The 144,179-nt window shown below is 37.4% G+C and overlaps 1 protein-coding gene across 3 annotated transcripts; it reads left to right on the forward strand.

The window, feature by feature from the left end:
* The first annotated feature begins 14,677 nt into the window (after positions 1-14,677).
* Positions 14,678-103,769, forward strand: MDFIC (MyoD family inhibitor domain containing). 3 transcript variants are annotated; one of them, XM_023639549.2, is made up of 5 exons: positions 14,678-14,772; positions 15,807-15,993; positions 34,874-34,996; positions 68,205-68,480; positions 101,214-103,769. In XM_023639549.2, the coding sequence occupies exons 1-5, from the start codon at positions 14,695-14,697 to the stop codon at positions 101,459-101,461; spliced, it is 912 nt and encodes a 303-aa protein (XP_023495317.1). In that variant the 5' UTR covers positions 14,678-14,694; the 3' UTR covers positions 101,462-103,769. The 3 variants fall into 3 exon arrangements, with proteins under 3 accessions (XP_023495317.1, XP_023495318.1, XP_023495319.1); XM_023639550.2 differs by lacking the exon at positions 14,678-14,772 and adding an exon at positions 15,390-15,530; XM_023639551.2 differs by lacking the exon at positions 14,678-14,772 and adding an exon at positions 15,391-15,530 and having other exon boundaries at positions 15,810-15,993.
* Positions 103,770-144,179: the final 40,410 nt, after the last annotated feature.

Below are 144,179 nucleotides of genomic sequence, written 5' to 3' on the forward strand. Positions count from 1 at the left end.
AATGCCTTCAGTTCCATCCATGTTGTCACAAATGGCAGGGTTTCCTTCTTTCTCCTAGCTGAGTAATATTCTATTATGTATGTGTGCGTTTGGTGTATTATATCTTTTTTTATCCATTCATCTGTTCATGGACACTTGTGTTGTTTCCATATCTTGTTGTTGTGAGCAATGCTGCAAAGAACATGGGAGTGCAGATACCTTTTTGGTAACCTATCATTTCCTCTGGATATATACCCAGAAATGGGGTTGCTGGATCAGATGGTAGTTCTAGTCTTATAATTCTTTTAAATCTCCTCCACAGGTCTTTCTGGCTCCTTTCTAATTCGTTATCATATATATATATATTTCTGTTTCTATTTTATTCTTAATCAAGACCACATTGGACTTATTATTTTATAGATTCTTTCAACAGTCCATCATTGGATTTATTTATTATGTCCATCTTTTAAAAAATCAGTCCATTAATTCCAACTTTATTTCTTTAAGTCTATCTATCTGATAGTTTAAAATATCATTTGTTGTTTTTATAGTATCTTAAGATGAATACTTTTTTCTTAATTTTCATCTTTCTTCTAATTTTAATAATAAAGGCATTTAATGCTACACATTTCCCTGAGTCCAGCTTTTCCTGTCTTTTCTAGGTTTAGATATAAAATATTCTTTATTTCTTTGTATTCTAATGAGTTAATAATCTCACTTTTGATTTCCTCTTTTATCTAATGACTTTTCAGGAGTATGTTTCTTAATTTTAAGGTAGTTTGGATAATTTTGGTCCTTTTTATTTTATATGAGGAAGATTCACCCTGAGCCAACATCCATTGCCAATACTCCTCTTTTTTGCTTGAGGAAGATAAGCTCTGAGCCAACATCTGTGCCAATCCTCTTCTACCTTGCATGTGGGATGCCTCCACAGCATGACTGATGAGTGGAGTAGGTTTGTACCTGGGATCCGAACCCAGGAACCTTGGGCCACAGAAGCGGAGCACATGGAACTTTAACCACTCTGCCACCAGGCTAGCCCCCAAGGTAATTTTTTATTACTCTTTAAATAGACATAAATCAATTACATATCTATATACTAGCAATAAACAATGGGAAGTTGAAATTTTAAAATTCCATTTAAAATAGCATCAAAAGTTATAAGATTGTTTGAAGAAAATTCTGTATTCTTCTCTCTTATTTCTGCATTTCTTACCAATGCAGGCATTACTTGTCTTTGTTCTGAACCATCTTTTTAACAGTGCTTGTGTCGCAAAAACATTAGAAGACAGAGATAACGTCTTTTTTAGATACTTCCTTTGCACTACATTTGATAGAGCAAAAGGAATGTTTGCTTATTGCTCATTATAAAATGTTTAGGTCTCTAAGCTTGTGCAGTTATTGCATGACTGTTTTTTCATCATCCATGGGAATTGGGGTTTGGATAAGTGGTGTAAATGCTGATACTTTGGCTCATGCTATTGCTGGAAATAACAAACTATCTTTTGTCTCTAGCCCAAAAGTCTCCTGTCTTCTGCCAGCATCTATGCAACTGACAGGCTAAGTTGTTAGCGTGTAAGTAGGGTAAAATTTCAGAAACTTCATAGTTATTGAAGAAAATACTTAGGAATAAATCTAACAAAACATGTGCAAGACCTTTACATTTAAATTACAAACATCACTGATATTAAAGAAAACAACTAAATGAAGAGATATAACATTATTATTGATTGAGAAACTCAGTATTGTTACAATGTCCATTCTTTCTATATTAATATATAGATTAAATGCAATCCTTTATAAACTTCCAACAGACTATTTTGAAGAGAAAAAGATTATTCTAAAATTTATATGGAAAGTCAGAGGATTAAAAAGTCAAACTGATTTTTAAAAGGAACACTTTTGGAGAACTTATATCTTGTGATTTCTAGATATGATACACTATAGCTACAGTGTGGTATGCATGTAATGCTGGGAAAATGAATTGATGGAACAGAAATAGATCCTCAGATTTATGTTTGATTTTTGACAAAACTAGCAAATTAGTTGAATGTGGAAAGGAAAGTCTTTTCAACAAATTGTGCCAGAACAATTGGATATCCTTATGAAAAACTGTGAACAAAGATCCCTCTCTCACTCCATACACAGAACAATTTGAGATAAACCATAGTCTTAAATTTAAAAATTAGAACTTATAGGTTCTCAAAGAAAATATAGAAGACTATCTTTGTAACCACAAAGTAGGCAAAGCTTTCTTGGACAGGCCACAAAAAACACAAACCATAGCACTTAAAAAAATATATAAATTGCACATTTATATGTTCTGACATTATCAAAATTTAACATTTTGGCTCATCAAAAGACTCTATTAAGAATATGAATAGATAAGCCACTGTCTTAGAAAAAACATACACAGCACATATCTAATAAGGAACTTATATTGAATATACATATTATTTATGTGTATGTATATATACACATATATTATATATATTATATATACACACGCAAAATACAATAAAAATTCAAGAAACAATATAAAAATAGGCAAGCTGTATGAATGGTTAATAAATAAAAAAATGCACCACCTAATTAACTGTCAGAGAAATTCAAATTAATACCACAATGAGATATCACTTTTACCTACTATGATGGCTAAAATTAAAAAAAAAGTACTGAGGGGCTGGCCCAGTGGCTGACTAGTTAAAGTTCCACACACTCTGTTTCGGTGGCCTGGCTTCATGGGTTCATAACCCAGAGGCAATAGAATACACAGTGTTTAAATCCATTATTATGAAATTCAGATTAAGGCAAAACTAATCCATGTTGATAGAAATTAGTTGGTGGGGGAGGGCAATCAGTGAGGAGGAATACTCATAGAAAAACGGCAGGAAGAAAATTTCCAGGGTGATGGAAATAACTTATTTTGGGTGATGGTTATATAGATATATACAATTGTCAAAACTTAGCAAACTAAACATTTATAATCTGTGCATTTTATTACATATTAATCTTGTCTCAATTTTTAAAAATATCAGAGTGTCTGGTGGTTTAGGAAGACAGAGGAATTCGCTTATTTATCCGTGGTATGATGGAAAAAATTCAGACACTAACAGAGTAGGCACACATTTACCCTTTGGCTGAAGGACAACCCCTGTGTTTATCTTGGTTGAGAAGCAAAGGATCAATGATCCTCTGCTCCTGTAACATCAGCCTAAGTGCTGGGCACCAAAGTAGTTGCCAAGGCTTAAGATCTCTCTTTATTCTTCTGAATGGTGTTCTGTTGTACTCTGTGCATTTAGAAAGAAAAAAACTTGTTAAATGATTGTATTCGTTATCTATTGCTGCATTACAAATTACCCCAAAACTTGGTGGCTTAAAACAGAACCCATTTATTATCTCATGGTTTGTGTGGGTAATGAATCTAGGCAAGGCTTAGCTGTGTTCTCTGCTTCGGGGTCTCTCTCAGGCTGAAATTAAGGTGTCAGCTCAGGCTGTGTGGTCTCATCTAAAGGATCAAGTCGGGAAGGATCTGCTTCCAAGCTCACTCATGTGGTTTTGGGCAGGATTCAGTTCTTCAAGTGCTGTTGGCTGAAGGCCACCTTCAGTTACTTGTCATAAGGCAGAGAGAGAGGCAGAGTGCTGGCAAGATAGAATTTTCAGGCTTTTGTAACCTATGGAAGGTATGCACTATCACTTTTGCCTTATTCTGCTCATTGCAAACAAGGCACTAGGTCCAACCCACACTCAAGGAAAAAGACTTCACAGCAAGTGAGGATCATTGAAGGTTGTCTTAGAATGCTGCCTGCTAAGATACTTACCAGTGTGTCTAACATAGGAGATACTAAGTGTAAGGTACTGTTTTATAGAAAGTTACATTTTCTGACCTTCAGTGTGCATGAGTTATTTTATCTAATAATGAGAAATTTACATTATGCTAAAGAGAAAATATAACAATCTTTAAATATATCTTCATAGTATATACTTGTAGTGCATAATATAACCATTAATTGACAGGGGAACAAAGTAATCTTCCAAAGCTATAAATTATTAAATTTTAATTACAATTTGTAAAGTTAAGTACTAAAGGGGATATGGTTTAAATAATTGTTTTAATTCAGTTTTCTTAGTCAACTGGATCATTTTTGGAATATAAATTGGCACATGTTTATATTATAACAGTTTTGTAATATAGATATAACTTTGATTGTTTGAACACTTGATTACTTATTGGCTTGATATTTCAATGACAGAATTCATCCCAAACTACCGAAAATAATTATTTAACTTTAAAGTTGATTTTCTAAATTTTTTATTTTTAAAAACTTATTAAGTACACTACTGTTATTATGCACTTAATACAGCTAAGGAAACAAAATGGTTTGAAAATATTTCTAATAAGGAATAAACTATATCTTTCATTCAATATTTTGAATACCATTGGGTTTCTACTGAATACACTAAACTATATGCATATAGACAAGTAAACATTTTTATTGATATATTTATAAGCCAAGCTTCTGTATCAACCATAATCCTGGAAGCAAGATTTTTACAAGTTAAGGAGGAATTTTAACTAAAAGAAGGATGTTAAGCTCATCAGAGACCAAAAAAATGGATTTCTTTCATTTCATCTTGCTTAAAATCTGAATTTTTTAATGTTTCTGTTGCCCTGGGTCAAAGGCCACTAGGCACATGTTTCAAACTGCTGACTTTTACTACAGTTTTCATCTTTCTCTTGGATTAAAGTTTCAGATTCTATAATCAAGTCTTCTCTTTCCCCTTTCCCCTATTGTCTAGGGCAAGGGGCTGACTGGGGAAAGGGGCTGGGGACAGATGTGGCTCCTTGACTTAAGAACCATGGTGTCTTGAAAGCGTGACTTTAGAAGAGCTAAAAAAGGGGAATGACCTTCGTTCTGTATGCTAAACCAAACATCAGAATCATACTTCGAGTTATTTAAGAATCTTCCATAGCCTTGCTTTTAAAATAGTTATGCTTACTTTGGGAATTACACTCAATTTTTAAAATGGCTTTAAAACAAGTGATGCTAAGAAAATCCCACACCCTCTCCAAAGACTGATATATCAGGAAAAAAAATTTAGATGGTCCTAAGAAGTTGCTTCCTTCTGATTGTGAAGGTATTCACATCCTTGTATGAAGGAGGTTCAGTGTTTATAATGTTGAATGATCACAGACAATGTCCATCAGCTGGTATCTACGAAAAGCGCACCCTGGGTCTCAGTGCAGACCAAATGGATAGTCCAAAGTGATTCTAGCAATTTTGAATGTCAAGATTTCATTTTGTAATGGTTTGTTTTAGCCTTATCTTTCTTATCATCTTTGGCATTAATGATTATGTTTTATATGATTTAGAGATTTCCTTTTATTTTGAAATAATTTTATAATCATATCTTTATAAGCACTGTTCCCTCTCTTTTATTTAAAAAATTATCTTTGACTCATTAGTGAGCTTTCCAAATACCACCTTCTTGATTACAGCGAAAGCCAGGAGAGATTCTCTGCTCTGATGTTCTAAAAAGCAAAGACTATAGGATAAAAAGAGACAGATGACACCAAGGGATTCTAGTTAATGTTGTACCACAGCAAGACTATGGGACAACATTTTTCTACTATTGGTGGTATTGGTGGTGCAGTTTAGGGTGTAAATACAAGTAACCCTTCTAAGAATACTCTCCTTTTTTTGGCTGCTATCAGATGGATTTTTTCCAGCACCAGCTAGCCAATAGCATCTTGGGTATACTTCAAATGGGTTTTTGTCTGATCACCTGGAGGGAATTGAACGAACAGTGTCATAGTTAAAGAGTAAAAACCTCGTCTAGAAATCCCTCTGATAGAATTCTGAGATGAATTAAAAGCTTCTGGAAAGTATAAATGAGGTCCTATTTTGATATAGGCATACCTATCATAAGGAATCTAATAGAGCAGGTATAATTAGCTTTAGGGTTCTCTGAATGCCCACTTCTCCTTCTCCCATGTCTTTGCGCTTGCACTTCCCTTTCTCCTTCCGCTTCCTCTTCCTATTGTTAAGTCCTTCTCATCCAGGGTCTTCTCCAAACCCATTTCATTCTTCAAGTTCCTCCCTCTTCAGATTGAGTTTGGTGGCACCTCTTTTGTCCTGTCACAGGACACAATTCCTACTTCATAGTATGAATCACATTATATTTTAACCTTCGCTTACTTGATCCTTTCACCTATTCTACTGTCAAGTTCTTTCAGAGCAGAGACTTCATCTCTAATTCTCTGCCCCCCTCACATACTCTCCCAGCACTCCATCATTTTTCTCCACTAACTACTGTTTGTACTTACATATTTATATGTGTGATTATTTTATTAATGTCTAACTCTCAAATTTTATGAAGGCCAGGACACATCTGCTTGACTTTCCATTTTATTCCAGTGTTTAGTGTTCAGAGTACCTGACATCTTGTAATTGAACAAAAGAATTCTGTACTGCCAGGACCTAACTGGAGGCCTGGTGTAGAGTTAGTGCTCAGTAAATATCTGATGAATAATTAGATGTACATTTTAGTTAGAGCCTGAGCTTTTCAACTTACTACTTATATGTTCTTCATTTAACCTCTCTCAAACTTTATTTCCTTACTTATAGAGTGGGAATTATAATACATTTTGTACATCTAACACAGAGTTATCCCTAGGATAAAATTGAGGATGGATAGCAAAGAATGTGTAAATTCTAAAAGACTTTGCATATGATAGTTATTATAATTAGTGCTCAGAGATGGGCTATACCCGTGGAGGTATTAGGATGGACATATGTCACCCTGGAAAGGCTTTTGTTGAAAGGGTTGGGTCTCTTCAGGGATTCAGAGTAAACTGCTTTGCCCTTTGATAGTGACAGCATATCAAAAATCAAATAATTAACAGTAGCACACTGTGCCTAAATAGCTTCAATTTCACTTTTCCTAAAGACAGTTGTATTAGTTTCCTGTGGTTGCTGTAAAAAATTATCCCAAATTTGGTGGCTTAAACAACAAAAATTTATTCTCACAGCTTTAGAGGCCAGAAGTCCAAAATCAGGATGTTGACAGGGCTGCACTTCTTCTGGACGCTCCGGGAGAGAAGCTGTGCCATGCTTCTTTGGGTTGCTAATAATTGCCAGCTTCCTTGGCTTGTGGCCAGTAAACTCCCATCTCTGTGTGCATCCATCTTGACAGGGCCTTTTCCTCTATATCTGTCTTCTTTGTGTGTCTGTTATAAGGACACTTGTTGTATTAGTTAGGATTCTCCAGATAAACAGAACCAATAGGATATATATAAAGAGATTTATTATAAAGTATTGAATGGAGGTTGAGAATTCCCAGGATCTGCTATCTGCAAGCTGGAGGCCCAAGAAAGCCTGTGGTGTAGTTTGAAGGCCTAAGACCCAATGGCATAATTCCAGTTCTAATCTGAAAGCTTGAGAATCAGGAGTGCCAAACACAGAAGATCAATGTTCTGGTTCAAGCAACTAGGCAGAAAGCGAATTCAACCTTCCTCTGCCTTTTTGTTCTATTCAGGCCTTCAACAGATTGGATGATGCCCAGCCACACTGGGGAGGGTCATCTGCTTTACTCAGTCTTGCATTTCAAATGCTACTCTCTTCCAGAAACACCCTCACAGACACACCCAGAAATAATGTTTAACCAGCTATATGGGCATCCCATGGCCCAGTCACATTGACATATAAAATTAACCACTTCACTTGCTATTGAAATGAAGGCCTACCTGTATAATCCAGAATTATCTCTTCATTTCAAAATACTTAATTATGTCTACAAAGGCCCTTTAACTAAATAATGTAACATTCACAGGTCCTGGGGATTAGAATGGAAACATATCTTTTTAGGGGCCACCATTCAGCTGACTACAACAGTCTATGTAAGAGTGAGTAGAGAAAACATGCCTTCGTATAGACTGGCTGTATGGTGACTAAGGTGTTCTGGTGTTGCTGACCATTCACACAGATCAAGTAGGTAATCATTTCATCATTTCTGTAGTGATTTTAGGGATATCTGGACAGTAGCCCTCCCCCAATGTATATCGTACAACAACTTCATTTCTTCTGGTCTTTTTATTGCATTGCTTTATAATCTACCAAATACAAATTTAGGCAAGTCTTTTATTTTTATCGTTATTATTGTTATTATTGGCAGTAGTAGTTGTTATTGTTTTGGACCTCTAGAGCAAATAACTGAGTTAATCAGCGCCTTGGTACATGGCACATTATCATCACTGATCTGTGCGAGTCCCCTTTCTTGTACTTTTGCTTGTCTGCATATATTTATATGTTCTCTATGATTCCCATTCTCCACTTTCTTTTCCTTCCCCTCATAGATTACCCCATAAGATGTTTATGTAAGTCCTTTTGCTTGTATGTGTTCTCATAAACTGTGTTCTTTTATGTGCACATATTTTAAATTATTAATTGGTGCTGCATTAAAATTACATTCTACTTCTTACTCTTTTCACCAAATACAATGTTTTAAAGATCCACACTGTTGTCACCATGTATATATAATCTACTCCTTCTAATAGCTACACAACACGCCATACTCTGCATCCACCCCAATAACCTCCTGCTCTCCCAGGGATGGCTGCCCGGGATGACTCTGACTCCCTGCCACCAAAATAATGTGGCAATAAGTCATCTGTCTATGTCCAGTTATGGGTCTGGATACATTTTTTGGAGACTATGAACATAGAAACAGGATTGTTGTTGCTAGAGTTAGGAAGACTATGAGTTATTTATATCTTTGTGTTTAATATATTAAACCAAACTTGTTCCTAATAACTTGGGCACATATTTGCACAGAAGTCTAAGGTTGGGAAATTGGGGTAGCAAGAGAATAGTATAGGGCTCCAAGTGCCTCGGGGCCAGGGGCTGTGCCAAGTAGAGAGAGGAGCATAATGGGAGTGGGAGGATTTCAAAAAAGCTTTGCCTTTTTCCTAAAGTTGGTCTTGGGATTGAATGAACCATATAGTTTAGCTACAATCTGCATTTTTTATTTAGTGTCTATTTCTTAATAGAAAATTTGGAGAGTTTTAGGCATTGGTTTAAATGTCAGAGTTGAAAGTTACCCTCTTTACCTAAGAATTTAAATGAGTTTAGGGGCCACAGTGACAAAAGAGTCCTCATCTTCTACACTATTCTAAATGTTTTTGTCATGATGGGCATGCTAAGATTGTTTCCAACTGCAGTTTCAGCAGATCAGTCATCATTCTCAGGAGCCTCTTATGTTTATCACTTTTCCACAATTCTTATTCTCCTGATGTATCTAGGTTCACTTTCGATGTACCAGGAGAAAGTCTGCTTATTGTCTACTGCGTGTGATATGCCCGTTTTCATTTTGTCTTCCCTGCTGTTGTGCATATCCGACACGTGCCACTGCATGCCTTCACATCGCCCCCCTTCCCTTCAAAACGCAAGCAGGAAAGTACAGTGACAGCAAGGAAATACCCTGAAGGCCAGTGCCCCAGGTCACAGGAGGCAGCCAACAGAAAGGGACACTAACTGAGAGCTTGGAGGGCAAGGACAAGTCAAGCTAATTCAGTAACAGGAGATTTTGTGCCCAGTTCTTTGGTGGACATATTTACACAGAAAATCTTTGGAACTCCTAAATATCAGATCAGGTACGCCCTTGCTTTCCATCAGTTAGAAATGATGGATTCATTTCCATGACTTATCCAGATAACTGGAGCAAGAAGCCTGGATGTCAAGAAACTTAGGCTCTTAGTACCAGCTCTGTAATGAACCCAGTGAACAACGTTTGCCAAGTCATTTAACTTCTCCTGGGCTTTCTCACTTCTGTGCCTTCGCAGGCGTTACATCTTCTATCTGGAATTCCCTAACTCAGTGACAGGCAAACTTTTACTCATCAGCAATACTTAGCTTGGTATCATCCTTTTTTGGAAACATCCCCTGACTCTCCCCACCTACACCCGACTTGAGCAGTTAGGTGCTGCTTCCTTTGTGCTCCTGTAGTACAGTTATTATTTACGTGAATGTCCCTCTCTCACTCTGCCCCCTTCCCCTACCCCAAGCCTTACACACTATGAGCTCCCAATATTTCTTCTATTTTTAAAATCCTAGTGCCCAGCGTATGGTTTGACATCTATTAAATACTCAGTGTATGTTTGTTGAATCTAACGAATGAACTTTACGTCTTTATATTTCTTTGTATGTGAAATGAAGAAGTTGAGCAAGATTGGAGGTTTACAAATGTTTAAATGTGGAAGAGCCAGTTTTCTCAGTTAAAAATTTAAGGGAAGGACCAATACATTATGGAGAAAAAGAAGAAAGTGCTCTATTTGAAGTCAGAATGGGATTCTAGAAACCTGTCCACTTGACCTCTCCTCTTGGAACAGAACACTAGGAGGTGGTGAAATACAGTTAAAACAAATTGGCCTAGAATCACGATTGCTCACTTTCCTTGCAGCTATAAAAATGTAATTCTGAGAAAGTTATTTTTTCAAGTAGCAACATTTTTTTTTATGTGAACGTTTTTTGGTAGAATTTTTCCTATCATGTAAAAATACTGACCTGCCTCCCTAAAAACCAGAATGCAGCACTAATGCAACTGAACCTTTCCTTAATGACTCAGGCCCTCATTAGGAACGTTCACTGTTTCACTGAGCTGAATTCACAGAGGTGTTGTTATGACGTGTTTATTTCCCTGTATCTCCCCTGTCTGTCAGCTGCCATTTCTTTTGCTGTCATTTTTTCTGACCTAATAGCTCCCTGAGCTAATCTCTTTTGCTCAAAGCCCCTGTGCCCTAAATTTTCTGTGAGCTAAAACAATAAAAAATAAAGTTTGTTTAGAAGTATATGTTCACACACACACAAAAATGAGTAGGATTTGAGAAAGTTGATGGCCATTGTGTTGGCACTATGTGAAGGTCATGAAGGTTATTTTAGGTATTTAAATGTTTAGGGTTATTTTCTAGTTTCTGTGTCCTTTGCTTTGGGCTTGCTAAAGTCAGGCTTCTCCGTAAATATGTTTTCCAGAAAAACTAACCTTGGTACAATCTGGGAATGAATGAATGAATATACCTTAAATCATTTAAAGCATTTAAATTCTTTTTTATACAAAGGAAACAATAAAATATTTTTGAGCATGAACCCTTAATGTATGTTTACTTATAAATTATATACATGTACTTTTGTATTAATATGTTATATATGTTAAAAATACTCAAATAGAAATTATAAACAACATAAAAACAAATATCAATGCTCATTCTAATATTTTCTTCCCACATTCCAGAGAATTGTCTTGTGCACTCCCTGGTATGCACGCACAATAACACACCCCACTTACACACCTCTGGTTTAGATACTATGTAAGAATATTGACTTTGACTTTAGCTAGGCAGATAAGCCTCTGTCCAAGTGAAAACTAATTTAGCTGCTTTTTAAGATATCAAATCAAATTTTTTTTTTTATCTCCAGAACCTAACATGTGGCCTAACATGTAGTTGGTGCACAATAAATGTTTGATGAATGTTAAATGAATGAATAATGGAGATTTAGTTCATAAGGATGCTTTATAAATTGTTTTAATGCGTTCATTTTATTTGCTTAGCTCATGTCAGACTTCTTCCACAATGTGTTCACACATTATTATATCACCATTAGTGCGTACATCACTAGGCAAGAATGGTTGTAACGCCCATTGGGATTTCAGTGGCAGAGGACTTTGAGCCAGGGCTAGGGCATTTAATTCCAATTGGAAGGCTGGTCCCCAGGGAAGGTTTCCACCCATCCAGATTACTGGAGTGTGAAACATGGCAAAATCTGGCCTAATAGACACCATAAGGTGATACCGAGGGGCATCTGGGATGGCAGAAGGGGCACCAGCAGTAGTAGTAACTAAATAATGGTAATTCTCAAAGACAGGCAGAAAACAGTATACGACATTGGGAAGGATGTGGAGAAAGGGAAAGGGGCCAGCAAAGACATGTTTGAATTGAATTTCAGGGCATAGCCACTTCTAGCGTTTCTGCTCTTACACTACACCCTCACCCTGGGCACTCATAACCTCCTGGCCAGTAAAGCACCACCCATGTGCTTGTATTCCAGACACCTATCCAGCAGCCTAGTGGATGGTTCCAATTAGCTGTCTCACAGGTCCCTCAGACACTACATCATCTAGGTGATTAACTCAGCAGCTTTCCCCACACCTGCTTCTCCTGAAGGTTTCCATCTCTGTAGGTGGTATTACCACCATCCACCTAGATGCAGAAACCTGGATGTCGCCCTTGATTCCTGTAGCTCCCTCATCCTTTACCTCTGTCTGCTTGGCTCCATTCCTGCATCCCTTACCTCCTAATTGGACCTCCTAGCTCCAGTCAGGGCCTCTAAATCATTTTACATGTTATACCAGAGTAGCTTTTATAAATAGAAATTTGGAAAATACATCCTCTTTGTTCAAAGTTGATAGGATCCCTGCTCTTCTCCAGCTTCATCTCTCATCACTCTCCCCTTACATTTGGTTGTCCTTGTATATTGAACTTCTTTCAGTTCTTCAAAGATGCTAGGCTGCCCTCAAACCTCTGGGCTTCCACCCACACTGCTACTTCTGGCTGGAGCAATTTTTTCTTCTCTTTTATTTTCTCCTTCTGGTCTCAGCAGAGACAACTTTTTCCAGAAACTTTTCCCTGATTCCTAGACCAGATTACATCTCCCTGCTAGGTAGTATCATAGCATTCCACAACTTCCCTTGCCATCCCACTCAGTGACTCTTGTAAGTAGTTGTATGTCCATATTTCCTTCTAGACTGTGAGCTCCATAAGGGCAATGGCCACATTTATCATCTTCACTAGTGCGTCCTCAGCACCCATGACAGTGTCCTCCACCTTCATACATATTTGTTGAAGAAAAGAATGAGAGGATGAGTGCACTGGAGTGCTCATCAGGAGCCAAGCCTAAGGGATTAGTTAGACAGACCGAACAAATACAGCAAGGCATGGGGTAAATGGGCAGCTTGTGGAACACTTAAGAGCCCATACTTTTTAAAATGGTGTATCTTATGCATTGGTGTCTTATGGGCTGGTATCCTTTGGACTTCTGGGTCCTCCCAGAGGGAAGACCTGAGTTTACTTACAGAAGCAGGATAGACTTGCAGTCAGACAGACCTGAGTTCTAAATCCAGAGGTATAATCCTCGCAAGTTACTGATAGGGCTGATGTAAGAATTGATTGAGATAATTTGTATAAAGTTCATGGCATAGTTTACATGGTGTTGTGACATGACCCTTGTGATACAGTCATTATGCCATGCTCAGCGTTACCCATCAAAATACTTCTGCTCTATAATAATAATAATAGTTAATATTTTTGAGCACCTTCCCTCATAGATGACATTCTACCAAATACTATAGAATTATCTTATTTAATCCTCATGAGACCCTATGAATAGTTTTTCTTATTCTCACTTTATGAGGCAACCGAGGCTCAGAGAGAGGTTGATGAACTTGCCCAAAGTCACACAGCTGAGCAAGATATAGCTTCTGAGCATCTCGATGATTCTACCACATAATCTTTCATTTGTTCCTAATATTTTTATTTCAACTTTATTTCTTCCCCATTAAAGAGTAAGATGTTTAAATTTAATTCAAGGAGTGTTTACTGAATCACCTCCCATGTGTGCAACATTAAGTACTGTGTGAAATTAAATTAACAGATATTTATCACCGACCGTAACTTTCTAGAAGAGTGTTGCAATTTCTTGATATTCATGGACTTTAACATCTCAGTGAGGGGATAAAAAAGGAAAAGTAAAACGAGGCAAGGAAACATATAAGAAAAAGATAAAACAGAATCTTCCAGAACAGCCACTTTCTATGCCACTCCTTTGCAGATTATGCTGTAGTAGACAGCAACGCTTCTTAACTGTTTATTCTCTAATAGTAATTCAGTTACCATCAGAATCAATCTGCTTCCATCAGGCAGATTCCAAATGGTCCAGGCCCATAGACAAGGTTTTAGGAGTTAAGGCACCTTCATACACACAATTTCTGAAATCTCTAAATTAAAAAAAAAAGCGTTTGTTAGTCATAGGTCACTGGGCAAAATGTCATTTGTCTTTTGGGGAGTATGGTCTGAATAACCGTCATCAGAAACTTCAAAGGCTGTGTTTTTCAGGTTTAACTGAAAGCAAGTTTCGTGGCACTGACTTATTAAAAGTAAGAAATGGATCTTCTCAGTCAATTGGAATCAATTCGAATCGGTTTTTGAAGAAATGAAATTCCTGGGATATTATCAATGATACACCCAGAAAGATGTATCCAGCGTACATTGTCTTCAATTTTTATAACATTGCTGTGATTCCTGTCTTGTCCTAAAGATTCAAAGAATGAGTTTGTTCTAGCTTTCTACAAAGGAATTCTGCGTTCCGCTCATGATGAAACAGAGAGCAAAAGTGATCCGAATGTATTACTAAAGTACTTTATATCTGCAAATTACCTTATACTTGTTATTCTTGGCTCATCAGATTAGGCTACCATCAGAATGTCTCCTTTATAAACGGAGAGGTGATCAGCTTTCTACTTCTGGCCACAAGTTCATCTCACCACAGAAGCCATAGTTCCAGGCATTCAGCCTGCCATAGGCTGGGCTAGGCGGGGCTTGGCGCCCTGGGCCAGGCAATCCTCAAGGGTGTCAGACTTGCCTGCCTGGATGCCTCTAGTGGTTTGATGCAACTGCAACTGGTTTTACCAGAACCAGGATCCTGTCTGACCAAAATAAACGAAGAACTGAAAAACAGAATAAAGGTAATTTTAATTTCAGAGATTAAACCCTCAGCTAGGGGTCAAGGTTTCAAAACCACCCATTCTCTATCCCACCAGGAAAGCTTGATATTTTTGTAATTTTTTCTTTTGCGTTGTCCACCCTAGAGGTTTCTACTTTTCTCTGGGCATTCCCAGAATTTCAGTTGGTCTGGGGCAGCACCGGGAAGAGGAGTTGGGAGAGGGGATGCAGTGACTCTCTGGTCGGGGGCACTGTCGGCCAGCCAAGGGCCAGCCACCTCTCTCCTCTGTGCCAGCCCCGGGAGGGCCCCCTCCGGCCTGCGCCAGCCCCGTCGGGCTTTGGCCTCCTGACCCAGACAGCTCGGGGCGTGAGGGAGCTCGCGGTGGAGCCGGGTCGCCGCCCCCAGCCTCGGGCCGCCCGCCAAGAGTTCGAGGCCTCCTGATCCGGATGTGATGAAAAGAAGCAACAGAGGGAGAAGTGTTTCAGGAGTGTAGGAGTGGCGGAGGGGGCAAGAGAGGCAGAGGAGGAAAAGTCCCCCTTGGAGGAGAGCTGGCCGGACTGAGCCGGCTGGAAAGAGGGGGCGGAGAGCGCGCAGCCGGCGGAGCGGCTGCCGCAATTGCGGCCACTGCGGTGTCGCCGAGGGAGGCGGGCAGGGACGCCCAGGGGCGGCCGCCGCCGTCAGGCCACCGGGGCGCGATCCGACTGCTGCCGGAGGCTCGCTAACTTTCCGGGGCGGAAGAGGAGGAGGAAGGGGCTTTGAGCGAGTTGGGGGGATGCCGAGGTAGGTGGTGGTCTCCCCGGCTGGGAAGAGGAGGGGTCTTATCCCCACCCCGAGCTTCTCCCAAATCCAATCTCCCTTTCCCGCCTCCTCCCTCTTCAGTGCCCCTCTCCGACCCCGGGACTGTGCTGCTGTCAACTTGCTGGGTAACAGATTTCCTCTCTGGTTTCAAATCAAAACTTCCCCGGGGTGGGGTTTGGGGGAGGGAAGCGGAGGGGGAGGGAATGTCCCGCAGGGGTGGTGTGCTCTTCTCTGAAAACACTTTTTTTTTTCCGCCAGAAGCAGTCAGTTCCCTGCACCCAACACCTCACAGCCCTTCCTGCGTCCGCCCCGCAGGGCGGCGAGCTAGGCGGCAGCGCGGTGGAGCGGCCCATGTCCGGCACCGGCGAAGCCCTGGCTCCCGGGCCCGCGGGGCCGCAGCGCGCGGCCGAGGCGGGCGGCGGCCGGCGGGGCAGCCCGGGCCAGGGTGAGTGCGTGCTTGCAAGTTGCAAGCTTCTTTGTCATTGTTGCATTGTAGAATTTGTTCACACATTTACTGATTGGGGTGGCGTTGGGGAATCTGGTGTCGTGAGAACAGATTCCTACCTTGTAGTAGTGAACTTCTGCATAGTTAGCTTTACTCGAGCAAGTTCTCCAGGATTCCTACCCTAGATCAACAACCGGATAAGAGGGCGGGATCCGCTGGTCCCTCCACTCCCCCTTCCTTTGGCTGCCGAGAAACAGGATGACAGGATTGCTTTTCTTAAGTCTGTGCATTTCGGGGCCTAAGACTCCAAGGTGCGGGATCTAAAGCCCTTGTCCCCGACGTCTCTTCAGTTCTTGTGTCTTCACCAGCTCCAGGACTGCCGCTGCTCTCTGAACAAGCGTGCGCTCTCGGTTCATCTTTCTGTTTGTCGTGGGCTACTCTGCAACTAACTTGGTTGATAATCCAGGTTTCTATGACCAGTTGCTTTGGAATGGCTGATTCATTCGTTTACAATAACTGTTTTGTTTTGAAATAAACATGCTTTAAAAGAAACACTTTCCAAGAATGAATTAGCTCCTTTGTATTCTTCCAAAGTGTAAACACATACAGCCTGTAAAGAAAATACTCTTGTTTCTGAGAAACTTCCATAACAGAACATAACAGAAGAAAGATCGTATCTTTCTTCTCTTGAAGGTCACCTACTTCAGGTTTTCACTGGTGACAGAGAGCAAGGGCCTTCCTCTTCTGATGCCTTTTCCTCTAGGGGCCATTCTGATTTAGAGTTCTCACATTGATATAAACGAAATAATTTTCCTGGGCTCAAAAACCTACTTTATACTCTTGATTTTAAGCATATCTGATAGCCTTTTTTCCCCTTTAACAATACTGTAGTGAGTATCTTGGGATTCTTTTTTTTTTTTAGGCAGCAGGAAGTGCAAAAGAAATAGTCAATGTTGAACCCACAATAGGTAAAAGCAGAAAACATCCATGGCTAAATTAAAATGTTCTGGCATTCAGGGCTGTTAAATTGAATTATGTTTATCGTTGTGTTTTGCTCCTAAACAGTGAGTCATTTTTTTCTAAACAGAGAAAATCAGAAAATCAGAGCTAGAATGTAAAACATATGTTTTCCCAGAAGCTGCCCCTGTTCTGCACACTGGATTGGCAACACAATCATTTTCCTGTAGTTAGGCCTGCCCTCAGTAATCATATCGCTCATCGATGGGCTCTTTATGTTCGCACTTGAGCTAATCACTATTGTTAAACAATGCTTATGTCAAAAATCAACATCAAACGCATTAGAAAAACGATTGATTTGGAAATAGTTGATGTCTACAATTTCCAACTTTAATAATATGCATTTTTAAAGTCAACTGGAAGAACTTACAGTGCTACTTAATGCACCTGTGCAGATGGGGTGCTGTAGGGTATCACATGATCTGACTTTAAGAAGCGGGCATCCAGAATGGTCTGAAGTGGAATGTTGACTGCATACAACACACCTGTTAATAGTGTGTAAACTCTTGGGTTCTGTTTTACCTGAAAATTGGCTTAGCCTTAGCAACATAGTTACATATTGCATTTTTATTAGTTTAACTTTGACTCACAACATCCTTTAAATAGGCATCAATTTAATTGTAAGTGTAATATAAAGTTGGTTTTTTAAAAAAGAAAATCCATTGAATCTTGTTAAAATACTATGTCTCAAACAGGCAGATTTCATAAGGTTTATTGAAAGAAAACAACTTTTGGAGTGAGTGGGTGGGGGAAAGGCTTCAAGAGGTAGCTGCTCATGGTTGGGTTGGTTTTCTTGGTAAAGACATTAGTGAAGAAGCTTTGCTTTACTCTTAAGCTTCTTCCTTGAGTTCTTTTATCCTTTTCCTTCTGTCCTTGGATTCTTTGTCATCTTTTCAGAATAGTTCTCTGGTAAGATGTGGCTGCCTAGTTAATTGAAACAATTTAAAAATTTTATATATTAAAATCAGTGAGAAAAATGGAATATTTTATGAAAGTTAACAGAAAATACCTTTTTATGAAGAGGAAGGAGAAGGTCAAGTCTTCCCCTGCAAACAAAGTTAAATATGTATGTGTGTGTGTATATATGCATGTCCATGAAGACGTATGATGTACCCTATGCATAGATTACTATGTTGTAATGAGCTATCTATACTGCTAACCAAAGGCATAGAACGTTCAAGTTGAAAGTCATTGTAGGGGGTCTCGAGTCTGAACTCCCCATCAACTCTAGAATTCCTTTCCACATTCTTTTAGGTGATTAGTTAGAAACCTCCAGTGTAGCGCATTCTGCTTATCAGCATTCAGTTACAAAGGTTTTCCTTATTGAGTGCATAGCTCTGTTTCTTTAAAACTTCTACCCTTTTGCTGTGATTCTGCCAGCAAAATTCTATTCCTTTAAAAGCATTAAAAATCTTCTCTATGTATTTTGAAAGTTGTTACAGAGCAAGGACATAAGTTCTTGTGCTCCAGGCTGTAAGAGGGAGCCAGGATGGGTATCAGAAGATGAAGAGCAGTGGGGGTGGTGGGCTGCTGGAAGCTCATGGGCCGGAAGGCAGGCCTGCTCAGTTCCAGCTCATTGTTGCCATTTGGGCTAATATCTTCCAGTATTTCAAGAGATACTGGAAATATGTATTTTTATGTATCATCTCTCCCCTTTTAAAAGTTGGCAACTAATTAAATATAATTCTTGTCCAGGCCAAACAAAACAACCACACCTGCAGGCTGGAAATGGCCTCTAAGCAGCTGATTTGTGATCTCTGTTATTGAAAATAGAAAGTAAACATGCAATTTAAAACAGTTCCCCGATTTATGACTAACTTCTGAAAGATTGATTTGATTTATCTTCTCATGCAAAGTACCTGTTTGTGTCTTAACAGGTGAAGGACAATTTGAGCCAAACTTAGTTTGCTTTTGAGAGAGAATGGTTGTATACATGGTTCATCTAATTGTCATTTTTCAGTTTTTTGGATTAAGCATCTTAAAATTCATTCTGTTGTCAACACTGCAAATGTAGGTATTCGCTTTTTTGTGCAGCAGTTACGAGAATCCATATAGTTGAAAGAGCCTTTTAGCTAAATGCTTCATTTATAAATTTGCAACTTGTAACTAAAAGGATCTTTAGAAAATTTAGTCCAACTGGCTTAGTTTTTAGAAAGGACATCCAAAGAATTTAAGTGACTTGCCCAAGGTCTCATACACAGTCAGGAGAAATCAGGGTGAAAGCACAAATTGTAAAATACATGTCATTGTGATAAATGTGATTGAAGCAGAGAATCAGTACAACTTTTTCCTACGGATGGATAATTGAAGATAATAGGCTTTGGATACTGTGAATCACTTGAGCCTGTGTCCCTGCCTCTCCTCCCCCCACCCCACCCCCAGCCGCCATTGTATTTGCCAAGACTTAGACTGTTGGACTGTTAAGTGCTAGAATATACTTTAATGTGATAATGTGTGATTTAATGCACTCTTCTCTCTGGGGAGAGTCCTCTGAGACTATTAGGCGGACTTTTCATAGCAGGATGCAAAATGCCAGTGAAGTTAATTAAAAATAATTTAAAATAGAAACGAGGGAGAAAATCTCCAAGTTGAAATTACATAAGAAGAGCTTTGACTTAGAAGCTTAGCTGAGTTGTCAGGAGTTTATAGTGACTAATCAGATTTCCTATATGGGAAGCCTGTTTATTTCAATTTCTATAATGTATGCTTGTAATATCCATGTTCTTTTACTTTTAGCATATTGTTTTATCCTTTTGATTAAGGATGCCATTTCTCAAAGTGTGTCATCTTTGGACGGCTGCTATCTCTGGTTCTCAATCGGGGATGATTGCGCCCTCCAGGAGACACTTGGCAACATGTGGAGACACGTTTGGTGGTCATAACAGGGAGTGGGCTGGGTGCTCCTGACGTCTAGTGGGTAGAGGCCAGCCACCAGGGTAATGCTAAACATCTTACAATGCCCAAGACAGGACAGCCCCTCACAACGAAGGATTCTCTGGCCCAGAATGTCAGTACTGTTGAGACCTCTCCTAATCTCTCCAGGCAACTGGCATTTTGGCTCCTCTCCAGACCGGAAGAATCAGAATCTCAGGGTATAAGACTCAAGAATCTGCATTTTTAACAAGCTCCAGGCGCTCTTTATCTCTAGTTGAGAATCATTGTTTTAGAGGCTTTTATCTGTAGAAAGACATGTTACATTGATAGATTTTTAAAAATGCTTTCTTTTGTTTTAGTAGGAAGCTTTAAAAAAGTCCCTTTTTCGAGTGCCAAACTTTAAATCATATCACTCCATGCATACTGTCTTAAAGGTGCTCTCCAAAATTTTTATCGTATACTTCATTTCATAAAAATAGACCTGAATATTCATTCTCAAAAAATTTCTTTTCAAAATTTTATGTACTGGAATACAAATACATTGTGAACCTTAGACAAGAAATATATAAATAAAAATTTCAAAGGATGAGATAAAAGTAACTTTCTTCCACCACCTCAGTGGATATTCTGGTCCTACTGCCCCACACTGTTCTTTGGAGATCCCAGCATTGTGGAATAATAAGGAAAAAAGCCCCAAATTTGCACATGAGTTTTGTTCATTTGTAAGTTGGGTTTTTGGAACTTGGATTATCCTTTCTCATAGGAACAGAGTGACAAATTATATTTAGTTCTATAATAAGTCTTAGAAAATTGTTGGAATTAAACTTTATTAAATTTCATATATTTACAAGGATAAATCATAGAGAACGTGCTATTATAATTCCGGCAGCCAAAAATAAATAACCAAGAACAAAATTAAGTTGAATCGAAACTGGTTTGAAACACTTTTGAATACAGGTGTTTGAGAAAGGACAGCCTTCATGAGGAAACTAGAAGGAGACTTGTCTAGCCTTGGAAGAGGATTTGGGGACATTGTCAAGCAACTTAGAACTTAGATTCTCAATTCTTCATTTTATAAGTTTAGCTATAGAAGTGCAGGGCTTATCAACTAGGCACATTCATTTCCTTTTGCTAAGAAAAAAAATCAAAGGAGTAAGAGAAGGATGTAACTGGGAAAAACTAAGAATGAGGGAGGAAGCAAGTGGTTAAAGATACGTCTATAAATTTAAGACAGCACTAGGAGAGGTTGAACTGTTTGAGCTGGGAACTGTGAAGACCTTCTAAGAGCTAGCGTGGTAGGAGCTGAGCTGGCGGTGGGCATGTTAAGGAAATAGATGATGGGACAAAATCTTGAGTTAGGCGGGCAGCACTGCCGACCTTGAAGTAGCCCTAATACATATTTGGAATAAGCAATTTGGTACATGAAGGGCTTGATTACTATCCAGAACAAGTGTGAGGGCAGCAAATGGTGATGAAAAGGAAGAGTTTCGGGGTCAGGATGGAGGATGGGAATAGGGAAAGCATTTATATGTCTGTGTTTGTAATTCAGGGCACTGGTATAGAGGTTTAATTTTATTGTTGATTTTCATCTCTGCTATAGCCTTTTTGTTTCTCTTCACATTGTTCCTCCCTTGCTTGGATGCTCTATAAATGTTCAATCCTGCATATATATATATATTGAGCCTTGTTATTTTACAAGTACAGAGAGAAGTAGACTGATGAATGAAATCTGGGGCTTGTAGGATGTTGGGGGAAACACATACATTTATACTTACCTATAATGCAAGGTAGGCTGACAGGTGCTATAATAGAGGCACAAAGAAAGTGTGATGGCAGAACATGGGAGAGAGAAAGCATCTCCAGCCGGGGCATTTGGGAAAACCTCAAGGAAAACTTTTGATTGGAGTTGGACCAAGAAGCATGGTGATAGAACTCATCTCAGTGGAGGAAAGCAAGGCTTGAAGAAGATTATTACAGAATGTTGAGTGCCTCACTAAGACGGTTGTATGGGCTGTATGAGGGAGCAGAGAAAGTTATTTTGAGGATGTCCCTGATTCTCCTGCTGAGGAGCTTGTATATCCTTTCTGTAGCCAGTGGTAAGCTATTGAAAGTTCTTGAGAAGAGGAAGAACAGGGCCAGATTGGCATTTTTAGGAAAATAAATCTGCTGGCAGTTCAAAGGATGATTTTGGAGGGAGGGGTAAGTGATTATCCAGGAGTCTATTACAATAGCCTGACTAAAGATTGGATAGCACTGGTGGGAGTAGAATTGAGAAAATAGATTTAAGAACAATAGTACAAGTCAGATAGAGCTTTGCCTAGCTGTAAGAGCCCATTGAAGGCATTGATTTTTACTTATTCATCTTTGAATCTCTTAAAACCAAGGACAGTGTCCAGATTTTGTTGAATTGAATTGATATGGTTGGGTAAAATATTTAATATGGGAGATGATGGAAAGGTAGAAATTTAAGGTCATCCATGAGTTTGCTTTTTAGCCTAAGTAGAAACACAGGAGGAGCTGTTGAGTCTTCTTTTGATCCTGCTGGTTCTGTGGAACTTATCTCCAGCCATGATAGCCAGTCGGCCACTGAAAAAGAGAATTTGTAACTAGGTCAGTGGTGAGAGTCAGGCTCACAGACTGAGGAAGATGATGGATGGGCATGAGAGAGAGAGAGAAGACTGAGGACCAGATTGGGGGAATGACCACACATTAGGGAGGAGAAGGAAAAGAATACAGAAAAAGAGTCCATAAGCATTGGTCACAGAAGTGTTAGATGTTTAGTGGTCATGGAAGATGAGAAGAGTCGTGGTTTGTTAAGGGAGAAACAAAACACGTAGAGAGCTTCTTTTTGATGGGTGGGTTTTGAGCATGCTCACCGCACACAATGAAAGAAAGCAGGAAGGGGGTAGAGAGAGATGGAAGATGAAAGGGCATTGGGTGGAGCAGTGGTACACTGGATGTTTGAAAGAGTGAAATTCTGGGAAGGAATGGGATGAAGAGACCAGTCTTAGGAAAGTTGGGAATGTTCCCCTTTGAGATGAGAATGAGAGAAAAGGATGAGTGATAATCTAGAGAAAATTTGATGTGAAAAAGAGATTATTGAAGGCCTAGATATTCTCAGCAAAGTAGATGGTAACATCTGCGGGGAGCAAGGCGGGTTAGAATGAGTCAAGAAATTTGAGAAGTGTGGAAAAGATTTGGAAGAATGAAGAATTCAAGAGGGAGTCAATCTGGGGCAAACAAAAGGGCTGCATGTAACACTGAGGGCTTAACAAAGAATGAATGGCATGAAGTTTTAGTGGACACGGTCAGCCTGGTTGATTGCCTTTCTCAGCAAGGAGCATATGGGAGCTTGGGAACAGAAGCAGATCGAATGGACTTTTGGAATTAGCATAGGGTTGGAGGTTGGCAGGGTGGAAGCAGTTGGGGGCATGAGGGAGGAGGATCACCCATGTGTGGGAAGATCTTGTGTTCCAGGCTGTGTGGGGAGCCAGAGAGACCAGAAGTGCAATTGGCAGGCTAAGATTTCTCGCCAGCAAGAATCATGCCTGTTGGCTTTGTTTGGTCAGTTCACATACAAGGATTTTTAATACAGTAGTGCATCACTTAATGATGGGGATGCGTTCTGAGAAATGCATCATTAGGCGATTCCATAATTGTGTGAATGTCTTAGAGTGTACTTACACCACCCTACATGGTGTAGCCCACCACACACCTGGGCTATATGGTGCTAACCTTATGGGACCACTGTCGTTGACTGAAACGTTATGTGGCACACAGCTGAATATATATTTGAGTGACCTTAACTGTGCTACTGGAGAAGCTGTGGAATTTTTGGGTGTGGAAGGGCCTTTCCTGTTTCTTTGAACTTTATTTCCTGGATCTTGTTGAGGTGACTTCATGGAAAGGTCTAATAACAGTGTGCAATTTATTTTACCAGCATTATATTTTTGTAATAAAAGATTTTAGGAAAATAAACATAAATTGACACAATCTGAAATTATTCCATTTGAAAATGGAAAATTAGTTAGAAGAACAACAACAAACAAAAGAGGGAAACAATCCAACCAAATTGTCTTTCCGAGATAATGTAATTATTCTCCTGTTAGAGGCAGGGGATGTGATTTTTATGTTTCTATTTCTAAAAGTCTTTGTTCAGTTTTTTTTTAAGGAAAGACTGATTCTGCACTGGCTAGATTCTGGATGTTTGGATAGTTTAACTTTGGTGGTTCATTGGAGCAGGTTGAAGATGCTGCAGCCTTCCTCTGTTAATCAGTCGTGTGTTTGTGCACCAGTATTTTGGATGCTTCCTTCTCTCTCTGTTTCCTTCTCTTTCTTTCCCTGTCTCTTTCTTCATCTCTCTCTTTCTTCCCCATCTTCCCCCTCTTGCCATTAACACTTTACTGAAGTTACTTAAACTTTTCATATCTTCTTTTTACATTACATATCCTGAAGGAGGTTTTTAACCATAAATTTTGAAATCGAGCTATATTTTATAGATTGTAATTCTAAGCATTTAGGGTTCACTAAGAAGGAACTATGAAAGGAGTTATTTTAACATTAATTTCGTTTGTGGTTTCTACTTGCAGTCTACTTCTGTTTTCAGATTCACACCCACATGATCTGAAGATGATTCATATACATGTGCTTTTATTCGTGATTTTTTTGTAGTTTCAGGAATAAAGTCTGAAATTAATTTTCATACTAGCACATATATTTTGTTATTGAGACATTGGAAGAGGAAACCTGCCAACAAATACTTGTTGTGTGCCTACTATGTACAAAGTCGTGTGAAGATTAAAAATGTATAATACGTAGTTTTGCCCACAAGGAATTTGTAAACTGAGTGAGAGAGAGGATGAGATATAAATGTGTGCCAAATTAAATTGTAATCCCTTGTTTAAATGTGAATTCAAGATTACAGCAAGAACCATGTGACAGATTAGTTCATGGCCCGTTGCCAGCTGAGTGGTAAGTTCTGGGGCATACAAATTTAGAGGTTGAGGGAGAATCTCAGGATGGCAAGAAGAAGTTGAGTTTGTCTGGATTCGGCTGCTAGTGACCCCAGCTGAAGAATCCACAGCTTGTAGATCTTTTTGGTTTGGATTATGCAGAGTTGAGCACTAAAAATAAGGCAACTTGTGGTTGAGCAGGTGACAGGCCCTCTGAAAGCAGGTGGCAGAGTACAAAGGAACCAGGTTCCTCTCCTCTCTTTTTCTACTCCAAAGTGTAGTCCTTCTACTATTTTTCATGGCACATCAGCCCTTGATCCTTTGGATCTCTATGAATGTAGACCTACTCTACTCTTATTTCTTCCATCACCCAAGAAACACACAGGATCTTTAGTAAGATTTTTCTGAGAGGTTTTACTCTTCATTTCTCACTGAGTTACGAGATGAACTTAGGGAGAGTGGGAAAGGTGTAGGAGTTTACAACATTAAAATAGGCACAATGTTAAAATAACTATATCCGTTTTTCATCAATATGCAAAGTGAATTTAATTCTTACTTGAGCTAAGGAGAAACTTAGACTTTGTGTTAGGAAAGTGTGTCTGGTTAGAGAAGAAAAAGATTGGAGGCACTGGTAGTGGGCGTGGAAAAGAAAATGTAGATTTGAGAGAAATTGGGAAGTTGTAACTAACAGTTTCTGGTAATTGATTATGTTCAAGCAGAGGAAATAACGGGAAAATAGAGAGTTGAAAAATGTTTCTGTAAGTACCATTCACCAAGATATGGACCACAGTTGAAAAACAGGTGGAGATAGATGCAAAATGGTGATGAATTTTAGGAAATGTTGAGTTTGAGTTGCTAAAGATCTATTTAGAGTTGAAACTTCAAATCTATAGGTCAGGACAGGGGTCAAAGGTAGGGTAATGGATTTACACATTATTCTCCGGGCGATGACTCAAACTGTGAAACTTAATGCGATTGCAACGATTGTAGAGCCAGAATGGTTTGATGGTCTTAAATGAGAATCCAAAGAAAGCAGTCTCCCAAAGAGATGGTCCAGAAGGCAAGAGGCTGGGTTAGTGAATTAGATGAGAGGCTCCTGGTTTTAGCCTTCAGGAGAATTATCAGAGAGGACACATCCCCTAACTTCTAATCATTCTGAAGTCCAAGAAATCAATTTCAATATACTTCTCATTCTCATATCACTATCTTATTTGTGGCCTCACTACTATTTGAAATGCTTTTCTCCATCCTCTCTCACTTATTTACTTCAAGATCAGACTCAAATCACAGCTTTGAAATGACTTTATAGGTTAAAGAATCCCCTTTGGTTCACTTTTCATTTCCATTGACCTGCATTCTTGTTATAGTGCCCAATATGGATTTATTCCTTAACCAGAGAGCTTGGGAAAGAGTGTTCTTAATGAAATCACTTGATATAACAGAGATAACAGGAAAGTTTTTAAAACTGTGGCACTTATAACAGTGATCATGCTAAAAGATTACAAATGGTGTATATTGCCATTTTAAAAGAGGAGAAGATGGTGGAGTCCTCAATTCCTTTTGTAATAGAGCTAATCAACTGCTAAGTAAGGGAACTGCTATAGATACGGCGTCTCTGGATTTCAGCAATCAGTCAGACAAGCTCTTTCATGATAGCTTTCTAGAGAAGAGCAAGAAGTCTCTTGTGCACTATGAGTGAATAGAATGTGAAGGCTCTGAAAAACCACTGAATGAAGTGAGGGCGTTAGCACAGAGATGATAAAGACAGAAGAACATGAGATATTTTCTAATACGAGACTGTCACACGGAGGGAAGATCAGACTTTGTTGATTGCAAAGAGCAAAATATGATGAATTAGTGAAAACTAAAGGGAAGTGGGTTTCAGACAGTTGTGATGGAAGTCTTTGAATAATTAAGCAGTCCCAAACTGGAGTAAACTGTCTTCTGAGGCTGTTTCCCTGTCCCTGAAGGTATTCATGCCTGCTCTTCTTGGCATATTCTTGAGATGTTGGGTGGTGAATGTTTTCATCTGAATTCATGTTATCAGGTTGGCCTAAGGGACCTCTATGAGCCAAGGAATGTTCGGCTTGTTGGTAGAAAGAATACAGTTGAACCTGTAGAATTTGAGGAGGCAGGAGTTTCCTATGTCTTAGGGTCAGTCATCCTGAAACTATATTTTTAGCATAAAGAACTTTAGATGGAAAAGTACAGGAGATTGAGATGACTGAGATAATGTGTTCTGATACCCATATCAGCTTGCTGTCATCTAATCTGCCTACTACATGTTTTGAAGTGAAGTGAAATGTGCCTAATTTCGACTTTCTCCTCACTTATTTAGAGCCCTGATTTGAGATATTATTTGAACTATTGCTGCATTTTGTACCTATTCATTTGCATATCCATATTCAATTGCATTTCAATTATTTTCCAAGTTGCTGTGTGTATAACTCACTCTTCTCTACTCACTCCCGACTTGTACACTAGTTGTCAGTCATTTTTTTTTTCATTCCTTTGAATCTAAACACACCATAAGCTTCTAAATACCCAAGAAGCCCTTTGAAGGAATGCATTTTAGATTTTGCTCAGAAGTCTTATTATTTTTCCAAATATTGGTAGTAACAATTGGTTGTTTAAATTGATTTAAGCATTTAATTTATTCAGCAAACATTTATAGTATATCTGTGATTATATAATAACTTTCTTGTATTTATAAAATTATGAAATTTTATGCATATGTTCATTCATCTGTTAAAAATGCTTTGATTATCTTAACATGCTTTTTTGAACAATGAGGTTTTAATCCGTTTTAGAATGTTAGGCAAGGCAGGTAAGTTTTGCAATGTTTCTTAAAGGTCATTAGGCTTGAGAAATTTTTTTTTTTGGATCAGTGAAGGAGTAAAATTCCAGAGCCTCCGGTCTTCCTGAAAGCTGCCTTATCTTTGGATTTTTAAAGGTTACATTTGGGAAGCATTTGTAGATTTCCACATTGTTCTGAGCCTCTGGGAAATACAGACCGAGAGTTTTTGCTTTTCCCGGAGATTTTAGTCTCAGATTACTTGAGATTTCATAAACCAGCATATACTTAGGTCATCTGAAATAATGCTGGTATTTAAAGTGGAAGAGTAAGAATGAAATTGCTTAAATCCGTTTTGTTTACAGATAAAGGAGGTATGAATATAGATTGCATAGTGGTAAGAATATACATACTATGTAGATTATAAATGATCTGCCAGAAAAACCATCATCAAATATTTAATTTAAGTAGGTGAGATCTAACAAGCAAAAGTCCCAAAACTGAGCACAAAGAAAGCTACTTATACTCCTTTCTATAAGAAATAGGTATATTTTACACTGATTAAGTTTTATGAGATTTTATAAGATAATCTGCTAAGTACCATTATTTATATTAGTCTTTCATGAAGTAAGCAAATAAAATATGGATGAGTAGAAAATGTATTTGGTGGTTAGTTTGGGCATTTACACATTCTTCTGCCTAGTGCAGCAGAATATTTGAGGTAGCTTATAAAAGTATATTTTTAAAAATGATTAAAACAGAATAATGGAAAATATAGGTAGTCTAGGAGTTCCAAACCTGGGGGGAAAATCAAAATGTACAGATAAAGACTGTAGGGTCAAATCCACTTATTCAGTTTTGTCTGTAAATTTGAGTCAAAAAGAAAACATTTTCTTTAATATGATTTTCATTGTCCATAAGAAAAAAATAACGTACATCTTCTCAGAAAAGCTTTCCTTATACTCAGTCTAGAAACAGCTTTCTTGCATGGTCTTTCACATAGGGATTATTGAATAGACACTGCCCTTAACAGCCTCCCTATGATAAGTTTATAGCAGGTTTTTAGGCACGGAACCTAGTTCTAGGCATGATTCCATTTATTTCCACATCTCCTTTATGAGGTAGGTACTGTTGCTATTCTCATTTTAAAGATGAAGAATCTGACAAAGATTAATTAACTTGCCCAGGATTCACATTTTTAGTGGACCCAGGCACTCTGATTTCAGATCCTGTTCTCTTAGTCATTTCTCTAGTGCAAAGCGCAATGTAGGAATAGTATTTCTGTCCCCGAGAACCTATTGAGAGTCTTTTTATTCATCAGGAAGGAGTCAGATATCTATACTTTTAGATGACAATATTGTCCCTATTTCTTGGAAAACAGTGGCATGTAGAGAACTTTATACGTTTAGAAGTTCATTGGTAACTTTGACAAACTCATTTCATCCTCATGCAACATCATTAGATTCTTCTGTTATTATTTGCTAAAGAATTTAGCGATTGAGAGAATATATTTGCTTGACTACAAATGATGGAAGGAATATCCTTTTTAATAGTTTGAACTCTTGTCTTATAGAAAAATTTAAGCTTACTATTTCTACCTACAATGGCAAGACCTAGGACTGGTTACAGATTACCTGACGGAAGATTTATGTTCAAAATAAAGAATAACTTACTAATGAATCAGACTGAATAACTTACTAATGAATCAAGCATAGAATTTCTTTATGAGATGTACCATTCCTTGGAATTTTGGGGAAGGTCTGAGTATTGCAGTGGGGTTTTCTACACAGGGTGGAATGTGAAATTAACTGAGCTGCAAGATCCTTTCCAACTTTGAATTTGAACATCCTACTTCCAACTGAATATCTGTGTCTCAGACTCACTCTGTATTCCCATCAGTAAAATTGAGCTAGCATTTTCTTCCTTACTAAATTGTTGATAGTTCTGAAGATGAAGTAAATATTATATATTGAAGTCCTTTGAAAATTGCTAATACTGTAATTTCAAAAATTCATTAATTATTTCAACAAAAAGGAAGTATTTAATTTTTTATTTTTACTTATTTAACAACCACATCCCAGCTGAGTGCTGTTAAATGGAATATATCATACTTTACATATATTATTACCCAATTTACTTGTTTTTAATACTCTTAGATTTTTCTCTTGTTGATCACCATTCAATTATTTTATTCCCCATCTCTCTGAAACAAGTAAAACTCTCAAAGGTTTAAATTTGGATAAAATTTTAAATTTTAAATTTGGACAACTAAGTAAAATATTATAGAATTTTAAATTAAGCGGAAATTCTGTTTACCTGAATCTTTCTCATTCTCCTTCAGCAGGAATAATTGAGATTGAGATTGGAGAGAATTTGCTTCTCACCGTTCATTCCCTTCTTTAGAAAAATAGAAAAATATTTGAAAAATTAAGAATATTGATCCTGTAAGGTAGATGGTCATTTCTGAAGAGAATATAATGTATTTAGATTGATCACTTAGAGCTCTTATATTTTCCCTTTGATTCTTTTGCTTAATTCATGCTCATCACTTTCTTTGAGAATGAACTCAAATCTGATGCCTTACAAAAGCTTTTCTATGATTTCCTCTACTCCACTCTAAACACCCCTCAGTGTGTGTATGAAGTTTGGCTTTATTGTTTAGCCCTTGTACAGAGTCAGACTTACAGAATTTTAGAGCCAGAAAAGTCTCTGCAACCATCCAGCTCAAGTCACACAGCTGGTCAGTCTTTGAGGCAGAATTATGACCCAGGGCAGTTGTCATTGCCTTCTGCTTTGTAGTTCATTGTTTCGTGTGTATGTTTGGTCTCTCCAGCTGGAGGACTTGTTGTCAGAGACTGAGCTTTTTTCTTACTCGTCCAAAGATTCTTCTGCACTTCTATGCTCCGGGTAGGCACACTGGAATACTTGGGAGCTAGCCTTTTGAAAGCAGATGCTAGTGGTATATGACTTTGGTCTCGTGCTATTTTTAAAGTGTCTTCAATTTTTATTTTAATCTCTAATATTTCTTATATATTATATATATATAGTAGAACCACTTAGTATTATATATAATTCAGGTTTTGTGTTCTCATAGTTGTTCTGACATGGAGACAGAACTAAATACCTCTATATTAATTAGCAGTTAGATAAAATTATATTTTCTGATTATTGGAATACTGGACAACGTGATGAGAAGCAAGGTCTGTATCTCAATATTTGATAGACTCTTCTAGGTTTTGTCTAAATTGTGTAGTACAGAAGAGCTTACTTAGAACACTGCCCCTCAAACCTAGCCGTATATGCTGATGACAAATACCGTCCCACACACACCACCTGAATTGAGCCCTCTAAGGTTGGGACTGGTGCATCTTTACATTTAAAGAGCTCTGCAGTAGAGAACCATTGGCTTAGAAGAACAGCATCATTGAGATGATGAAGGGCCCCTTTTAAGAGAAAATGCTAAGTTGGGGAGGAGTGCTTGTTGGATGTACATATGGAAATCTTGGAGAAATGTATATAAACTGATTTTATACATCATTGAAATTTACTTGATTGTGTATAGGATATGTCTTTCGGGCCCACATAATAGTTGAATTGCAACTGCAAACCTTCATAAACCTAGAAAGGAAGTGATTAAACCAGGACTGTGGTCTCTGCTTCTGTAATTCAGAAGTGACACAGCAAACCTACATTGATAACAGAAATCTGCTATTTTGTCATTTTAATGAGTAGTGGCTGACCCCATCTATTGAAAGTTGTAGTGAGGTTGGTTCTGTGGCTGGACATTATGGTGCCCATCTTACAATTGTCTATTGATTAAATCTTACACACTCTCAGTGCCCTTCTTCAATGTTAGATGTAACTGGGCACCATTTATGAGGCTGCCATTTAGGTATTCCCTTAAATATTAAAGAGATGTTAATAAAATAATGTACATGCATTAGAAAGTCATAGAACAGTCAAGTGGTCACAGAAGTTTTGTTTTTAGAAGTGGAGAATTGGCAAAAGTCGATTTAACTTTTATACTTGGAACCTTTTCTGAGCCTCACTTTGGGCTGGGTGCTATGTATCATAGCAAAAGCCAGAGACTAGCTTGTGAGCCAAGACATTTAGTTTTCAAAAGAGGCAAATTTGGCTAGTCTGATGATTGTGGCTTAATAGTAATTACATAGTATTTATTATTTCTTGAATATATTTAGACAGAGAATGATGTTTTTCTATTCTTCTTTAACTTCAGAAGGACGCTGGGGAATCATCTAATTCTAGAATTCCATAGATAAGGAAACTTAAAGAAAAAAAATAATAAACTGTCCCTTAATAAATATTTAGAGCAGAAAGAACTTTATTTTCCTCTTACTAGTGGGTCACTTCTAAATCCGTGTGCGTATGGACCACGTGACATTTTCATTTATTCAATGGAGAGTTGAGAGGGTCTGTGTTTAGCACTCAAATATTGGACATGATTCAAATGTGAGTCAAGTGTGTCTAGAGGCTTTATTCATACCTATTTTCTTTTAGTCAGCAATGCTTCATAATGCCCTGGTTTCATGAATTAATTTTAATGGAATTAAACTTGAACAGCTCAAAATTATATAATTAATTTCATTCAGCTTCAATTAAAGTTACTAATTGAATCAAGCCTACTAGCATGACACCTGGCGGCAGTCAGCTACATAACAGTAGCAGCAAGTATGTAGGACTGCTGCTGACAGAGTTCATGTGTACCAGTGAGTTTGTATAAAAATCTCTTCTGTCGATGATCTCAGAAAGGCCTTGAGTTGACTGTAGCAGTGGAAAGATTTCTGGAGTTGTTTAAAAAAGTAAAGATTTTTAATTGAAACTAACACATCTCAGGAAGATTACATTTTCTCTATGATAATGCTGAATAAGTGTTACATAAATCTAGAAGATGTTGGTTTAGCCTGCTTGTAGTTTATATTTTACTGCTATCTGAATATGGTTTTGATACTAAAAATACTTAGTGTTGGAGACTATTTTTTTCAGAGATCTTAGCCTCTGGACTTAGCCCTAAGTGGTGTCCATCAATTTTCATGTGTTGAAATGCGTTTTATGGCAGAACTTTTCAGTTGTTGTGAAATCCTGGTGGTACATGAGAAATTTTTGCATGTGCAGAAACTTTTCCCTTCCACTGGAAATGTTAACACAGTTGACTAACAACTTCTGTTTGAATCTCTTTCCTTTCCTTGCTTCCATGGCTTGACATCATCCAGCTTCTCTTCCTTGTCTGACTCCTTTCTAATTGTACAGAACGCTCTTGGCACTCTTCTTTTAATATACTCATTCCTTTGGCGTCAGCAGTTAAATTTAGGAAGATGACTGCTTCTGGCTATAACTCTGTGACTTGCAAATTTAAATGTCCAAGACTAGACTAATCCACCAGTCTGTAAACTCCATGAAAGCCTGGGCTGCATCTCATAATTCATTGTATCTCCACTGCCTAGAGCAATGCCTAAATATCTACTATGTACAAATAGATATTTTTTTTAGATTAATAAATTATTCTCCCCGTCTCCAGGTTTTCTTAGTCAAATGCAAATGAAGAGAAATCAGTCATCTTCAATCCCATCTTCCCTGATTATCTGTGCAAACCTCTAGTTATTTTCTCCCATTTTCCCCCTTTCTCATCTTGTATCCAGTTGATTAAACTGTCATCAATTTCCACCTGGACCACACTAAGCCTCCCTTTTAGTTTCTCTTACTCTGTCCTCCCTCTTAGATGGATCCATACTCCACTGGTTCTCAGGATTGAAGTGCAGTAGAATCACCTAAGTGCCGCTCTCCCAAATTGAAATAGAATCTTTGGTGGTGGGACCCAGGAATATGTTTTTTATTTAGTTTTATTTATTTATTTATTTTTTTGAGGTAGATTAGCCCTGAGCTAACATCTGCCACCAATCCTCTTTTTGCTGAGGAAGACTGGCCCTAAGCTAACATCCGTGCCCATCTTCTTCTACTTTATATGTGGGACGCCTGCCACAGCATGGCTTGACAAGCAGTGCATAGGTCCGCACGTGGGATCCAAACTGGCGAACCCCGGGCCACCGAAGCAGAATGTGCAAACTTAACCACCGCGCCACCTGGCAGGCCCCATTGGAATTTGTTTTTGAAAAAGCCTCCCAAGTGAGTTAAAGTGCAGTCAGGATTGAGACCCACTGTTGTCCACAAATTTATTAATCTTCCTAATGCGTGGCTCTAATTAGGCAATTCATAAAGCTTCAATGGCTACCTTGACTTATTTATCTTGCTTTTAAATTAGGTCCAGACTTCTCACCTTGGCATTCAAATATCCATCCTAATCAAACCTTTACAGTTTCATCTCCTAATGCCCCCTGTACAATACTTCGTAATCCAGAGAGTTGAAACCTTTGGAGTGTCTGCCTTTGGAGTTTGCCCATGCTGTTCTTCTACCTCAAATGGGCTTCCTTCCATCTCTACTTTTAGATCTCCTGCTAATCTTTTAAAGACCATCCAACATACACCTTTTCCTATAGTGCCTTTCTTGAGCTCTGAATCCTGATGAGTTTCTTTTTCTTCCTTTGAACCTCTTTAGTGCTCTGGACCTCTCATAGCATGCATTTTATCTTGTGTTAGAATTTGCTTTTTGCTTGAGTTATGTTCCCAGTAAGATGTTACTTTTCCTTACTTACTGTCCTTCCCCCTCAGAACCCATAAACCCACGTATAAATCTCATCCTAAACGCCCTCCCTCTTTGAGAATGCCTAAAACAATCCTTGACTCTTTCCTAAGTTTCTACTGAGCGAACCCTATACTTGCTTTCTATACCTTCTCGCTTCTGAATCATTCCTCATTCAATTACAGCCTGACTCTCATCTCCACCACTCATTGGGATTTCTTCTCCTTTGATGCTTTTTTGTGTCAGCCCACTCTCTATATGTATGGACTCACTTTCATCCTTGATGTAACCTCTCCACATTTTTCTATCATGGCAGATCACTTGCTGTGTTATGATGATTTGTTTACAATAATCTTAACAGGTTATTTTTACTGTAAACATCTGTTTCTTTGATACTGGGCACATAGGTGCTCAATAAATATCTGTTATCGAATCAATAGCATATGCAACAGTCAATAGGGGTACCGTTCCCATTTTCTTAAATTATGGTAGACGAAGAAGCATTTAGAAGAAAATCTATAAAATGAAAAAAATAGAGAAAAATATATAACATTTAATGATAATAAATGTATAATTTTTCTTATTCAGAAAAATCTGACAAAGAAAATACTGAAAGAGATATAACTCAAGCTACCAATAGCCGCCTCACACATGGAGAAATGCAAGACCAGTCCATTTGGGGAAATTGTTCAGATGACGAACTCATCAGAAGTAAGTATTTTTAGAGAAAGTTGGAATGATTTGGGGATATGACTATGATAATATGCTCCTAGTTAATATGCTCTTAGTTAATTGTCCCGTATAATTATGCTGGAAATCTATAAATCAACAGTGTTTTTATGAGTATTTGAAAATATAGGGCTAAAACTAGGATATAAATAATACTGTCAGCTTTCATCCTTTCTTTGGAAAGGGAGAAATGAGCAGTACATTTTAGACTTGATTTTCAGAGAGATTTAGACAAAACTTAATTCCTTCTTGAGGAGCAACTAAGTGGAAGTGAGACAACTCTGAGTATACGTGGAAGGTAGATGTAAAAAGACAAAGACAGCACTAAAGGACGGTGAGTCATACTTTGGTAATGCCAATGTGATTCCTGTTCTTCTAGCCATGTGATTCCAAACGTTTTTTACAATTAACATTTTTATCACTGCTTGGTTTTTTTAATTCTCTTCCTCTTCCTGAAATTGCTCTGTAGAATATATACAAAAGCGTTTGGTATATTTTTACTTTATTTTGCTCTGGGAGTGCCTAGAAATACCAGAATCTTTTGGGTGCTATTCAGAATGTCTATTCTGTGTCAGGTTCTCCTCTAGACCTGGAGCTTACTTTCTGAACCCTGAGTCCCCCCCGGTGGGATCAAGATGAATTTGGCATATAATGAATTATTCTCTGTAGTTAACGTGTAAGTATAAAGATCACTGCCATGCCACACCTGGAAGAGCACAGGAATAAATCTTTTGAAATTCTCGTTCGTGGTAACCACGAAATGTCTCATTTTCAGTTGTCCAGAGTGGATAGAGGAGAAGAATTCCTTTCTGGTTATCAAGTGGTGTTTTATTTTATTTTTTTAATTCAGTTCTTTCATTTAGACAACTTCATAATATAGACCCTTTCTTGTGTTAACATGTTACACTTTGAATCTTGGAACATTTCCTTTCCTCTCTAGAATGCCCAGTATCTGTCCCTAACTGAAAACCACACAGAATAAAGCAGAAAAAAAAGGAAGAAGAAACCAGCTTAGCAGAAAAAAAAAAGGAAGATGAAACCAGCTTAGTAGAAAAAAAAACAAATAACAATAAACACACCACTGAAGGAAATTTCAAGTTATCAAACAAAAGCTCTAAGAGTGAGTGTGTTTTAGTTTAATTTTAGAACCATTTGGTTTTTTATACTTTTGTCATCAAGAAGGGAATAGGAAGGAAATGAGACCCAGAAATTAGTGAGGAGCAAGATTTATATAGCTTCTCCCAAAGAATCAAATAAACATTATTTCAAGTAAACGTTGGTTGTCGTCTATCCAAATATCGACTCTGCTGTTGTGAAACTTAGGGTTTTGTGAGATAATGGCATATTTGATTTGTGATTTTCTGACAATCAGAGAGTTAGTGATAGCTAGAAGAGGTCTTAGAGACAATTTTACCTCTACCTTTTGGGGAACATGATTGTTGTCTTATTTTTTTTTTCATAGTCACTGAATTTTAAGTGTGTGTATTTCATTTAATTGATTTATTTCCCTAATCTTTCTTCTCAAAGTCCACACTAGGAGAATGTGATTAAGAACTCATAGAATAAAACCCAAAAATACAAGTACTGTTGTGGAAGGCTATGGAGAGTCATGTTAATGTGTTAAAAATTTTTTTGTGCTATTTGGTGAAGCTCATTTTAGTCACAGAATTCATGCTATTAAAGGTAATGGATTTAAAATTAACTACTCTGTTGTCTATAATGTTTAAGTAGACAGTGATACAAATACTGTAAATTTCATGAAATAGTTTCTTTATTGAGATAATGATGTAGCCTGTACCATGGGACACTGGAGCACTGGGGAACAACTGTCTAATTTCCTACTAATGTGCACTAAAGGAATGCAGAGAGAGAGAGATTTATGGCCCCCTCTAAGAGGGCTGCTTGGAAAACTGACAGATGAAGGGATATACAAAAGATAATGGCAAAGACGGTAATGCCGCTCCTGCCTGAAAATAAGCTGGCTAGAATTTCCAAATATTTGTGGGTGACATTAGACTCTGAATTATGATTACAAATTTCAAAAACTATATTTTTGTTGTTTTCCTGGTCACTTTTCTAGACAAGACGACTTTGTTGGGTCTACAGAAAATTTGATCTCTGGATTTGCCGAAATGGAACATCTTATGTCATCTTAAACCCGACTCATGTCTGGATAGCATTTGAAAGTTTGATATTGTGATAGCTGCTGCTTTTCCAACTCCCAGAGTCTAAACTCTACAAAGCTGCTTGCTCGACATAGCGTCATTGACCATCTCCGCATAATTTAATGTCTGTCTCTCTTAACCCCACAGTTAAGGAGATGCGTGTTTTCCTCTTACTTCAGCATCCAGCACATTTTTGGGGCCCAGTAAATCTTTCGTAATAACAATAGGCCCTGGAAAGAAGGCTCTGGCTCAGAGCTGCATGGGGGAGGAGGGGAGCATCTGCAGTGAGTCAGGGCTGGGCTGGCTCCCTTTCCAGAAGTCCTGTGTGGCTCCCTGAGCACCGTGGAAGAGGTGGACAGCTGGGTCTCATGGAACTGATTTTAGTGTTCCCACTGTAGTGTGAAGTTGGCTGGATGGAGGGATCATCAGAAAAATGAGGCTGGCTGGGGTGTGGGAACATTTTCAAACGCACAACCCACTCTTTTTTCCAAGCTTCCATGGGACAGCTTAGCTGCATAAGCAAGAAGTGAAGGAGAGTTGCTCTGTTTAATGTGACTTCTTTTTCTCTGTCTGTTCTTGAGAGTGGTTTGTGAGGTCTGGCAGCTAACGTCTCCATTGTCCCGGATGCCTGCTGCCGCCTTGGTCGGACATTTAAGGCATAATTTATAGGGGCCTGTTAGCTGTCAGTGTGATGAGGCTGTTTTTACTTTTCTGAGAATAACTGAGCTCTGGAAAGTCAAGGGAGTGGCTGCTTTGGAAATTGTATTCTAATTAAAGGGTGTATTCTCAGGCTCATAAATGAGATCCAAGCTGAGAATAATTTCCAAATTATTCTGTGAACTTTAACCCTGACCTCAGTGGACCACCCACTTGTGGCTCACACTTGGTTTATGCTGCACACGGAAGTTTGGGCTTTGTGTGCCTTCGCTGGTCCTTGTAGAAAACATTGCAGGTGGCAGACCTAAGATACTGTGCTCCCAGGGTCTAGATTTCAAATTGGTTGCCCTTGAGTTGCTAACTTATTAGAGAGAATCTTTTCTGGAAGTTATAAATAAGAGAGAAGAAATCCATATGGAATCAAACATTTTGAATAAATAGGCCACACACAATCTGGTCAGGGAATGTGCATTGTGATGCTCTTTCATAGGAAATTTAAATTAAAAAGATGATTCCAACCACTCAAGATAAAAAAAAAAAATCCAAATTAAATCAGTGAAGAATTAAAACATAATAGAGGTTTGTGAGGAAATTTTATAATTGGAAAATTTTATTTTTTCACTTAATGAATTTTTATCCTTTTTACAGTTTAAAAGGCTTTTATATTCTGAGAAAATATTTTGGTGTATAATTTAATTTCTGGAATGGGGCTTAAATTTTAGAGTTTATAAGAGCATCTTTTTATGGGAACACTGTTTAAGACTGTCTTTTCCCCTCAGATTAGCATATATGGTACAGTGTATAATTTGGAGCTGTGCCTTGTTTTAATAATCGCTATTTCTCTGACTTAGTTAAATAAATGTTGCAGTGAAGTGACACACTCAATTAATATTAACTTTTCTATTTAACCCATAATGTGCATAAACTGATAACAGGAAAGAGGCAACATTTCATGTTTTAATTAGACTAGAAGAGGAACAGAAGTAACATTTTGATCTCAGTCTTTGGGGGGATTTATAAGGTAGGAAGGAGTGAGTGTATGTGTGTGTGTTTGTGTGTGTGCATTCCTGTGCTTATACTCATAGGTGTTGTGTAATATTTTCCTTTAATTTAGGTCAAATTCTACTATCCTAGTTATTTCCTATAGAGAGAGAGCTTACGTTTCTTTGTTCTTTTTCTAAAGTGCCTCTAGCTCAGATTTTTCTAGGTCTTTCTGAAAATTCTTATTACTTAACTTTATCCTTGGATGTTGCTTTTACATAAACGTCTCCTAATTCTAAATGTCATTACTTAACTCCAGAAATTTTTCTTAGCTTCTCTTCTGAAATAAATTTCCCTTTAAATTAAACTGTTTTGTTCAGCTAATTTTCTCCTTTGTGATTTTGTAGAATTCCCATGATCTGAAGCAAAGTTAGAATGCTCTACTTAAATGGTAATCCCCATTCTGTTTAACCCATTTATTCACTTTGAAGAGTTTTTAGCTCTCATAATAGTAAGCCCTTACTTGGTAGTAGAATGCAAGCCATCTTTCTCTAATTTACGCTTGCCTCTTCTTTATGGAGCTGATGCATCGTCCTTTTTCCCTTACCCTACTGCCTGAAACCTTCCTCTTGGCCTCCTCTGAGTTTCCTCTCAACATTAACAGGCTCTGTTATTAGAAACTCTATTATTTCTTTTCCTAGCCTTTGCCAACTCACCGCTGATCACCCCTTAATGAATACCATTTCATCACGTTAGGGAATGCCTCCTCTGTGTACAATACTGAAAGAAAGGCAGATACTTAGGTGTACTATTTATATACTTAGAACATTTCTTACTTTGATGGTAAGGAAAGAGCACTGAGAAGTTTGGATTTAAATTTCTTCAGTGGTTCTCATGTTTGAATGCATGTTACACTTAACTACTAATTGTTTTTTTTAGAATTCACTTTATATAAAAGGCCATAAAGAAGTGCCCCAGATAAGTACTACCCAGCAAGACTGGGATATACAGCTTTCATGTTACTTTCTTAGGTAATCTAGGATTCTTTCCCTAATAGTTCATGCTCCTTCATTTTTGGGAGTCCATATTGGGAGTTAGTGAGTGTGACTTTTATCTTGCTTAGTGTCTTGTCTTCCATCTGTCTCTCAGAAAAATTCTGTTTTTCCACATGATGACCAAATGATTATGTGGTGGCAGTTCAGATGCTTTGATTATTGCTATAGAGAGGAATCTTTAACCATCAATTATCAAAAATGCAACTTATGGTTAGGTTTCAGGGTTGAGTGGATAATCATAAGCCATTTTTTATGGCTACCTGTATTTATCTCATTGGTGAATGACAGCTATTAGGCTGTGTTCTAGAACGAAGCTCAAATTCCCTGACGCACTGCTTTCTCAGGGTACGTTATTCTGTGCTCATCTGGGTTCTGCCCAAGTAGCTAGAGAGAACCATTGCCCATCTTTTGTTTTGATCACCTTAAATTCAGGGTCCTGGAGGCCAATGGAAGCCAACTGCCAGGGTTCAGACCCTGGATACATCATTACTATTGGTTTTGAGGAAGTTGCCTAAATTTTCTGAGATCACATTTCTCGTTTTTAAAATAGGCATACTAATACTCTATGCCCTGTTGTGTTATTTTGAGGATTATACAAGAAAATGTATATTGTATGCTTAATTAGCACAGAGCTAAGTGAGTTAAACACTCAATGAATTTATCGGTTTTCATTATTATCATCCTTGGGCCCGAATACACAGTTTTAAGGTTTTTTGTTGTTTTTGTTTTTCTCCATGGTTCTGCTGGGTTGCATGTCCGGACATGCTGGGTACATAGACTAGGTCTTTCTGAGACCCTTGATATTTATGCCCACAAGAAGTCAGCACATTGGCTGCCACAAGGTTTATGCTTGAAAAATACTTGATGACTTAAGTGTAGTGAATTAATGAAGGGAGGGAAGAGATGCTCTACCCATGTTGTTTCTATTGTTTCCGATCCCATCCTATGATGAAGGTTCTAAATCAGTACATTTTTTCTTTTACTCTTTCTAACCTCCTTCTTACTTCCAAGCCACATGTGGTTCATTCATGTCAAGTTCCACATATTTGTAGATGACTCTAATGATATTAAAGCAGTTAAGTCCTAAGTTTGACTGCTGTTCACTGATAAGGCTATTCTTTCCCATTTGGGAGTTCTTCAAGCTTCACAGAGGAGCCGAGGCCTTGGAACCAGCTTAGAGATCCCCGTGAAAATGCTAACCACCGCATAAATAAATAACATTTAATGAGCAAGACCAGAAATGCTGTGGTCGAGATAATTTTAGTTCTCAAACCTCAGACTTTTTAGATCTGAACATTCTGTGAATTTACACAAATTATTTTTTGTAGAACATGTTGTTATATTGAACTTTCAGGATTAGGAATCAAAATATAAATAAAAACTGAATAAAAAATCAAGTACATTAAGATGGAGTGCTTGCAGTATGCTGGCACTGTGTTATGTTGGGGATGCGGTGATGAACAATACAGGTATGGTCTCTGCATCGAGAATTTACAGTCTGGTGGAAGGGACAGACAGTTCATCTAGAAATGATATTGTGTGTTATGAGTGCTATGATTGGGAAGCGCAGGCTGCTATATGTTCACATTTGAGAAGCACAAATCCTCATATGGAGGAGGGGTTAGAGAGGGCTTTCCAGAGGAAAGGAGTTGGCCAACTCAAACAGAGCATGGGAAGGGGTGGAGCCAAAGTGTTCCAAGCCTAAAGAACAGCACCTACAGGTATAGGGGTAAGAGAAAACATGACCGGCTTGAGGAGAGGTGGAGAAGTTTTGGATAAGCGGGGATGTAAAATGTTAGATGCGGGGGCCGGCCTGGTGGTGCAGCAGTTAAGTTCGCACGTTCCGCTTCTCGGCAGCCCAGGGTTTGCTGGTTCGGATCCCGGGTGCGGACATGGCACTGCTTGGCATGCCATGCTGTGGTAGGTGTCTCACTTACAAAGTAGAGGAAGATGGGCATGGATGTTAGCTCAGGGCCAGTCTTCCTCAGCAAAAAGAGGAGGATTGGCAGTAGTTAGCTCAGGGCTAATCTTCCTCAAAAAAAAAAAAGTTTGAGGAGTGGAGAGAGATGAGAGGGAAAGAATTTGTTAACAAAGGGTTAAGAGAAAATGGAAAGTATTGAACGGAGTAGTAACCTAATCAAATTGTATTTTATTTGGCTGTATTTTAGCATGATTACTCTTGCAATAGTTAGGAAATAAATAAGAATGAGAAAGACTGAAGGCATTAAGAGACTAACTCAAAGACTGTTGTGTTAGTCCAGCTGAGAAAGAAAGGTGTCTTGGACTGGTGTAATGGCAGGTAGGATTGCAAGAAGTGGATGGATTCAATTTTTTATGGGGTACAACTAGTAAGATATATGGGGTAGGGGACTGGCAGTTGCTGGGAAGGAGGCCAAGGTTTTTAGTTTGGACAAATGATAGTTGTGACGCAAAGCCAGCGGGGCAAAGGATTAAAGGAGAGTTTGAAGTGATGGGCTATGAATGTCAGATGGATAGAGAAGGAAGTAAAGACACGAAGGGTGTTGCAAAGAAGCAAACAACCAGAGAGGCTAACAATTCCTAAAAGTTTCTATTTTTTAAGATACAAAGCAAAACAGGTATAGATACAATAAGTAAATGGAACAAGTGGAAAGAAAAGATGGATTATGAGAATGGAAAATATGAATTTAAGATTTCTGAGGTGGAACAATCCCAGGTGAGAGCAAGGCCCATGGTGTGGTCATGAGGATGGGTGACTAAAATAAAGCCGGAGTGCTGGGTTTGGAACAGGTTTAAAGGCTTCGTAAAAATAGCCGTGTTTAGCAGGTGGGGAAACAGAAATCCAGATGTTTCCTCAAATCAACTTGGCCAATTAAGAGGCAAAGCTGGGGCGTTATCTGTTTTTTTTTTGGAGTCTCAAACTCGTGAATTCCTCATTGAACTTTAATGGTTTAGGAGAAGTCAACCAGTTGGTTATCTCTGGTTCTTTGCTGCTTTGCCTTAAGATTAGTCACCTGCTGTAGATGAATGGGATAGTAGTTTGATATTCTCTAAGCTGAGGACCCTGAAATGAATGAAAAATAATACACCTTCTTTAAAGCTGCTGGTTTCCTTTATTGTAAGATTCTAAAGGATCTTCTTTATGTAGTCTCAGTGGCATACAAAATTGGGACTTTTTTTTTTTTCTCTGAGGAAGTTTAGCCCTGAACTAACCTCTGTGCAGTCTTCCTCCACTTTATATGTGGGTAGCCGCCACAGCATGACTGATGAGTGGTGTAAGTTTGCACCCAGGATCTGAACCCACGACCCCAGGTCACTGAAGCACAGTGTGCTGAACTTAACCACTATACCTTGGTGCTGGCCCCCAAAATTAGGATTTTTAAAAAAGACATATATTGATATGTGTGTGTGTATTTATTTTTTCTTTTCTTTTTTTTTTTTTAAAGATTGGCACCTGAGCTAACATCCGTTGCCAATCTTCTTTTGTTTTTCTGCTTTTTCTCCCCAAATCCCCCAAGTACATAGCTGTGTATCTTAGTTGTGTGTCCTTCTAGTTGTGGTATGTGGACGGTGGCACCTTATGAGCAGTGCCATGTCCGTGCCCAGGATCCAAACTGGAGAAACCCTGGGCCACTGAAGCGGAGTGCGCGAACTTAAACACTCGGCCACGGGGCCAGCCCTGTATTTATTTTTTCTTAATGGAAGATATTTCTTCACAATAGTTGCTTGTAGAGAGTTATGTGAAATTAAGTGGGAACATGTTGGTGAAGAAGACTTCTACTTAATATCCTCTATATTTTTTTTTGTATCGTTTTCTTCCCCCTCAGTGGGATGAGTTATTTTATGATATGAAAAACAACAATACTTTAAAAAGAAAATTCTCCAGTATAGAAAAAGTATCCAGGTGAGGCTCTAACTTCCCAAAGCCGCATTAGAGCCCACTCACCTGTAGGAAATGCTTCCGGTCGCAGGTAGGCCCCGAGATTCGTCTCCCTTCGGGTTCTGCAGAAGATAGGACCAGCTACGTAATTTGAGAGGTGGAGAGCAGTGCAAAATGAGAATGCAGGGCCCCTTGTTAAAAAATTATGAATTTCAAGACAGCAACAGCAGAGCATTAAACCAAACGCAGGGCCCTTCTGAGCATGGGGCTCTGTGCTGCTGCGTGGATTGCATGCCCATGAAGCTGGGCCTGGCTGGAGGCATTGAAGAAGTGGGGATTCAGTTCAGATAAGCAAAAAAGAATACCTTGCACCCATTTTATATGTTTTTTTCAGTAAGTTTCTTTTTTTTCTTTTTCCTTTTTCTCCCCAAAGTCCCCCGGTACATAGTTGTGTATTTTTAGTTGTGGGTCCTTCTAGTGGTGGCATGCAGGATGCCACCTCAGCATGGCTTGATGAGTGGTGCTGTGTCCGTGCCCAGGATTCGAACCAGCGAAACCCTGGGCTGCCAAAGCGGAGCGCGCAAACTTAACCACTCGGCCACGGGGCTGGCCCCGGTAAATTTCTGAAATTCAAGAAAGAAGGAGTTTTTTCTGGGGTTGGCAAATCAGTTGATATGTTAGTCACAAGCAAGAGTAGCTTGTATAGCAATATGGAACAACTGCCATGTGGCAAACTGTTGAAGGCTGTGGTTCCCAGCTTTTATCCAGCCACGGACGGGGTGAGACCTGCTTGCAGCTTTATCAAGGCTCAGTACAGAGGGTGTGAGAGTGTATCAGATTGAGGAGTCTTGGTGGAATTCTCTCTCCACTCGTTTCAGGAGCTCCACTCTCCGTTCGCTTTAGCGCAGCTGAGAGTCAATGATGTGATTTGTCCTGTGTTTCTTTCAAGGAGTCCTTCAGGACTTCGTGGTAAATCCGTGCTCCACACTTCTTCACTGGGAGCTGGATTCTTCCCAAGTCCCTGAGTTCTGCAGCAGATGACAAGAATCCGGGAAATCTCTTTTAAAACCTTCAGATGCTGGTATTAGAGGGTGAAATTGCATTAAGTGAACCAGAGAAGTGAGTGGGTGGAGAAATTAGTTCTGCTTTGGAACATTATTTAATTAAATACATTTTCCATGGTACTTGAGAACTTGCATTGGGAAATTTAAGAAAAAACAAGTTTCCCAGAGTCTCAAGTTGTCACAAATAATTGATTCATGGCCATGTGATCATAAGACCGTATGTCTCATCTTTGGATGCTGCCCATCATTCCTTTTCTTTATGAAAAAGATGTTAATGTGTCATCTATATAGGGGCCTGTCTCTGCAGGTTATCTTCTCCATAGTCCTTCAGCATTACAAAGGTGCTGTCGTAATCATGCAGGTGAGTGATAATTTGACAACGCACCCAACGAATGGTGTGATCGTGTGTAATGTTGTCATTTGCCTACCATTCATTTGAGTTAGGTTCTTCTTATTGCTCTTTTCCCATGTCCACTTTTTAAAAGTCTTATCAGATAAGCCTGAATATGAATATTTATTACTAGAAATGTAAAATTAAATCTCTATTCTCGCATATTTAGGTTTTCAGTATTTTTCGTTTTAGCCAAATTCAGGTGGTCGATTTTTGGCCTGACTTTACATTTTGAAAGAAACAGAACAAAAGCATTTCAATATTTTCCATTTAAATATATATAACTTGCCTTTTAATTTTTAAATAAAACGATTTCTTTTTAATTCATTAAATTTCAAAGACTATACTCCAATGAAAAATATATAATGTATATATTATATATATAATAAAAGTCTTTTTAATAAAGAATTGAATAATACTGACTTTTGCTATGAAGTCCAATTTTATTTAGATTAATTCAAGGCAGCGTGAACAATTTGAGGCTACAAGATCTTCTTGTTATTTCAACATTAAATTTGAGCCTAGTTGCCAATCTGGTACCTGGTGAGTTGATCTGAGGGGATGTTGGTGGTATGCTAATTTCCTGGTGTCACTGAAAATCAAGTGGCAGGACTCCGGTCAGTGTCATTGCGTGAACTGGTGTTGAGTGTTACATTGCTGTGGCTGTTTATTCATGCTTTCTGCTCCACCTTCTAGCGTAACTAGTTGATCCTTAACTATTATTTAATTTGCCTGTCCTCTAAGTCAAGGCTTCCCAGTGTTTGACTGATGTAGAGCTTCTTTTAGTTTCTTTGAAATCACGTCGATTCTTGCCTTCTTTGACTCTAAAGACCTTACACCTGTTTCGCTTTAGCCACCTTACAAATATGGACCCACCTTGGACCTTGTTATCACCGAAATCTGCTCCATTCTGAGATTTCGAAATCAGGAATTTGCTTTCTCATTTCTTCTTTCTCTTTAATAGTAATTATGCCTAATCTGCTAACTATGTTTCTTTTCTCCACCGTATCTTCTTAACTTCACCTGCTTTTTTTTCATGGCCATCTAGGACCTGCAAATTGTCTTTCGCTAGCTTCCTAAATTCTGCAACCTTACGCCATATCTCCCGAGCTTATGCTGAAACTAAGGTAACAGACCTCACCATCAGTCTTCTTACTTCAGGTTCCAAGGGCTGTGGATCATAGACGAAAAATGTTATGCAGCAGCAGGATTAGCTTTAGTATCAGTGGGTGCTATCTAATCTTAACTGAGACGTCTCTGCAACTCAGCTGTACTTTAACTTCTGGTTGGTTTCCACTTTTGGTTCATTCTTGCCTCTTGATTTTATGACACATTGTTTTATCAGGACTCAGATTATATTCTAGTTCCTTCATTACTGACACATTTTAGGTTATATTTAAGCACCAGCTCCTGGTATTCAGACCTAATTGTGGTCTACATGGCCGATACCTGAGCCCTTCCTGATCTATGTTCTGGAAGCGTGTGATCTTTTGATACTGATATGTCACTTTTCCCAATTAGTCCAGTGGCCTCTTCTCAGCTCTCATTCTTTCTGTAGCATTTGACAGGACATGTATCCTGCTTGAAATCCCCTCCCTCTTCTGCCACTCTCCCCCTTCTTTCTGCCTCTGTAGCTACTCAGCTTCCCTTCAGTCTCTCAGATGCCCTGAGTTCCTTTCTGTTTCTGGGCGTTTGCATACCAGGCCTTCCTCCAGGCTTGATTGTCACTTCCTGAGAAGTGTTCCCAGAGCTCTCAATCTAAAATGGGTTTCTCTGTTTCTCACAGCACCCTTTCCTTTCTAGCCATTGTCACAATTTGTAATTTATTTTTGCTATCACATGTCTAATGTCTGCTGGCTTTAAGTTGCATCCCTAGCAATTAGCATCATTCCAGGACCTCAGTAAACTTTCAGTAACTATTTTGGATGATTGACTGTGGAATAAAATACATTTGGCTCTTTTTCCACAACTTTTTTTCATGAACTTTTGCCATAACCAAAATATATTCCTTATCTTCCCTCTACATGTCCAGTATTTTCCTTCTCCCAAGCTTCACTCATGTTACCTGTCTCCCCACATCTCCAGCCGTACAAGCAAGGCCTTCTGTGATTTCCCCCTCATCTGGACTCAGTGTGTATATTCCTCTCTCCTAAAGGACTTATTAATTTCAAAATTGTATTGTGTGTGTTGATGGCCCTCTTCCCCATCACCGAACTGAAGGCTGCTTAAAGGCAGGATTGACATCTCATGCAGCTTTGTACCTCTCACAGCATATAGCCCAGGGCCATGTGCAGAGTTTGTTCCCAATACTTATATGTTAATTGTTGAATAAATGAAAATCTGTACCTTTTGACTACATTTAGCTTCTCTGTAGGAGACTGACAGCTTTGAATTGGTTAAGCTGTAGTAATTTGTCTTAAAATGTGGATTGACTATCTTTGCTTCTCCTAAGGAGCTAATTTTCTCAGTCTACAGTTCATGCATATCAAAGGATGCTTTTTATTAGTAATATTAACAATGTTATTACTTAGAGCTTTTTACAGTTAATGAAATTTTTCATATTGATCTAACTTGGCCTATCTGCAACTTTATCAGGCAGGTGGGATAAGTATTCTTATCTATAGATGAGACTGAACTCAGAAAAGTCAAGTGGCTTGCCTAGGGCTACACAACTGATCTCATGATTGGCTATCTAGCAGTTATTCTCAAATGAGGAGTGGACTAGAGGGAGGAGTAGAGACTTGGTGGTGTTTATGGTCCCCTAGAGATTGCATTAAAATCACAGAGGAGGTGGCAGTTTCCCAAATTATATCCTTATTCCAAGCCCAAAATTCTAAACCATTACCCTAGTTGAAAATTATTGCTGTTCTACCACTATTAATGATATGACTGCATATTGCCTTTGTGTTGGGCCTAAAAGAGGTGGGAAAATTGCAATAAACTATACACCTTTAGAATTTCATCTTTGTTGTGATAAATTCGAGACAATTCCTGGTCTTAATAGATACTTGACATCATAGAAAAAAGGCTTCTTTAGTTTTCAGAACTATCACTCATTGCCTCCATGAGAACTTGGTCTCATTCCAAGAGATAGGCAGAGAATCTTGGCATCTGCTGTTCTTTTTGTGGTGTGAAGATATACATTTTCTTTCTTCAGCAAGAAGAAATCTTAATAACTGAAGCTGAAGATACGGGGGAAGGAATATCATTGTATAGTCGTATCCCTTTGTGCAAAGCAATGGGGTTCTCAACTCTTCACATTAGCTTAAAAACATACAGATGTCCAGCCCCACCCTAGATCAATGAACTCAGAATCATTTGGGGGCGGGGTCTAGGCAAGCTTAATTATTAAAAGCTCCCTAGTTAATTCTGAGGTACAGCTCAGACTTGGAACCAATACAGTTTTCAATCGAATATATTTCACTAGAACAAATAAGCTGAAAACTAGTTTTTTATTCGAATATTTAAAGACCCTTTTTTTTGAAAAGTAGTTTCTTTAGTTGTGATTGTTGAACTATAGGAACAGACAGATGCAACTCCCTGTTTGGGAGAGCCTGCGTGCTGGCTTCTTGTTTTATCCCTTAGCCTTTTCGAGAAGTTGTTTTCTTGAGAGATGTTTACATTATTCAAAATGTTTCTTACTTTTAGTTTCACTGGGCAGTGCTTTAATCTAAATTTTATAATATTGGAAAAGAACTATTATAATTTGTTCTTGTAGCCTCGTTAAATGGCACAATGAAGTTGGATTGCACAATAAAAAGTTTTAAAATATAAGACGATGTAGCTATACGAAATTATTCAATTATCTTAGGAATCTTGATTTACTAAATCAAAAATCAAAATTTATGTTATATATGAGTCAAATTTTAGGATGAAAACCCTTTCGCCTGTTTTTCTGAAGAATTACAAATGCTTGCTTCTTTCATCTTCTTTTGACATTCTGTCCCAAATTGAAGTAAGCTGTCTTTTTCAGTTAAAAATTTCTGGAATAAGCAGCCTTCCAATCAAGTGTTTGTAGCTATATTGGAAAGAATATCTCCCTAACTATTATAGCTAGAGTTTGTTCTTGGAGTAAAGCAAAGTCTCTTATAATAGAGATACAGTTTACCTAAGAGTCATATTAATAAGTGAAAAAAAAAAGATCAGCTTTTTGAATAATATATGAATTCATATGGTATCAGTGGTATCTAGGCATTTGGGACAGTACATAATTAGTTTCAATTCCCTTTGAGTGGGAGATGTGGATGTTAAAATAAATTGCTGATGAAGCATATACTTTGGAGAACAGTGTATTTCAAAACTTTGTGCAATATCAGCTATTTCTTTCAATGGTATGGAAGTATAGCATAAGACTGAGAAGATTTATTAGGGGCAGTTTTAAACCATTCTTATTGTGTAACAGTAGTTTGCTCATTTAGGACTAGCTGCTAAAAAGAAGAATAATAGCAAATATTTATAGGCCTGCTTGGAAAACATTAGTTCTATACAACTTCTGGCACCATTGTTTGTAGCCAATAAGCCAATAGTGATCATTTTCTTGTATAAGAATAATCAGTGTCACAATATCCAACCATTTAAAAGGGCTTGGTCATTTAGTTATTAAGAGTTACTCTTTTACGAAACACTGAATAATGGACTTACTCCAGAAAAATCGGCGCTCGCAGAGTAAGAAGACTTAGAATTGTGAAATAAATATATTCTGAGGGAGGAAGGGAGGAACAGAGTTTGGAATAAATTGATTTTATTAAGTAAAAGTGAAGAAACTGCCTCTATGGAAGGAACGGTTCTGCTACCAGGAATAAATATTCCAAACTAAACTGTTCCTTGCACAGTAGAATGTCTGTAATCATTCTCAGCTTTACAGAGTTCTTTCAAAGCTTTCAGTTTTATCATGGAAGCTAATTAGGCCACAATATACACAGTATATGCAGTGTAAGACCCTAGGCAAGCACAGGTCCCCAACTACTCCTGAGTTTTTGAGACACACAAACAAAATATTACATTTTCTCATCTTTTGCACAACTCTTTGAAGTTTCTATGCTGAAATTGGTGCAGGTTATCACGGTTATCTTAAATATGTTCAAGTTTTCGTCCTGAGAAATGAGGCCCACTCCTTTGCCAAGGATTCATTGCTCCTTGCTCATCATCTTTCTCATGTTTGCTTATTTTGAGAAACGTTGGGTTCGTGATCAGTTCCTTGTTCCCATTAAACCTACGTAAAATAAGGGGTTTATTATAACACTCACTGGGAAGAAGTCTTCAATTTAGTTTGTTTTCCTGATGACATCGACAATGTTAAAGTAAAAATATTTAATGGTACAGTTCAGAGTACATATTTAATGTGTAAAAAGCACAAATGTGTGGGAGTGCTCATTTTCTGCATTTAAATTTTTTTTTCCTACTAAAAACAAACAAACAAAAGACTAACCACTACTTCTTGGACCCAAACAACAAAATTGGATAGCTAGGCTCGCAGAGTCAGAATCTGCAGCTCTGGCAGGCTGAGTAGGTGCGATTACAGCCTGGTCAGTAATAATGACAGATTTTAGTGTCCATTTTAGTGTATGAAACACTAAATTACAAGGAATTGAAAAAAAGGAGTAGTTTATAGTCCTGGAATAGCTTTTCTTGGGGGGCAAGATTGACGTTAAATCATTTTGGGATGCTTTTCTTCTTTTCCTTTTTAATTGCAGGTACAGTGTTGTTTTCACTTCTTTGTATATTAATACAAATGTGAAAATATTTGTGGATGGTCTATTTGTAAGAGAGGCTCATTAGTATGTGTGTGTCCACCCTCAAGGTCTCCGCATGATGTTTTTGTGGCATACAATATTAAAACTCAGTCCCTTGGAAAATGTCATAAAGAAGTTTCTTCATTCAGATAACTTAATTTTTATAAGTCTTCGTAAGGGCTGCTTCAACTTAGAGAGTTCCCAGTCAGTCGGGCCGGAGCCAATCCGCCCTAGTATGCCTTGTGAACTGACTGCTGAAATCTTGCATACTCTTAATGATTATGTATGAAGACTTTGGAAGAACTGGAGATGTCACTGACGACAGGTACACACATAGCATGGTGCTTTTTTAAAGCAAGGAAAGGTACATATGTGGCAAGCCAATTAGCTTGACTCTCATATTCTAAATAGATTAAAAAAATAAAGCACTTGGAAGAAAAATGAAAATGGAATAATGGCCAAAAGCTTGAATGACTTGTCTGCCAGCTCCATTTTTGACAGGAGCGAGGCTCCTGGTCAGACATAGGAATGGGTCAGCATGTAACACCGGCGCTTAGAGAAAGGCTACGTGTATGCAGAGAAGGTAAGGTGTGAAGTCCTATGATTTGGATTCTAATCTGCCTACAGCTCATTAGCTGTGGGGCATTGGGCAAGAAACTTTTGTCTTTCAGCTTCAACTTCTGCAACTTTAGCATACAGATGGAAGTAATCCCTTCCTTCACTCCCTCACGAGGTTGGTGAAGGGTCAAACATGAAAATCTAAATGGAAATAATCTTGTTAATTATTGGATATTAGATGGATATTAGTTATACATAATGCTGAGAATAACTGGGACCTGGGTTAAAGGAAGAAGTACAAGACCAATTTGACTTAGGCTTTGGAAAGAATGGAACCTCTTCCTTAATCGTATATTCAAGCTGATCAGGAGACACTGTGCAGAGAACTGAGAGAGAAAAGTGGAGTGTGAACCTCTGGATTCCCTCCCTGGTTATCCGGGAGTTACAGGGAGGAGTCAAGTACACATGTCATGGCCTTTTATATGATCCTAAAAAAACCCTCAGAACACATCAACAGAGTTTCCTACAAAAATGTGAGGAAATGAGCCACTGTACTAACTAGACTCTTCTTTATTTTAAAGTTAATTTTAAATATAATGAAATATTTCAGATAGAAAAATATACAAAAGAATTTTACAAACACTAATGTACCAACCACTCAGATTTAACAAGTGTTAACATTTTGCCACATTTTCTCAAGTTTTTGTTTGTTTGTAAAAAAAATCAGACCTTTTTTTTTGCATGGCAAATTGAACTTTTATATTCCATTCTTTTTGGAAATTCTACTTAAGTGATAGTAAATTAGTAATAATTTTTAAAAGACATAAATTTAAGGAGAGAGAGAACAGACACGGAAACAACATTGAATCAGAGATGTTAAGAATTTTCTGAAAGATGGAAAGTAGGTGGAGAAATGATAACTGACTTTGCAGCACTGACAAGCCAGAACCTGAGTGAACAGGACACATTATGGTACTGCCCCAAAAGGCTCAAGATTTGGAGGCACCAGGGCTTTTGGAAGCTGGCATGACACCAGGACTGGAGAAGAAGAGTGCAGGTTGAAAGTCTGAGGACGGAAGACTGAGACCATTCGGTCTCCTCCATCCTTTGAAATTGAGCAGCCCTGTTTCTCCCGCTCCGACCCTCAAGACACAGGAGAATGATGCTCTGGAGAATGGAAACCAGAGAAGCGTCAGACTCTGGGCACCAGGCATAGCAAAGCACAGGAGCTAGTGGCATGCCGACCACAGGGTGCTCGGTGAAAATTGACTGTGACGAGACACAGATGCAGTTCCTACCTCCTTTCCCCTTAAGCACTGATGGGCATGAGCCAAATATCACAAACCAGATAGAGAAAATATTTATTTTCCTATTGCCTTTTGTTCACTAGTTTTCCAATTTTGAAAAAAAAGTGGAAGAGATTTAATCTTGTCTCCTGTTGCTTGCCATTGTCACTAGTAGCAGCCGTGAGCATCTGACACCTGGCTAAGAGCAGAGGGTCTGTGAACCTTGTTAAATTAATCATTGTTGGCTGTAGGTGGACACAAAAACGCTCAGTCACTACTGTCGCTCCTTCAGGTTAATCTTGCTCCCAGTGAATGTTCTATTTAAGGTGTCACACCTTCCACCTTCTCATACTTCTTTCTTTAGAAAAAGAAGGAAGTTTTAATAATTATGTTAATAGATATTAGATGGCTTAGATTCTAAATTAGAAAGCCCAAACGAAGTGGGTCCTTACATTGATTCTTTCCAGATTGTTTTCTAGATATTATGTCATATATACACTGTTTTTCTACATGTTGACAATGAATCAAGGACCTATCCTCTTGTAATATTAGAGCTAGGGAGGATGTCTTAGAGATCAGTGTGTTCAACCTCTGTGTGTTTTTTCAGTTTGCAAACTGAAGCAGGAAGAGGTAAACAGTTTGTCCAAGGATACCCAGGTAGTTAGTGGCAGAAGCAGGGCTATTATTTTTGGAAATGGTCTTTATCGACAAGAATATATCGTTAACACTTGCAATTTGTAACCCACAATGTGGGATTTGAAAGGCTATATTAATAGGAAATAACTACTAGAAATTAATAGGAGTTTTTAAGACCCCGGGTACATAAACTTATTCAATTCACTGTTGAATTGCCCGTTTTATTCTCCCCGAAGAGTCTGCCTTCATGATACAAATTGCTCTTGGTGAGCATTCTACCCAGCTGTGGTTCCAGTATTAGAATTATGATTCTCCAGTGGAGTGCACAAGGCAAGAGAAACAAGAACCCCAGAAGGAGTATTTTTTGGGTGGGGGAGGAGGATTACCCCTGCACTAACATCTGACGCCAATCCTCCTCTTTTTGCTGAGGAAGATTGGCCCTGAGCTAACATGCGTGCCCATCTTCCTCTATTTTATGTGTGGGATGCCTGCCACAGCATGGCCAGCTAAGGCGTGCATAGGTGCACTCCTGGGATCTGAACCAGCAAACCCTCGGCCGCCAAAGCAAAATGTGCAAACTTAACCGCTGTGCCACCAGACTGGACCCAAGGAATATGTTTTTTGAAACAACACAAAATATTACTAAAAGGTGTGTGTTGCTTAAATAAACCCTGTGGAGTTGGAAAAAGGTTGAGAGCTACTGCTAGAGAATTGTGTTTTAGTTGAGGGAAGGAATCTGATTTAGGAAATTGCAAGAAAATATGAAGATAAATACAAATCAGAGTGATAGTCTCATTTCTAAAATCTGAGCAGATTCCTAAGAATGGTATAAAGATTCTCTCACAACCATTCATTTTACCATGAAAGAATATCAAATAATTCATGCTGTTCTCTAGCCTCAGAACAATTTTCACCCAATTTCAGTATAAATAGATTTTTACATTTCAGAGAAATGGATATATGTTTATCCTTAGAAGTAATTAAAGGATAAAATTTCTATAAATGTTTCCTAATATTGCAAATTGTGGTTGTATTTTATATTTATATACAGTTGATGGCCGCTTTATGTAACTTCCTAAGAACACTTTTACTGGGAGTGTCTTGGATTCATAGCAAGTATTTAAGCCAGCTTCTGCTCAGTTACACAGAGTGGTCTTATAAGTGAGTAACTTATTATAGTAATGGCTTATATAGTCATGAAGCACAATATCTGGAAGAATATTGCCAGGAATTGTTTATGGAAGCAGATTCTGTGTTTTTTTAAATATATATGTTAATACTTATAATTTGAATTAGGCAATACCTTTATGGTCCAAAGGACTGTGTGAGTATTTTCTAGCTACACTGCCCTCCATCTGTTCAGCACATTTGTTCTGCTTCAGGGCCCGGCCTGTGTTGTTAGCCTGGCCTGGACCCCTGTTACTCCTTCTCTTTGTGAGGCCCCTTCCCCTTCAGGTCTCTGTTGAAATGCCATCATAGCTATCCAAACTCAAACAGTTTCCCTTGTTATTCTGTCTGATAGTAGTACTTTTCCTTTAAGCATTTCCCATAATTTCAAATTGTATGTTCTGCTCATTTATTTACATACTTAATGTCTTTTTATTCATTTCTATTTAACTAGTCTTAGCAGTGTGTCTGATACATAGTAGATGTTCAATAAATATTTCTAAAAGAATGCATAGCACATAACGAAAACATAATTTTATTCACAATGGGCTCTTCTTCCCACTCTGTCTTCAAGTGCTAAGATCTGTTATAAACTCATTTTTTGTTTTACTAGCTCCAGTTATTATTTATGGGTTTTGTCTACTGTTGGAAAACAGCAACATTTTTGTAAATGTTGATGAATTTAATATGAGGCCTATGGAGCTGATAAACTTGACATTCTCATTTTTTCCAATTCATTTGAATTACAAACAGGAAGTGACCTTATAAATAACATGGTGTTTGGGGGATAGTTGTGGGGGTTTCGAGGATGAAGATACTTGCCACAGGCTCCAGAGATCCGCTGGGCCAAGGGAGGGAACCAGATTTGCTCAGGAGGTTCAGGAGGAGGCAGTTGTGCTGATTTTCCTTGTCTCCTTTTCTAGGTAAGCAATATGTACTTTTCAAGGTTTTATTTAAATGATTGAAATTGGGGACTGTAGAATGAAAATTATTGTGTCCTCATTCATATTTCTAAGCAACCACTGTTCTAGGTGCTGGAGCAGGTTGTCAGAGGTGCTGGGCACTTGAGTGCAGCTCTTAGTGAATGCTCGTAGAGTGACTGTATGCGTGAATGAATGACGTGTTTCTTGCCATAGAGAAGCATATAGTTTAATGGAGTGGGCAGACCTTTAAACAAATTTTGCTCTGGGCGCAGAGAGGAGGGAGCTTTGGGGTCAGCATGTGACCCAGTGCTGATCAATGAGATGTGCAGGATGTCTCCTGGACGGTTTCTGGGAGAGGGCTTTTTAATATTCTTAAAGAGACAGAAAGAGCACCCTCACTTTTCAAGCAGTGTCATCATCTGTGGATGTACTGTCTAGAACAGTATTGGAAGGTCTTATAACTATGAGGGGAACAGTCAGATGGGAAGGTTGACATGCTGAGGATGGCAGTGAAAATATAGAACCTGTGATATTAATAATACTACAGCTGCCCTATCTTTGGATTTCTTGTTATGCATGATAATAAATATCTGTGGGAGCAAGGTGTTTGTAAATTTTGTTCACTGTAATATTCCTTATGCCTAGAATAGTGGCTGGCACTCTACTGGTGTATACTCAACAAATATTTTATAATAACTTGTTTCAGTTAGTTTGCAGCCAAAGGTACCTCGATGGATTTAGTGGGTTTTAATGACAAAATTTAGAGGAAGAAATGTTGGTATAAATGGTCTCACTTGTGTTAATCTTTAAATGTGGTTAATGAGTTTGTTTTCTCTGTCTAGCCATTTCCTGGTGCTTATGTTTGGGTAACATTTTATTCCCACAGAGGTTAAAATCGTCTTGATACATTGATGAAGACAAGAATCTAAAATTCACATTCCCCAAATCAGCTTCCAAAAGTTTGAAGCAGCCCCGGGGCAGAGGGAGAGATTTCATCTTAGGAGAAGACAAGATGAGAATAATGAGAAAATAGGGTTATTTTTTGCTTATTCTTTTACATTTTGAAAACTTTTTATTATATTTAAGCTAAAATCTATTGTTTATGTATGAAAAGAAACTTAAAATTCATGTATCTGACTTTACTCTACAGGTTTGGAAAACTTTATCGCACCATTTTTCTGAGTTTTATTGTTAGTTATGTGGGAGAAGCAGCTTGTTCATTAGCTCTCATGGAAGAAACGCTCCAGGATCTCCGATAGGGGTTGGACATGATCGTTCACACCATCCCAGTCTTAGAGTCATTTCTGAGAGCTTTGCTTGAAGTCTTGAATTTTCAAATTATGTCAGAGAGCATTGTCTATAATGGGAACTCTTATTAGAACTTAAGCACAAAGGTTTCTTGGTCTTGGGCCATATCTTAGGAATTTATTGAATAGTGAAAAGCTATCCTAATAATAAATACTTACAAATAAACTTTGAAGGTAATGAGCTATATTAAAGCTCTGGGGAATTCATAGTAACAAAATTTACTTTTCTTCTGATTTACCTTGTATAAGCTAGTGGAAATAAATTTACTTTTTAAATGTTCAGTTAGCAATTCATAGTTTCCTTTATCTAATTCCAAATCTTCTAACTTCATTTGCATTTCCGCTGCTCTAACCTCAAGGAGATACCAGTTTTGTACATTAAGTTGGATTTATGTTTATTACAGGGAGGAGGAAAAAAACTTTTAGATAGATAATTTGGTACTGACTTTTCTTATGCTATTTTCAAAAAGGTCACTCAACTAGTATTTTTGATGCATTTCCCTACACTTGGTATGATATCTATAACTGAATCTTTAATTTCCTTGTTATAACAGAGAGAATTTCTTGAATCCTTGCTATAACTGCACCATCCTCATATTATGCTTTTACAGCAATTCCCTAGACTCATGAAGGTGAAGGATGAAGTTTATAGTGGTATTGAATACCAAACTGTTGCTTGATTTATTCAGGAAGGTTGTTATGTACTGGGATCAAGTGACAGCTTAAAAGCTAGTATAATTCATCACCATCAGTTAATTTTCACTGGGTGTCCACTGGGTGCTGAACATTGTACAAGGCTCTTTGTCAGCAGGTATGTGCCTGATAAGGTTGATGGAACTCTAAGACGACAATGGAAGCTTGTCCTTAAGGCATTTGCTATATAATCGAAGGCAAGTCAAGTGCCCAATGTCGTTAAGCTTTGTGTACAAAATGTATGTAACTAAAAGTACTTTATTTTTTGAAGGGTTCTCATTAGTAAGTTGAGGTTCTCCTCTTATTAATATCTGTACTGACACCAGAAGAAAGGGAGTGATATTGGAGGCACCAAGAGTAGGTATCTGCTATGGTTCAGTCTTTGGCTGACTAGCATACATTTATCTATGTGTGTACACACACATACTTTTTTCCCATACGTATAATTTCAAATCTCCCTACCTAGTGAGACCCAATTATCCTTTGAACAAACATATATGTACTGCGCCTCTCCTTAATGACAAATCAAAATCACATCCAGATGATGCATCTAGAGCCATTGTCATGTGGTCATTGTTCCACAGACCTTGGGGAGATGTTTGTTCCCCCTGTGAAATGATTCAGAAATCTGATCTTGATCAAATTTGGATATAGCTCCTGATGATCTTGCAACTTATGGCTTAAAACATATCTGATTCTATAATGGCGAAGGAAGTGTAGGGTACCTGCAATGAGACTCTCAAGTGCGGTACTGGTCTAGGGATTTTCCATGTCTCCCTGGTTAGGGTTAGTACAGAAGATGATGTGGCCAGGGACTATCATAAGCATCTCTTTATTGAGTTTCCTCCCTGACCTTGGCCTGGGTTCTGTGGCCAGTGGATGTGCTTACCCTAGGATCATCTGCTGAGAAGTTTTCCCTTGTTGAGTGTCCTTCAAGGCCATCTCTGAGAAGAGCTTTGGGGGTTGTGGGGGTTCTCTTGCTGGAGCCTTTGCAGTTGATAACAAGGATTTAGATTCAGAGATTGCCTTAGGGTGAAATAGTCACAAACCTTTATTTGCTAGGCTAGGGACTTTTCAAGTAACATACTTTCTTCAACATCTTTGTTAGTTGCTTATCAACATCTTTTGGAGGTAGTGATGGAGGACTTCATTTTCTGGTAACTGGCACCAAAAGTTGCGTCAAATAATAATCTTTGACTCGACCCTTGCCTTGCCTCTTACGTTTTTGAGGTCTGGCTCCCTGTCTCCTTCAGTCTCCATTTAATGGCTTCCTGTCCTAGCTCTACTTCTGTGGGTGGTGAAGCCTGACCTGGGGCTGCTCCTTCCCCTGGCTGTCTCCCTTATGAATGAATTAAATGAACTACTGATGGGTACTGAGTGGGAGAGGCACTTGAGAGAGCCTGGAGTTTCAGGCTTCCACAGTCCTTGCTCCTCCCTACTATCTGCTATTCCATTTAGTAGCATTCCACATTTACCTAATCAGCACACTAAATTTAGACAGTAACAAATAATCTGGCTGCTGAAATTCAGCCAACATCTACGACTATCTGAAATTTAGTGCTCGCACAACGTTGACTACCAGGGCTGTTGCTTCTGGTTGTGAATCGCACAAAAGCCCGTGGGGGTTGAAATTGAGCCCTTGCTGTGCTCACCAGGACTTGCACTCAAGCAAGGAAGGTTTTTGAGATTTGTCTGTACAGAGAGGAACACCTTTTCAGACTTACACAATAGCAAATTTATCTGCATGTTGTTGCCATGGCTGTGTTGCTTGCAGGTTAAAACACTTTTCTTTAATAACGCTTCCTGTTTTTTCCATTGGCTTTTACCTTGGCCAGTCAGAATGGAGTTTGTTGTTTTATTGTAGCAGCTACTGAAAGCCATAAGAAATCTAATATACCAGTATATGAGTCGTCTTCTGCAGAGTACCCTAAAGCTGCAGCCTTAGTGTGCACACAATCTGCTTCTCATCAACCGATGACTGCTTATTTTAACTAACTACTTCATTACGGTTTCATATTGACTGTATTTTCTAGCCTAGGATGGAGTGATCCTCATTTCCCCATTCTTGCATTTGCTTGGCTAGTTTCACATTTCAACAGCCTACTCCTGATGCAGGTTTTCACATTAGATCAGAGTTCTTGGTTTCAAGTTTTTTGACTCATATCTTTGTCTTACCAGAGAGCCCTCCCCACCTGGAGGAGGGCTAAAGGGACTGAAAGGTGGGGCTGGTCAGGGACCTATATCAGACGGCAGTTCTGCATCTATCCAAGTGTGTCAACGTGTATATTAAGTTGAAACCTAAGAGTACAGCCTGCTTCTCAATGGGAGGTCTTCTGATTTGCTTTGTGGTCCTTGAAAGTTGTAATGAGTGTGTGAAGTTTCTGGGTGAATTCTGAAGTTTCAGATGTTTTCGGTGTATGCTTTTCTTAGCTGTTACCCACCCTAATTTTACTGTGGTATATGTTGCTTAACGTCTGTAGATGCCGAACTTGGTTAAGTAAAGTATTTCTGATGTGTTATTTAAAAAGATAATACTTGAATATGTCCTATCCTGTTGTGATAGACAATCAGGTCCTTAAATGATTACTTATAAAACAAAAACATGATTATTTTTCATCTTTTTCTGTAAATCTTATGATGAAACACCAGCAGGGTCAAGGCAATGTTTAACTGATGGTATGAAGATTGACGTATGAGTAGTAACGCCCTGGGACTGCCTGCCTTGCTATTGTTTTGAGAATTCTGAGGAGAGTTTCTATTTGTTGAAACGTAGTGCCATAACAGTACGACTTTTTAAACATTTGCCTGCCCACTAATTGATTCTTCAAAAAATAAGAGAAATGCCTTTTATATCTTTAAAAAAACTCAGATGTATTTGTCCTGAATATGCCTATTATTGCCTAGTAGAAAACTCAGGAGTGATTCTTCAAAAGAACATGAAGCCGTTATTCCCTGTAAAGTTACCATATTCTAAAAATTTCCGTATGTAAAATAGGTTTTCAGAAGATTGTACCTTCCTGCTTTTTATTGAATTAATATGTTTTCTATCATACAAAAAAGATTGTCTAGGCTATTTATTTTCTGTAAAATTTAAGTACATATACATTCATTTAGATGTACTTATTATACAGTTATAAATAATTATAAGCAGAGGTCACTTTATCAGTTAAATCAAATGAGGGAAATGCCTACTGAGTCAGAGAACAAAGGGAAACCACAGCAAAAAAGATCCCATCTTCGCTATGGGATGATATGGAGGACAATACAATCTTTTAATATAGAAATAAAGCTTGTAGACAGCAATCCATAATGAAACCTGCTCACTTAAACTGAAAACATTCTGTTCTCAAATGAATGAGTGGTGAGCTCATGTTATCCAGATAAGTTAACTAGAAACTATGATGTATAATACTGGCGTAAAGAAAGGCCAAATTTGTCATTCCTTTGAGGATAAAAGCAAGCATTAGAGAAAAGCTACACTTGGAGGGGCTACAATAAAGATTTTTGTCATTCGCTGGTTTACTGTCTGAGGGCACTCAGTAATACATGCAAATCTTAAAAGAAAATGTCAGTAGCTTTCCTCAATAATCCTTAGTTTTGAATTTATTTTTCTAGCAAGTCATAATTTTTCTGAAAAACAAAAACTAATATTTGCATGTTTATTTAAAACCTGTTTACTTACAAAAAGGTTTTGGATTGACTTATAGAAAAACCCCACTAACGCAGAATGAAAAATCAAGGCCAAATAGTAAATCAGAAAGAAATGGAGGAAAATTAGGTAGGGGAGAGTAAGAAAAGGGAAGAACAATGGTATGGAACTGGGACGTTAAACCTCCCTATACCCCTGAGGATCTGTCATTTTCTCTCATTTTGCCAGTGAAGGTCCAAATGCCCAGGGAGATGATGCAACTTTCTCAAGCTCATAGAACCGGGAAATACTGACTCTGGAATTCAAACCCTAGTCAGTCTTGTTCCAAGCCTATGAGCTTCCCACCGTCTGCGGTTTCCAGTATCTTGTTTGAGGAAAGCAAAGCAGTTATGCACAAGTAGCTGCTGATAGAAGGTGACCAACTCATCCCACTTTGTCTGGGACTGTCATGGTTTTAAAACTAAAAGTTCTGTGTCCAAGCACAGCCCTCAGTCCTGAGCAAACCGGGATGGTTGATCACCCTGATTTCCTCCTAGCCACAGTCAGGATCGAAATGTGATGGAGTTATGTAACTGTCTTCAAATGGCACAGTCAGGCTGGGATACTTTTCCTACAAAACTGCATGATGCAATATTATCCCTCAGTAATAATCAGCTCCTACATTGTAAAGCTGGGCTGCTGCTTTCTAAGATCCACCACGGGCTGTGGATTTGGCAGTGGTCTTTCTACTGCTGCAAATATATTGTTTCTTTTTTTCTAGTGAAATGTGGTATCTTTTGGGTCATTTGGGTTAGGGGCGGTTTACTGTGTGTTATATGTATATATACCATACATAGTTGTTAATATGCCTTGATCGAAGCTGTTTTATAACGAGTCCCAGCATTAATCCCATGGCTAAATTAAAAAAGTTTATTTCTATGTAAGTATGAGATGAGCATTCCAGATCAATGAGAGGCTCTCCTCCCTGCTACCATGCAGATTCCCTCTGTTTGGTTTCTCTAGCATCCCTTAAGATATTCCCTTAGCTGTGGTCAAAGCTGAGTGGCTGCCAATGCAAGAAAGAATGTGTAGAGAGGACACAACCAAGTCTTAAAGCCTAGGCCTAGAAGTGGCAGAAACAGTTTCTGCTCTCATTTCTTCATAGCAAACATGGATACATGGCTGAACCAAACTGCAAGGAAAGCTGGGAAATGGGTTAGCCAAGCACACAGGATAATGGAGAGAATGGATTTGGGAAAAAGCCAGCAGTCTCCCTCTTCCAGGCTCTACTTAAATATGTTTAAATACTTTCTAAATGTTCTTTATGAAATGCAAAAAATGATTGGTTCTCCAAACAACTTCTAAAGTTATAACCTTTTGTTTTGGGAAGAAGTACCTCCCACCCCTGCCTCATGGTGATTTGTGTACAATAATTAAAACTTAATTGCTGTTAAAAATGCTATTAGGTATGATATCATCATAAGACAGTCTCCTCCATCCTGTGAGTTTCTGGTCATGTAGTCACAGAATTTGATTAGGATTCTCAGATTGACCAATGTTCCAGAAAATTCCAAAATATATTTCACTATGTTAATATGTACATTAAATAAAATGAAGATGGAAAATACAATATATGATGAAAGAAGTCAGAAGCTCAAGAGGTAAATAAAAAATTTCAGAAGACCCTTGGAGGAGAAGTAAGGAAACAAGTAGAAAATGCTAGGAGCTTCCAGACTGTGTAAGTGTTAGGATTCATGGTCTGTCCAGGGTCTGCACACTCAGAAAGGTTTGCATCAAACTGATGAACAGAGTTGGCCATTAGCACATTTATTTTAGTTGATTTTAGCCTAAATTTGCATTATAACAATAAAGCAATATAGTTTTATCATATTAGTACAGATTGAAGTAACTTTTAAAGCTGTTATTGTATATAGATGCGTTTTATGTGTATATAATAAGACACTATTTTGTTATATATATATGTATATGTAAATAAAATCTATTTTGTGTGTGTGTGTGTGTGTGTGTTTTTGTCTCATAGTAACCATGGAGTAACATACCACAGGGCGCCCAGTAAAAGCTTTGTAACTACCCCTGGAAAGAGGAATTTTGTTTTATTCACATCAAGTCATTTTACCCCTTCCGTATCCTATTTCGATCATTTTGTTACTGACAATTTTAAATCCTAAGCATTTAAATTTGATTTTTTGTCTGTGCACAGCAACCATACAACCATACAAACTGACTAAATGGCATGAGAATTCTTTTGTAATTTTATTAAATCTGACTTGTGTAAAGAGACCAGGGACTGAAGATGATTTGCACATGCTAATAGATTATATGCTATAGCAAAATGTTGCTTTATGTTGCTACTCCAGCAGCTGCAGTTTGAAGTGTAGTTATTACTAGCTACAATATCACCCAGCTTTTTAAAAAAAATTTATCAAAAGAAGTTCATTCTATTGACTCATTACTCCCATATTTATTATTCTTATTGAAAATCACTAGATCTAATTCTATTGGTTTCCTTCCTGATTGAAAACATTTGAACCTAGAAAGCACAGTATTTCTTAAGACATTTGTAACTATTCATCATGGATATTAAAATTACAATCATGCTGCTTTGTGTGAGCAATGATTTAAAAAAAAATTCTTTACACATATGGTAAGCGGTGACCAATGCTATCCAGGATTGAAGATGCTGAACGTTCATGTAACTGGTATTTGAAATTTTGATGTGTATTGCATTCGTTACTGAATATCAAGAATACATTTTTTTGCTCATATAGAGTAAGTTTAAAATGGGGTCTTTTGTAAAAGCACCCATCCTGTTTAGAATGATATAACAGATGCTGAATGTTCACATATCAAACAAAATGCCAGCTTTCTGTAGAAAAGAGGTGTCAAAAAGTTTCTTTGTACCTTTAACGCATGTGATTATGTAGTACAAAATGCAGAGTTTGTAAAATTTCTTGAATATACAGGCAAAAAAATGAATAATTCAAAACAACTCATAAGTTCTACATTCTATTGTCCCTTTATAACGCAGGCAGAAGATAGCAGTGTGCTCCCAATAGAGCTGAATTTGCACAAGTTACACCTCTGAAAATGCCAGATGGTCTATGGTCTACTTTTGAGAGCTGTCACATATGTAAAGATTTGAAAAAAGAAAGACAGCTGAATGAGAGCAGTGGATCATTAAAGAGAGAGCGAGGGTCCCTAGACATCACTTGTGTTTTAAGAAGCATTGTGTCGTTCTCATAGTAGCGTGTTTTTTTTTTTTAAAGCCGTATACAACTTTTACACAATAAGGAAAATAAAAATAAATCTGTTTAAAGCCAAGTAGTTATGGTTTAATCAGTTAGACTTTTTGTTCTTTATTTGAGAAAAGTCATGGTTGCAGCTTGTTTTTAGTTGCAATTTTACAATGAAAGATTCAAGTCACACCCATGAAAAATTATTGATAAAGTTAAAATAAATGTCTATTGAGATAACTAATATATTTAGAGTTTATCAAGTTTGATTTGACTTATATACTGCATGCATCTGATAAAATCATAAAACTAAGAAATACTTTTAATGTTAATAAAACTGGACTGAAGAACTAATACTTGGTTACTGACTATAATACAAACTATAATAAAAATAAGTAGGTGACAGTGAAACAAAAATGAATGTACTATCATTTATCTGCCAACAGAAATAGATATTATTGTGCAGATTGAAATGTAGATAAATCATTAAGGATATGTTTGAATATCACTCCAGCCATACCCAGTAATTTGCAAATAGTCAATTTTGATGGTAGAAAAAGGTCAGATCTGTCAGTTTTAAAATCTGGTGGCAAGACACAGTTGTCTTTTACCACCTTTATTTTTATTTATTGAGAATGTTTAGCTATTACATAGTAATTTTAAATTTCTTTTGGATTATGGAATATGACAGCACATTTTGATTGATAAGAAGTCACACCAGCATTGGTCAGTCACATTTTGGCTTAACCAAGCTCTCAGATTGCTTGAATTATTCTTTTCAGAGAAAAAGTGGCCTAAAACATTCCATTTATTTGGTGAGATTACTGGAAAGTGCTCTGAAAAGAACACAAAATTAGGTTAAATGTCTTCTTTGGCATCCCTTTAAATACATATGCATAACTAGCTTTATATTCAATAGCAGTCATTAGGATGTCATTCTAGTTGATAGAAGAAGTTTCAGGAGCAGCAAATTAATCTCTAGATCAAATGATTGCACTCATAAGAAATAGATCTCCTTTGCAGATGCCTGATTGTCGATTTTAGTAATGAGAAGGGCACATATAGCTGCTACACAGAGAAGTAACCTTTTGTTCTTTTTTTCTTTTCATCAAAAGTTAGAAGAAAAAATATTTTGATACATTTTACAATCATTACTTTGTGGTATTCCCAAATATTTAATTTTCAGACAATTATTCTCCTTTGTTTATTACTAAAGACCTAAAAAACTGTGGGAGGAGTTCGTACATTAGTTTCATAAATCAGGTGTGAATGTTAATAGACTTGGTGTGAAAGAATGCTTTTGTTTGTTAAGTAAAAAAATGAATCTTTTTTTCTTGAAATGTGTGCATTCATGAGTAGAATATTTTGATATATTAAGATGTTTTTCTTCAAGAGACGTAGGATATATGAACAAGAACGGAAGTAAACAATGTGTGCTAAAGACTTTAATATAAACTGCCATCTTTGTCAAAAATATATACCAAGTCATAGCTAGATCACAAGTAATCAGCCCCTTTTACATGTCATCAGTGCCAGGGATAACTGTTACTGCTTTGCAGGCAATACTTTTTCTAAGTTGAAGAGTTCTTAGTCCTTAGATTTAATTTACATTTCATAAGTGTTCATGTTCATAAATGGAAAAGACTAGTTATAACAGTTTTACATTTTGAAATACCAGGAAATTATAAAATAGTAAAATTTTGACAATGAATGATTTTTGTTGTTGTTGCTGTTTTTGCTGAAATGCTATGATTGATAGTTTTGCTTAGGAGCTGCACAATCAAGGTAAATGGTGATTTTAATAATAATCTTGTTACTTAACCAGTATAAACATAACTTTTTGAAGGAGATCAGAGTCTTTAGCTGCAAAAATTAGAATCTATTTTGGCTAGTTTAAATAGAAATAAATTTATGAGCAGCACATAGACTCTCCCAAGAGTTACACGGCCAAGAATCATGCCCGTTCGTTGAAATGGGCTTCTCTAATGAAAGTCCCACTGCTGCACCGTTGGCCGCTGGTCTGCTAGGAAGCGGACAACAGACACTGCACCCCACTGCCAAGACCAACAGATGCCTCTCCACTGTCTATGCTGAGTGGCTCCGCCACCCTGGTGTGGCTGCGGTCGTGTGTTGGTCACTTCTGCTTGGTAGAACTTAGGTCACATACTTGCCCCCTGGCCGCAGAGGAGTCTAGGGATGGGCTAGAGAAACTTCCCAGAATCTGTGAGGGTGATCAGAAATGCTGGGCAGCATAGATGGTGACTAGTCACTCTGCTTGTTTTTCGATTCGTTGTCCAAAAAATCAAATTAGTTTGGCCTTCCTTAGTGTTGTGCTCTTAAAACAGTCTTGTGTATTTTTCTTTAAGCTAAAAAGTTTTGCTTTTTATATATAGACATTTAATACATCTGGAGTTTATTTGTGTGAGATATACATGCACTTAGCTGTGTATACACATGCATATTTGGAACACTCTCTGTTGTTCCGTTGGTTTATATGTCTCTACCTGGACCAACAGCATACTGCCTTAGTTACTGCAGTTTTTTAATAAGACTTTATACGTCTAGTAAATCAAGTCCTTGAAATTTACTTAGTGATTCTTGATTACTCTTCTTTAAAAATTTTTGGATCAGCTTATCAAGTTCCATAAACAAGCCTGTTGGAAATTTTATGGGAGTTATATTAAAGAAATTGGGGAAAAATTAACATATTCTCTTTCCATTTATTAGGGTTTTCTTTTGTGTCCTTCAGTAACATTTTGTAATTTTTGCTGTAAAATCTGCCCATTTTTTCCTAGCTTAATTCCTAGATACTTATAGGGTTTTTGTCTGTTGGCTTGTTTTTCTTTTTTTCTTATTGTGAAGAGAGAGTTTTTCTTGTATATTTGCTAATTGGCTACTGTTAGCATATATAACTTTGTTGATTTTAATATGGTAGATTCTGTATCAATGTTGCTAAATTCTTAGTTTTTCAGAATTTATAGTCTCTTAGATTTCCCCTAGAACATTCAAATTATGTTCACATCTCAAAAATTTTGTTTCTTCCTTCTCAGGACTCAGAGTTGTTATTTCCTTTTTGTGTTTATTGCTTTCACCAGGACCTCCAGCATAATGTTGCATAAGAGGGGTAAAGGTGGGCCTTCTTTTCTTGGTCCTGACCTAAATGGGAACACTTCTAAAGTGTTGACACTACATTTTGGTAGATGTGTTTTATTAGATTAAGGAAATTCTCTTCTATTCCTCTTTCCATGAATGGTTTATTTTAAAATCAAATTAAAGTATAAATATTGAAAAGATTTTCTTCTCCAAGATTTAAGATAGAATTAAAAAGAAAAACAACTGTATTTCTATTGTCTGGCTTTGATACCTGAATTCATTGTTCTTCTTGTATCTCAAAAGATAATTGAGTAGTGTATCATTATCAGGGATGTTGAGATAATACTGCTGTGTCTCTGGAGTCCAAAAGAGGACCTGATACACAGAAAACAATATTTGCTGTTGAGTGACTGTTGAATTACTTTCTCAGATTTCCAACTTAAATTTTTTTTAAAACAAAATACTTTTTTCTGGTCTTTTTATATGTCGTGTAAAGTCACCCTTGATAACCCCACTCCCACTTTCCCTTGTAGTAATTATGCTTTCTCTATGTTTGTTTGTTATTGACGGTTTGTTATGTTGTATATTATGTTTATTGTTATGTCCATGTTTATTAATATTTTCCCTTTTTTTCCTCTTCACTTTTAGGATCTTGGGTAAAGTCTGTTACTGAATGAATTTTGATTATTTTCAAATATTAATCTTTTTAACCAGATAAACTTTTCCTGTTTTTATGCTTAGCCCAACCTCAGCGCTTGCCTCAGCTTCAAACTTCAGCACAGGAACTGGGTGAGGAGGAAATAGGCAAGATAAAGAACGGCCACACAAGTCTGAGCAATGGAAATGGAATTCACCACGGGGCCAAACACGGGTCTGCAGATAATCGAAGACTTTCAGCGCCTGTTTCTCAAAAAATGCATAGAAAAATTCAGTCCAGCTTGTCTGTAAACAGCGATATCAGTAAAAAGAGTAAAGTAAATGCTGTCTTTTCCCAAAAGACAGGCTCTTCACCTGAAGGTAAGTTTGAGATATACATATGTTTTACTTGACGAGATGTATAATCAGATTCACAAATAATTATTTGATCAAGCAAAAATAAATGAAGAATCTTGCTTATCCTTCAGACAAACAGTAATTTTAGTAAAATGCAACTTAACTTCCCCAAAGAAAAGGACTGGCTAGGAAAAGAAGCATTGGCAGCAGACATTCTGCTCTTAGATTATTGTCTTCTGGAGTAAATAGTCATTATTTTAAATATAGCTGCTATACTCCTTTTGTTTTTTGCTGGGGAAGATTCACCCTGAGCTAACATCTATTGCGAGTCTTCCTCTTTTTTTCTTTTTTGTATGAGCTGCTGCCACAGCATGGCTACTGACAGACGAGTAGTGTGCTTCTGTGCCCGGGAACCACACTGGGGCTACTGAAGTGGAACATGCTGAACTTTCACCACTAGGCCATCATGGCTGGCCTATACTTTTTTTAATACCACATTTAAAAATATGAATACAACATTGTAGTGGCTTATGAATTTGAGTGTTTTTTCTGTCCCTGATTCAATATGTTATTCTGTGATTCAGTGATAAGATTACCTGCTTGTACTTTTGTCTTGCAAATTAGTTCTTAAATATGCAAAACTAAAACCGGAGAAAGATTTGGTAATTCTCATGCTCTTGCCAGGGAGTGGGTCAGATGGTTGTTGATTAACTGATCGGCATCTTCCAGACACCACTGCTGCCACCACCTTGCCCCTCTCCCACCCCGGCCCGCTGCAAGCTCACTGTAGTCTGGCCTTTACCTCCTCTCAGGAATGGGTTATTACCTCTTCAATTCGGGCTCGTCCTGCCCTTGACTAGGTTAAAGTCAGGTTTAATACTATGAACCTGAGGAAGTTTTTCTCTATTACAAACCCATGTGATGACAGTGGTTTATAACCTACAGACTCCTTTTATAAAAATGGTTTGCTGTGTTATGTTAAAAAACGAATAGTCTGCCCCTATATTTAAGGCCTCAGAATTCTTCCAGCATTCCTACATTCCTCTGCTTTTCCTCCTTCCCCCTTTAGCAGTTCTTGTGCATCAAAAACCTCAAATAGTCTATCCGATATATATTTTTTTCTCCTATTCCCTTTACTTTTCTATTTTAATTGCCATGAAATCTTAAATAAGGGAAATTCTGTGGGCGCCTCTGTGAAGTTGGCCATGCTTATTCATAGTGACAAATTGAGTTGTAAATAGGAAATTGTATTGAGAGTTACCAGTAATGAGTGGGAGCAAGGATATTACATTTTGGCTACAGGTGTCTCCAACTCAACTGAGGTAGAGTGTTAGGTTGATCAAATGATATGATAATAAATGGTCTACATAGTTCCAGGTCAGTGACACTACTTTCCAAACTAATTAGATTGAAAGGGACATGATTGACACTTTAAAATGAGTTTGACATGTAAGCTGCATGGTCATCTCTGAAGCATAGGTAGGCTGTTAACTAAACTGGCTCTCCAAGGAGTTGGGAAGGCAATGCAATTTTCTTTAGAGGATCTTCACTTCTAGGTGATTGGGTGAAATAATTGAGTGCAATTGAAATCTACTTGTTTTATACATTTGAATTTACTTATTATGCCCCTAACCTCTTATTTTCTGTTTGATATTTACTTATTTTAAAGAATGGTAACATTTGTATATCAATCCAACTTGAAATAGCTTATGGAATTTTTGTAAAATTTTTATTATTTGCCTATTTTTAATATCATGTCTAAATTTATTTCTAATGCAAGAGTACAGCTTCATGAGTAACATATGAAGAAAAAGGAAAATCAATAGTGTATAAATGAAATATCATTCTATTCTCCCTCTTTCTCTACCCCTCCTCCTCCCTTTTCCCTTTCTTCTTCATCTCCCCCTCTCGCATACACACTCACACTTATGGCCCACCACAAAGGTCTGGATAAGGGAAGTCCCCTGTAAACCTGATCTTATCAGAAAATCGGTTCCAGTTTGGGTTGGGAGCATGAGGAGTATGAAACACAAATGAAGATGACTAAATATATTGTCCAATGTCCTCTCCATGACTTTGCTGTTAGGCTGTAGAATTTAGCTAATCGTAGGTTCATTTTACTGCGATTAGTTAAATCTGGATGAAAGTTCCATTGTCCTAGTTCAGGTAGTCTCAAGGTTAGATGTCTTCATGCTTTTTGCTGCTATTTAAGGTTGTGCCCTAAAATTTTGTTATTTCTGCTGACTTTGAATTTTGAAGTTAGATTTATTCTCTGTCAATGTGCTGTAGTTAAAGAAACAAACAAACAGAGAACTGGTCGATGGCAAATTAAAAGGGGAAGCTTCTCGGCTCTGCCACTAGCTAGCTGGGGGACTTGGGTTTCTCTGGGGCTGCTTTTTCTATAAAATGGTTTGGATTAGAAATTTTCACAGTTAGGTTCTGTTCCAAGATTCTGTGATGCTTTTTTTACAGCAAAGCTGCTTCACTCTCAGGACAGGTCTCTTGTCCTACGGAACATGGGATCCTTGGTTGAAGAGAAATCTGAAACCTGCTGAGTAGAATGGGGCAAAAGCAGAAATGGTTTGGATGAACAGGATTAGCGGCTGGACTTCAGAAGGCCTATATTTCAGAGCAGTAGGTCTTGAACAGGCTTGGTTTGTGACACTAATAAAAATGGATAGAAATTATTTTTAAAAAGCAATAACAATGGGGGCATTTAATAGCTAGACTTTTCTCAGTTATATGTTTTTCTTTTTGTTTCACATTTTTCTTAAGTCTTCATTATCTATCCTTATTCTTCTTGCAGCAAAATGAGCAAATGAGTAGTAAAATAATATTCACTGAAACTTTCACTTCAAAAACAGCTAACCAGACCCAGTGGGACAATGTTTGTCTTTTCTGGATAGATGGTGCTTATGGTTATGATTTTCGTATTCTGCATAAATAATGTGACAACTAGAGGGGCAGTTTTCTGGTTCACATGATGGAATTAAATATTTAACTGTTTCGTCGTGTTTCCTTAAGAGCACTAAGAGCTTCTTTGCTGTCCAAGTTTGGAAAATGCTGCTAAGATGTGGGCCCATTGCTTGTACAGAGGTAAGGATTGACCCATCCACATAATTGAGTCAGTGGTTTGGTGACATCTTTTAATATGTTTTTAACTGTGGGGTATGTAAAGCCTGAGTACAAATACACGTGCTCCCTCCGATTCTCTTTTTAAGCTGTTTTCATTCGTGTAGTTAGTTACATGAATTCATTCTATGTACCAGGTCCTGTCTCCACATGCTTTACTCGCATGAACTCATGTAATCCTCCCAATAGCTCTGTAATTCTATGAACTGTATGTACTTATCTAATAATAAATGAGGAAACTGAGGCACAGAGAGGTTGCATGAACCCACCAAAGTCAGTTGGTACATGATAGAACTGAGATTCAAATCCAGACATTCTGGCTCCACAGTCTATGCTCCTAACCACTATAATATTTTGCCTTATCAAAGTCCTCTGAGAAAAAGATAATTTACCGGCCATTCCAGCATCACATTGGATGTTGATGGTGTTACAGCTGTAGGTCAGGCAGGGATCTTTTTATTAGTATGTATTTGCCTTCTTGCAGCCCTTGATACTAAAATTTTAAAAACAATTTTCACGCCTATGCCCTGTGTTCGTTTTCCTTCCCTACTAGACTATAAATTACTGTAGAGTCTGGGCTGGGTCTGAGTTAATTTTTTTTCCTTTTTTAATTTACAGCATTGCCTAGTACAATAGCTTCCTAGAGTTTCCCATGAGTTAATAAGTGATAAAACGTTTTATTCCAAACTACTTTACCCTACTCTTCCTTGAAGCTGGCACTGGAAAATAAAATGTGTGCTCATATTCATTTAAAAAATGTCCTTTTAAAAAGTTCCTTTTATATATCAGAGGAAAAAAAATACCCATGTGGGAAAATATTGTACATTTTATTTAAAGGCATTAAATTAGTAGATTTCTACTTGTTTTGTATAATTAAATATTTTCATACATACTTTAATTTTCTGATTGCATTACCCTGGTGGAGAGTTTTAAGACTAAATGTTTAAGATTCTTGACCTTTGAAATAATTATAGTATAATTTAGTATCATATAATATTCAAATTGCCAAGGGTTTTCATTAGACTCTGAGACACTTATCATAGGAATGGTAAATTCTAACACATTTTAGGTGTGCCAGTTGCTACTTTATATTTTTGTAAAAATGGTTTCAACAAAGATATTTTTAGAAGAGATTCTATACTTTTTAGGAATATTTGATGGTTAATTTGTACTTCATATTGATATTATAGATTTTGTATTTATAGAGAAATGCATATCCAGTGCCAGCAGCTCATTGAACATAAATGCTGATCAAGAGAGTCAGGAGCATTGTGTATGTAGAGTACCTAGGATCAGTCTCATTTTTTTTTTTTTTTTTGAGGAAGGTTAGCCCTGAGCTAACATCCACTGCCAATCCTCCTCTTTTTGCTGAGGAAGATTGGCCCTGACCTAACATCTGTGGTCATCTTCCTCTATTTTATATGTGGGATGCCAGCCACAGCATGGCTTGATAAGCGGTGCTGTGTCTGAGCCTGGGATCTGAACCAATGAACCCCGGGCCACTGAAGTGGAGTGCGTGAACTTAACCACTAGGCCACTGGGCCAGCCCCAGATCATTCATTTTTAATCACACAGAGGCAGTATACCCTAGTGGTTAGAACACAGACTCTGAAACTAGTTTGCTTGGGTGCAAATATGGGCTTTACCACCGATCATTGATGTGTCTTCGGCGTAGGTTACTTAACCTCTTTGTGCCTCAGTGTCTTATCTATAAAATGGAGATATTATTAGTACCTACTTCATAGGATTGTTGTGAAGAACAGTTGAGTTGATACTGCATTTAGTTGAGTTAGAGCACAGCCTGCCCAGATGAAGCATTTGCTAAGTGTCAGCTGCTATTATCATCATCATTATTAAGGAGCACAACAACCAACTGTTTATGGTTCTCTGAACAGAACAGATTAATTCATAAGGCCCCTTGAATGCCTCCCTCCACTCTCAACTTTGTAACCTCACCTTATCTTTCAGGTCTCCATCCACACACTGCCTGCTCCAGGAAGTCAACATTCCTGACCCTTTGTAGACTCCTCTTCCTCCCCTTTTCAGTGTACTTCCCCTTGCCTTCTCAGTGTAGCAGTTTTTCACAACATACCATAGAGGCGGGGCATCATACCATTGGTAGGAGAAGTACAGCCATGACCCCGTGGGAGACAGTCTGGGTGGGGCACACAGCCTTAAAGGGCATGTAGTGCAATTGAACAGGACACTCTGAAAAGCCCACTAGGTGATTTGGATATGTCCCGCCCCCTCCTTCCTTGAGAATCACTTGTAAAACGGCAAAAATATCTTTTCTTGACCTCACCGCTTCCCTTCTCACCTCATCATCTGCAAACCCCCACCTAACTCTGCACTTGAAACTGCGTCACTGCAATGCTTAGAGGTCCCTGAATACGTGGTTAAGTGACACAGCTGAATGCCTTTGCTTCTGCTCTCCCCTCAGCCTGGAATGTTCCCATAACTTTCTTCGCCTCTTTGACCTCTGCACATTTTTTTTTTAGAACTTAACTGAGGCATCATCTCCTGATGCCCCAATTTTGGGCTAATTGCCCCTCTTTTGGGTCCCCACAGTAGCCTCCGCATACAAAATGATACTGAAGTTTCTGTGTCATTTTGTCTGTCTTCCTGCACCAAAATGTAATCTCATTGAAGGCAAAGACTGTCTTATTCATCTTTTAATTTCCAGCACACAGCCCAGTGCCAGCCCATATGAAGTGTTCAGTGAATGTTGAAGCAAGTAAGGAGTATGAACTGTAGAACGTAGATGCTTATTCTTTCACATTTGTGAACGTTGTGGTTGAAACCTCAGGAATGGTTGAAATCCTCAAGGGAGAGAATGTGGAGAGATAGAAGGGAGTGCAACTATTTGAGCTGAGAGAAAGGCAAAAAGAAACTTAGCTGAGGCAGAATTGGAACTCGGAACTCCTGCCTCCCAACCCCATCGAGTTTTCTCATTATTCCGTATGGTTTTCAGTCAACTACACATTCCGAAATCCTAAAACCAGAAAAAAAAATTAGAAAGGTAAAATTGAAATTGAATAGTTCATTCTTAGTTTTAGTAGTATTGTACAACCTTATTCATTTTTTCCCCATGAGAAACTCCTCAGTTTTGCCTACAATAGTAGAAGTATTAGTATTTTAATAGAAGGGTAATAATAATATTTTATGATATGACCACAGTGCTGTAATCTGAGCTTCCAGAAACAAATTTTCTCTGACTTTGGCAAGATATGTCACTGCATTCCTCAAAATGCTTAATTTGCTTGGATAATGTTTTGTTTTGTTTTGTTCTGTTTTCTCAGGCAGAGTGCCTTTCATTCCATGTCAGAATAATTGTGTGGGAGAAAGGTTTAGAATTCTGCTTTCCAATGCCATATTTGCCAGTCCATTGGAAAACAGGATTTTAATAAATTTTACTGCTCAGCCAAAAAACTAAATGGAACAGCAGTAATACAAAGAGAAGAAGTGTGTGTGGATGTGTTTGCAGAGGAGAGCAGGCAAGATCAAACTGACTGTGTCAAAGTATAAATCATTCTGCACATATAAATCATTGCTTTTTATTTACTTGAAATATTTAATTAGCTGTTCTTAAAAAATTAAAACGATTATCTATCTGAAGTATTTATAAGTGGTAAGTATTACTTTAGAGCCAAAAGTAAATATTTAAATACACTTCCTACAGAGTTTAGGAAAATAGGTTATCTATATAATTTATGATCTATAGTAAATTATTCTCATACCCATCCATTTGATGAGGAGCAAAGAAAAGATTTTACAAGGTTCTGAAATATGTATAATTTAACATTTGAACCATAGAGACACCTCAAAATATGCCTGAAATCTCAGAGCGCTTCTTTTATAACAGCCGACAGCTTGGCAGGCCATGTTAAAGAAGAGATAGATGCTATCAGCTATGTATGGACTCCACCTTTGGTTTTTTTGTTTTATAGACAAGCTGTCTTAGGCCATTGCTCTAAGAATTTAAATTCTCACTCAGGAGTTGGGTGGGGAGGAAATAAAACAATGGAGATACAGATAGATTGGCCAGAAAGCTTTGGGGTGTGAGGTGGTGGAGTGAAGAGACCATTTAGAAATCCAGCCTCAGAATCGTAGGCTAAATGGAAAGAATTGAATAAATCTCATGACCCTATTAATACACCAAGGTTTTAATTTCTTCTTTATATAATGATAAAAAGTTTAGGCGGTTTTTTTTATTAGCTCAAACAGAAAAAGGGAGTTACAGCAGCCAGGCCCCTCTAGGATGAAAATTTGTTTTCCATCCCAAGAGTTGTGCCCAGGTTGGGCAGTGGAGAATCTGAAGGTTTTCTTTATGGTTTCAGGATTGAGTGCGGGGTCTTGGCCCAGGGCTAAAGCTGAATAGAACTGGAACAGCAGTGAGACATGGATCCTAAGCAAGACTGTCATTAATTTTCTAGTTCAATTAGTTGGGAAAATGCATAGCAACTAGGAAATCATGAGGAATAGCTGAGTGTAGTTTGAGGCTGATCATGAGTTGAGTTTTAGATCTGATCAATTTCAAATGATGATACACAATCCAAGAGCATTTGGAAATACGCAACTGGAGCTTCAGAGAAGAAGTTAGAACCAAGCATAATAATTTATATTTGTTCTCTTAGAGGGGATATTTGAAACCATGAATCTGGATGAGTTTTAAGTAGCGATTTAGAAGAAAAGCTCAAATGGCTGAGAATTGAGTGACTCAGGGATCACTGGAAACCAGCCATTTTGGTGGGATGGGAGTGTGGGTTTAGCTTGCGCACTTGAGAGACAATGCCATGAAAAGTTCAGACTTTTCTCCAGAGGTGATGTCAGATAGAGTAAGTCAGAGTGAGGCCATGGCACTGATAAGATAGCGTACAGGAGAGGTCAGAGGACAAAGAGAAGAGGAAGGTTATTTGGCTGAGAGGAAACAGAAAGGTGAAAGAAGAAACAAACTGGAGAGGGTGGTGTCATAGAGGCCAGGGAAAGAATGTTTTACAAAGAGGACAGGGACTGCACCAGGGTTGCACCAGCTATTGTTGACGGCTTCAGTAGGATGAGTGCTGACATAGTTCTGTTGGATTTGACAATGTGGATGTCATTTGGTGACTTAATTAAGAACCCTTTCCGTGGAGAAGCCAGAATGATGTGGGTTGTGGAATGCGAGGAAAAACATTAATGACAATAGTTCTAGAAAGACCAAAATCCCAGTGGAAGTGTGGGTCCAGGGAGATTGTTTCGTTTGTTTTGTGTTGTTTTGTTTTAAGATGGGAAAGATTTGAGTGTGTTTACATTTGAATGGAAAGGATCCAGGAGGGAGGGAAAGATTAAACACCTAAGGAGGTAATAATGATACCTTCATATAGTTTCTTTAGAATTTAGATAGGGAGTTCAATACAGTGAATTATGTGAGTGCATATTCATTATCAAAGCAAGAGAACTGAGTAACCAGAGAAACATTTACTGAATTGTTAACCTAGATGGCTCCACTCTATATGGGTTGTATGGTTGATTAATCTTAGAAGCCTTCGGAGTAACTTCTGTGGAATGACTTGTTATGAGGAAATGTAACCTTTAAAATGATTTAAAAGCCTATCTCAAGTCCCCAGTCCTGCCTCATTCCAGGAGCATTAATTGCATTTGAATGGAAGGCATTGATAGGCTGGGTGTTTCTGATTCTGAGTTCCAAATATCTGACTTTTGTGTTTTGGACTGCAAGTTGATGATGGTTGATAGCTTCTTATACTTTAGATTAATAAGGCCCCTAACTGAATTTAATCATAGCTTTTACACATAGTATAGGGTAAGCAAGAAAATAAAACAAATCAAGTAAACAAGCAGTTTTAAAGAGTTAGAAGAAAAGTATAGGAAATTTGAGTAAGGAATAATACTCATAATCCATAATAATAATAATAATCCACTGCATAATCCAGAATATTAGAAGACAATAGGTTAATTTTAAAATGTATTTAGAGTAAATTTAATGTGGCTTACTCTTCACTGAGTTACTATCACAAGCAAAGGCTTGAAAAGGTTAAAACTTAACCTATAATAAATTGGAATTTTGATTGTGATAGTCTCTTACACAATGATTCTGATCATTTTTGGTTCATAGTCTTCTTTGAGATTTAATAAAACTTATGATTATTTTCCTCAAGTGTTTCAGAAAGATGATAACAAAATCCTGTTACCTCTTGTGTTATTCCTGGAAGTAACCAAAGATATTGGCTACCTTCAGATGTTTTATTCTAAAATCAAATGTCTCTAAGAACTGAACAGTGAAGCAGGTAGCAGACGATAGGGAGTCTGAAGAGCCTTTGTAAGGGCTTTTATTTTGATCTGAGTGAGCTGGGAAGCCAGTGATAGGTTTTGAGCAGATGACTGACATGATCTGACTTACCGTTTTTAAGGATCACCTGCCTTTTGTGCTGAGGGTAGACTATAGGTACACAGGGCCAAAGAAGGGAGGCCTACTGTTCAACTCTTGGAGTAATTCAGATGGGAGATGACTGGGTTGGATCAGGGTGGCAGTGGTGACATATTGCATATGGATGTATTTTGAAGGCAGAGTAAGATTTACTGAAGGATGAGATTTCAGTGTGAGAGAAAGGTAGGGATTAAGGATGACTGTAAAGTTTTTGGCCTGAACAGTTGAAAGTATGGAGTTGCCATTAATGGAGATGGGAAGAGTGTGGGAAGAACAGCATTTGGTTCTTGGGGGAAGATCAAGAGTTCGGTTTTAGATATGTTGGATTCGACATGCCCATTATCTATCCAAGTGGTAATGTGAGATAGGTGCTTGGATAGAGGAGTCTGGAGTTCAGAGGAAAGGTCTGAAGCCTGAGATGATAACAGTTTGTGAGTCATCAAGGTACAGAATGTTCAGTGGATGGGATCACCTAGGACTTGAGTTCTCAACACCGGCACCAGGGTATTTGGAGTAAGAACATCTGAGCAAAGGCAGTAGAAAGTAAATTACCACTCTGGGCTTTGCCCCTAGAGATTCTAATTCATTTGGAATGGAGTGGGTCTAAGCCATCAGCATCCTTTAGAAGCTCCCCACATGATGCTATGCATATAGGGTTAAGAACTACTGCCCAGGAAGCAGGTAAATTTAAATGTTCCAAGAATTGAGCCTTGGACCACTCCAATATGTAGAGGTCAGAAAATGAAAAGGAACCCTGAAAAAAATGACGATGAATGACCAGAGATGAAGAAAGAACCAATAAAGAGGGACAGCTTGGAAACCAAATGAAAAAGGTTTTTCAAGATGGAGGGAGTGATCATGTGTCAAATGCAACTGAGTAGTCCCATAAGATGAAAAAGAGGAGACCATTGGCATTGTCCTGTAAAGGTCATTGGTGACCTTCATACATTCAGAATTCTGATGGGGAAAAAAGTCTGAGTGAAGTGGGTTCTAGACAGAACAAAAAGAGAAAAACTGAAGATTGCAGGTTTTGGCTGCTCTGTTCAAGGAGTTTTCCTAAAGGAGAATAATAAAAGAGCTAAAGGAGAATGTTTTTAGAAATGGGATATATTGGTCGAGTGTCATTGGTAATGAGCTAGTGGAGGGGAGACATTGATGATGCAAGAGAAGGATGTCCTTGAGTAGGCAAGAGAGGAGGAGATCCATTACAAAGTGCCCTATGTTATAGTTATTGATATCTGTGTCTGTATCTTCTCATCCCTCTCAGATTTTACATCATAAGAAGAAAGCATCCACACTTTGAGATTATCTTTTATAGTGCTTGCTTTAGTACAGTGCCTTACACATATGGGGCACTTTCTATACTTTTAACTGAAGATCTTCAAATGACTCGTAAGATTTGGCATAGTAGATTTATATAGTAGATTGGTAGTTTTGGAAACCTTTCCTTTAAGAAAATATTTTATCATTTGAAATGATGTTAAATATGCTAAAAGTTTCCACTCATTTTAGAAGGATTTCAAAAAATTATTTCAGAGTTACAATAATAGCACTAGACACTACATAATACTCCAATTCTCAAAGGAGGAAGTTTTTGGGAAGAGATGCAGGATGTTTTGAATCTTCTAACAAAAACTGGCTGATGACTCATGAGTCTCTTGTAGTTTATGGAGTGTATACACAAGGAAAACAGTATCAGTATTGTTCATTAAATATAATTTTTTCTTCAAATATTTGAGAGACCATTTACAGTAAAACTTTCTCACATGCTCACAATAAAAACATTTTCTTTAGATTTTATATTTTACTTTTGCCTAAATGTTACCATTTTAGCTAAAGGGTTTTACCTTTTAAAAAATTAGTTCCATTTTGTTAGAGAGAAGCATAAAAATATTTAAATCAGTTGATAAACTGAAGAAAATATTGATGTGTAATCCATACGTTAATTCAAGTCCAAATGCCATGTGCTCTGCCCACTGACAATCTGGAGGAAAGAGAAAATTCAAAATTTTAAGACTAACTGGATTATATTCATGTTCGTTAGTCTTTATCAAAACCATTTTGATAATGCTATATTTTGTATTTTTTATTGTTTTTTTGGTAACTTCATAAATGTCCTGTTTTTCCCCAGTTTTATCACTACATTATTTCAATTCCTTCCTTTGTGTGCTTCTATGACTATCACTATATACGCAAAAGATCTGTTGTTTTGCTGGCTAAACTGACACTAAGATGTTTGAGAATAGAGAATTTTAATATTGGAGGGTGGGAATTAACTTTGAATATGGAGTTTTTAAAAAAGAAGTTTCTGAAAGAACTGGGACAAAAGGATGCCCTTCATGTCTGGGACTATGTCTGTTTTTGCAGTAGTCAGAGAAGCTTCCATCTTTGAAGATTTGGCCTGCCAAGCCCAGAGTTTTGGTTGTCTCATTTTGGTTATTACTCCAAAGTACCCCATCTGGATCTCTGTCCATCTGTCTCCCTCTCTCTCCCCCTCTCTCCCTCATCTCTTTCCTCTCTCCTCTCATTTCTCTCTTTTTTCTTACTTTCTCTCCCTCCTCATTTCAAGACTCATTTCAGTTAGAAATTTTGCATGATTTCATATAACAATTTATTGAAATTTAGAGGAACGAAAATGGCAGTGATTCGTGACATTTTCAATAATAATGGTTTAGTACTCTTTTCAGGTGGTTTTTTCTTAGCTTGTATATTTATGAGTATGAGTACATAGCTTAAAAGAAATAGCTCCCAAATTCTCTAAGACCTAAGACTTTTTTTAACAATGATTTTTTTTTTCTTGATTAAATTAGATTCTCATGGTATTTGAGTTGATTTCTTTTCTTTCAGAATACATAGTTTCTTCCTATTTGGTTTTTTAAAAATTATATTCTCAAATGACCCTGCCTGACTCCTAAACCTAGTTGAAGTAATGTAGAAATACTAGCTTTCTTAGAACTTTTTTTGCAAATTTTAATTCTTACATGCAGTGTTAAACTATTACAGTTTTGAGAGCCTTTTATAATTAATTTGTATAACTCTCAACTAGTACAATATAAAATAGGATAGAGGGGAGCTCATGCTATAAAGTTGCCATGTTTCTGAAAAACTCTTGCAAGGTGAAAATTTTTTTATATAGAATGTTAAATTGAATACACAGAAACCTATTTGAAAGATTCACTTATGAGTCTCTAGCTCCAGAGCTTTCAGCTTTGGGAGGGGCCCATGACTTCGACAAAAAAAAAATCAATTTAGTTTCACTACCTTTTAAACTTTAAGTGAAATTAAACTTTAAGATTATAAACTTTAAAATCACAACTTTAAAATTATAGTAGTTATCTGATCACCACTACATCTTATTATTAATGTGTTGAAGAAGCACGTATTTATTCTACCTCAACTTTTAATATTATAACTGTTTCAACATAATTGATTTACTTCGAAATCGTTTGTACTTTATTTTACACATTTAAAAATATTATGTCCACGCCACACAAAAAAACAAGAATCCCTGCTCCAGCCCTCTTTGCATCCTTGGCATTCTCTGTAGTAACAAGAATTTCTTTAGTAACATACTTGTTTTTAAACTTACATTTCTGTGTGCAGTTTTCATAATGCAGAGAACACAAGTTTTTTTAAATAGCTTTTTTAAGCACATATTAAATTGAAGTAAGAATAAAGGACGCATCCAAATTTCTACCTTAGAAGAACTATATTAAATAGTAAATTTCTAAGTGACTGTTGTTTTCAGGTTTGCATTTTAATGACATACTTTTACCAAGGCATCTTCAGCAGTAACAGGACACAGAGGCCCGGAGAAAATTAACTTCGTGGTTTTACATGCCACAATTTGGGTAATCTTAATTTAACTCTCTGTAAATAAGTATGGGAGGAAACAATCAGCCTCAACAACCTGGTGAAAAATTTGTTTCAGGGCTCTCAGGCAAAGCTTTGAAAGGGATTTTAATTGATATGCAACACAGTGTGGCCTCAGGCCCTCGTCCCAGCACAGGGCCCTGGTAATCTGTGCTGGCTTCCCTATTTCTTGTACACTTGACCGAAGGGAAAATAGATGATGGGAGACATCCTCCCAAGTAGATGTGGGAGGCAATTAGAAGAATAAAACTGAATAATTATAAAAACAGTTTGCTCAGGGAGATTAATCATATTCCCTATTTTGAAGGGGAAAAATATTCATACAAATAAATAGCAGTTGTCTCTTAGAAGATTGAGAAATCCAGGAGTTTGGGGGAAGTGTAAAGATAATTGAAAGAAAAGAGCAAAATGGATTAATATACTAGTTTTCCAAAGACATATTAAATCTGCTTAACTTTCTACTCTGACTTCTCTTGGGAAATCAAACTGGAGGAACTGGACCTCATGGGGAATAATATTGCCATAACATAACATAATTTAAAGTTGACACTAGAAGTTGAAGTTTATTTTTTTCCTAATAATAATTATACTCAGGGAGGAATGCAGAAATTGTATCTTGGAATGATAGAAGAGTAGTTATTTTAGAAAAAACTTTTCAACATCTATGGTAGGTATCTCCTAGAAAATGTGTACTGTGGAGTGACAGAAAAATTTAAAACCAAAAGTAATCTTTGCCTCAGGCTGTACAAAATGAATTTCATAAGTCAACGAATATTTATTAAGGGTCTGCCATGTGCCCAGGCCTGTGTACCAGTTTTAGTAGATCAGTTCTATCTTATTTTTTAATTTAATGCCTTTGATTATTTTTCTGTTACTTTTAAAAAATATACAGTGTGAACATATTGCCTCTTGAACACCAATTGATCATGATATCTATCAATATAGATATAAATTTATGTATCTATATCTGGCCTCCCATGCATTTTCTTCCTTATCCAGATTTGGATCTTTTGATGAATCTCCTTCAATTCTGGCATACCTACCTTTGAGAATCAAAAATCTAGATTGTCTGTCCTTTCAACTTCTGTCTATACCAAGGGGCTGAGCACTACTCAGGAAACCTTGATGTCCATAAAAATTGCTATCACTACCCATTTGAGGTCACAATTCTCAAGTGTATTCTCAGAATCCCTCAGGAAGTCTTCTGTGTGTCTCTAATTCATTCAACAAATCATTATCGAGCTTGCCTTGTGGCAGGCATTCTTGGGTACCGGGATACAGCAGTGAACTGCGCAGACAAGCAGACCTGCCCTCTCCCATTTTCCAGTGGCTATCTCATCTTGTTGCTACTCTTTTGAAACGAAGCTCTCCGAAACTTTCCCTCGTTCTCTGTAGGGAGAAGATGCCACCCAGCATTTCCTCAGGGTCTTTCCCCGTTAGGCCCCTCCTACAAACTTACCTAATTCTGAACCTGTTTTCACCTCCCCTTTCAAAGGAAAAGATGTCTCCCTTCCTGTTGCAGCAGCGTCCTGTTACTACAGATCCCAGCATCCACTCACTCCACTGCGTAGCGCTTTCCATATTCTGTTTTGACTTCTTCCAGAGAACAGTAAACATATGCAAGTCTTTCCTATCTGACAGTGTTTCTGTTGTGTGTGTGTGTTTGTGCATATCTCTTCCTCAATTTTGCATCGTGTTGTAGTTTTTCCTCAGGTTTCTCTTGCCCTTCGCAGATTTCTTGAAAGGATATCTGCGTTTGCCCTCTCTACTTCTTCATCGTTCAAACACTTCTCATCTCACTGCTACTCATTTCCATCCCTATCACATCACTGAAATTTCTCTGGCTAAATAGAGTGTTTGACACAATCTCCTTCAAATATTTTTCTCTCTTGCTTCCACGGCGCCTCCCTTTCCTGGAGGTTTCTACTCCCTTGTTAAGTCCTCAGCTTCCTCTGCTGACCCCTCTTCCTCAGTCGTTTCCTTAGATGCTGTTGTCCCCCTACTTCTCTTCTCTTTTTGCTCAGTACGTTCTCCCTGGGCAACTTAATAATTTCAGTCACTCTAAGAGTTTCAGCTACCTCTAATGCCGTAGCCGGGATGTAAATCTCCCTTAAGCTCCAGACCAGTGTCTTTAGCCATCTCTTGGACATCTCCATTTGGGTTCCCTCAGACTTACCATGTCTTATATTCAAAATATTTTAAACCACACGATTTCTCTTCCTGTATTTCTTCCTTGGTAAATGGCTCCAGAAAGAAACCAGGGAGTCACACTTGACTCTTCTCTTCCTGTCACTGCCTCATCGAGTGTCTTATCAACTCCTGCTAATCCTACCTTCTTTAAGTTCCTCAGTGTCATCCTGCCTGATCCCACTGATAGCATATTATTATCACTGATGCTGTCCCTGCCTCTTCATATCGGAAATGAACAATTAAGGGCTTTCCACATGGTTTTCCCTGCCCCAACAATATTGAGCCACTTGCATCTCTAAAACTATTGTATTATTACCCCTGTCCCTTTGTATAGCCTCTCTACTGCCTGAAACCACCTTTGCTTTCTCTTCACCTAACACATACCATGTGACACATCTGCTCCTGAGGCTTAGCCCCCTTGGAGTCAACTTGTATTCAGCATTAACTAACTTTCCATTGTGCTTAGAATATTGTGTTAAACCAAGTACTGACTCTGTTGAAGACCAAGAAAAGACCATGAGCTAGACTTCAAAATCTGCTGTTTGTAGATAACAGTAGATTATATCATCATAGAAACTTAGTGCTTGAAAAGGATTTGGAGATCATTTTCTCCGTCGTTATATATGCATATGGACCCTGAGTGAAATGATTTGTTCAAGGTCACTTAGCTAATTAGCTTTTAGTTTTCCACATCCTAATAAATAGGATAATACTTGGATTCTGTGCCATTCATGAAGATGGCAGGGTGATGATAAATTATTTTGGTTTTTTTGCCCCCAGGAATCTTATTTCCCTCTTGCTAGAAGCCCCACTGAAACCAAACATAAATAGCAACCAGCACCAACGACACAGACATTGAAGGCATTTCTTTGGGTAGTTCTGGCTATTGCCTGCCTGAGTTGCCATAGTAGGGAATGAGCTGTGACTCAGGAAAACCTCAGTTGGGGGGTGGCCTGAGGAAGGGCAGCGGCTTGGGAGGCAGCTAAGAAAGAGGGCTTTTATTTTTATCTTCTTTCCCACAATTTAAAGTAATAGAGTGAGACTACAAAATGTTTATTAGATGAGAAAACCAGGTTTTTCTGCTTTTGTCAGTTTTGGAATACTTGCAAACAATATGTTCCTAGATTTTCTTGGCTCTGGAATTGTTTGTACACTAAATTACAGTGGAGGTATTTCTACCTTATAATTTCAATGTCATGCTGTCCTTTTCATCTAAGGCTTAAAAAAAATCAATGGTATTAATAGATAACATGGGTGGAGAGGGAGGGATGTGGAAAGAGTAACAATGCGGTCACTGATTCACAAATTAATTCCATAAATAACAGGATTTACCTCCTGTGTGCGGTTTTGGAATGTGCTTTGGTGTCTCCTTTTGCTGTAATGTTTCACTGGGCTTGTACTTCTTCATCCTGCCTGGAGTGTCTGTCGGACTGCTGTGCCTCTTTGGTTGGGGCCTGGCTCTTCTGTCATGGCTAGAGACTGCTTCCCGGGCTTTCTCAAGGCAAAGCTTATCCTGCCTGTGTGAGGCCTGTACCTCCTGCTGGGGATGCTGCCCCTGCCTCTACAGGGGCCTGCAGGAACAGTCACTGCTGGAGCCTCTCAGCCCTGTGGAGTGCAGAGGTGCCCTTTGGACTCTTGCTAAAGAACACTCAAGTGCCTGGAGAGTTGTGTCTGATCCCAGCCCTGTGAATACTGTCAACTCCCTCTTAGTGTGTTTGTTTACTTCCACACTGTCATGAGGACCTCATGTCTCAGGTATCCTGGCCAACCCTGTGGGGTTCTATAATAGGCAAATATCAGTGGCTAAAAGCATCTGATGTGGGGAGTTTTGGTGCAAGAAGGCGATGTTGGAGGATCCTGAACTCACTTCCTCCCATGGACACACTGAATCTTCAGCTACATATGGAACAATTTCTTCTGAAAAAAACGTAAAAGCTAGCTGAGCAAATCCTGCATATCAGGCAATTGAGAAGAAACCCATGTCAAAGTGGGTAGGAGAGGCTGAGACACAGTCTTGCTGTAAACTCCACCCCTGGCCTGATGATCCACAATCAGAAGGGAACTCAAAACCTGGGGCTTCTCCCTGAGGAGCAAAGGGTTTGAAACCCACATCTGGCACCACAGCATTTTGGACCTGAATCTGAGAGATGAGCTCCCAAAACATCTAGTTTTGAAAACCAATGGAGCTTGTATCCACAGGACCCACAGGTTATAGCAAACCAAGAAATGACTCCTAAAGGAGTCATTCTCTTGGACTCACCCACTACAAGGGCCAACGCAAAGGTAGCCAGTTAAGAGGTACCCAGACTTTATGTGAAAGAGGCAAATTTTAATCAGTCTGAATCTACGTGCTGTCTGAGATCCTCTCCTTTGGGACGGTGACAGGTCTTGGCACACCCTCAACTATTGGGAGCCACTAAAAATGAATTAGGCTGCTTGAACAATCAGTGGTTTGAGAGACAACCAAGAGTAAGGGCAGGGTTGAACAAGAACGTTCATTTCCTACACTAGGCCACTCCTTCAAGACTGGGAGAGATGGATATTTTATCTAATACATAGAAACCAACACAGAGAGTCAAGGAAAATGAAGAAACAGGAATAGTTCTGAAAGAAAGAGGAAAGTAAAACCTAAGATAAAATGTTTAATTAAACAGAGATGAATGATTTACCTGATAAAGAGTTCAAAATCATGGTCATAAAGATGGTCAAAAACTGAACTTGGGAGAAGAATGGATGAACACAGTGAGAACTTCAACAAAGTGATAGAAATATAAGAAAGCACCAAATTGAAGTCACAGAGCTGAAGAAAATAAAACTGAAATTTAAAATACACTACAGTCATGTGCCACATAATGATATTTTAGTCAATGATGGATCACATATGCAACGGTGGTCCCATGAGATTAGTACCATATAGCCTAGGTGTGTAGTAAGCTATACCATCTAGGTTTGTGTAAGTGCACTCTATGATGTTTGCACAATGATGAATTCATCTAAAAACACATTTCTCAGAACATATCCCTGTTGTTAAGCAATGCATGACCATACAGGGATTTACCAGCGGACTACATGAAGTAAAAGAAAGGATCAGTGAGCTTAAAGACAAGGTAGTGGAACTCACCCAATCAGAGCAGCAGAAAGAAAAAAGAATGAAAAAAAAAGTGAATATAGCTTGAGGAACTTATGGGACGTCAAGTGGACCAACAGTCACAATTAAGAGTTGCAGAAGAAGAGAGAGAAAGGGACAGAAAACATATTTGAAGAAATAATGGTTGAAAACTTCCCTAACCTGGGGAAAGAAATGGATATCTAGATGCAGGAAGCCCAGAGAATTCCAAAGAAGATGACCCCAAAGATACCCAGACCAAGACACATTAACTTTTGACATTTTAATTATAAAGACAAGGAGAGAATCTTAAAAGCAGCAAGAGAAAAACAATTTGTTATGTACAAGGGAACTGCTGTAAGATTATCAGCAGATTTTTCAGCAGAAACTTTGCAGGCTAGAAGGGAGTGGCATGATATATTCAAAGTGCTGAAAGAAAAACACGTGCAATCAAGAATACTCTATCTGGCAAAGCTGTCATTCAGATTTGCAGGAGAGAGAAAGAGTTTTCTAGACAAGCAAAAGCTAAAGGAGTTTATTACCACTAAGCCAGCCTTACAAAAAAATTAAAGGACTTCTTTAAGCTGAAACAAAAGCGTGCTAATTAGTAACAGGAAAACATAGAAAAGTATAAGTCTCACTGGTAAAGGTAAATATACAGTAAAATTCATAATGATCTAATGTGAACATGGTGGATTAATCACTTATAAAGCTGTTATGGAGGTTAAAAGATAAAAGTAGTAAAAATAACCATAACTACAATAAGTAGTTAAGGGATACACAAGATAAAAAGATGTGACATGACATCAAAAACATAAAAAGTTCCCACTCAGGTTGTTATCAACTTAAAATAGACTATGATGAATGAGTTGTTAGTAAGCCTCAGGCTAACCACAAAGAAAAACCTATAGTCAATACACAAAAGCTAAAGAGAGAGGAATCTAAGCATACCATTACTGAAAATCATCAAGTCACAAAGGAAGAGAACAAGAGAAGAAGAAAGGAACAGAGTAACTAGAAAATAGCCAGAAAACAGTTAACAAAGCAGCAATAAGTACATACCTATTAATAATTACTTTAAATGTAAATGGACTAAATTCTCCAATTAAAAGACATAAAGTACTTGAATGGATTAAAAAAATAAGACCCATCTATGTGCTGCCTACAACAGAGTTCAGATGTAAAGAGACACCCAGACTGAAGGGATGGAAAAAGATATCCCATGCAAATAGAAAACAAAAGAAAGTTGGAGTACCTATACTTATATCAGACAAAATAGAGTTTAGAACAAAGACTGTGAGAAGAGACAAAGAAAGTGAATACATAATGATAGAGGGGTCAATCCAACAAGAGGGTGTAACATTTGTAATTATTTATTTACTCAACATGGAGGCACCTAAATATATAAAGTAAAATATTAACAGCCCTAAAGGGAGAAATAAATAACAATACAATAATAGCAGGAGACTTTAATACCCCACTTTTATCAATGGCTAGATCATCCAGATAGAAAATCAAGAAGGAGATATGAGCCTGAAGCAACATGTTAGACAGATGGACTTAACAGATATACACAGAACATTCCATCCTAAAGCAGCAAAAGACAGATTCTTCACAAGTGTACGCAGAACATTCTCCATGATAGATCATATGTTAGTCTACAAAACAAGTCTTAATAAATTTAAGAAAATTGAAATCTTATCAAGCATCTTTTCCAACCACAATGGTATGAAACTAGAAATCAATTACAAGAAGAAAACTGGAAAATTCACAAATATCTGAAGATTAAACAACATGCTACTCAACGGCCTATGGGGCAAAGAAGAAATCAAAAATCACCTTGAGACAAATGAAAATGGAAATACAACATGATAAAACATGGGATACACCAAAAGTAGTTCTCTGAAGGAAGTTCATGGCAATAAATGCCTACATCAAGAAAGAAAAACCCTCAAATAAACAACCTAACTTTATACCTCAAGGAACTAGAAAGAGAATAAATGTAGCCCGAAGATAATAGAAGGAAAGAAATAACAAAGATTAAGCAGAAATGAATGAAATAGAGATTAAAAGACAATAGAAAGATCAATGAAACTAAGAGCTGGTTCTTTGAAAAGATAAATAAAATTGACAAACCTTTAGCTAGACTCACCCAAAAAAGAGAAGAGGACTCAAAATCAGAAATGAAAGAGGAGACACTACAGCTGATATCACAGAAATACAAAAGGATCATAAGAGAGTACTATGGACAATTATACGCCAACAAGTTTGAAAGCCTAGAAGAAATGGATAAAGTCCTGGAAACATACAACCTACCAAGATTGAATCAGGAAGAAATGGAAAATTTGAAGAGACAAATTAGTGGTAAGGAGATTGAATCAGTAACCAAAAACCTCCCAACAAACAAAAGGCAAGACTAGATGGCTTTGCTGATGAATTCTACCAAATTTTAATAAAGAATTAACACCAGTGCTTCTCAAACTTTTCCAAAATATCAAGGAGGAGGGAACACTTCCTAACTCATTTTATGAGGTCAGTGTTAACTGTGATACCAAAAACCAGCAAGAGTGCCACAAGAAAAGAAATTTACAGGCCAATATCCCTGATGAACATAGATTCAAAAATTCTTAACAAAATATTAGCAAATCAAATTCGACAATACATTTAAAGGATCATACTCCATGATCAAGTGGGATTTATTCTAGGGATGCAAGGATGATTCAACCACCACAAATTAATTAATGTGATACATCACATCAAGAAAGTGAAGGATAAAAATCATATGATCATCTCAATAGATAGATGCAGAAAAAGCATTTGACAAAATTCAAGATCCATTTATGAAAAAACTCCCAGGAACATGTGTGGAGAGGGAATATACCTCAACAAAATAAAGGCCATATATGACAAATCCACAGCTAACATCATACTCAATGGTAAAAAGTTGAAAGCTTTTCCTCTAAGATCAAGAACAAAACAAGGATGCCTGCTCTTGCCACTTTTATTCAACATAGTATTGGAATTCCTAGTCAGAGCAATTAGGCAAGAAAAAGAAATATAAAGCATCCAATTTGAAAAGAAGAAAAACTGTCACTATTTGCAGATGACATGATATTATGTATAGGAAATTCTAAAGTCTCCTCCAAAAACCTGTTAGATCTAATTAACAAAGTCAGTAAAGTTGCAGGATCCAAAATCAATATTAAAAAATCTGTTGCATTTCTATGCACTGATAACAAACTATCAGAAAGAGAAATTAAGAAAACAATCCCATTTACATTTGCATCGAAAAGATCTAGGAATAAATTGAACCAAGGAGGTGAGAGACCTGTACACTGAAAACTATGTCATTGATGAAAGAAATTTAAAATGGTACAAATGAATGGGAAGATGTTCTGTGCTCGTGGATTAGAAAAGTCTTGTTAAAATTTCCACAGTACCCAAAGCAATCTACAGATTCAATGCACTCCCTTTGAAAATTCCCCTGGCATTTTTCACAGAAATAGAGCATACAATCCTAAAATTTGTATGGAACCACAAAAGACTCTGAATAGCCTAAGTAATTGTGAGAAGGAAGAACAAAGCTGGAGGCATCACACACTGATTTCAAACTACATCACAAAGCTATAGTAATCAAAACCGTATGGTACTGGCAGAAAAACACATTGATCAATGGACAGAATTCTGTGCCCAGAAATAAACCCACCTATATATGGCCAATTAATTTACTTCAAAGGAACCAAGAATATACAACTGAGAAAAGAGAGTCTCTTCAATAAATGGTATTAGGAAAACTGGACAGCTACATGCAAAAGAATGAAACCAGATCTGTATCTTACACCATACACAAAAATTAACTCAAAGTGGATTAAGGAATTGGGTGTAAGACCTAAAACCATAAACCGCCTACAAGAAAGTATAGGGGGTAAGCTCTTTGTCATCTGTCTTGGTGATGACTTTTTTGATTTGACACCAAATTCAAAGGCAACAAAAGCAAAAATAAACAAGTAGGACTACATCAAACTAAAAAGCTTCTGCATAGCAAAGGAAACCATAGATAAAAATCAAAAGACGACCTACTGAATGGGAGAAAATATTTGTAAATCATGTATCTGATAGGGTATTAAAATCCAAAATATATAAAGAACTCATACAACTCGGTAGCAAAAAACCAAATAATCCAGTTAAAAATTGGGCAGAGAATCTGAGTAGATATTTTTCCAAAGAAGACATGGATTACCAACAGGTCCATGAAAAGGTTCTCAAAATCACTAGTCATCAGAGAAATGTGAATCAAAACCACAGTGAGATATCACCTCACACCTAGTAGAATGACTGTTATCAAAAAGACAAGAAATAACAAGTGTTGACGAGGTGGAGAAAAGAGAACCCTTGTGCAGTGTTGGTGGGAATGTAAATTGGTATAGCCACTATGGAAAACAGTTTAGAGGTTCTTCAAAAAATTAAAAATAGAACTGCCATAAGATCCAGCAATTCCACTTCTTGGTATTTATCTGAAGGAAACAAAAACATTAACTTGGAAAGATATGCATCCTCACGTTCATTGCAGCATGATTTCAATAGCCAAGATATGGAAATAACCCAAGTGTCCATCAATGGATGAATGGATAAAGAAGATGTGACATATATATGTGTATATATACACACACATACATGTATACATACATACATACATACAATTGAATATTATTTAGCCATAAAAAGGAAGAAATTTGCCATTTGTACCAACACGGATGTACCTTGAGGGCATTGTGCTAAGTGAAATAAGTCAGACAAAGACAGACAAATTCTGTATGATCTCACTTACATGTAGCATCTAAAACAAAAGACAAAACTATGAGCTCATAGATTGCTGGTGGTCAGAAGCAGTGGGTGGGGGAGGCAAGATTGGTCAAAAAGTACAGATTTCCAGGTATAAAATAAATAAGGCATGGGGATGTAATGTACAGCATGATGACCATAGTTAATAATACTGTATTACATATTTGAAAATTTCTAAGGGAACAGATCTTGAAAGTTCTCATCATAAGAAAAAGATTTTCTAACTAGATATGGCGACAGATATTAACTAGACATATTGTGGTGATCCTTTCAAGTATGTACAAATATCAAATCATTATGTTGTACACCTGAAACTAATATAATGTTAAATGTGAATTACACCTCAATAAATATCAATAAATAAAAAACATCTGCTATGTCAAGAGTGTCATTTTACCATCATCATCATCACACTCGGCAGGATCACCCCAATACCTGGGTACTATATGTCTTTTAATAAAACTGATTTCTTTTCATAATATACCCTGTACAATATTTAAACAAGCCCAGATAAGAAGAGGTGAAGCTGAATTATGAATTGTGAAATAAATACAGTTGTTAAAAATGTTAAACATATATAAATATGTTTATATTATATATAACATATATAAACATATATAAATAAATATGTTTATATATTTAATGTTTTCATTAAAACTAGAGGATTTACTGTCTTATATTTTGTCCTAGCCGTAGATGGTATTGTGACCAACTTTAGCAGGTTGTTAGTCATTGATTCTTTCTAGGAAAATGCTTCTAAGATCTAAAGTAAATTTCGTTATCCAAAAGTTATGTTCAACTTTGTTAATTAAAGTTTTTGGATTAGAGATGTTTCAACTGGTCAACTGAATAAAGTCAGCATTAAATACATGTAAATTAAGTATAGTCTTACTGTTTTTGCTTTCTAGCTTCCTGAGAAAATAGATGGATAATAATTTAAATATGGAAAAATATTATTTCTAAATCTTCTGCTGTAGCCAAACACAAGATTTACTGATTCTTTCCAGGCAGATTTATGTGCCATTCTTTTGCAGTCTCTGTCTCTCAGAATTGCCTCCTTGGTTCTCTTTTTTCCAAGTATTTAAACTATGAACAGAGGCTTTTATAAATTTCCTTAGGTTAAAATAGAATGGCCCTATTTTGTTGTGGTGATCAGAGTAAATTGAAGATCCGTAGGTAGAGAGGTGAGCCTCTCTAGAATGAATATTGCTTATCAACTTTGTTGCTATCACAATAATAATATTTAGTAAGTATTTAGCTGATAAATCCTTTATTGAGCACTTTGTATGCATTGTCTTTATTAATCCTCACCATAAGCCTGTGAAGACACTACTGTTATTACCAGCGACCAAATTTGTGATCTTAATATGTTGTAGAGATTCCATAAACTAATGTAAATATTTACACCATCAGTACTTTTTAGCTTTTCTTTCACCTCCTGTCTGCCCACATACTAGCTTTACATGTAAAGTGTTTTAAATAAACACCTCTACTAACTGAGCTTTTACTCCTCTTAAGGTTCCTGTGTAAAGCTCCTGGGAAACAAAAGCTGTCCTGGTACATATGTTATCTTCCTAGACTCTGTAAAATGCAACTCTTTAGAAAGAACTGCTTGGATCAGTGCTCCAGTTAAGTCATGACCAACAATTACTGGATCAAATCTCTCTGAGAGTTTGGAATATTTAATGAATCAACCACAGATGAGGCAGCAGGATAAATGAATAAGAGAAGCAAAAATCTATGCTATCTGCTTACTGAATGTACCTCCCATAGAAGGAGGATGGATTCCAGAATTTGGACACGTGGTGGGAAAATTACTGAGGAGTCCCTTCGTGGGGCGTCAGAGAACGGTGCTGTTTTTTTCCAGGGTTCTTTGGGGTTGGTTGAGAGGAACGATAATAGTGAAGATTATTGTTCAGTTTCTGTAAGTGTGGTCTCTGTGCTGCAGTGGAAAATGCAGCTCTTCACTTTCTCTTACCTCCTGACCTAACTCGCTTTCTTCCCCACTAGGAAAATGTTGACTATGTTCTGGCTAAGAGGCATGGCCTCGCGGGGACAGCAGTGTGCCAGAGAGTTCTGTGTAGGAGGCGCACTTCAGGCCAATTTATGCAGGCAGCAGGTCATTCTAGGGCTGTAGGCCAGAATGCTGTGCGTCCTCTGGCTTGGAGACATGGAACTACTTGGAGCTGAGCTACCGTGCTGTATTAGTAGATATTTCCTGCCCCCACAAACACTTGAGGAGCACAGCTCCCTGGAGATGTCTGTGTCTCGTCCCTCACAGCTGGCTTTTTCACAGAGGCCAGACAGTAACTTAGCCATTCTGGCTGCAATTCAGGATTACCAAAACCCACTTCTTCTAGCCTGCGTTTTGATTTTGTATTGAGAAACAACAGTCACAGGAAAGCAATATCTGGGAAGAGGAATGCCTCCACCCAATGAGGCTTGCTCTGCGTGAGGGGTTCATTGCACCCCTGCCGGGCAGATGTATGCCTTAGCAGCTAAACACCTGGGGACACCTGTGGGTTCTCTGTAGGTTTGGTTGCAAAGTTATAGAGTCACGTTTGATCTCAATGCAATTTCCTAAATTACTAATTACACATAACTGACTGCTCACCTGCTAATCTGCAGTTGCTTTTTGGCATGCTGTTGGCCTGTTAAAAATAATGAACCTCTGTTTCACAGTATACAGTTTATGTGATGGGGACCTGATTAAGAAAGTATTTTCAAGCATTTTAAGTCATGGGAAATGTTATTAGAGATTAGTCAAGATAAAACACAGATAAATCCGCATTCGTTCAAAAATGGGTTGTGGGTTATTCTCAGAATTCACCGCTCTTTGCCCTTCTCTGTACTCCGCTGTTTGGTGTCTTTGTTCCAAGAAATTCAGAGCACCTGTCATACCACATTTTAAAAGAGGAAGCTAAAGAAAAATGAGACTTATTTAGAAGAGAGCTGAGTTTACTCTGCAAATAGTTTTCTGATAGCTCTTTTACTAACAAACTGCTTTCCTCATATTTTCCTCGTGTTTTTGGCCATCTGATTGGGCACGCCAATATGGGATAGTTTCATTATTAAACTAATGCGTTCTTATAAAAGTGAACCTTGTCTCATCTTAAACAGAATGAAGCCCCTTTGATCAGTCACAGATATATTTTGCCCAGTCATCTAAGATGCAGTTGAAGTAGGTGTCACTTGTTACCTTCATGGTATTGGGAAGCTAGACACTTTCCAGGTCTGCCAGCTGCAGGGGTTCAACACTGATGACCTTTATAGGACTCGGAGATTTTGTTTGGGTTTGTGTCTGCAGTAATTCATAACTTTTTTTTTTTAAATCAAACATTGTGCTAAAAATTTCTTTTTATGCCTTTTTAGCTACTTGGCTGCTGGTGTGTTCCTTTGTTTTCCGAAATTTACAGTAGCTGTCAGTCTAGTGCTGAGTTCTGCTCTCAGTAGTATACCGAATTGTGCAATTCTTGCTTGGCCCAGTTTGGGACAGGCATCCTTCCCAGAACCTAGTTGGCTTCTCAAAGGTTAAACGCTTTTGGCAATAACTGCAAATATGACTGAATAAAACCGTAAAAACTGAAAACCTCAAGAACAGGGGGAAAAAGAATTATTTCTGGCAGTGAACTACATGGATGCAGAGGACTCCTCCTTTTTAAAGTTTCTTTCTCTTGTAAGTCCTCTTAGTTTGATAATTCTTATAATCCTCTCTTTGCTTCAAATAAAACCAACACATTCCTGCCTTTTATGATTCTTGATTCCCCTAGGAGTGGTGGGAGTGGCAGTGGTAGAAACTATAACAGCTATTTCTTCTTAGTTTAACCTTTTCATTACCGCAACTCACAAAGAAACTACTCTTTCTCGAACACAACTTAAAGAAAAATGTTTATGGCAAGAAATAAAAATCAGATTATTGGGGGCTGGCCTCATGGTGTAGTGGTTAAGTCCAAAGCACTCTGCTTTGGTAGCCTGGGTTCCCAGGTTCAGATCTTGGGCACAGACCTACACCACTTGTCAAGCCATGTTGTGGCGGTGACCCACAGGCAAAATAGAGGAAGATTGGCACAGATGTTCGCTTAGGGCTGATTTTCCTCAAGGAAAAAAAAAGAGGAAGATTGGCAACAGATGTTAGCTCAGAGTGAATCTTCCTTACCAAAAAAAAATCAGATTATTAAGTTGATTTGATAGAATTTAGAAATCCATTTTTTGTTTCTTTTTTGTTGTTGTCATATCTGAGTATTTCTCTACTTACAAAGTATAGAAAATGAATGTGTTTCTGATAGATGTCTCTGTAAATACATCTTGTTTAATATCACTTTAATCTCTAAAATGCATTTTGGTTTATGGCTTCTTCAGGTGCCTGTTAATAAATTTTTTTTTCACAGTAGCCAAAAGTGCTTTTGTGGTAAATTATGTAGGACCTATGTTTTAAGAGGATGTCTGTTTTTTGTAAGTTTTAATATTTACATAAAGAGCTTATTCTTTTGAGACCTCTGTCATTACCGTACATTTTACCACTGGAGTTCCCATGTCATCTCTACATTGCTCTTGTTCGTGTGACTATGGACTTTACCTTTTATGCTGTAAATTTACAGATTTGTTTCTTTGATTGAGACATCGTCACTCTCTTGGTTGCCTACCCTCTTATGTCTATTTCAACAGTGTGACTGGTAGTTTATCAGTTCCCCAACTCATAAACTTTGCTCTTACTTGTTGAAGGTTAACATTTACTATCAACTCTTCATTAAAACTGAAATTCAGAATCATCTTTTGAAAGGAAAAAGAAAGTGAATCAAGGCTAAAAACAGATCAGCAGGACAAATCAGCAGAAAGCTGTGGATTTATAAATGATCTTCCCCCAAGGCAGATGAACCAAGTGTTAGAAGTGGCCCACTTCTGCAGTGGCAGCATAGCATGTGGATTACAGCATGGACTGTGGAGGGGTGCACATGGGTTCTGACCCCAGGCCAACTACTTACTGCCTCCATGACTTTGGGCACATTTCCTAAATTTTCTCTGTCTGTCTCTGTATTGGTAAAATGAGGATAATACTGGTACTTCTTAGGAATATAATCAGAATTAAACGAATTAATATTTGTAAAAAGCATAAAACAGAAGTTAGTGCAACATTAGTTTTTCAAATAAATAGTTTTTTAAAAAATAGAAGAATGATACAAACATCTCCTCTCCTAAGATAATACATTTCTTAATTCTGAAAACAGCAAATAAATATTTTTCCTGTGTTAACACTAGGCTTCCCATTCTATGTAAAACAACCATTCACACCTATTATAGAAATCAGTTCTATTACAGAAGACAGGATAGAAAAGGAGTGTTTGATCTATGTAGAGCTAAGAATCTTTTTTTTTTTCTTTTTCTTTGTTTACTGAAAATACAAAGACAGTTTAACAGACAAATTAATTTGTTGATCTTGTTGGCTAAAAGCAGGAGTTTGGAGAGATTCTATTCCTGGCTTAGGGCTTCTAATTTCTTTTTTTTTTTTTTTGGTGTGGGGGAAGATTAGCTAACATCCTGAGCTAACATCTGCCACCTATCCTTCTCTTTTTGCTGAGGAAGATTGGCTCTGAGCTAACATCTGTGCTCATCTTCCTTTACTTTTTATGTGGGATGCCTGCCACAGTGTGGCTTGATAAGCAGTGTGTAGGTCTGTGCCCGGGATCTGAACCAGTGAACCCCAGGTCACCGAAGTGGAGTGTGCAAACTTAATCACCACGCCACTGTGCTGGCCCAGGGCTTCTAATTTCTGTAGGACAACTGTCGCTATTGTCTAAGATCTGGAAGAGATTTTCATTCTCAAATGAATATATCCTATGAGCAGAAATGAGTTGTTTAGTTTAGAATGCCACTCGTGTCCCTCTTCGTCCTGAAGGCTGTTGATTTCACATCAATCACCTTCAGTCTCCCCGTCCTGATTACTTGCTAGTTTCTTCTTCTTTTCTATATATGCGCATGGCCAGACTCCCTTGTTTTGAATGCAAGACTTTTTATTTCATTCTGCTACCAAATCTTGTTAATGCCTCCTCTTCTTCGTTTCACTGACTGATTTGCCACACTTGTCTGTCTGCCTCTGCACTTGCTCAGCCACGTACTCCCCTATCTCCAGCTAACTACAAGACTTGATTTGGAGGTGTCTTCATCACTCCAAACTCTTGAGGTCTAAAAATGAACTCATCTCTCTCTCATCTCTTTAACTAAGAAAAGCCGCATACTGAAAGAAGACAATCATATTTAATGAAGGACTGGTATCTTGAATATATGAAGAACTTCTACAAATCAATAAGAGTAAAAGAGGTAACTCAATAGAAAAGTGAGGGAAAAGCCTGAACACCCTGAACATCTGTTTCAAAGAAGAGGAAACGTGAATGGCCAGCAAACTTTAAAAGATGTCTAAACTTATTAGTAAACAAGTAAATGCAAAGTGAAAACACCATGAGATGCCATTTCACACTCAACTACTTAGCATACATGAAAGCATGACAGTTTCAAAGCTTGGTGAGGAGTGGAGCAATGAGCATTCTCATACTCAGTGGAATAAATTTTGAAGCAGTCACTTTGGAAACAAATTTGGTATTACCTAATAAGATTAAACATGCATGTCCTATGGCTCAACAATTCTACTGCTAGTTATTTAACATGTGTGCTGTAGAAGACCTGCACAAAACTGTTTCAGACAGTAATGTTTGGAATATCAGAAATGCTGGAAATGACCAAAATATTCATAAGTAGGATAGATAAATAAATTATATATCTATCCAATCAATGGAATACTATACACCTGGAAAATAAGTGAACCATAGCTACATGAACACCAAGGGTAAATCCGAAACACATACTGTTGAGCAAAAAATGCTGCTCACGGGAATTCATGTGGTTTCGTTTCCTTTTTGAGAGATTATGTAGGAATGTTTACACATTCACTGTTGTAAAAGGTACAAGCAAGGGAAAGATCCACTCAACGTTCAAGACAGTAATTATATCTTGGGAGAGGAAGATGTACTTAGGAAGGAACCATAGGAGACTTCAAAGATATTATAACCCTCTATTTCTAAGGCTGGGTGGGACAACCATCCTTTCCCCTTTAAAATTGATAGATCCATTACATATAGTTCTATGTATGATGTATCTTATGATTAGTACATAAAGAATCTAATGCTCAATAACTATTCTTAGGCTTTTAAGAATATCCAGTTAAAGTTTCTTCAGTGTCAAGTGAATTTTTGTAGATTCCCCCTCTCGGTCTTGAAATGTAAGCATTCCACAGCAGAAGTTAGAGTCAGAAGTGTTATAATCAGTTAATATGACTTTGTGTTTGGAGGCATATTGAATAAAACTGGCTTTCTGCCAATAAATCACTATTTTCTTAATAATAATAAAGCTAATTCTTTATATCATTTGAAATATTTTACAAATCCTGATGATAATATAATGCTAGAAAAGCTCAACTGAACAGAGACATATAAGAGAGATAGTAGGCTAAACATTTATAGAAAGAGTGTAGAAGAGAGACAGACACTCTCTAGAAACCCAGAACTTTCGATGGCTATAGACTTGGATTCATGTAGTTGATTTCAGTGTTCTCCTAATATGGTTAGATACTACTAAAAACGTTAGGGGAAGATGGAGAGAAACCTGCAGACTCTTATAACTCCATGATGTTTTTCCATTTGCTCCAAAGACCATTGTATGTGAGAGTGGGCTTGGCACTGAGAAGAATGGAGGGAACGATTGGTGTGTTCTTTTAGTCTATAATTCTACAAGCAACTCTGGAGTTTCCCTTTTGAGTTCTTTTCTGACCCTCCCTCCTTTTTGCCATCTGGCATGTAGAGTACAACCTTGTATTTCCACATTTTCCCCTTTTACCAAGTTAGAGACTGTCTACAAATTTAGAGACTACCAAAAAACAGGAGGATGTTCAAGGAGTTGGGGAGTTTATGATGGGATAGTCACACAGTCTGCTGAAACTCCATCAAAGGCACTCAGTTTTAAAGCGAAATACAGAAACACAAAGGGCATGTGACAGTGGGATGGTGGTGGGGATCGTTCTATATTGTTGCTGTTATTGGAAGTAGAACCCTGCATTAAAACCTGCATTGTACAAAATACAAAACAAACAAACAAACAAACAAAAAACAACCCAGAAATAATCCTGGTGAAAACCCACAAATATTTCTGAAATTGGACAGGTATAACATTGGTCTTAAATATTTTATTACACGTGTTAAAGTCCTCCAGAAATAGAAATTTTCTTCAATTGTTCCTCTCACTTGCCCCAAAATTCTAAAGGAAAGAAGGTTAGAATATGGCTTACTAAATTTATTAGATTGTAATCTGTCTGATCTCTCATGGTTTTATGTCAGTTCATGAAGTTTGGTGAACATTGTTTTTTAGAGAAGCATCATTAAAGATGTGTCAGAAAATAATAGAAATGTAAAGTACTTTGCCACACAGGCAGTGGGAAAGCAACATTACTGTGTCATTATTCATATTTGCTAAGGTACAAATCTCTTGTTAAAAATAGGCAGAAGAACTATTCCAGAAACAATGGTTCGATCCAGCCAGAGTGTCTCATAGCTTTTCTTCAATTCTGTGAAATCAAAAAAAATCTGAGACCATGAAACTGAGTCAATTTTATTGGAAAGTAAACATGTTGATTCCAATTTAACTATTGAATCGGTTATTCAATAATATACTGAATATATCAGATTTAATTTTTTTTCCCCAATTTTAGAACAGGTTGGTGGAACAGTTGAAGCAAATTTCTGTTTCTGAAGGACTTTAATGTCATGGAATTATTTTAGCCTATGTAATAGAGAAAAATAGGATATAGGGAAGATGGATAAGAGGCATAGAAAAGTGGAACCTAGGACCAGGGACCATTACACAGTGTATGAGAGTAATAATCTAACCCACATGCACACGCACATGAATACACAACTACAATCTTTTTTTTCCAAATGCAGTATCTACTTCTGAAGATCACTCATCTAGAATTTGACTTAAGTTTCTTTTTAAGCTTCCAGTGCACAAAAGACTTTTAGGACTACATGTCATTGGGTTCTGGGTTACTTAATTATTTTGATCAATTCTTATTAGTCTATTGATGATTTATATATTTTCTGTTCCTCCTTCTTCTCACTCTGTGGTCTCTTCCCAACTGAAAATGAAGACTGCTGTGTCCACTGCATCCTGGCCTGCTTGTTCTGTGAATTCCTGACCCTCTGCAATATTGTCCTGGGACAAGCTTCCTGTGGCATCTGCACCTCAGAAGCCTGCTGCTGTTGCTGCGGAGATGAAATGGGGGATGACTGTAACTGCCCTTGTGACATGGACTGTGGCATCATGGATGCCTGTTGTGAATCATCAGACTGTTTGGAAATCTGTATGGAATGCTGTGGAATTTGTTTTCCTTCATAAATATTTATCTTTTGTGTTAAAACTGGAGAGTGTTTAAAACTTTTTCTTTTAAGGGGGAAGAAAAGCACATGGTAAGATTCTCCTGAAGTAACCTAGTATTTGCACTGTCAACTCATTCTTTTAAATAATCCCTGAAAGCTTTTTTTCCTCTAACCAAATCTACATGGTTTAATATGTGAAATTTTAACTACTTTTAAACTTCTTAATAGGTTACAATGACTGAGGGACATTTTGACCAAAAAAAACAATGCTAAATGTCTCCTCCCTTTCATATGTATTTCTGTTTCTTTTAACCATTCTCAAGAGCCCCTTGCTCAAAATATATTATTTCTCAGTGGGTATTTAAACCAGACAATTTATGTTTGATGTTTATCTATTAATGGTTCAAAGTAAGCATTCTTCACTCTGAAGTAAACTTTGAGAAACAAACTCACACAGCAGTTGGGCACCAGTGTTGGTCTCCATGCTCCGTTCTCCACTGTCTCCACTTGTTCAAGAACGAGAAACTCAAAAGGCTATAGGAATGCACAGAAAAGAATAGCTAATGTCTACTGGAATATTCAGAAGGCTTCAAGGAGAATGTGTATTTGAAGAGTCCTCTTAGGATGAGTGATTCATTGCTGCTTGAGTGAATTAGATTAAGGACCAAGTTTTAGGTGGACCGCCTGAACTGTGTGTGCCCTTAAGCAATTAAAAGAAAAACGCCTTAAGTATGTATTTTCTTTAGTTGCAGGAATACAGCTTTTTTTAACTATAAAAATATGCATTTTCTTACACATAATTTAAATGCTAATAAAGTCTTTGATAAAAACATAATGCCTCATTAAAATAGCTATATTTTGTAAAGAATGTGGAATACTTTTGACAAATTGCATTTAAATTAGAAGATTTTTATGTTAAAATCCCAGTATTCTGATTTTGATTTATTCATATGCTTTCTCTGGTTTTTTTGAGAGCTTTAAGTCTTTTTCGGGGGGAAGAAGATGTTGTTTGTTTTGGTTTGTTTCTTAACCAATGTTATATTTTATAAGCACAGTTAATCTTAGATGCAAATTATTCTCTCCAAAGTAGTGGGCATCTTGACATCCACTGCTGTGACCAAATTTTACTATTGCAATTTTACGTTAAATTAAGTCAATATGTGAGGTTATAAAGATCCTTAAGTGTAAAGAAACAAGTCAATTAGAAGACTGTGTACATAGTTGTTGACACCTCGACACTGTGTGGCACAGATGAAAGGAGGAATAAATTTTCTATGTCCTCTCCTACTAAGTTTGATCTCCCCAGAATTGTACTTTGGTCTGATTTAATGTAACTCCTTGTAGAAATTTTGAAAGTATACTTTTGGATTGAAAGTTATTTTCAGTTCTTCGGTTGAATATCAAATTGATAGTAAAAACAAATGCATATTTTTAGAAAGCTTTTAGCAAACCCAGCCTTTCAAGAGGTTTTCAACTTAAAGCATGGGAATGTCACCTATGATTTTTCCTTTAAGATGAAACCTGGTTTCTACTTATGTCATTAGTTAAAGGGCTTTAAAAAGAAGTTAGCAAATTCTTGACTCCCCCGTTTAGTGCTATTTATACACACACACACACACACATACACACACACCTTTAAATTGTCGGGGTTAAATAGAATTCTAGTAAACAACTGTCTTTCTCTTCCTTGTCTAAAGAGTGTCTTTCATTTGTTACATCAAATATAAGAACATCTTTGTAGTATTTCATAGTAACCAGAATCTGAATATTTACATATACCCTAAGTTAACTTATGCGTATATATTAGGATGTAAGAGTGTCATCTGTGTATTGACATATAAAGCCTTCTAATGACCTGGAATCATTAAAATATGTCATGTTTTATCCTGAAAAATTTTTCAACCAAATGGCTGGTCTAATATTTAAATATATTCTGCTACTATTTGCGATGAAAATATTAGCACTTTCAAAATAATGTTGCTCTGTAACAGAGAACATTATTCAATAGCAGAATTTTGTTTTCATATTTGTAGTCATAGTACTTTTTCTGTATTGTCTACGCCACAGTCATTCCATAAAGTACCTTGTATGATTTAAAAAGTAAACGAAAAAAACAAAAGTAGGTAAATGTGAAAATAGTTTAGTGTATTTTAGGATTTCTATAGGTAAAATGTTTTGTTGAATTATATGGCCATCACGACTGCTATAGTTTACAGTTAGAGATTTGGTCTCTTTTTAAATGTGGAAACTTAATCTTAAATATTTTTAAACTGGACCTGTATTATCCTGAATACATTATTTTGAAATAAAAAAATGACTTCTCTGTTGTGCTTTAGCATATTTTCTATCTAATTGATATATTAGTTGTCATTTGAACAAATTCAACTATAATTTAAAACTAAGGCTTTTCTTTGTCTTGTTACATCCCCTTCTGAAGATTTCCTAGTTGCTTTATTTAAACCACTCATGGCTAGAGGTGAACTATGTAAGATTCACATCAGTTTATACTGCAAATCATAGGTGATATATGATTTCAAAACAGACTGTTCTTTAAAAAATTCACAATAGGTCAAAATGCAAGCTTTGTACTTCTTTTTTAGTAAGTTGTTTCTATTTATTTACTTCGCAATTATCTCTCAACTTGTGAAAACTAAGGTAATTTTTTTAGTATATATGTTGAAATTAAACATTAAAGACCTATGATAGATTTAATGAAGTTCACCCAAAAATAAATCAGAAGTATTTTCGTCTAAGCTTCTTAGTGGCACAGTTTTTAAGTAGTAGGAGATGTTTTACAATTGGTATTTAACAACAACAAAAAAATCACTTGATTTAAGAGAAGGGTTTTTATTTAGGAATATAATAATTTTACATTTGTACTCTTGCAGTATATCGACTATATCCATTTTCCTCACCTGACGTAGTCAGTGCTTCTCTGAACAGTTCAAGGAGTAACCAAGGCAACCTTATGTAATAACTTTCCAATCTTCATCCATACCTAGTCTACCAGTGCCATAGATTCTAATGTTATAAACGTCAAAGTCACTGCCTAACATAAATAAGACTCAAGTCCAGAGTCTCTGTGGCTTGCCTTCTTGAATTCCAGTTTAAATGCTTAGATTGACCCAACCACCTAATGAATAAGTTTATTAATAAGATGATTTTTCAAATTATTCAAGACCTTTCTGCCCTTCCCAATTCCTTGCGATTTGTAGGCCTGTAGGTTTATTACATCTAATCTGACGGGCAAGATAAAATTTCATGAAATGCTACAATATCCATTTTTGTTTTTCCTTTACACTCATGTAGTAAAGCATACCATGTTTGTCTTAAAGGGGCTAATTTATATTTTTTAATCAAGAATTTATACCACAAGGGAGTCCCTTTAACCCCTCATCTCCATGTCCCCTTATAACCAATCAGTTTACAGCGATTGGTTTTCTCTAGGCCCATCAAGGGAGTCCTACAAGCCTCAGGTAATTCAACCTAGGGAAGAAGTTTGGCACCTCCCATGAGAAAACTTAGTTCCAGCAGTGAGGCTACTAATATTTACTTTCTTATTTAAGATTACTTTTAGAGATTTTAGTTAAAGTGGAAGGGGTTGTAGAAACGTTATGATTCAGCCCTATTGTATCCTCCACATGATTTTTGCAAAAACTCTCAGTGGTGACTATAGCCACCATATATTTTCACATTGCAAAATTCCCAGAGAACAATGGCTGCTCCCTCTGCTGTAAAGGACTGTGAATGAAAATATCCTATCAATATAAATGACCAAATTTTAATGAAGTCAATAGGCAATCTGGAGGTGAAAAGGATTATAAGCAAAAGATTATAAGCAAAGCCACAGCCAAGCCCTACCTGGAAGTAAGATCTCTAGGCAAGCAGAAATCTGCTCCACCCCATTCTTCACCAAACTGGGACAATAGGGTGACATTTTCCAGTGAGGCTACAAACTACAGCTCCTAAGCTGCCAGACGTCAACATGAGTAGTTTCCTGCCTTCCATCTGAACTGGGGCTACTAGTTCGAGTCCCATTGTTTGTTTGTTCGTTATTTATGTCCTCGATCCCTCACCTTCGTGCTCGCTAACCGAGAATCTTGAATTTAGTTGTGAGGTGACCGTGAAGAAATCAGTTCAGAGAACCATCCTTTGACGCATTACCAACATGGGGTATAGCTAGATGTGTTAAAGACAAAGCAGAGCCCTGCAATTAAGTGTTCCCTTCCAGGCAAGCCTTTGTGTGAGGTTCAGTTGCGAATGTAATTATTAGGAAAATAGTAAAAAGCAAATTCAAACAAATTCTAAGTTTAGCTTGAAAAATTGAAAAGGTTCTTAAATTCCGTCTGATGCATAAAGCGGTAGAAGCAAAGGAATTACGTTCCAAAGCCAAGAAAGAGGGTGTACAAAAGCAGCTGATCCACTTGACATAGTTCATAGCCTTTTGCAAAGGAATAAAAGCCTGTTGAGCAGGGAACCAAAAGATCTCATTATAGGATGAAGCCAAGCCATATTAAAGCTTGTGCACTAGTAACTATGTCTAAAAACAGCCTGCTGTTTTATATTGAACCAATACATTTCTTAACTTGGTAGGTTGCAGTGTAAAGATGTACAGAGCCTGTCTGCTGGATGCTATGCCAATTACAGACGTGGCGGAGTGGTGTCAAACACCTACAAATAGTTAGGATCTCAAGCAATCTTAGGGTGAAACAAAAGAAGTTTTAAAATGTCATCTCAAAACGTAGAAAGCACGGTTCGTCATGTGCGTCTGACTCTTAGAGTCTTAAAGCACCTTTATTATATAATTTAACGTGGACGTCATATGACCCCTCAATCAGAATGCACAATTCTTTCAAGGACATGAATAGTGCCTGGGAGATAAGGAGGATATCTTTTAAAAGTAACACCTTCAGATGACAAGGCATCTCTGATCAGCTCTGCAGGAACTGCGTTTTATTGGTATTGAGGAGAAGGAGGAGGGAAATACCCATGAATATATTTTATATTAGATTTTGTTAGATCATCAGAAAGAATAATTGGGCATATTTACACAATTACCTTTTAGTAAACTATTATGCCAGCTTAACTATTACATATTCTGGTAAAAGTACATTAAATAGCAATCCAAAAGCAATTTGGCTGCTGAGGACATTATTTTTTTTATCTAATTATTCACAAATTAATGAATAAAATTAAATTCCAATCACTGAAGAAAATGAAGCAATGATGAGAATCAGAACTACAGATTAGTTAAAGCAAAGATATGCAATGCATAACAGAATTAAAGCATTTCTTTTATTCAAACTCGGTGCTTAAAAAAGAACAAATCCATCATCTTGAAATTTGACTTGTAGCTTGACATTAAAAATAATATGAGTAGAATTTTCAGTGGGGTAAGCACAAAACTAGTTCAAGTTGTGTCACTCTCAATTACCGTACTCAGGTGGTGTGCCCATTAAAATTCCCACTTGTGGGTTCCGCTCACTATGCAAATGGGGTCATTACCTGGAGAATTTAATTGGTTATGACACTGGGAGTAGGACTTTTCCTTTCAAAATAAACCCACTTACACACATTTTCACTAGAAATTTGATTGTTATATATACTTTGCATTGTTTTGTGCTGTAAATATTTACTAAAATTAGACTGTCTTTGCTTACTTATTTCTTACAGATAATTTGAAGTGGATCCAAATGACTTTGTGAATATGGTTTTATTTGTTTGTCTATAAGACTAGTTATAGTTAGAAGAAATCTTTTGTAAGTCATATTGCTTATCAAAATATTATTTAAATAATCTTTGTACCTTTCAAACCACCCATCACATGTGAATACATTTCCTCTAAAGATTTTCATCATTTAATAGTATACATTTTCTCTTTCATCATAGTTCTAAATATTTAATTTGAGGGGCTTCTTCCATTTTTCTCCTTTTTTGTGACTTTACAAACATGTACAGTTAAAGAGTTAACCTGCCCTCTTGGACGTATAATATATATGATATTGCTGAGGAGCCATGTCTAACACATGCAAGGTCCTTATAGTCACTGATAAGACGGGGTGAGGACATTAAGTTGTTTGTCAGAATTAGTTCCAGAGACACTTTGTCCAAGAACCATGAGACAACTGAATTTAAAGAGAACAAACAATAAATCAGTGTGAAAAGTGCAGCTCTCCATACACCTACCATCTGTTTTCATTGATTATGGTGAATAACTGGAAAAAACCTGAGTTTATAGCAACTGTAACAAGAATATTGATAATGGCCTGAAGAATGCACACTGAAATTACAGCGTGGTTTAGTGGATATAATATTAAACTGGGCATCCAAGAATTTAGTTCCTAGACATTGACTCTACCAGCAGTTCCCAGAGTGAACTTGAAGTAGGAACAGGATTGCTGTAAGTATTAATGATATAATCTCTGGGAAGCACTAACAGTTTCTTGAAACAGAGAGCTATGAAGTCTGAATTTTTATTACCCTACCAAGTTGTACAACAAGCCAAGATTTTATCACTAGGTTATCTAGACCTGAAGAGAGTATTTTTCTTTTAATGCAAAAAAGAATATTCTAAAATTAAGAGAAAAAATAATTCCAAGGATGATAGAAGAAATACTACAAATTCATAACTGGACCATCAGGCAGGATTTTTAACATCTGTAACTATGGGAAATTTCCCATAGAATATCAAATATGGATCCAAGTCTCTGACATTCATTTTTCTATGATATTTCTAATTGTGCCCGGAGGATAAGAAGGAGTTGGCGCATCCAATAAATATAATCATTTACATGCACGGAGCTCCCTTTGAAGTTAATAGGACCTATGGAAAGGGGAGTTATGCACCACGAAAACGAAGTTGAATGTGAATCTAGTTCTTTCTTTTTAACATGCAGTGGTATTGCCAATACATTTGGACTTTCTTACTGCTTATCTCTTCTTTGTGTGTGATGTTTAAGTTGGAGTTGAGTGAAGTGCTCCATGTGTAGAGGAAAGATAGCCAAAAAGAAAGGATGTGATGATTGGCAAGCATATACTCAGGGACCAGCTTTATAAGATAGTATCCAAAAGTGATAAGGCCTGACATTTGTAGAGCTTGTGTAACTTTTCAAAAGGAAAGCATATCCATTTTCTCATTTGATCTTCAAAATGCTATGATTCATCTAGGATGTACATTTTTACTTCCATTTTACAGATGAAAAAACTGGGACAGATTGCTTACATTGACTTCCTAAAATAACACACTTCCTAATAGACCTAGGAAGCCTGATTTATGTTCATGGATCTTTCCATTGGAATGGTATATTTCTTAAGAAATCTTACATATAAGTCAATATAATAAGTAGATTCGGTCACAGCTGCTCTGCTTGAAGGTGGAGTGAGGACATGGGGATCTGAATTCTTGCCTGCCTTGTTTCTTGTCTTGCGTCTTTCCAACCTTGAGTTGGTATCCTGGTGTGGGCTCCAAGGGAGGCTGAAAATCATAGCTCCTGTGCTACTTATCCCTCATTCCACGCATTGGCTCAAAAGTCAATCAGCCCACAATATCTCACTGTCCTGTGCCTGTTTATCAATAATGGGGCTTTTTTTCCTAGATGGATGAGGAGTCAGGAGTTAGATGTTTTTCATAAGGTTGTTTGCTAGTCACTCTCCATTTGTCCCTCCAGATCTGTTCTCTGTCTCTGCCTACTCTGTGCCAGCCTCCCTTGTTTTCTGATTTCCAGTTGGCTTTGACTGACGGCAAGCACTGCTGGGAAGTCAAAAGGTGGGAGAAAAGAGAGGTCAAAGTATTAATTCCTATCCAACTCACTGGCCCCCTTGCTGCCAGGCAGTGATTTTTAACAACTCTGTTCCTCCATATGAGGTGTTCCTTACACATGCAGGGATCCCTCTCCCATAGCTATGGCTCCCTCCTCTTGCTGCTTCAGGCATGGGGAAGTAATTTCCCACTGTTCCTAGTTCCTGGCACTTCAAACTCCCTTTTTGGTTACCTTACAACTGATCGTTTCTCTGTAAACAGTCCCTTTTATTAAATGTTCTTCAATTAAGCCCTTTCAGTGAGCCATCTGTTTTCCGCCAGGACTCTGACTAATGAGATAGTGAGGAAGAGTGAATTCGTGTGTGTGCAAATGCACATGTTGTCTGAAACCAGTCTTGTTATCGTGTGTCCCTAAGATTTATCAAAATAATGTAAATTCTAGTGGTCTCTTAGATGTTTGTCTCTTTAACAGAGACAGCTAATCAAATCTAATGTCACAAGAATTACACTAGGCACTCTATGAATTTACTTAATGTGGGGTTCAATGATCACACATTCCCATGCTAACATTTGACACTATAACAAAGCTAGGGGTGTGAGAGGGGAGGAAAGAGGTTATCACTACTGTGAGTGATCCAAAGTTTACAATTGAGTTTACAAAGCTTTAGGATCCCTAGAGACAATGAACTTTTCCTTTGTTCTCCACAACCTGAAATGACTCAACATCATTATCAACATAAGCAGACCAACAATAGAAATGTTAGCCTGGAAATTAATCCCTCTAGAAATGGTGTATCTGCAGACTCCATATGAATGTAACCAATAATAATAAAACGATTTAAATATGACATCTATATGCCTTCAGAGCCAGATAGTTCCAAGCTAAAGTAGATCCATGAAGCTTTAGACATCCAGTTCAATCCTAAGTTAGTAAACTGACAACGTTTTAATTGATGCCTCAAATATTCACCCAGTTAGTCAAGGAGCATTTACTGTTTGTGCCAGGCACTGTGCTGGAAGTAGTGACAGAAAGGTGTCCATTGAGAGTTCTCAGTTTAGAGAAAGAGTGAGAATGCACATTAATTGGACAGAATTAAAGAGTTAAAATAGAGACAGGTATAATTGCTATGTGAGTAGAGAGGTGAGAGTGTCTAAGGCTCCCTGGGAGAGTCGGGAAGGTTCCCCAGAAGAGGTAACATTCAAACTGGGATTTGGAGAAAGAATACATATTTATTTGTGCATTCTGAAGGTGTAGTAATGTTGGAAAGGATAGAGGGTAGCAGGTGATGGGAAGAAGCAGAACTGAGTCCAACAAGGCAACATTTTGAATGCCTTGCTGAAGGCTTCTGAACTCTGCCCTGGAGGCAATGTGAAGCCTTCTGAGGATTTAATCAAGGAAATGGTGAGATCAAATTTATATTTTGATATGACTTTATTAGTGCAGCAGTGTGAATGATAGACTAGAGGGCCTTAAGAATAAACTTGAGTAGCCAGTTAAAAGATTATGTATTCATTTACACAAAAGATGCTGAGGGCCTTAACGAAGGCATTGGCTGTAGCAACAGATAGAGGAGGGGAAATTGAATTAAACACGTTTCTAGAGGAGAATTGAAAGACTGTTCCAGGTGAATGGACATGTTAAATGTGCCCAGTGTTCGCATGCAAAACCAACTGTATGAATGTTAAATAAAAGTCAAGTTCATAGAAGTTTTAAAGTACATTCATGTTTCAGGTCACAACTGTCATCTTTTCATTAAGTGAGATAATGAATCTGGAAGTACTTGTAAGCAGTTTCACTAATATTAGGAAACTTCATCAGAATTCCATTTAGGGATCCCATCATGGGAATGGGGTAAACATGGTGTCCAGGTGGGTGAACTATTAAGACAAATGCCGGAGTGAAATCTTCCAGTCCCCTAGGATGCTAATGTATGTAAGCCAGGGGGTGGGGGAAGAAGTGAGAGGAAGACAGCAGCAGAGAGACACGGATAAAGGATCTCCACTCTCCAGGGCGCATGGCATATAAGAGGTGCTCATTTATATATTTGTTGGATTAATACATGAATGAATGAATGAGTATATATGCATATGTATATCTAGCATGAATAACAATATGCAGAATTGGTATGTAGTACTAAGGAACACAGCAGTTGTCAATTATGAGCGTAATAACTGAGAGAGAGGAGAAATTTCCACTGGGTTATACACACAATGGTTTGATCATTTCTACCTAAATTGACAGATCACTAACCGGTTACTGGTTACTAACGGATTGGTTAAATGAATCGTTCTTTAACTGGCTTAATGAGCAAGTCCAGTTCCATCATAAGTCTTCAGTTGTAAATAACCCAAATCTCTCTGGTTGGCCTCCAGCAGCTCTAAAATTGGTGGATAAATCTTCCAAAGTTATATTCTTGCCAGCCTTTGTCTTTCTGCGCAACCTGATTCAAATTTTCAATTGGGCATGTTCCAAGTTTTGTGTTAGTCTGGAAGGGTGTTTACTGGCCCCAAGAGGTTGCCTAATTTGTCTTAAGTTCTGTGCATCACATATTATGTTTTCTTAGTTCTAATAAAATGCCTCAAACCTGCTTGAACTATTTTATTCTTCACAAAAAATTGCAAAAGGATTATGGAATTAAATTCTGTTTTCTTAAAAAATAATTACGTTAAAATGTAAATATTTAAATTCACATGGCAAATACTATTGAAATTTTAAGGAGGTCTTTAAAATATAAGGGCTTAGTGAGAATAATAAGGGAGGAGAGGAGCCCCTGGGGCAAAAGGAAGCCACTTGGGTTCTCTTCAACCCTAGTGGTAGAGCCTGGTACCCTGAAGGAGTCACAGTGCAGCAACTCAGGCAGAAGTTCACTTTGCATCTGACAACCGAATCATGAAATATGAGCTGAAGGCTTTGCTTATCTGTTCATGGAAATATTAATTGTTGAAAGTGTGGGGAACAAGCCAATAGGAATCCAAACCATGATATGTAAACTTAAATTTGCCAAGTTCTTAAAAGTTTGTATTTTCTGATTCCTTGAGTGTGTGTTTTCAGTGAGCATGTCATCAAATAAAAGGAGTCACGTACTGAGGCTTTTCACGTATTATGAAGTCAACAGGTTTCCATTCATTTGGATTACATTTTCTTTTAAACAAAACATTTTTTTAGGTTCTTTGACCTCAAATATGATCAATTGTACTGAGGTATATAGGCAGTACAGATAGTTAGGCAGAGGCTAGCTCCCAAATAGATCTATTTTTCAACTATTCCAATGCGTAGTGTTGGCATTTTAACCATTTCTTCCTTAAAGAAGAGCATCCGCCTGTGACAAATGACTATTTCCATGGGGAGCAAAGTTAATATTTAATAAGAGAAAACATGCTGCTTTTGTGCTTTCTTAAATTTCAACAAGTACATGATTTTGAAAAATATCAAAATGCCTGCATATCTTTGTGGTGAAAAAGTTATGTTCTTTCTATAGTCACTAAAAAATTCCCATTATTTGGAAGTTGGCAGATGGTCTTCAGAAAGCTTTTCTAAATGAAAAAACATGGTGGGATAATACATTGCATAATTACATTCTAAGTTTGCATTAATAAAGTATTACGCTTGTAAGTTTTGCAACTAGAAGTAGCACTGTGGTTGTCATATATTACAGTACACACAATTTGATTGTTACGGAGTAGACATCTGCCAGAAACATTTCAGTTTAGCATGATGAATTTACCTTAGCCCTGTCAAGAATCGCATTACAATGCCAAAGTATTGCTTTGAATATATGCTGAAAAACAGAAATAAATTTGTTGAGGTAGGGTTTCAAATCCCCTCAGAATCATGTCATTACTGGTATTGTGGCTAGGCACATGTGAGCTCAGGTTACTCTGTGGGGGATTTGCCAATAGGCAATGTCACTCATTTAATCAGGACAGCTAACGAAAAGATATTGTTGACTGTGAGTGACACAAGAAGTTTATCAGCATCACAGCAAGGATTCCAGCACACTCAATTTACATACAAGCATAAGGAAATTTAAAACATAATCTCTTTCTAAGCCATTTCACCAGATTCACATGGGAAATTGTTTATCTGCAGCCCTTTTGCCTGCTTCATGGTAAACTTTTCTGAAAGACTTAACTAAACTCAACTAATAGAAGCCATATTTGCCTCAAAATACCTAATTGTAGCCATTGTTGGTTCAAATAGTGGAATTTAACTTTCCTCGTGTGTGAAGTACAAGATTATTACAAGGTAGACAGTAGGAGATGCAAATAATTGGCAGATTGTTCCAAAACCTCTCAAGGTCTATTGACAAGCTCACGTCCAGTGTCTTTGGGAGCCAAGGTAGAGCATAGTCTCCTCTACAGCCTGCTTTGGAAATGCCAGGCAAAATTTTACTCCGATTTCTTGAAAGGCCTATGAATTCTATCGAGAATTTGCTGCACTCTTTGGAAAGATTTTACGGTGTAGACATGACCACATGATAGGCTTCTCATATCCATAGCAACTTTTAAAGTCTAAGATGCGGAATAAAGACGACTGCCTTAATAACACCAAAGGGCCACATCCACACACGCAAGATTGTGTGCAAGGTTCACAGTTTAACGACCATAAAATTTAGCTGCCGCTTTCATTTGAGAAAGGTGGCAGATAAAAGCAGTTTCAATCTTGCACCATTGCATTATGTAGATGTAGCACAGATATATTAAATTTTTTCCTCTCAACACCGTGCTCTAGGAAAGTAGTAAAAGTATTATGTTTGCATGATACTGATTTGACATGTAGTCTGAGAAATATATGAAATGTTGTATTTTTAAAGGACTTGGCTTATGAAAAGTCATATTTGAGGGAGTGTGGAATCAATTCGCAGGGATGGTTTATGGTCGAGGAACTCTTACAAGGTAATGGGAGAAACTGGTATATATATAAAAAAATCTGACAGAAGAAATATTAATAACCTATGTTGAACTTCATCAGGGAGAATAATAAAAATCGTACAAACTCTTTCTAAGTTTATATTTGCAACATATCAATGGTATTCACATAGTCTAGAAACTGTGTTGATATCATTTTCCAATTTCCCTTTTGTATCTTCTGGTTTCTTCCAACTCAGCTAGAAATACAAGTTTCTATTATATTCAGGTAAGCTAAGTATAAAAAGATAAAATCTAAATATATGAGGATCCCAGAAAACAATGAACTTTTTATGGTGTATTGATATACAGATATATACACACATACCCAGCTTTATTTGATATAACCACCTATATATCCTGGAAGATTATTCAGAATAACTGATTTGAAGAAGGTTTACTGACACTTCTCTAGCAAAAACTGACTCAAATCTAGGCATGAGAATCCTAGTTGTCTCCTTCTAAGAGGAGAAACCCATGGCAAAACAGCCCAGATAAACAGAAGACATGCATAGGGAGAGAACAGATAAATACACTTATACTGTACTAAGAAAATATTAACAGAGACCATTGGCAGCGTATCAAAAAGAGGAGTCATAGCACATCACGTTGTGGCACAATAGACTCTCATCTCACTGCAGGACAGCGAAAAAGAACATTGCACTCATAGGGAAAAATTCTTTTTATTAGAACTACAGGGAATCCTTTTTCATATGAATTCAGAAAGTTCGGACATCATAACAGGTCTGGTATCTCTCCAACATATCTTCTATATTAAAACAAAAAAACCCTTTCAAATCTTTTCTACTTGCCTGCTCTAGTCTAGCAAGGAGAATTAATACCATAAATCAAATCTATTTCCTCTGAAGTTACTTGTATGATGAAGCATGTCGAGTTTTTTATTTGCGAAAGTTTCAGAGACTTCTTGGCAGCCTGATACCACTGCTCATGGGGCTCCATCTCTGGCTTTTAGATCAGGTAAAATATGAGATGCTCAGAAACTGATGCTCAACATTCTTTCTGAGATACAAGCCTGGAGCATCAAGATTCTTAATAGGGAAATTCCAATTGTAAAAAATTTTCAAAATAGAAATTATCATCGAAATCACTTAACACTATTGTGTACATGTTGCCTTTATGTGCACAATAATATTTAAAGAATAATTTGAAACATCAAACTAAATTAATCCTGAGAATATAGCAGTTTGTATAAATAGCAGCATACTTAAGAAATTTAGTACTAATAACCTATAAGATTTTTTTTTAACTACAGCAATATCTCTGAACCTAAACATCTGTCAGTAACATCTGTATCTCTCTTCTCTTTGCATTCTATCTGCAGACATTCTTCTTTTTATGACTTCCGGATTTCCTTTTATATTTGAGCTCTGTTTTCATGCCTCACTCTTCACTTCTTCTCCCAGATTGCCTGTTTATAAATATCCTCTCCTAAGTCCACCATCCTCTTTTTCCCTGTGCTTTTCTTCAATATCTAATTTGCTCTTGACATTTAGTACCATTTAGTTAAGTTTGGCACACAATTTTAAGTAGCCACTTTCTTCTAGGCACTGGGAAGACAGGGTAAATCAGAGTTGGCTCCTGCATCTCTGGAGCACTAGGTAGACTGATGGAAATAACGACATGCACAAATTATGAAAATGCATCATGAGAAGACTTAGAGCAATGTGAAAATTGTACGGGATCGCAAAAGACTGAGGCTTGGGAGGAACAAGAATTATGATGGAAAAATCACTTAAGCCAGTTCTTGAAAGATGATTTCAGGTTTTCCAGGCAGACTAGGGAGAGGCAGGAGGACAGTTCCAGCAGAAGGAATAGCATCTACGAATATAAGAAGCTGTGTGTGTCCCAAGACCAGAGAATGTTCAACGTAGCTGAAAAGTGACTTGTACAGGAGGGACAAGGTGGAAAATGAGACTGAGAATATGAGCTGTGGCTGAATTGGTTTTTTACACCATACCAAGTAATTCAGATTTTATTCCATGTGCAGTAATTGAAAGCAGAAAAGGACATTTCAGGGTTGTGTTTTAGAGAGGTCTTTTAGGCAAATAGAGTGGAGAAATCGGAAATGAGGGAGAGAGTAGAGAGAAAGTGAGGCAGATATGAAGCTGTTGTTATAGAGAGGCCAATGGTTCTCTAGGACCTAAGACTACCAAGGCGTTGGCAGGGAGGCTTAAGAGAATGAGGAATGAGACATCCAGGAGATAGACTGATGGTTGAACAAGCAGACTTAGGATATGAGAATTAAGAAAAGGAGAGTCAGGATGACACCAAAGATTTTGTCTTGAGGAACTGCCTTATGATAATGTCACTAACCAAGATAAAAGACGTGAGAATGTGCTAAGAATGAGGGCCTCATACACGTGGAATTTAAAATACTCAGGCAGCTTGACATGCAGGATGGGATCTCAAAAAAGAGGTCAGGACTAGAAAAGTAAATTTGAGAGTTGTTTTACTTTGGATAGGGTTGCCCTGAAAGCACAGTTTGAAGCAAGAGCTTGTATTTAGTTTATTTGGGAGGTGATCCAGAGAGCAGGATTGAGGGATCAGGGAGAGGGAGACAGGCGAGGAGGAAAAGCCAATTTAAAAGTGTCATTAAGGTTGTCACTGTAGGCAGTGGGGCTCAATTCTGCCAGCACCAGCTGAGAAGGGCACAGAATGCTTCCCAGAAATGAACACCTGAAGGACAAGAGGAAGAGACATTAATCTATAAACTCTTACTCCATTGGCTGACATTGCCCCAAGGGTGCTAACACCCCACCCTTCCAAGCTGTACTTGCTCTGGCCAACCCAGCTCCCACAGGGTCTGAGCTGGAAACCCTGGTGCAGAAAGCTTGATGCCAGATTTTGTCAGCATGAAATAGGTAGAAGGCCACATGGAACTATCCACCCCATTTGCAGCTGAAAAGAGGGGTGGAACTTAGAGGATGTGAGTCAGGGCACCAGATGTGTTTGCTATACAAGGTAACCACAAATAGGTGCTAGTTGAAGCTACTCAACTTGATGAGATCACTAGAGTAAACATGTAGACAGGCTACCTCTTGACATGGCCAGATTTCAGAGTAAACCCATTGAAAGTATGAAATATACTTGTATTTATTTCTAAGTGTACTTCTTTGAGAAATAAGCTCAAAGCTTTCGTCAAACTCCCAAAGTCCTTCTTGATCCAGAAACGTTTAAGAAACTCAAATTTGGAGCAAGAACGCGAGAGTAAGAAAAGAAATTTTGGAAAACAACATTTAAGGGTCAGAGAGGAGAAGATGGGGAAAGAGGTGTTAAGTGTCCAATCTTTGGAATCATAATTCCAAATTCTTAGAGTTTGATTGAGGCTCTATTTGAATTTGAGCAGACTATTGCATTCTTTGAGCCTCATGATACTCCTCTATAAAATAAAGTAGAGATAATAACACTTAGATCACAGGGGTGTTGTGAATATTAAATAGGAAATGCATGCAAAGTACCTACAAAAAAATAAATGCTCATTAAATGATGAGTTACCAGAAAAGTAGAAAATGCCAGGAAGAAACTTGTAGTAGAATCCAAGAAGAAATTACAAAAAGAAGCAAATGATAGTTTTCAGTAGGCAAACATATACAAGGATATTTAAAAGAGTTCATTGAATTTTTGATGGTTTCGTCAAGAAAAATGAAAGCACAATGGTTGGAACGAGAAGGTCAGGGGAGTAGTAGGTTGAGGAAGAAAGGATTGGATTGTCAAAGCAGATTCATACAAATCAGATGCTTCACCCAGCATCAAGCTTTGCAAATAATTTTAAGTGTACCCTCAGTCAAGAGGCACAGAAGAAACAAAGAGGTCTGGGACTTCCACACAGCTCTCCAGGTCCTTCCTCCTACTTTGGACATGCTATCTCTGGCCCAGAATAATATATGAGGCCTTCACATAAGGTTTTACAGAGTTGCTTGACACAGTCAGGAGCACTTAAGTTACGAAACATCTCCATTTTATACTCAGGAGAGTTCTATAATTTATGAGTCACTCTCCAAGGAGTCATGCTTTATAAATCCATAGGTCCTAGATTTATTTCCTATAGTAATCCTTTGGTCAGGGACATCCTGTTTAGAGAATTCGTTGATTAAGGTCTCTTTCTCCTAGCAAATATTATTAGTCTATTTACATGGAAGTCCAGTTGACAAGGAGATTAGATCAATTCACTTGTCCTTATTTTCTTTCACCCTGGGGTGCTCCCCACCCCTAAGGAGATTGAATGATCAGGAGCCAAGTCTTTTAACTCTTTCCTCTACAGTGCCCCATTCATTGTCCCACCCACCTACAACCCAAATGCCCAAACACACTTCTCTTCCATGAGATAAATAATCATTTTTTATTATGTGTTCTACATCTTTAGAGAACTTTCCTTAAACATTTACATACTTATTCTTATATGTTGGGTTCAAAAATGAGTTTTTCCTATGTATATTGTATGTGTTTATTCATATATACATATGGGTGCATATATAATCATATGCATAGATTCACACAGACATGCATAGTTTTGAGACTTGGTTTTGTTTTTTTTTTCTTAGCAGTATGTCTCAAGATCTTTCCACATCATTTCATAGGAACTGACTTCAACCTTTTAACAAGGTCAACAACTGTGAAGGGTCTGAGATTTCACTCTCTTTGCAAGTTAAAAGCACTAGACTGCTACAATGTCATGAATGCTGTCAAAAGACATGAGACTCCTGGGTTAGAACTGTTTTACTAACAGCAATAGCAATATTCACAGTGTCAGCATTATACCAATTCCCTGAGCTCTAATTTCCATAGAGTAACACAAAGAAGGAGAGGCAATGCCTGCATATGCAGAAAGTTGGGTGACCCAAGCTTAGAGAACCCAAATCTTTTTTAATTGGCACTAAGCAAAACTGCTTTACTTTCCCCCTGGAGGAAGATATTGTTTGTTATACTCGAGAGTAAACAAACATAGCCTGTGCTCCAGAAGGAGATATTATCTCTATTTTCCAAGATTTTCATTAGAAGTTCTTGTAAGACATCCAGAAAGGTGAGAGGAGCCATGGAAGATTGTCTCCCAACAAACGAGTTCATACAATTTCAAGGTATTGACATTATTTAACCATTCTCCCATTAACGATCACTAACAGTTAAGGTAGAACAAAGTCCTTTTCAAATAATTAATTATTTCCCCAGGGTCATTTATTGAATGAACCAAACTTTTAAAGTCATCGTCAAGTTGTTCAATTATTTTTATTTTATTTGGTGTTGAATTCATTTTCTAAATTTTGATTTTGTTGGTTGTCTTTCTTAATGCTATTTTTTCTGATGTGTTTTAAATGCTTATTCTGCATCTTCCTCTTGAATGCATTTTTTTTCTCTCTCTCTCTGAATCCCAGGCCTCCCTCTCTACTGTGTAGGAATTTTTCAGTTGTTCCATCTGGCTCCCCTAGGCCCACGTTGTCAGAATCAGGTCTTAGGTCCAATCAGGTCTTTGCTCCAAACACATAGTGATGTGGAGCAAAGGAGGACCTCAAAAGAGGAACTGAACATGCTACCTTGACAGGAAGTTAACATAACATAATAAAAGCTAATTTATACAACTCAATAGCAAAAAATAAGTAATTCAATTAAAAAATGGCAGAGGATCTGAATAGACCTTTTCCCAGTGAGTTCATACAAATGGCCAACAGGTACATGAAAATTGCTCAACATCACAAATCATCAGGGGAACGCAAATCAAAACCACAATGAGATATCACCTCACATCTGTTAAAATGGCTCTCAACAAAAAGATAAGCTATAAGAGTTGGCAAGGATTTGGAGAAAAGGGAACCCTTGTGAAGTGTTAGTGGGAATGTAAATTGGTGCAGCCACTATGGAAAACAGTGTGGAGGTTCCTTAGAAAATTAAAATTAGAACTACCATATGATCCAACAGTTCCACTTCTGAGTATTTATCCAAAGGAAACGCAAATTCTAATTTGAAATGATTATCTTCACCCCCATGTTCACTGTAGCACTACTCACCATAGCCAAGACATGGAAACAACCAAAGTGTCTGTTGACAGATGAACAGATAAAGAAAATGTGGGAGATATATATATATACACACATATATATATACACACACAGGGGAATGTTATTCAGCCATAATAAAGAAATCCTGCCATTTGCAACAAACTAGATAGACCTTGAGAGCATTATGCTAAGTGAAAGAAGTCAGACAGAAAAAGATAAATACTGTAGGATATCATTTATATGTGGAATCTGAAACAAAAACAAAACCCTGAACACGTAGATACAGAGAACAGATTGGTGGTTGCCAGAGGCAGGGAGTGGGGGTGGGCGAAATAGATGAAGGTGGTCAAATGGTACAAACTTGCAATTTAAAAAAAAAGCTAGGGGCAGGCCCCATGGCCGAGTGGTTAAGTTCGCGCGCTCTGCTGCAGCGGCCCAGGGTTTCGCTGGGCGTGGACGTGGCACCGCTCATCAGGCCACGTTGAGGCGGCGTCCCACATGCCACAACTAGAAGGACCCACAACTAAAATGTATGACTATGTACTGGGGGGATTGGGGGAGAAAAAGCAGAAAGAAAAAAAAAAAGAAAGAGAGAAGATTGGCAACAGTTGTTAGCTCAGGTGCCAATCTTTAAAAAAAAACTAATTTACACAGAACTGTGGAAATGCATATGATGTAAGTCTTTCACAAGGTTATACATTAAAACCTAAAGTCTAGGATTAGTTTTGAGCTAGGTTTAAATCAATGGAGTTCTTCACTTCTATGAGGAGAACTTCTCTTAATTGTATTTCCAACCTCAGAACTTTCTTCTGTGTCCTAATAATTTGATGACTTTAAACACTTACATACTTGACATGTATAAAATATTACTGTCAGGTCTACCAAGTCACAATTACCCAGAATCTAGACCCAACCTTCTGGGAGATGGGGACAGTGGGGGCAGGAGGGAAAGGGAGTCAGTATGCTTAGTTTTTAAGTGTTTCAGTTCTATCAATATCAAAAATTGAGCATTATTTTTTTCACCTCAATCATAAGCATCTGTGGATCTCAAATAAAAGTGAAAAAATAAGGAATAATATTTGAATACACCCCAGAATCCAGTGAAAGCTCTTTATCATTTAAAATTCTGAAAAACATATAAAGAATATAATTTGTCTTTTAAGAAATACGGTAACTCAAAATACAGTATCATAGCCTTTAATTTTCTATTGTTATTTATAAATGGTATAAAACATAATTTTTCAAAAAAGGTTTCAAAGTTTGAATAAATTGTTAGGCACAATTAGTGAAGGAGAATGCAATCAGAACTTGAAGGACATTTTTTTCCCTAATATTGTATACTTTCTACTTAGATTGTCACTTATCTAGTGACAATGTGAATTAAAATAAAGAATATATATTTAAAAACAGCAGACCTACATATTCATATGAGGAAAAAATGAGCTAAACATCAAAAGTACATCCTTTAACTGAATCTTAATTTTAGAAATAAGACCTAGAATCTATTCTCAGCCTGTTTTTCTGTTCTACAGATAGATAAAAATAATGCCCTTGAGAAGATAAGATTTATTGACAGTTTTTTTTTTACCATCCTTGAGAGAATTATAAGATATAAAATTCTTTTTGCTATTTCACGCTAGCAATATTTAAACTAATGATGATGTCCATGGAAATGTAGTCCCATACTGATATTTAGTATATTTTTTCCTGAATCTCTAGAACCTTGTAGTCTATAGAAGTCTAAAAATTATTTTGGATTTCTTAGACCAGTAAAATTTCCAGAAACAGTTTTGAAAACAAACGTAAGATTTTTGACTATTTTGTTTTGCTAAAAAAAGACATTTGAAAAAACTCTGCTGGTTAATATCACCAAAAGACTTTTAACACATAAAATTAATCAAAGACATAATGTCAGAATAAGTTACAGATTTTCCCAAGAAAGAATTGTTGGCAGCTATATGGCAAAACAAAAACATATATTATCACATTTTTTGTTTTGAAGTAGGGCAATCAACATTTCATTGTTGACTTATTATTCAAAAATATTTATTGAGACCTGATTATGTACTGGGTTCTGTTCTAAACACTAAGGAACAGCAGTGAACAAAACAAAGTCCCTACTTTCAAAAAGATGACATTCCAGGTGAAGATATAAGAAACACATTGACAAATATATATCAGCTGGTGCTGTTATATCATGTGGAGAAAAATAAAGCAGAGTAAATGAAATCAGGAGCACCAGAGTGGGACAAGTGGTTATTATTTTACATGGAATGGTCAAAGATGACCTCTTTACTAGGGTGAAATTTGTGCAGAAACCTGAAGGAAGTCAGAGAATAAATCTTGCTGCTATTTGGGAGAATTCTGTTCCTGGCAGAGGGAAAAGCCAGTGCAAAGGCCCTGAGGCAGACACATGATTAATGTATTAGAAAAACAGCATAGAGTCCTGCATGGCTGAAGCAAAGCAAGCTAGGGAAAAACTATTCAGAAAAAGACATTAGAAAGTTCATGGGTGGTTAGATTATGTAGTGACTGTTAAGCACTTTGGCTTTAACTCTGAGTGAGATGGGTAGTAAATGGAGAATTTTAATCAGATGAATAAAATGATCTGCCATAAGTTTTTTCCCCCCAACAAACTTCTTATTTTGGAATAATTTTAGATTTCCTGAAAAGTTTGCAGAGATAGCAATGAGAATTCCCATTTACTTCTCACCCAGGTCCCCCTATTGTTAACATCTTACATGGAATTTTTGTCAAAAGTGAATAACTAGCACTGGTTTATTACTGTTAACCACATTCCAGACTTACTTGGATTTCATGAGTTTCTCCATTAATATCCTTGGTCTGGTCTATGATCCAGTCCAACATACCACGTTGCTTTGAGTTGGCATGGCTCCCCAGTCTCTCCTGGTCTATGACGCTTTCTCCATCCTTCCTTATTTTTCATGACCTTGATGGTCTTGGGGAGTAATGGCCAGGTTAGCCTGTACGATGTCCCCCATTCTGGGTTTGTCTGATGTTTTGTTCACGACTTCAACTGAAGTTATGGGTTTTTGGAAAGAATACCACAGAGGTCAAGTGCCCATCCTGACATGTCACATCAGAGGGTATATGATGTCCACATGACCTCATTGATGGTATTAACCTTGATCACTGGTTATGGTAGTATGTGCCACATTTCCCCACTTAAACTTACTATTTCTCCTTTTCCATACTCTATGCTTTGGAAGAATGACTTACATTTTAAAAGGATCATTCTGATTACATTTTGAGAACAGAGTAGATGCAAGGAGACAGTTGGGAGGCTGATGCTGTAAACAAGGAGGTGACGCCGCCTGCAATGCGCTTGTCTGGAATGAACCCCCATATAAATGAAAAGTAGGTGAGGTTGTCACTCGAGAATATCTTGGATAAAGCAGTAATAATAGTGTTTAATCTAAACAATTAAGCACAAGACTTTTAAATATGCTGTTTGACAAAATTGGAAGAACACGTCTGCATGCTGCCATAAAATGATTGTCTTGAGGAAAAACACTTGTGTATGATTGAGTTGCGAGCTGAACAGGCCACGTTCTTCCACAGCACACGGTTTGTTACATGAAGGAATTACTAATAGACAAACAAGGGTTATCCAGACTGGAGTATCTGGCAGACATTATCTTGAAAATGGATGAAGTACATGCGTCACTTCAAGGAATACAACTGTCAATATTTGTTGCCAATAAGAGTGAGATTTCAAGTAAAAATTAGAGTTTTTGAAAACTTGTATCCAATATTCAAAATCTTTTTTTTTTATGAAATCAGCCAAGATAGCAATGAATGTGGTTTTAAAAATATTTTATAACGAAATGTGTCAACATTGGGAAGACCTGTATAGCTCAGGGAACCAAGTTTTTCAAATACCAATGAATGATGTTAAAAAACCATATATGAGTAAAAGACCATTCGAAGTACAAGGTAGGCCAATGGATTTTAATGTAACAGTACAAAAAGTTTATTTATATGTTTCAGATTTCTCATTGCAACTAACCTTTAAGAAACTACTACTTGTATTTTTTTGTGTCATCAAAAAAGAATATCTATAATTACTTGAAAAGGCTATTATAATATTCTTTCTTTTTCCATCAACATAGCCACATGAGGCTAGATTTTCTTCCTGTATTTCATCCAAAGCACCATATTGCGACAAATTGAACATAGACACGGATATTAGACTCTAGTCCTCCTCTATGAAACCAGACATGAAAGAGATTTGCAAAACTATAAAGGGATGAAACTTTTCTCCCTGAATATTTTTGTCTTGGAAAACATTGTACTTTTTCACAAGAGCATGCTATTTGTGTGAATATGATGAGTTTATTATTGTTATTTTTGAATGAATATAGATTTTAGAAATTTCATGGTTTTAATTTCTAATATAGGAACTATTGACAGAGATAACCAACATAAATAAAAGCTCTTTGGAGTTCTCAGTATTTTTTAAGAGAGAAAAGTGATCCTGAAACTAAATGTTTCAGAATTGTTGCTCCAAAGCACGGTGCTCATTAGGTCAGATCTTTTATATAAATCTTTAGTGGCTTTAGGTTTAAAAGCAACGGAAGAAATCAGTAAGAAAAAGAGTAACTGATGTGAATTCACAAAAAATTAAATGACAGTGACTCAAAAAACACAAAAACATAACTACGAGACTAAATGCCTAACTGCGAAAGTTTTAATATCTTCCATAGAAGAATACTTTTTAAAAATTTTACAGCCAATCCTCAATTTTATAAAATGCTATTCTCTCTCTCTCACTCACTCTCATTTTCTCTCTCCCTCTCAGGAAAATATACTGGTACTAACAGTTGTTGTTTCTAATTGGGGCGGTTAGGATATTTTTAATGATTTTGTTCTTTTTGTAATCTGTATTTCCCAAAATCTCTACTTATTATGCCAGAAAAAAATGTTAACAATGTTTAAAGGGCAGATGTTTTAAAAATTGTGTTTAAACTGCTGATTCATTTATGTTGATATTCTTTACTATGTAAAACCCAAATCATTCATTCTGAATCTTTAAGATTATATGATTAAAACCATTCAGATTGCTTAAATGCATTAAGACATACTTTACTTATGAACACAATAATTATACATGTTTTTGATGCTTCCTTCAAATATTCTGTACTTTCTTAACAATGAAATATGTTATATATAACTTTTAAAAACACAGAGTCCAATTGTTAGTGAATTTATAAATGTCTTTAATCATTACCAGTTCTGATTTAAAAATAAGTATATTTGATAAAAGAAAAATGAAACACATTGGTTTCAATAGGTTTGGATAATGAATATTGATGTAAATTGTTCTTGTCTTACCAGTCCCCTATTATTAAGACAAGTTAAGAATTCATACTAACTGATTAGACATGATTTGAGGAATTGGCCCAATAATTTCAAATGTAGAAGAATTTGAGTTCAGTTTGTTGTGTTTTCTTGATATTCACTTTTATTTTAGTACAAGATGATAAAGATGAATTAATTTTAAAATTTCCTCATTTATATTTTAGCATTTCAACATTGTCATAATTTTTAGCAATTAAAATTTTGAAATATAAGTTAAAAATGAAAAAAATCAAACATCCTATTGTATGTCTTCTCTGCAGTGAAGTCAGATCACAAGATTTTTGCTCTACAAAGCATCAAATCTGCCGGTGGAACTTCTGTGTAGTAGCTTAAAAATGTTTGTTCATGTACAGTTTTCATTTCTTTTCTTTCTCCTAGGAAAACAATAACTACCCAAATTCAGCCAAACTTAACCAGATTCACCCTCTCTCATCCCTGAAGAGTTTGTGAGTGTTTAAAGAAATATGCTTGTGGAGAACTTGAAGTTAACGACGTGGCACTATTCTCTGACATCTTTAGATACTCGAACTCTTTGAGAAAATAAATCGGAGAGTTCACTAGTAATAATCTCAATTCTAAATTTCTCTTACCTGCTCCAAAGACTGAGAAAGAGTTGTGCTTCTAGTGGTTGTGCCTATGAAACCACCTTGTGAGTGTTGTCTTTAGAAAGTTTTGTTATGTTCGACATCCAACAGAATACTCTCTTAGGTGATTAAATTTACAATAATTATAATTGCTTTTTCTTGTGTTACCCAATAACTAGAGCTTCCATATTTCCATTTGTGCTAGGCAGAAGAGATTCCACTTTTATTGTAGCTTTCCATGCTTAGGAGCCAGAAGAAATTCCTCTCCATTAGAACTTTTCCCTTAATGCTGAAATCCAGTCTTAACTTCCTCCCTTTTTCCCCCCATTGTTCTTCCATTTCTCACTTGCTTTTTGGTTTCTTTCACTTGTTTCTATCAGTCTTCATCTCTCCTTCTGTTAAGGTGGCCTCAAAATAGATAGCCATAAGGTCAGAAGTCACAAGCTTCCTTTAACTTTAGTTTGCTTTTTAGTTTTTTAAGCGAAGCCTATTGAGCAGATGTTTATACTTGTTGTTGAGCAAATTAGACAACACTGTAGAAAAGAATTATTATAGAGGTAGTTCAACCCTTGATGGTTTCTTCTCCTAAAAGTAAAAATCTTGAGGCAGTTGAAGGGAAGTTGTTCTTTCTGTTTTTATCTTACTGTCTGGTTTGATCCATCTGTCTACCCTTGTAGAGGCATTGAAGAGGTCTCATTTTCATGTTTATTTCTCCCAAATGGAATAAAACTTTTTGTATGCCTTTATTCAACTTTGCTCCTACATACATTTTTATTTTAATCAAAAGCTTTCTTGGAGTGAGAGAAGGCCACCTAGGGAGCTAGTTTATGTCTGTAACAGCCTTGTTTATCCCCCAGAGTGAGAGTCTATCGGAGAGAATTCATTTTGGTTCAAGGACATAATATTGTCTTGATTGGGCTTATACATCAAAGGGAAGAATTAAAGGGTTCTGATGAAAACTTTCCACCTGACACATAGGTGGCTGAAAGTATGTGTTATCCTTTCTTGGGTCCTTTTGTCACCTTTCTTAGCTTTCTTGTTTTGAAACATGATAATAGTAGTATTTGAGTTTTCTGGGGATTTTTGTTCTATATTGCATGCTGTGAAAGGATTTTTCTAGGTTCTGCTTCTGGGCTCCCTCTGATCTTGTGATGTTAAACACACTGCTGTCTTCCCTCGGCATTACTCTCATCATTTTCTTCTCCACTTGTTCCACTTCTGTCCTGTGTATGTGGGAGGGGGCTGTACAGAAGATGTGAGAGGAAATTTAGTAGAATGGCAGAGTAGGGGGATGTCAGGGAATCACACCGCTGAAAAAAAGGCCTCTACAACTTCTAAAAGAAGAAAGGATAGGCTGTACGGGTCTTTGCATTTTTTTTCCAACATAACCACAAAAGTTAAACTTTTTTCCAATGAAGGCTTTCAAAAAGAAATACTGTCACTTATCTTTGAATTTTGATACCATCTAGTTCCTAGAGTTGTGTCCCAAATTCATGAAAATTCATGGTTTGTTTTCTAAACAGTAGAGAATGATTTATGCAACTCAAATCCCATATTTTCTAGCAAGACCAATGTCATTTTGACCTTGAAGAACTGTGCAAATTGTAATGAAAATAAATACTTCAATAAAGCATGACATCATATCTTGATTCATTTTGCATTGTGTGTGTTTAAGGAAATACTAGAACTTTCTTCTGATAGTTTTAATACCTTGGGAAATATGTTGACTTTTGCTTTCTGTCTTGCCCCAGGGTCATGTTTGGAAATTCCACTCAGTATTAGAACCATATTTAGTCAGTCAACAACAACAACAAAGAAAAAGAATGTAGAGTTCTTTTGGACTAGATATCGCTTTTTAAATATTTTCCTTATGCTAGCCATTTTGCCGAGAAAGATATACACAGATGAACACAAAGGTAAAATGTTGACAAACATCTTGAAGAATAATTTAATAGGGATCAAATTTCTTGCACATAGGATCTTTCTAGAATCATTTTCTGCTATTCAGGGCTGCAGTTTAATCTTTCTTTGATATTATTTCCTGGAATGATTGGCTGGGATTATATAATTAAAACAATCTGCGTGTGCTAGCATAAATTTGATTGTTCTAGACATTAGGACAAAATTTAATACTGATCATGATAAGCTTTGATAGTAAAAAAAAATCAGGCTTTGGGAGTACTTCATAATCATCAGGAGTATTTTACATTTATTGCAGAACTTAGCATAGTTTCTGGCACATAGTAGGAGATAGATATAGATGTAGATATAATTTTGTTGAAGGAATACATCAAGCAAATTAAACAACTCTTCTTTTCAGAAACGTTCACTGTAAGAGAAGCAATGCTTAAAAGTAAACATGTAGTGGACAACTAAGACAACTGGGAAATAAACAGTGAGCAAGCCATAAACCGACAAAATTAATGGTCTCTCAGTTCCCTAGCAAATCATAAGTGCATTTGTGAGTAATAATAGGGATGTTGCTAAAATCTCAACTTTTGGCACCTAGTGTTTTCATTCAATAATGTACAAAGTGTGATAGATTTATATTTCAAAACTTCAAAGGGCAATTCACAATTGCTCTTATCAACATATTCCAATTCCAGCGCTTCTCCATATAAAGGGAAACTTTTGCTGTAACTAACACATTTTATTCTCTCTCTGTGTTCCTCTCTCTCTTTTTCTTCTCTGTTTTTATTTCTATCCCTATCTCGGCGTCCTGGTATATTATAATTGGCTTAAACAAGAGCCTTCTTTAGATTTGTTCATTCATTCATTCAGTTTCTTTCAGCTACATTCCCCACTTCCACGTGCCCCAACCTTCTTAATATATATGTATAAATACCAATGTATATACAGATACATAATGTAGTGTTTGTGTGTTCATATATTCTGTTAAACGTGTCTCATCGAGTGTTTTTTTGCATATAGCTTTCAATTTTAGTAAATGATATTCCACATTGGATTATCCTTTTTTTCCACTCAGATCAAGTTTTTTGTATCCATCCATGCTGCCTTATACATATCTCATCCATTGCTCCTGCATATGCTTCTTGCCATCACACTAATTATCGGTTACACAATAATGGGTAAATTACTTAAATTAAGCCTAAATTTCTTCCTCTATAAAATGGGTGATATGTCTACCTCATAACAATTAAAAATTAAATATGATTAAAAATTCATTTCCTGTTGCACCAGTCACATTTTACCTGCCCCATAGTCACATGTGTCTAGTTGCTACTGTATTGGACGGTCCAGATATAAGACCCTCCCATCATTGCAGAGAGTACCGTCGAGAACAATGTTTTAGAAAGCTCATTTTAGTGGCAAGCACGGAGAAAGCATTAGAAGGGAAAAAGACTAGAGTCCAGTTATAAGAACATTTTAGGAGTCTTGACAAAGGCCTCTATGAAATAGGATCAATAAAGATAGAGAAGGTGGGATACATAAGAAAGACGTCTTTGTTTTTGTAACTAATTCTTTGAAAATATATTTATAAACCTTTTTTTAAATTCCCCTTTCTTAAGAAAATGAATAGATCTTTAATTATATTGCCAATGGTAGTTTTTAAAAGCTCTTAATAGATATTTTCAGGGTGTTTTACAGAAAGGTTGTACCCATTTGTCCTCCTACCAACACCCTATTGACAACTAATATCACTGAAGACAACTTTTGCAACTTCATTATGGCAACATGAAATCTCATTTTAAAAAACTTAACTTTTCCTGGTGTGTCTTTCCAGTCACTGTATTTTTGATATACCATAATAATAATTTTCATACAGAACCATTGACTTTTTCTTTTGCTCTTTCTAGCAATATCTGTACATATAATGATCCTTCTATACGTTGCAGACCTGTGAAGTGTTCTGCATATCAATTAAAGTAGTGCTTATGAGAATCTTAGGTGGGGTCAAACAGGATGGATGAGGTAACTCTTGGGAAACTATTACAGTAATTCAGGGATGAGGTGTACTTGTTTTAGGTGATGGATGTAGGACAGAGAAGCAACAATTTATACAAGAGATATTTTGAAGGAATCTTGAACACACTTATTTTGAAGGAATCTTGAACATCTTTCAAAGACTGCCTAAACCTATAGGATAAAGAGCTGTGAATCAGAGAGGCTTCTGGTTTCAACTCAGAACAACAGACAGACTTATGGACTTGTGATTAAGACAATTAAATTGGGTTGTGACAAAATAAATTTTTGGAAACACTGATTTGGGGAAATGGGCACATGACCAAGTGGGAACCAGAAGGGCTGGAGGCAAGCGATTAGAGCTCAGGCCAGAGGAAGAAACCAGCAATATGGCTTTGGATTCAGAGGAGAAAAATGTACTTAAACTAAGAAAATGGATGGACTTTCTGAGGGAGATATTTAAAGAGAAATGAGCAAAATCTCAAGGGTTGGGGAATTCTTTTCCTCCCTTCCAAAACCCATGTTTTCTTTGTACTTAGACAATTAATGAATCAACCTGGGGAAGCAGGTATAGTAACATACCACACAGTTCTTTCTTTCCCTTTATAGGTAATCAGCTCAGAGCTCACCTTCATGAACACTATGCTGTTCTTTTTTCTGTACTGCCATAGCCTCTTAATAGGCTACCTTGCCACATGCCCAGTCTATTCTCAACACAGAAGTTCTATCTCCTCTGTGCCAATAATGCCACTTCTCTGCCTAAAACCCTGAATAAAGGCCAAAGCTCTTTCCAAGATGTCCCCGAGGCTGCACTTGACTCCATGGTCTACTCACACCCACTGGCTCTCTCACCTTGTTGGTTGCCTACAACTTCCCCACTTATTTTTGCTTCTATAGCCACACTAGGTTCCTTGCTGTTCCTCAATATGCCACGCATGCTCACATCTCAGGATTTTGGCTCTAGCTGTTCCTTCCTCCTGGAAGGCATCTCCCTCCTTATCACTTGGCTAATGCTCTCAGATTTTAAGTCTTTGCTTGTATTTTACTTTCTCGGTGACTCTTACAATGACTATTCTGTCTACATCCCCTTCAAGTAAAACCAAAACTTCAGACCTTTATCTATTTCTTCTTTTTATCCATTTCATATCCCATCTAACATACCATCTAACTTACTACATTTTTAAACTGTCTGTTTTTCTTTTTCCAGAATGTAAGCCCCAGGTAGCTGAAATGCCCAAGCCCAAAGTCTGACACATAGTAGGTGTTCAGTAAATATTTGTTAAATTATTTCTTTCCTCCAAACTGAGTAACTTCGCTTCTTTCTACTTTTCCTGTTAAGTAACTTTGGCAATTTTTACCAGAACTCATCATCATGATCTCAAGAATTCTATTTTTAACTTTTTGTTTCTTCAGAGTAACTTGATTAGAGCAGTGGTCCTGGATGCTAGATTTTATCATTTTATATTTGCATTTTATATAATCCTCTGGCCCTCTTGTCTAAATGTCACGTGTCGGGGAAATGGTGCTTATCAGCCCTTCACACCTGTCTTGTTGATATTTGATGGCTTGGCTTATTTTCTCTGGTTCACTTCATAATTTCTTGAGAAATCTGGCAGAGCCTTTCCCAATGGTGTGAAAGCATTTTCTGTGGGCTTACTGATGGTGTGACTATTTCCCTCTGGTGTTATAGCTTTCGAGTGGCTTAAAATAAAAGACTGAATTATTCCTATACCTGGCAGCCTTTATTGCTGCACTTCATCAAATTGATCCTACTAAATCATTAATTTATTTTACTTACGTGGCTAAATAGGCATGGTGAAAAAGAATCTGCAAAAATGCCACAAAATAAAGTGCCTTCTTTATTGCATCCCTGGCATTTGTATAGGGCAGAAGACTTCTCTAGCAAATTCTCTTAAGTTTTCCTATAAAACAAAAGGCTGTCTCCCTAAATTTGAAAATGGCAGCAAAATAACTTCTATCAAAAATTTTTTACTAAATATTATAGCAAGCCTAGTATTGTCATCATCTGTCTCAGGCACTTTCACACAATCAGTGGGTGAAGAAAGGCTCAAGAACAATTCTGTGACTCCTCTTTTCTTCTCAGATCCAGGCCACTGTCTTCTCATCTTTCTAGAAATCCCGTATGCTAGTTTTCCTTGATATCGTGCTACACTCATCCTCCTGAACGTATCAAATTCCACGATATCGAATTTTGAACTTTATAGCTCAAAAGAAAATTAGAGATTGTCTAATTCTTGCATCATCTTAAATAAAAATACTAGATCACAAAACATTGGACTCCTCCTCCAGTGCTCTTTCCATACTCTATAATCTTCCATATTTTTTTAAACTTGAAGACCTATAGTAAGGGGAAAAAAGTCTGGTTCAGACTGTTGCTGTCAGGTGGATAAAGTAATATTTTCTTCAGTTTACAGATAAGGCAACTGAGATCTAGAGAGGTTATGAAATTCTCCCAATGTTACAGTTAAATTGTTGCTGGAATTCACGCTGCTCACTTCTTCAAGCCCTCCAATTTATAACGACATAAACAAAACTACTTAACATTAAGCATAATTGCAACTCATCTCAATTAATCTTCTACTCAAATGAATTATTATTTTATTTATAAATATTTACAGAATTTTTGGCACTGGTGATAGCCTGAGGTTTGTATTTCATATTTTGGAGTAATACCTATTCTTTAAAGTATAGGCACTGTAATTTTTGGTTGCTCATGAAATATTTATTAATGCTAATGCCAATAAAAATAATGCCATAGTGATTATGTTCTTCAGTCATTAATGCCCTGAAAGAAGTAATTTGCAAATTGGTACACTGTCACTCAAAGTATTAATTTACCACATGTGGGTAACAAATTACTTCTGGAATCAGGCTAGGCACAATTGTCAAGGCTCTTTGAAGTTTTTCTCCCCTGTAGCACTCACGTTTCATCAGTTGCCAAATCCTGTAGAGCTATTTCCGCAACGTGTCTCATATACATTCCCTATTGCCTCTGTTACATTCCCACTGTTACCACCTGAGTTCACGTCTTTCTTTACTCTTGTCTAGAGAACTGCATTAATAATAGGTCACTCTGCTGTCTTCTGACTACTATCCCAAACTATTCTATACAGCTGCCAGATCAGCCTTCTCGAAATGTGGCTTTGCTTCTTTATTGGCTCCTGAATGAAATTTAAACTATGGGCTTGCGCTTGCATTCTTGCATGTGCACACATGTGCTCATACACAGAATGGTCATGAGCGTACACACGCGCGCGCACACACACACACACACAAGTTCTCAACCTTAGGGTACTTCGAAATCTCCTAGAGACCTTCAAACATACTGATTCTGAGTAATTGATGAGGAGCGTGGTCCAGGCATTGGGATTTTATAAAGCTCCCCAGGTGATTCGAACCTGCACTTCAGGCTGAAAATCCATTTTTTTTTTTAGCATATTAAAAGAGGCAACTTGTAAAAGGAAAAATAACACCTTCTAAGAGTGAGCAGACTCAGACTCACTTCTGGATTTTTCCATTGAACAAAAGACCTCCAACATATCACATAATTCCACTAAATCTCATTTCCTCATCTGTAAATGCAACATGAAGAAACTGGGCCATGTTAATTTATTTAAGTAATATTAACATAGCGCCTATGTGTTTGGCTCTGTATTTGCAGCTAAAATTTAGCACTGAACAAGAAAAACAAATTCTCTGCTCTAATCAACTTTACAAAGTATAAGAAACAATGACTAAGAACAAATAAACAAAATAATTGCAAACTACCCTAAAAACTATGAAGAAAATAATTGATATTATGAGAAAAAAAATTGAGGTGGGGATGAGTACTACAGTAAAGAGAATAGTCAGAAGTCATGATTTTTACTTTTTAGATGATCCTGGTCTCAATTTTGTTAAAAAATCAACAAGGTAGACCGCACTGATAGAAAGAAACAGATTCCTGAAGGGCTTCATATTTAATATGTAATTCTCATCAACTGAAAATTCTTGCTCAGCAGCATCATGTAACGGATTCTGTGTCACTCTTTTCCTCTACCTTATGCATCCATGTTTGATGGACTTCACTCTTTTGGACCCTTTGAAAGAAACAAAAAGATTGGTTTAGGATGATTGAACTCAAAATAAACAATTGTAGGTACTATACAATGGGGTTCTAATTCAAGTATCTAATTCTTCTTTACTGAGGATTAATGAAAACCGAGTCCTTTGTTCCTAAAGCACAGTCTCTGGTTGAGAAAATATAGATTTCTCAACCTTATAAGTTGTCCAGATATTGGTAATCCTTGGTTGGTTGCTGGCACTAGCAGTACCAAGATGCCACTTTTTTTCCTGGGGCCGTCTTTGTCTGATCTCTTAAGGTGGGAATTCTAAGGACCCCACTTAGGGCTGAGACAAGCAATGATGGGGACAATTCCTAGTGGTAGGATGTCTTGTGCTTTAAAGCTATTCATGAAGTACACAATCTGGATCCTTGTTAACAAGTCCAAATGGAATAAGACAGGAAGTGTGAGCCAAGATTCCAAGCCAAGTGAGTCTGGAACCATGAGTTGACTGCCATCTGGATGAATCCCACAAGTCAAGGAGCAAGCCGATTATTGAGGCTGAAAGTGGAGACGCATCTGAGAGTCTAAGGAAATGCCTGGGCAGTGAACATTTTTACTTTTTATCCAAAGTGGTCCAACCTTGCTGTAGTTGTCCCATTCACTTTAAGTACCAACTTTTTTTTTTTTGATACTAGTCTTAAAGAGATTTGATTTCTCTGATGCTTTTGAAAAATTCTCTCTGGTTAGGTTTTTCTGTCCTTATAAATGGCTACTGTATCTCTTCAGACATAGTAATAATAATGATGACAATAAACTAACATTTAATGATGACAAACTAGCAAGTAATACAACTAGCATTTATAGAAGACTTGTCACTTGTTGGGCACTGTGCTAAGATCTTAACCCTTCGGCCTCTGCTCTGCCTCTCTCTAATCTGAAAGCTAAGCCTGAACTATGATTTTTAAAAGGCTCTTTATAGCCAATCGCTTTTGGCAGAGAAATAGTGTCTAGAGAGAGCAGGTGCATTCTCTGATGCATTCTGTCTGTATGTTTTCGGAAGACTAACAGCCTCCCTGCTCTCAGGATTTCGCCTGAAGAATTCCATGTCTGTGATTATGCTGCATGCCTTATGAGGGTTGCCCGGTCTAAACATTGTCAAACTTTATGGGCAAGAAAACAGCAGGCTTAGGCTGATTGGTTCTGCTACCCTGAAGCCAGAGAGCAGGGTTAGGGACAGGTACTGAGAGGATCAGGGAGCAGAGTTCTGAGATCTGAGGTCTGAGAAATCAGGAGAGGACCGCGTTTCATAGTAATTGTTCTGAGAGTCCCGCAGAGCGACTGGAGCCTTCTGACTTGGAACAAGAAGTGCCTCAGGACTTACTGCATTCTCAGTGCTTTCGACTACTGTGTTTTTGGGGTCAGCTTTCCTGGCTAGAGAAGGCCGAGCAGATCTGAACCACTGGGGGCCTCAGCCACCAAATCCCTGATGCTCTCCTCTCTGTCACTTTCCTCCACAGGCTGGGGAGTGGCCCAAGTCACAGAAACCCTAACATCTGTCTGTTTTTTTGATTCAGCATGTGAATGTCCTTCCAAGTTCATAGGCTTCAATGCTTAAAAGATCCAGGCATTATATATTATAACTGTACAGGGTCCCAAAACATTAGACAAAGGTGGAAGACACGTGTGTGCAGCCTCACTAAAAAAAAGAAATAAAAGGCAAAACAGTAGCACTTACTCTAAAGCAGACCCTGTTCCAAGGAGTTAGATATACTAACTCGTTCAATCTTCTTAATAAACTTATGAAGTAGGTTCTATTGTTATTTTAGTCTTACAAACGTGGAAACTGAGGCATAGAGAGATGAAACAACCACCCCAGGTCACAGAGCCACTTCGGGCAGACCCAGGATTTGAATCCAGGAAATCTGGCTCTACCAGCTGTGTTCATAACAATATGCTCCACAGAAAGTCGCATTTGAATATAATTTATAAATTTCCCCCCGTGTTTGGTTTATGCAGAGTGCTTTATAAGAGGAGCGGAGCGAGGTCTTCCACAGTCTGCCACTTACACACCAGATTAATGCGTTGGAGCATCCTCAGGGTCAACTCTCACGCTGTTTTGTAAATTAACCTTGGTTGTGCTCTAGTCAGACTGCGTTGGGAAGGAAAAGGTTTTTCATCTTGACTCTTCCTTGTTTACTCACAGGCAATGCCAGCTGTGCCCCAAGTGGCTTACTTCTTGACTATAATCTAACAAACACTGCTGTAAGACTCCTTTCATTTTATTCAGGAGATTGAAATGCGTTTATATCGGTTTGTGGGGTACAGAAATACAACAGGATCTGGTGGTGTCTGGCAGTGTAATTTAAAGAAAATGCTCAAAAATATTCAGTGAAAAATATGTCAGGATTATTTAGAAAGCATATGTCGATAAGGCCTTTTGTGCTGTGATTTCCATGAAAAAATATGTTGTCTTGGATACAAAGGGCATCATTGTTGTTACTTAAATTAAATGCCTAAGTAAGAGAAATATGAACTGCTTCACTCCATTGTGTCTCATCCTAGCCAAGAGTGGCTACTCTTAATGTTAAGCAATTTATTATTTTCTTAGGAGTAGCAAGGGAGCGGTTAGCACATGTAAGTTAAACCAGTGCCATCACAGAGACAGGGGGAGATATAGTGGTATAGAATGCTAGTTTATAAATTGGGCATTAAAGAGCTTAATGTATGTCTACATAAATAATTTGCATTAGACTAATTGTGGTCTGTCTTTATTTCAAGGAATAAACTTTATATATGTTTATTACACTAATTAGTCTCACTTTGTAACCTATCTCATGCTGTGCCAAAAGGACCCTCAATTCATGATTGCAAATATCACCTTAAAAGTGGTTCCAAAATGACTCCCTTAGGATGCCACTTTCTTATGTATCTTTCATGGGAAACTGATATCCTTCTACTTGAATATGATGAAATCTCACTCCATTGGTATTGTTGTGTCACATAATTAGAAATTGTTCAGCAAGAAGCTGAGTTAAAGTAAATAAGATGCTCGGATTTATGTAGAACTGAATCCATTCTGTAAAGGTACACTAAACCAATTTTCATGTTTTTGCCCAATTGGTTTTCCCTTAACTTAAAATTAATACATAGGGGCAGCCTGATGGCACGGCAGTTAAGTTCACATACTCCTCTTTGGTGGCCTGGGGTTCGCTGGTTTGGATCTCTGGTGTGGACACGGCACTGCTTATCAAGCTGTGCTGTGGCAGGCGTCCCACATATAAAATAGAGGAAGATGGGCACAGATGTTAGCTCAGGGCCAATCTTCCTCAGCAAAAGGAGGAAGATTGGTAGCAGATGTTAGCTCGGGGCTAATCTTCCTCAAAAAGAAAAAAAACCTGCTGTAAACAAGTAAGAAACTTATGGCATTCAAGTCAAGAAGTTAGTAAGACACCAACAAATTAAAACTAAAGAAAGCAGATAAAAGAGATTATTAGGGTGAAGGTAGAAATCCATGTTTTTGAAAAATGTAAGTTTTTCAAGTAAATCCAAGCACTTATTCTTTGAAAAAACTAATAATATAGACAAACTGTCAATCCAGTTTTATCAGAAATAAAGAAAAACACACAGAGGGACTATGCTATGTTGGCTGTTTGTAATTTACCTCCTTCACATCTCCTCCTGGCATTAGTCCTGATTTTCTCTTAATGAGCTACCTGCCCCCCAACCCCACATCAGTTCGAGAGCTGCTACCCAACCCTCGAAAAAGAGCAGGCAACTTAGCCCTAAGCCAGTCAGCATTGCCTCTAGTAACTGGATACTATACGGCCTCATGGCTGACGCTAGTCTCAAGAGAACCACTCAGGATATTTGCTGGAGCAAAAGCTCTTGCTTTATCTGAAGCTGGAAATATCTCTTCTTGGGAGATACTGGCTGCCATATTGTGACATAAAGAAAGAACCTTTTTGTGACTAGTCAAAACAGAGGCAGCGGATATGAAAAAGCAAAAACTGATTTTTTGGGTAACATATTTTGAGTCCCTGTATTCAGTCATGCCTGAAGTGAGATCTAACTGAATTTTTAGCAATGCAAAGCAATGAATTGCCACTTTTGCTTAAGTGAATTTGAGTTGGGTTTTCTGTCACTTGAAACAAAAAGCATTCTACACTAAATTAGGCATATGTATTAAGTCAGGAATGAAATGGGAAATAAAACCACAGCTTGGAAGAGACATTTTAAATTAAAAAAAGTGAACAACACACAGGTAAGTTTGAAAATCTCAGTAAAATTATTTTCCTAGAAAAACATTATTTGCCAAGGTAAATTCAAGAAGGAGTTAAAAAACTAAATACACCAATAATTATGAAAAGAAGCATAGTCAAGAGTTACGATGATGATAGGTACAAGGTACATCTATTAGAAAATAAAATGGGGAAAAAAGAGACCATGTATCACCACAGCAACAAAAAACACTAAGAAGAAGCTAAGAAATTAGGGTCTTTTGACACCATTTTCATTGTTGTAGCTTTATAGTATGTTTTAATATATGGAAATTTAAGTACATTTTTATTTTAGTTTTTCTTTCAAAGTATTTTCCTACTGTCTTTTTCCCCATACAAACTTCAGAATCATTTTGTCAAATAATCTAGAAAATTATTTTTGTTGGAATTACATTAAATTTATAAATTTGGCCAGAAGGACTAACATCTTTAAAATCTGCTCATACAGGGAAACTTACTTGTTATTAAAAAGGTTCAGCAACGTATTTATAATTTCCTCCACTCCTTAAACTACCACCTATTTTCTAAAACTTAACCACTGCCTATTCTCTAAAACTTAACCTCTAAACACATCTGATTTTTTTTTAAGGACCTTGGAAAAAGTGATTCTAGATTTCACATGAAGAATAAACAGGCGAAAATAGCCAAGAATACATTGGAAAAACAAAAACAGAGAATAAAATATGTAGCTATTAAAAACTAATACTAGATTAACTAAAGATTATTGTAGCCATGCAAGAATACCACTGAGGTCGGGGGCGGGATCCAATCACGCAGCAGTCTTTAGCATGTGATGGGATGTACTGTGCTGGCCACTTGTCTTTTGCCGGCATGTCTTCTCCTTGCCCTTCCCCTGGTCTGCTCTTGTTTCTCAAGTTCCTGTGTCACTAGCTCCTGCCTGGGTTAGCCCTGGGAAGGCAGGAGATTGGGAGGTGGGAGGAAGGTAGAAGCCAAGACATTCCCCTCCTTCCCCGTACCCCCGTCCTCATCTCCACTTGGAGGGCTTTTCCGGCAGAGCAGCAGCAGTGTTGCCTCATGGCCCCCGATGCGGGTGGACAGTTCTCTGTCTGTGGTCCTAGATCTCAATGGCAGGCCTCACTTTGCTTCTAGTTCCCCCCTAAAGGCTCTGGCTGCTGGACTCTCAAACACCTCCTCCTTCTGTTGCCGCTTCTCTGTTTCCTGGTTTGTAAAATGGAGATAATAATACCTAAATGGGATTATGGTAAGAATTTTATCATTATCTGTACTTAAAATCTTTAGCTCATTGTATGGCATGTAAAAATCATTCAATAGGGGCCGGCCGGTGGCGCAGCGGTTAAGTTTGCACATTCTGTTTCTGCCGCCCAGGGTTTGCCGGTTCGAATCCCAGGTGCGGACATGGCACCGTTCAGCAAGCCATGCTGTGGCAGGCGTCCCACATATAGAGTAGAGGAAGATGGGCTCAGATGTTAGCTCAGGGCCAGGCATCCTCAGCAAAAAGAGGAGGATTGGCAGCAGATGTTAGCTCAGGGCTAATCTTCCTCAAAAAAAAAAAAAAAATTCAATAAATGCTATTATTATATCAGATCATGCTAAAAAAACAAACACTGACTTCTGTTATTCAAAAGTAGCATAAAGAATTTCATAAACTTGGAAAAGGTCCCCAGAACAAAGGGCTAATATTAATATTAAAAGAGGTCTTACAAAATAAAAATGTGTGGATAGAAAATAGATAAAAAAGTATAAATAGGAAATTCAAAAAAGAATACATTAATGAAGTGAAATCGATAATAACTAAAACAATACAAATTTAAATCATGAACGTTATTATTGCTATTATTTTATACAAAAAAATTTATATGTCTAGTGCCAAATAAAAAGAATGACACTCTTCAGTGCTGGTTTGAGTATGTAGACATAAGCCCTTTCGTTTAGTGTGGAGTATAGATTGGTGCAACTTTTCTAAAGGACAATTGAGAAAACTGGATCAAGTCCAGAGGAAGCATATTGTCCTTTGAAATTAGCCTCCCTCCCAAATATTTGGAGTTGCACTTAAAGATTACGGAGAGCAGGATGGATATCACAGAATTAGTTACATTAAAAATAAGTTTATAGTAGCCTAATGCTCAAGAGCAGAGGATTGGTTAAGCAAATCATTTTACATTCAAAAAATGTAGCATGCGGGCCAGCCCGTAGCCGAGTGGTTAAGTTCGTGTGCTCCGTTCTGCGGCCCAGGGTTTCGCTGGTTCGCATCCCGGGCATGGACATGGCACTGCTCGTCAGGCCACGCTGAGGTGGTGTCCCACATGCCACAACCAGAGGGACCCACAACTAAAACATACAATTATGTACTGAGGGGATTTGAGGAGAAAAAGCAAAAAAAAAAGATAGGCAAAAGTTGTTAGTTTAGGTGCCAATCTTAAAAAAAACAAAATGCAACACTGTGCATCTTAAGTTGTTGATATAGAAGAGTATCTATTGGCAAGGGAAAACATTTCTAAAACTTGTGTCATTGAAGTCTGGAAAACATACACCAAAATGCATAATGAAAGGGTAATAGAATTAATCGACATTTAATTTTCCATGTTTCCTTCTGTTTGCTTTACTTTTTCTATTAAGTATGCATTATCTTTTTTAAAAAAGTACATGTTAAAACTTAAATTTTGAACTTTCAGCTTCTTTTTTTATTTTCCAGAGTTCAAAAGTAACAGATACATATAACTGGAGCATCTCTTTGTAAAGTGAACTGATAGATATATAAAAATATTTCATCTAACAATGAAGTACTCCAAGTTGTATGCACCTAGACTTTCAGAATCCAGCGAGGGAGATCTCTGAAACCACCATCGTTGTTGAGTATTAGGACCACCGCAAAGCATTAATTTATCCCTCAAGGTGTGTTAGTGGATGTCACATTGATGAATAGCTCTAAAAATGAAAATTGGCTCTATTTAGACATTTACTGCTTCAGGTGAACTTCTGCTTATCCCATTTTTGCCCCATTCCTCTTTTTTCCCTCCCATTTCTTTGCAATACAAAAAAATAAAAGCTCTACATTACCAGATTTCTCTGAGTAAATGGAGCTATTGCCTTTTCATAGTGATCCTAAATAAGAACTCAACAAGTATTTCTTGGCGAGGCTTAGAAGACGTTCAACATTCTTTGACTCACCTTTTGGCCTGCCTTTGACTATTAAGCTTTCCTCTCATTTTCTTTTTTGTTGCTGTTGTTTTTATTGTTGAAGAGTATTAAGGGAATTCATATAGATAAGGTACGTTCTCGTTCCTTATTTCTCCGCGGAATTCACATAGAAAAGGTGCATTCTCGTTCCTTATTTCTCTGCACAAATCTTCCCTGCTGTATCATCCCCCCACACTCCCTACGTACTCATTCATCTTTTTTCCTTCTCCACTCTGTCCCCATCCTCATTCCTAAGCTACTAGTTCTTTGGTTATGACAGTTTCACATACCATCTGCTGGCAAATATTTTGCTTTGAATTTTAATCTTTAGTTAGGAAATTATTAGCTGATATAGTTTCCTATTCTGAGCCTGAAGCAAATTGATCGCTTTATCCTCATTGCAGGAGGGAAAACAAAACAGAACAGTTAAGCATTAGAATCCCTCAGAAATGGTACTTTTGATTTCAAGAGTTTAATTGAATAATTATTAATATCTATTATGTTCTGGGCACTAACATGCAAGTTCCCTGAGGGGCAACACTTTGCCTTTATCGTGGTGATATTCATCAAAATATGATTATGGTCCAGAGTGGGAACTCAATAAATCATTGTGCCTGCGTGCCTGACTGAATGAATGACACTGTGTCTGCCCTTGTGGGGCTTACACACTATTGTTATCAGCCTTTTCTCTGCCTACACATAGTGCACATGTGCAAATCCCCCCATCTTTGGTTTTAGTGGGAGAAATATACAAATATTTTCAATACAGTGTTGTATTATCTTTCAGAAATAAACAGGGTGCTTTGGGAGCCCAGAAAAGGGGCAAGCTGAATCTTGAAAGTGATAGAGGCATCCACTCGTTGAAAAAGACAATGGCTGGCACTGGAGTGCAAACCTCACACCTACAGGAGATGGGAAGGTCATGGATCTGAGCAAGGGCAAGTTCAAAAACCTAATCTGCAGATCCCAGTACAACTGCACAGGCCAGAAGCCCATGAAGCCGGCTCTGGTAAAGAAGGGTGTATGCAAGTAAGCTCCCACACACACGATGGGTGAGAGGTGGGGGCTGTGGCAACCTGGAGAGCCCAGCTACACCTGAAGGGAAAGCACAGTCCAGTTTCAGGGGGAAAGCAGGCCCCATGCTGCCAGAACTTCTAATTCTCCACGAGAAACTGGAAACTGAATGACTAAAGCTGACCTCTTATAATTTAAAAGTATTTGACTCAAGGGGCTGGCCTGGTGGCATAGTGGTTAAGTTCATGTGCTCTGCTATGGTGGCCTGGGGTTTGCAGGTTCAGATCCTATGTTCCACTTATCAGGCCATGCTGCAGTGTCATCCCATATACAAAATAGAGGGAGATGGCCACCAATGTCAGCTCAGGGCCAATCTTCCTCACCAAAAAAAAAAAAAATTAACTCAATTACAAACAAGTTACAATATATTATGCAAGCCAAAATAGCAATGCTGTAGGCCCCATACCACATCCCCTCTGGTTTGCCCTTCTGATCCAGAGTATTCTTCCAGACAAAAGTTAATGACCAATTCTGCTGAATGGAGAATATTGTCCAAGAAAATTCTTTTCAGGTTTATTTTGAAGAATTGCTAGAGTTCATAAATAATAAAGATTTAGTACAATATTTAGAATATTCTTCCCTGTTTGCATTGCAGAATTCTTGGCAATGCTCACAATACTTAAAAAGATGCTTCCTTTCTTACACATTAGTACAAAGGACCTCAAAGACTCATGATGTTACTTAGAGTCACCTGTGACACTTTAAAAATATAGACAGCAGAGAACCACCTCAAGCTTATTAAATCAGAATAGACAGGGCTGTGGACCTGAAATTTGTGCTTAGAAAGGATCCACATGCATAGCTGCGAACTACTATGTTAGTCTTTGAGATGCCTCAGTTGCGTTTTGCTACTAAAATCAGGGATAAATGTAAATATTTCTATTGAGCTTTGAACTAATGTAATGATATTGTCTCTATTTTGTGGTTAGTAAATCCTCACATATATTAAAGAAATAACAATATAAAAATAAGGATTATAAGACTTGAATATTCCTTTTAGAAATAGAACCACTTACTGACAAATATTAACACACACACTATATATGTGTTACACAATCATTAAATTTTATACATGAAAATTGTACTAGAGGCTGGCCCAGTGGCACAGCGGTTAAGTGCACACGTTCCGCTTTGGCAGCCAGGGGTTCGCTGGTTCGGATCCCAGGTGCGGACATGGCACCGTTCAGCAAGCCATGCTGTGGTAGGCATCCCAAATAGAAAGTAGAGGAAGGTGGCCATGGATGTTAGCTCAGGGCCAGTCTTGCTCAGTGAAAAGAGGAGGATTGGCAGCAGTTAGCTCAGGTCTAATCTTCCTCAAAAAGAAGAAAAATAAAATTATATATTTGTGTTTAAGTAGTCAGTAGAGAAGCAGTAAGAATCACCTAAAATATTGATATCCCTCTCCACTCGAACCCACTTAATAGGTATAAGTATAGCTGATAAATAATTTATAGACTCAAGCCAAGCAATAAGTGATACACAGTTTTTGTCAATATAAAAATTCCTAGATATGCATAAATTACTGGAAAATAAATTTAAATATACTAGACCCAGTGGAATGCTGAAAATAATTTTCTTAATAAAGGAATAAA

This window comes from Equus caballus, chromosome 4, assembly GCF_041296265.1.
Source record: "Equus caballus isolate H_3958 breed thoroughbred chromosome 4, TB-T2T, whole genome shotgun sequence".
Classification (NCBI taxonomy): domain Eukaryota; kingdom Metazoa; phylum Chordata; class Mammalia; order Perissodactyla; family Equidae; genus Equus; species Equus caballus.

Excerpts from the sequence above, each read along its gene's own strand:
- MDFIC (XM_023639549.2), top strand. The coding sequence starts at position 14,695 with ATGCAACTGCAACTGGTTTTACCAGAACCAGGATCCTGTCTGACCAAA. Across the intron at positions 14,773-15,806 it reads AACTGAAAAACAGAATAAAG|AAGCAGTCAGTTCCCTGCAC; the intron begins GTAATTTTAATT and ends TTTTTCCGCCAG. Across the intron at positions 68,481-101,213 it reads GACAGGCTCTTCACCTGAAG|ACTGCTGTGTCCACTGCATC; the intron begins GTAAGTTTGAGA and ends CTGAAAATGAAG.